The following is a 144,179-nucleotide window of genomic DNA, read 5'->3' as shown; positions in this document are numbered from 1 at the left end:
CAAGGCACACCCAAGAAGAGTTCGTCGCAGCACTGTTAGCAAGAGGAGGGGAAGAAAGGAAAATGACCCAGATACTCATTGACAGAGCAATGCAAAAAGAAATTGTAGCACAGTCACACAATTTCTTTCCACACTGGTGACAGCAAACTCCAGCTACACAGCGCAGCAGCACAGCAAAGCTTAGAGACACGGAAATGTTGAGTACAAAAAATGCAAATTTTAGAGATCTACATACAGAGAGCAAGTTTTTACAGCTTGAGAACAAAGAAGCACATCTTAATTATTGTAGGCTTATTCAGTCCCACCCTGTGAGCAAGAGAATTCAAACAAACCATAAAACCAAATTGCAGAGAGGGCTGACCTCCAAAAATAAAACATGGAAGTGACTCTGGGAATGTAATCTAGTTCTGGAGTCTAGTTCCAGAACCATGGAACTGATCTATCTCATGTTCTCCATCCTTCATAATCCCTACATAACACGATGAAATATTATAATGCGATATTTAAACTAGAATAGAGGAAAGATAAGAAGTAAATACACAGAACAGCAATCACAGAAACAAGTCATCGAGATCACATATGTGGTGGTCCATGACTCAACCAGTTTTAAGATGTTCCTTGTCATGTACACATAGTTGACTGTTCTCTCGTGGTGTCACGGAGGGTACCCAGAGAAGTGGACAGAGCGGGAAGGGACAGGACAGCTCAATTGGATCTGAGGGCAACAGCATGGGCCTCCATTTTCTCCAGTTATGCAAGCAAAATAAGGGAGTGTACCAGCAGTGGCAAATGGCTGGCGTGCATAACCCAAGTCTCCCCTTCCTCACCCGCTGTGGACACTACTCATGGATTGCAGCACTGTTTCACATGGAGCACAGACACACAGCGTTGGGCTCCACAGGTGGGCCCTGCAGGCTGCCAGGGATGCCACTCTGAGAGGGCACACTAAGTGATACCTACGTGCTGATCTGGAGAGAGTCCCTCCAGCTGTGGCCTGGAAGGTTCTGAAGCCTCACCAGCAGGCACTAGCTAGTCTGAGAGGCAGGGGCCCTAGGGAGGAGCCGACTGGCTTTGGGACTGACCCTAGCTGGACCCTGGCAGTGTGCAGCCTCAGCATCTACACTGCTCATGCCTGTGGCCTCCGGTTCCGCCCGCCGGGGGGGTCCCTGCCCCCCCCTCATCATCTGACCAGAGCCCGTGCTCCCATCCGTCGGGTGGGCAGGCTCATGTCTACGCTCTGCGGGTGAGCTCTGCTGGACCTGAAAACGGCAAGACGGGCAGAGGGCCGGGCAGGAGCTCAGCATCACCCTCTAGCCCAGAGAGCCGTGGAAGCGGCCCCGTTGTGCCAGATTCAACAGCTCTCTGAGGCAGGTAGGATGGCCAGAATCTCCTTGCACCACCGCCTAGGCCTGCCTGGGCCTGCAGGCCTTTGCCTCCTGTTGCTCCCCTCCCTACCTGCCCCCCCTGCCCCCGCCTGTCCCCTCCTCCCTCCCCTTATGGTCCCCAGCTCACAAGACTCCTCCTGTGTTGTTGTGCTATTCCATCTACCTCCCACTCCCCACCCCCACCAGTGAGCGCGCTGACGTCCCTTCCTCTATGACAACAACACCAGCACACAGAGGTCAGCTTTTCCGAGGAGAGCTGCTTGTGTGCTGGGTCTGGTCCAGTTTCTGTGGGTGTCTGTCCCCTCCAGCTCATGGGGAGCCCGGCAGCAGGGTCCACCTATCACCGGCATGCATGAACGGCATGAAAATAATACCATCAAACAGCCACAAATTCCTTGGAATCAATGGGCTTCTCCGAGAACTGTCCACCTACTGCCTAAGCCGCCACAGCCAGTGAGGTTGGCAGTCGGGGAATGGTAACCTCCCTCCCTATTCCAACAGTGAGAAACTCAAGGGCCACAGAGGGTGGGTGACTTCTCCAGCATCACTGCCCACCCTCCAACCTTCTGGGAGGCTGAGAAGCTTTTCTGTCATGTCCCATCAGGGCCCTCAAACCCCAGGAAACACCTCATTTCCCCAGAGCAGGGGCCTGCTGAGTGACCACAGCCCCTAATCATGGAGCATCTGGTTTCATCCGTGTCCCTGCGGATTCTTTTAATAACAAGATCATGTGGAGAGACATCATACCCAGGACGTGATGCTTCGGCGATTCGTCTCTCTTTCATTTTGTTCACCTGATACACGTTTTAAATGACTACTGGGCTGTGTACACAGGAAGCCTTGATTCACTAGAAAGAACCGTGGTGGGTTTTCTTAGAAGACAAAGTCAGGAATTTAAGGCATCCAGACGTGTCCAATGAGCAGAGTGGAGACAAAGATGTCTCTCCCGCTGCTGTGTCTGGGAACACAGCTGCCCACACACGCCCACCACAACCCTCGGATCAGAGCCTGCCACTGATATCCACGGTGTGAAAGGGCTTGGAACCCACTGTCATCTTTATCACCATCCCTCGATCCCAAGAAGCAAACACCATGAGCTTGCAAAGGCACTCCAACAGGAATGCTCACTTGTGTTCCCAGAGAATACACACAGACTCCAGATATTTACTTCTGGTTCCAACTTCTCCTGGGTTCATCCTGTTTCAAGTCTTGGAAACTCTGGGCACCACTTCTTGCCCTACAATCCCTCCGTCAGATCCCCCCATCGCCCACTCTCCCAGGAAGCTTCCCCCACCTGGACACCTCCAAATCCTCCTCAAAGTCATCTCTGACTCCCCCTCTTCCAGGCAGTCCCCTTGCCTTCTCGCTGGCCTCTTTACACTAATTTCCTGCTAGAATGATCATAATGGGTTCAAATGCTGCTGGCTTGCACACCTATCTCCCCCGTCACGGGACAGGTTGTGGGAGCAGGGTGCAGGGCTGATGTACTCCCGTTACTTCCAGCCCCTCAGCATGGGCCCGGGCACATTGGTGGGGGGGGTGGAGTAGGGCCTCAAAGAAGCATTGATCTAAATCCCTGGGCTCTGTTTTCCTCAAACTTAGAGTGTAGTGAAAGAGCTCTAATGACAAAGAAGGTAAATTCTAGGTATTCTGAACAGAGACCAGGCAATCCTTTCCTGAGTATTTCACAGTGAAGCCAAGACCTCATTGGTGAGTAACTGTCAACTGCCCAACAATGGGAGTGAAGAACTTTCCCAGGAGAGAGAGAGTCACAGACAAATGTTGTAAGGTGGGAGGGAGCAACTTGTGTAAGGACCGAAAGGCCAGTGGTGCCTCAGCAAAGCAATGGGGCGGAGATGGGCAAAAGTTCATGGATTATGCGTATCGGTTAGGTTAGGATGGGTTACGCTGCATAACACACAATTCTCTAAATCTCAGTGGCCTACAATAAAGTTTCTTTATGTCTCAGACTATATGCACATGTGGCTCTCCTTCGTCTCCTCTCCCCTCTGGACTCAGGTTGACAGAGCAGTCTGTCTCTATCTGGAATATTGCCATTGTCGTGGAAAAAAGGAAAAGAAAAGTGGTAAATTACTCACTGGTTCTTAACGCGTGTGCTCACATCTGTTTTCACTGTTCAGCAGCCCCTCTGCCATGCCCTGAGGACAACATGGGCCGTGCTGTATAATCCTCCAACCGAGCAGGGCACTTCGATACAGGCCACCGAATGTGGCGGGAGTGGTAATCCTAGTTCCACACCGTGCTTATGATTTTGACGTCTTTCCTAGGATCAGTGAAATCTGTTGAATAAACTGTTCATTTCTAAAAATCCCTCTGGCTGTAGTGAGAGACACAGACTGGAAATGGGCAAGGGTGGGATTCGGGAGAAAATTCAGGAGGCTGCCTCAGTTTCCCCAGGAAATAAAAAAAAAGTACTTTTACACTAGGGTCATGGCAGTGGAAATGGAGAGAAGCCAAGAGATTTAAAAGATGGAAGGGTCTAGTGATGTACAAAGAGGAGCAGAGGTGAGTGAATGTGTGACACCAGAATGGCAAAAAGATACAGCAGGCTTGGCTTCTCATGTCTTAAACAGTTGCTGGCTCCCATCTTTGGGGAGGACCAGCTACTCTATTCTCTACTTGTCCTTGGGCTCTCTATGTTCTTCTAAGAAATCTCCCTTCTTGCTTGAAAAAAAAAAGGCTGAGCTAAATAAAGATGGGAACACATGGATGTGGTGAGCAGCCGAGTGAGCTGACAAATGAGTGACACAGTGACCAGGGGAATTAATTCATGTCTCCAAGTGTCCAAAGAGTGAAGAGAAACTAGACTCAACCGGAAGAAAAAGAAAGTCCTCCCACTGGACATGCCTCAAAAGGATCCCTCGCCTCCCTACTGACACATCAGGCATCTTTCTTCTTCCACGGGGCTATGACCAATTTCGGCTATAACAGAGAAAGGGGAGTGGGTGAGAGAAGAAGAAGGGAGGGACAGGGAGGCAGAGGAAGGATGGGCTCCATGGACATATAGCAACCTCTATAGAATCCTCTCCTCTCCTCCATGTGGTCTCCCTCCCTATGCTTTCTTTTCAGAGTTCCAGACTTGACTTTCAGTGGTGGGAGGGCTTGGGATTCACAAACACCTCAAAAGAGAATTTCTGTAGCAGCACCATTAGGCCACCTTACAGGAATTTAGAGCCTTGGGGTCCACACAGGCACAGAAAGCCGTGGGGTTTCCTCTGCCCTGGGTGTTCTCATTAGCCAAGAAGTGGAAGGTTCAGACACAGAACTGTATGGTTGTGGACTCAGTTCAGCGCACCCACGGGGACAGCAACCAAGATGCTCCCTGTGGCAGCAGAGGGAGTGTTGTGGTCACTGTCCATGGTGTTTACAGGCTGACTCAGCTGGAGAGGCTTGTTCTAAGACCCAGCCACACAGGATGTCAGAGCTGAGAGGGCTCCAGGATTTCAACTTTCCCAGTGCCTCATTTTGCAGATAAGAAAGCACAAGTCCAGAGAGGGGAAAGACTTCCCTCGGGGCCACACAGTGGGTGGCACCGAGGGACTGGAAGCTAGCCTCTAGATGCTTGCTCAGACAAAACTCATTTCCTTGGAAGGCTCCTGGGATTTGCCCCCAGAAACCCAGAATAATTAGACCCTGAAAACTCACTGGAGCACATAGTAGGTACTCAGTGGACACTGGTTGACTGAATAAACGATTATACCGGGACGCAAAAAAACAAATCTTGAAGCTGGGCTTGGGCCCCGGATCCTGAATTCAAACAGGAAGTCGTGTTCCTTTTTGGTATGGGTGAAATGGTACCGAAGAAAGCAGTGGGGGAAGGGAAGAAGTGCTGCCACGAAGACAGTGGGGTGGCGGGAAGAGGATAAGAGCAGGTGCAACCCAGGATATTAAGCACAGAGGAGGGCAGCAACTGGACACTAACCTCTGTTCTCTCAGGTTCACTCCCACCTGGAAATCAGGTTGAACGGCTCAGGAGTTTCCTTAGGGAGGGTGGTCACACGACCTCAATCTGGCCATCCTCCCTGGCCACAGTGATTGGCTCAGCACTGGGTATGTGCCAGTCAGGTCCCAGTGGGTCCAGACCTTAGGGCTGGAATCATAGGGAATGAGGGGTTCTTTTTCTGTTGGGAGGCTGAAGGTGACTGTTGGGGGCCATCTTGCTTTCCTAACAGAAAAGCCCAGCTGAGAATGACACCAGCACAGAGGAAAGTAAGCAAGGCCAAGAAGTCGGGAAAGATGGTTGCTACTGATGTCATCAAGCACCCAGGTACGGCCTTGCCTAAAACTGTCTGCCCTTAGCCTTCTTAGGTACGTAAATCATTCTCTCCTGCCTCGTTTGATTGCTTGTTTAGGCCGCTTTGGTTTTTCTGTCACTCAGTGGCTATCAAACAACAACAACAACTACAACAACAACAACAACAACAACTCCAATTGCTCCTTGAAGTTGTCTAAATGGAGCATCCTGGAATTGTGACAGTATGGATTTAGACTAGGTTCAAGGGGGACTTTGAGATAACAGTGCAAAACTCCACAGTCTAACCTGGAGATCCAAATGGATTCAAACCGTATCTGTTGGCAGCCTGCTATAGGCTGGGCCAGTCTCATTACCCAAATTAATCCTCATAGGACCGACCCTGTTAAGGTAGCAACTGATGACCCCATTTTAGAGGACGTGGCGGAGGCTCAGAGAAAGGAGGTGACAGGGCTATAGCTTGGAAGTGTGGAGCCCAGATTGCACACCCAGATTCTGCTGTGTGCAGCCTGAGAAGCCTCATGGTATGGCCTGTCCGTGTGTCAGGGCACCCGGCCCCACGCCTGACATTCTGTGGGTGCCTGAGACTTGGTAACTGTCATGTGCCTGTTACAAGACTCAAAAAAGCAATGTGCACTGAAGGCAGGCAGGGAACTTCTTTCCCCAGCACTAACACACCTTCCCAGTTCCCCGAGGACTAGAATCCCTCTCTTTCCCTTGCTTTCCTTGGCAGAGTCCTGCTCATGTGACCACAGGGCAGTCCCCCATTCACAGCCTGCATTGGGAGCTGCTACAAGGGAGGCCAAGAGCCTTCACCCTTCCACCATGCCTGGGGACATCTCTTTCCTTGGAGCCTTGGGGAACCTGACACCCGACTTGCACACCCTGAGGTCTTTTCCAGAACATGCAAGAGTCTCACTCGGTTTGGAATGGGATGTATCCATCACTGCACTTTCCATGTCTCACTCGTGCACTCCTTTCTGTGCACTGTGGCCTCCAGTGCCTGCCACAGGAGAGGCCGAGCTGACAAGAAATCAACAGCTTAGCACTTGAAGGGACACACGAGGCAGGAGCTGACAGCTGGAAAGCTCTATTTAGAAAAGACCTCACGCTTTACAACTGAAGAGGCTGTTGAAGCCCTTGGGGTCCGGAAGCAGTGCTTGGGCCAAACTGAACTGGAAGGCTTCATGATGGCTGGGGGCTCTGGCCATGATGGGGGAGGAGAGGGTGTGGTGAGGTCCTTGGGGTGACCCAAAGGCCCACTGCGTGCAGGCTCAGGTTGGCCAGAGAGGAAAAGGCAGAGGCTTGTCCCAGAGGTGTTCACAGACCAAACATGAATGGGCCAACCAGACAGACAGAGCACCGTAGCTCATGGGTGTAGAGTACAGGGACAGGGGCAGAGATCCAAGTCTGCTGGGGAACTAGTTAAGAACAGAGAAATTTTAACTGACACTAGAAGGCTGTATCAGTTGGATGTGTTTGGCTGAAGTGACAGAAAACCCTACCAAGAGTGGCTTAAACTCTGAAGGCATCTAACATTGAATGTTTAATGACGATGTGAGAGATGGGAGGTCCAGAGGTGGTCTGGTGGCTCACAATGTCATCAGTGACCCAGGTGCCGCCTGCCTCTCCGTTCTACCGTTAACAGAATATTGGTGTCACTGGTTCACGGTTGCCGTGTGGCTGCCTCCACTCTGGCCGTCACATCTGCACAGTTAGCACTCAAGTCGGAAGCAAGGGGGACCTTCTTGAACCTTGCCCACCTCTACTCAGGAAGGAGAATCTCTCACAGAAGCCCCCAAAGACTTCCTCTAATACCTCATTGGCCAGAACTGGGTCCCGAGCCCCTTCCCCAGCCAGTCACCAGCTGCAGGAAAAGTGGTTGCCATGACTGGCTTGGACCAACCCTGATTCCTCCAAGTGGAGCATCCACAGGAAGAAGGCAGGGTGGGCTGGACAAAGGCTACTATGTGAGCATCTGACACCATCCAGCTCGAAGGGACAAGTGGATAAGGGAGCTGAGGGCTCAAAGCACAGGGGATGGAGAGCAGAAGGAATGGCACAGAGGTGCAGAGGTGTGGGGACAGCTTGGGTGCTCGGGATTACTGCTGGTTCATTACCGTGGGAACACAGCACAGGTGGGAAAGGTGGGCAAGCCCTCATTTTCCAGGTTTAGGCCTGGAGTGGTGCAGGCCTTAGGCTATGGGGAGCTCCTAGGAGACGATGAGCATGAGAGCGAGTGCGGGAGCAGAGGGGAAATTGCAGTTTTATACGGGCACTTTAGGAATGGAGTAGAGCCATTCTGTGACAGCCAATAATGTCGCTAATAAAACTGGTGGCCTCTATTCAAACGGATGATTATAATTGACAAGAGAGAGTAAACATGACCTTAACTCGTGAATTTGGTAGTGGCAGCTACCTGTTTCTGGATGTTAGAACACACACCCTCAGCCTGGTCCTTTAGACAGCTACTGTGTCACATCCGAGACCCTGTGGCCCCCACAGGTCCCACCTGCCCTCAGCCTGGCTTCCAGCCGGAGGCCCCAGGGGGCCTGAAATGACTCGGTGCCCGGTGTTGTCATGTACACGGGATGCCCCCAGTTCGAGGGTGGGGCTGACTGTGTCCCACTCTCCAGAAAAGACAGCAGAGGCTGGAAGTGAGTGGGGGCTTGCTGTGAGGTGTGGGGTAGGGTGTGACCCCAGAGCCTCTGCCTTTCCCCGTCCACCGTGCTATGTATGACTTCAGGACTTCAGGAAGTTTGCTTATTGGCTAAACAAACCAAGGGGGGCTCAGAACTCCTGCTCACTCCAGCGCTCCACCAGGGGGGTGCAGAGGATGGGAAGGGAGAGGACATGGGGAGGGGAGGGAGGAGGGCTCTGCTCTGTGCCATGCTCACCCATGCCGAGGGGCACACATGTGACCCCATAAACGTGTCATCCATCTGTTGTGCCCTGGGGCCCTCCGAGCCAAGTGTGAAGAATGCCCTGCTCTTGCAGGGACCACACGGTCCGGGGGTGCCCAGGTGGGCAGGTGCACCGCGGGGGAGGCCCTCACGGTCCAGCCCGTGTCTGAGAGGGCAGCAGCCCTAATGAAGGCCCTCTGTTCCAGGAAATCACATCCTGGGATGGACAGGTGCCTGGGTTGCCAGGTCAGCCAATTCTGGCCTTAAAGGGCAAGCTGGTATCATCAGGGGGCTGATTTTTTTTTAATTAAATGGCACATTGAGAACCCACTAGTCAAGCCCCAATCCTGCTCTCTTGTAGCCCTCAGCCTCAGCTTTGATTTCTTCTGGGGCCACAGCTTCTGAGCTTCAAGTTGAGTCCCATTATGCACATCAATTCTGTTCCCTTCCTGCGTTGACTTTAGTGTTAAGAAGCCACCCCAATAAACTCCCCCTCGCACACAGGCCAGCAGGCCTCTTTTCATGCAGTTCTGTAAAACGTTGAGCTGAGGGTTTAGAATCACTAGGCTGGGAGGGGCCTGTCTGACCAAGCAGGGCGGGTGGGCGGGCACTGAGGATTCACCCAGAAAACCTCAGCCAGCAAAGTGTCAGGCCGCCAGGAGAGCTGCCGCCAGGGATTGAGTGGGTTTAGAGGAAATCGATTAAGTGGATTCATCCAGCTGCCTCCGGGACGGCAGGCCCCAGAGGGGGGCTGTATGTGTGAAAGATGGAGTGTCCCAGCCGCCTGGACCCGCCCCTTCTCCAAACCAGGTGGCGAGACATGGCTTTGAAATAGGAACACCGGCATTCAAAGCTGGCTCCATCACTTAGTCATCAAAAGGAAAATGAGCCTCAGTTTTCTTATCTGTAAACTGGGACTCTTGAAAGCCCTCCCTCTTAGCATGGGGTGGGGGGGATTAAGCGAGGTAACATCGGGTTAGCTCGGAAGCTGGTTGGGGCTGAGTGTGCTCCCAGACACGCTATCATTGCTGTCGTGATCCCTGTCTTCCAGGGCAGGGTCGGAATGCTTTCTCCATAAAGCATTTTACTCTGCCTTTGTGTCTGCCACAACTCCTCGGCTCTGCTGTTCTGGTGCAAAACAAACCTTAGCCATAGGTAGTCCGCACTCTCCAGCTCTGCTTTCTGGGTGATGGGGGTTCAGGCACCTGGGACCCGCCATGTGTCACAATCGCATTTTCAGCAGTGGGCAGGGCTGTTTTCCCAACAAGTTGCACTTGGCCTTGGATCGCTAACCCTGTTCTAGGAGGCTGGCTGGGCATGAGTCCCCTGGAGTCCCCTAAAGTCCCCGGGCAGAGGCTCATGTGCCCTGGAATCCATACCTCCCGGCCCCCAAGCAGTGGGGCAATTAGTAAATCGTGCCCCTGGGGGTCTTGCAGCTAAGACCCGAGTGAGTGGCGCTTCGTCCCTTATTCAAATGACCAGGAAACCCAGTCGTGGGAGACGGGGGATTCGCCCAGGTCACACAAACTCAGTTCAGACTTCCTGGGGCACTGTGACCTGCTCTTCATCACTGTCAGTGACAAGGGAAAGGCCTCAGTTGGGAGGGGTGTGCAGACAGGAGGACCTGTTGTGTCACGCTAGCCTCGCCTGTCAAGGAGCAGCTCTGGGTGACACATGGCCCACGTGTGTCACCTTTCAGCTTGTAAGAGAAGGTCCCTTTGGAAGCACTGGCTTCTGTCCTTTGATGGAGAGCCGACTGCGTGCCAAGCACAGCAACCCTACGAGTCAGGTTGGGAAAGCCGGGCACAGAGAGGTCAGGGCAGTTTCCAGGTCACACAGCAGGTAGGGGCAGAGCTGGGGTCTGATGCAGACCTGATGCCCAGGCCCACACTCTACTTCCCCAGGAGCCATCATGACACATGCCAGTGTCCTTCGGAGAGGTACCAGCTATCAGCCCCGGGAGCCATCCCTGCCCAACAACCAAGCAGTCATAAAAGGGAGGAAGGACAGGGACGTCTCCTGGGTGCCAGGCTGGGTTTGAATCCTGGCTCTGTCTCCGGGTGAGTCGCCAAGTCCTCCTGTCCCCATGGTGCTGAAATCAGCAACTACTTTAAAAAAAAATTTTTTTTTCTAATTAACGTTTTGTATTTAGTTTTGAGAGAGAGAGACACACACAGAGCATGAGCGAGGGAAGGGCCAGAGAGAGAGGGAGACACGGAATCCGAAGCCAGCTCCAGGCAGTGAGGCGGCTCTGCCAGTGAGGCAGAGACCTAGCGGCCTGCAGGCCACCGCACCCTGCCCAGGAGGCTGATTTTGGCATGGTGGTGGTGGTGAAGGGGTGCCCCTGCATGTCCACAAGGAGGCCACCAGGTGGGGGCACAGGGGCTGTGCATATCCCGAATCTGGACCCTGTCTCGGGGTCCTGGCCCTCAGCCCATCTCTAGTCAAGCAACTTTAACCAAGGGCCAGGAACTAGGCCTCAGGGGCCAAATCCAGACTTTGAAAGAATTAATTTTCACATTCAACATTGGGAGAGTTCAGATGGAAACCCAGGTGTGGCGATTTTAGCGGTGGCTCTGTGATCTGACATGAGAAGATCTAGCTGGGGAGGAGCCAACATGGAGGGAGAGCGTGCAAGTTGTTTTTGCATCTTGCATCCATGAAATACAGCCAGATCAACTCCAAACCATCCTGCACACCTAGAAAACTGATTTGAGGATTAACACAACAACAACATGCACAACCTGAACCACAGAACTCAGCAGGTACACGACACGGAGAGGGGAACTGGGGGAGAGAGAAGCCGTGGAGGGCAGGGAGCTGTTTTTGCATGTAGAGAGAGGATGGAGACACGGGCGGGGGGGTGAGGTACGGGAAAAGCACTCCCCCCCCCAAAGCATTTGGAGAGAAAGTGAAATAGTGGAAATAGCCACAGTGACTGAACTAAAAAGGGAGAAAGGAGAAAGGAGAGGGCTTAAATTCCATTAAGATGCTATAAACAGGTGGAACGCAGAGCCTGGAAGTCCGCAGCTCAATACCTGGCAGTGCTCTGGTGGGAAGGGCAAATCCCCAGGAGCAGAGGGAAGTCCAGAGGGTCTTCGAGCCACAGGGGAGAGGTGGTTCCCCTGCTGGGAGGACATCTGGTAGAGGCGGTGCGGCCCCCACAGAGGCAAAGGTACCAGCAGACCCCAGAGAACAATCATATTCACTGGTGCTGGAACAAGGTTGTCAAGGGTGAAGCCTGGCGCCAGAATTGTGTTGTGATTTCGCATAATCCCTGAAATGCTGCCGCTATATGATTGCGTGAACTTTTTCTGGGGCGGGCTGGCACCCAGTCGCAGTCTCTGCGCATCAGCAGCAGCACAGTCCCGTGAGCGTTCCTGGGTGCGATTGGCACCTGGCCATTGCTCAATGAGACTCTCCCATGGAAAGTCTCAGTGGGTCAAAGCCACAGACCCTCAGAAGTGAGGTGTCGGGAAACACCGCTGCATCTGAGATAAAACTCAGGAGGGAGGTGCCGCCTGGCAACCTGACGGCTTGGTCATGGACAGTGTAAAAGCAGGCAGTGAATAGAAGCCGGAGACAAAGGACAGGTGTGCGACTGCTGGTTGGGGAGAGCAGAGTTCCCATACTAGAGACTGGGTAGCCGGGAGTCGCCATTATCACCCCTCCAGCGCATGAGCATGCATACCTACAAGCGCCACAACAATCCACCTCAGTAAGCTAAGCAGCGCCATCTAGTGGAGAATGGAGCCGTTACACTAAGCCCCGCCCAACTGGGCCAACCTCGCTCTTCAGAAACACCACAAGTCTCTCTGCTTGCTTAGTTTATGGACTATAAAGTGCTTCATAGTTTGACTTCTAGGGAAAAAGGATGTAATTTCAACCATATTTCAGGCTGTTTGCTGGTCTATCTATTCCATTTTCTTTTTCTTTTTTTGTTTCTTTTCTTTTTCTTGACTACAGGAAGAGAAAAAATTTATTTTTATTTTCAATTTTTATTAAAAATATTTTTCTTTAATTTTTTCTTTCTACTATACTTTTTACTTTTTTGTAAGTTTTCAAATTCTATTTTACTTCCATCATTTCATTTTATTCTATATTCTTTTTTCATTCTATATTCATTTTTTTCAAATTTTCAAATGTTTTCCTCCCCCTCCCCCCTTTTTTTCCCTCCAATCTATCAATCTCCTTTCAAGAACCAGAACAAAACACACCTAGGATCTAGCATCATTTATTTGATTTTTGTGTGTGTGTGTTTAATTTTTAATTTTTAATTTTATATTTTTTACATGATTAATTCCTCTTCTTCCTTGGAAATGACAACACGAAGTTATTCACCCCAAAAGAAAGAGCAGGAAGAAACGACAGCCAGGGACTTCAACCAACACAGACCCAATCAAGATGTCTGAATCAGAATTTAGAATCACGATAATAAGAATACTACCTGGAATCGAAAATAGATTAGAATCCCTTTCTGCACAGATAACAGAAGTTAAATCTAGTCAAGATGAAATAATAAATGCTATACTGAGCTGCAATCTTGAAAGGATGCCATGGTGGCAAGGATGGATGAGGCAGAGAAGTGATTCAGGGATACAGAGGACAAACTTATGGAGAATAATGAAGCAGAAAAATAGAGGGAGACCAAGGCAAAAGAGCACGATTTAAGAATTAGAGAAATCAGTGACTCATTAAAAAGGAACAACATCAGAATCATAGGGGTCTCAGGAGATGAAGAGAGAGAGAAAGGGGTAGAAGGTTTAAGTGAGCAAATCACAGAAGAAAAGTGTCCTAATCTGGAGAAAGACACAGACATCAAAATCCAGGAGGTACAGAGGACTCCCATTAGATTCAACAAAAACTGACCATCAACAAGGCATCTCATAGTCAAATTCACAAAATACTCAGGCGAGGAAAGAATCATGAAAGCAGCAAGGGAAACAAGTCCTTAACCTACAAGGGAAGACAGGTCAGGTTTTCAGCAGACCTATCACCAGAAACTTGGCAGGTCAGAAAGGAGTGGCAGAATATATTCAATGTGCTGAATTGGAAAAATATGCAGCCCAAAATTCTTTATCCAGCAAGGCTGTCATTCAAAATAGAAGGAGAGATTAAAAGTTTCTTAGACAAACAAAAATTAAAGGAGTTTGTGACCACTAAACCAGTCCTGCAAGGAAGTTCAAGGGGGACTCTCTGAGGGGGGAAAGGATGAAAGAGAGAGAGAGAGAGAGAGAGAGAGAGAGACCAAAAGCAACAAAGACTAGAAAGGACAAGAGAACACCACCAGAAACTCCAACTCTACAAGAAACATAATGGCAATAAATTTATATCTTTCAGTACTCACTCTAAATGTCAATGGACTAAATGCTCCAACCAAAAGACATAGGTTAACAGAATGGATAAGAAGACAAGATCCATGTATATGCTGTTTACAAGAGATCCACTTTAGAACTAAAGATATCTTCAGATTGAAAGTAAGGGGATGGAGTACCATCTATCATGCTAATGGCTGACAAAAGAAAGCCAGAGTAGCCATACTTATATCAGACCATCTAGACTTTAAAATAAAGATGGTAACAAGAGGGGCGCCTGGGTGGCTCGGTCGGTTGAGTGTCCGACTTCGGCTCAGGTCATGATCTCATGGTCCGTGAGTTCGAGCCCCGCGTCGGGCTCTGTGCTGACAGCTCAGAGCCTGGAGCCTGTTTCTGATTCTGTGTCTCCCTCTCTCTCTTCCCCTCCCCTGTTCATGCTCTGTCTCTCTCTGTCTCAAAAATAAATAAACGTTAAAAAAAATTAAAAAAAAAAGATGGTAACAAGAGATGAAGAAGAGCATTATATCATAATGAAGGGTCTATCCACCAAGAAGACCTAACAATTGTAAAGATTTATGCTCCAAATGTAGGAGGACCCAAATATATAAGTCAATTAATCACAAACAGAAAGAAACTCATTGATAATAATACCATCATAGCAGGGGCCTTCAACACCCCGCTTACAACAATGGACAGATCATCTAAACAGAAAATCAAGAAGTAAACAATGGCTTTGAATGACACACTGGACCAGATGGACTTAACAGATATATTCAGAAAATTAAATCCTAAAGCAACACGGGGTGCCTGGGTGGCTCAGTCAGTTATGCGTCCGACTTCAGCTCAGGTCATGATCTCGTGGTCCGTGAGTTCGAGCCCCACGTCGGGCTCTGTGCTGACAGTTCAGACCCTGGAGCCTGCTTCAGATTCTGTGTCTCCCTCTCTCTCTAATCCTCCCCCATTCATGCTCTGTCTCTCTCTGTCTCAAAAATAAAGAAACGTTAAAAAAATTTAAATCCTAAAGCAACGGAATATACATTCTTCTCCAGTGCGCTCAGAATTTGCTCCAGAATAGATCATGTACTGGGACACAAATAAATCCTCAACAAACACAAAAAGATCGAGATCATAACATGGATAGTTTCAGACCACAATGCTGGGAAACTCAAAATCAACCACAAGAAAAAAATGTGGAAAGATAACAAATACTTGGAGACTAAAGAACATCCTACTAAAGAATGATTGGGCTAACCAAGAAGTTGAAGAGGAAATTTAAAAGTACATGGAAGCCAATGAAAATAACACCGCAGCCCAAAACCTCTGGGACACAGCAAAGGCGGTCATAAGAGGGAAGGATATAGCAATCCAGGCCTTCTAACAGAAGGAGGAAAGGTCTCAGATACACAACCTAGCCTTACACCTTAAATAGCTGGAAAAAGGACAGCAAGGAAAACCCAACACCAGCAGAAGACAGGTATTAATAAAGATTAGAGCAGAAATCAATGCTATCGAAACCAAAAAACAAAACAAAAGAAAACAAAACAAAAACCCAGTAGAACAGATCAATGAAACCAGAAGCTGGTTCTTTGAAAGCATTAACACAATTGATAAACCACTAGCCAGTTTGACCAAAAAGAAAAAGGAAAGGACCCAAATAAATAAAATCAGGAATGAAACAGGAGAGATCACAACCAACACAGCAGAAATAAAAACAATAAGAGATAATTATGAACAATTATACACCAATAAAATGGGCACTCTCGAAGAAACGGACAAATTCCCAGAAACCTATAAATACCAAATCTGAAACATGAAGAAATAGAAAATTTGAAGAGACCCATAACCAGTAAAGAAATCTAAATAGTAATCAAAAATCTCCCCCAAAACAAGAGTCCAGGGCCAGATGGCTTTCCAGAGGAATTCTACCAAACATTTAAGGAAGAGTTAACACTTATTCTCTTGAAGCTGTTCCAAAAAAATAGAGGAGTGGAAGGAAAACTTCCAAACCCTTTCTATGAGGCCAGCATTACCTGGATTCCAAAATCAGACAGAGACCCCACTAAAAAGGAGAACTATAGACCAATTTCCCTGCTGAACATGGATGCAAAAGTCCTCAACAAGGTATTAGCCAACAGGACCCAACAATACATTAAAAAAATTATTCGCCACGATCAAGTGGGATTTATACCTGGGATGCAGGGCTGGTTCAATATCTGCAAACAATAGATAGGATTCATCACCTCAATAAAAGAAAGGACAAGAACCACATGATCCTCTCAATAGATGCAGAGAAAGCATTTGACAGCATCCTTTCTTGATAAAAACTGTCAAGAGAGTAGGGATAGAAGGATCACACCTTGAGATCATAAAAGCCATATATGAAAGACCCAATGCTAATATCATCCTCAATGGGGAAAAACTGAGAGCTTTCCCCCTAAGGTCAGGAACACGGCAGGGATGTGCACTCTCACCATTGTTATTTAACATAGTATTGAGAGTCTTAGTCTCAGCAATCAGACCACACAAAGAAATAAAAGGTATCCAAATCAGCCAGGAGGTCAAACTTTCACTCTTTGCAGGTGACATGATACTCTATATGGAAAACCCAAAAGATTCCATCAAAAAACTGCTAGAACTGACCCATGAGTTCAGCAAAGTCACAGGATATAAAATGAATGCACGGAAATCAGTTGCATTCCTATACACCAACAATGAAGCAACAGAAAGAGAAATCAAGGAATCGATCCCATTTACAACTGCACCAAAAACCATGAAACACCTAGGGATAAATCTAACCAAAGAGGTGAAAAATCTATACACTGAAAACTATAGAAAGCTTATGAAAGAATTTGAAGAAGACACAAAGAAATGGAAAAATATTCCATGGTCCTGGATAGGAAGAACAAATATTGCTAAAATGTCAATGCTATCCAAAGCAATCTACATAGTCAATGCAATCCCTATCAAAATAACACCAGCATTCTTCCTAGAGCTAGAACAAAGAATCTTAAAATTTGTATGGAACCACAAAAGACCCCGAAGAGCCAAAGCAATCTTGTAAAAAGAAAACCAAAGCAGGAGGCATCACAATCCCAGACTTCAAACTTTATTACAAAGCTGTAATCATCAAGACAGTATGGTACTGGCACAAAAACAGACCCTCAGATCAATGGAACACAATAGAGAACCCAGAAATGGAGCCACAAATGTATGGCCAACTAATCTTTGACAAAGCAGGAAAGAATACCCAATGGAATAAAGACGGTCCCTTCAGCAATTGGTGCTGTGAAAACTGGACAGCGACATGCAGAAAAATGAACCTGGCCCACATTCTTACACCATACACAAAACTAAACTCAAAATGGATGAAAGACCTAAACATAAGACAGGAAGCCATCAAAATCCTCCAGGAGCAAGCAGGCAAAAATCTCTTTGATCTTGGCCACAGCAACTTCGTACTCAGCACGTCTCTGGAGGCAAGGAAACAAAAAGCAAAAATGAACTACTGGGGCCTCATCAAAAGGAAAATTCTGCACAGCGAAGGAAACAATCAGCAAGACTTAAAGGCAACCAACAGAATGGGAGAAGATATTTGCAAATGACATATCAGATAAAGGGTTAGGATCCAAAACCTATAAAGAACTTATCCAACTCAACACCCCAAAATCAAACAATCCAGTGAAGAAATGGGCAAAAGACATGAATAGACACTTCTCCAAAGAAGACATCCAGATGGCCAACCAACACATGAAAAAATGCTCAATGTCACTCATCATCAGGGGAATACAAATCAAAACCACAATGAGAGAACACCTCATACCTGTCAGAATGGCTAACCTTAACAACTCAGGCAACAACAGATGTTGGCGAGGATGCGGAGAAAGAGGATCTCTTTTGCATTGTTGGTGGCAATGCAAGTGGGTGCAGCCACTCTGGAAAACAGTATGGAGGTTCCTCAAAAAATTAAAAATAGAACTACCTTATGACCCAGCCATTGCACTACTAGATATTTATCCAAGAGATACAGGTATGCTGCTCTGAAGGGACACATGCACACCAATGTTTACAGCAGCACTGTCGACAATAGCCAATGTACAGAAAGAGCCCAAATGTCCATCTCTGGATGAATGGATAAAGATGTGGTATATACACACAATGGAGTATTACTCAGCAATCAAAAAGAATGAAACCTTGCCATTTGCAACTATGTGGATGGAACTAGAGGGTATTATGCTAAGTGAAGTTAGTCAGAGAAAGACAAATTCCTATAACTTCACTCCTATGAGGACTTTCAGATACAAAACAGAGGGAAAGGAAGCAAAAATAATATAAATACAGGGAGAGAGACAAAACATAAGAGACTCTTACACCTGGAGAACAAACAGAGGGTTACTGGAGGGTTGTGGGAGGGGGGATGGGCTAAATGTGTAAGGGGCATTAAGGAATCTATATTGTTGCACTATATGCTAACTAACTTGCATATAAAGTCCAAAAAATAAATAGAAACAAAAAAAGAAGATCCAGACGCTTGGGGGACGTTCCCTCCGGGCTGCTCTCTTCTGGGGCTGAGCTGGAGCCATCCTGTGGACAGAGCTTGTGTCCCAGACCTCCACAGTCCCCACTGCTCCCTAAGCTCCCCCTGCCTCTCCAGGCTCGGCCCCTGGAGTCATCTGAGTTTGCTGTCCTCCCTGCTGCCTCATGGAGCTTCACTTCCTCATCTGGGCATGAGCCACAGCCATGTCAGCCTGCCCCAGTCCCTGGCCAGGGGTCTCAATGTGCTGAGAAGATAGCCCTCAAGGCTGGCCCTGCAGAGGCAGCTGAGAAGGGGAGGAGGTGGGCCAGGCGTTGGGAACAAGGGCTCTGGGAAGTGTCCCCAAGGTATGCCACGGCTTCTGACTTCCCAAGATCCACCCTAACAGTCCCTCATACGGCCCTCCATCAGGCATTTGCAGACCCCAGCCAGCGGGTGTCTGTGGTCCCAAGGTCAACACTGAGGGCACACAGCAGCAGACGCCCGGCCCAGCGCTCCAGTTCTGGCATGTATAGCTCATGTATGGCACATGTGCTCATGTATAGCACAGCATCCTGTGAGGTGGCTGTGGCCAGGCCCACTTGCAGGGTGACAAGGGGCTTGCCCGAGGTCATGCACACTAATAAGGGTTAGAACCTAAGTCTGCCAGTCTATAAAGCTGCCCCTCAAAAAGCAGACCATGTCCCCAGGAGACCGGTCATCAGGCAGTTACAATCAGGTGATTTGAGTATAGATGGGGTGAGTGTGTCAGGGTGGGGGGTGGGCAGTGAGCAGGCAGGGTCGGAAGAGCAGAGTCCTGAAGGGGGAGGGGCTTTGCTAGGTGCTGAGGACCCAGCTTGTGCAAAGGCCCAAGGGTGGGATGCAATGGGGGTGACAGGGCTCGCATGCTAAGGCAGGAGCAGCAGGGTGGGACAGAAGGTGACGCTGGGTGCACTCGCCCCCACGTGTGGAAGCCCCCAGATTCCCCCCTCCTCCCGGCTCCACCCATGTCCTGGCAGCCCTGTCTCCACGTCTCCATCTGTCTCCTGCCCCGAGGCCCGGCTCCCTAGCTGTCTCCTCAGCGTCCTGAGCTTCCACACTGTCCTGTCTTGGCTCAGACACAACAGATGGATTCCCGCCCTTGAAGTGATAATTAGTTTCTCATTACCGAGAGGTACCATCCTGACATGTCCTCAAAGTTTAAAATAAATTAAAATTGGAAAAAAAAATCCAGACTATTAATGGTGTAAATGAGCACGGGAGTAAGAGAAGGTCCCTCGGCTCCTATTAATGATGGAGCCCTTCTGGTCCTAGAGAGAGGGAGGAGGTGGGCTTGACCCACAGGTGGCTTGTGTCTATTCAGTATTCTATCTATCATCACATTTTTCTCAGCCCATTTCTGCATCTGGCCCAGAGCCCTTAGAGAGCTCATGGACTGGAGAGGAACCAGGGTGATCACAGCCCTGCGCCAGAGGGGTCTCGGTGAGGCCAGAGGGGGCTGTGGAAGGCGGTGGGAATCAAGAAGGGCTTCGAGGAGGAGGGTCTCCCAGGATGAGCCATCATCTGGCCACAGGGAAGCAATGGGAATACATGATGAATGAGTAAGTGAATGAATGAATGAACGAATGAACAAATGGGTGCCCATCCAACAGAGAGCAAGGAGGAGCAGCCAGCCCAGGCCTGGGTGGAAACGCGAGGCACCCTGAGTGGGAGGGCTGTAGTGTGATAACTGCCACACACCTGTCCTTATGGCCCTCTCGCTGCCACACCTAGCCTGAGCCGGCGGCATGGGAGCCCTGCTCTGTCCTCTGCTCTGGGACACTGCTCATCATTCCTAGCAACATCCCCCAGGATGGCCTCAGTATCCCCACATGTACTTGTACCTGCCCCCTGGGGGTTGGCTGAGTTCAACAGATTGATAACGCAGACTCGGGTTAATTAGCTAGAAACGTGAAACCAAGGAGTACCGAATGCACAAAATACAGACTAGAGGCAAAGCTAAGATTCCACACTAATAATTAAGACATGGGCATCCCGCTGCAGCCTCAGGGCCTTTGCACTTGTTCTTCTCGCAACCTGGAACTCTGCCCAGTGCATCACTTGCTCCCAAAACACCTTTAGGAACTGCGTCCAACATCCTTCCTGATTTTATTTTTCTCCACTCTATAAGCCTCCACCTGACTTCGCGTACACGTCACTTTTTTTTCTGTCTCTCCCACTAGACTGTTGGCTACATGAGAATGGAGACCCCTGCTGGCTTGAGCCACCGCTGTGCCCTGGTGTCTGGAACCAGCCCGGCATGCGAGGGCCTCAGTGAATGTGCCCCAGGTGAGTGAATGTTGTAGACCACAAACCAGAATGTCCTGGGTAGTGCTGAGGGCTGTTTATTCACCCTTTATTGACCCCCTACGTGTGCCTGGCACCGACCTAGGAGTAGACACAGCAATGAATGAGGCAAAACAAACAAACAAACAAACAAACAAACAACAACCCCCAGATACCTCTGTGCCCTGCTCCTGAGGCAAAGACACTGTGGAGGGCAGACAGTGAGCACACTGTGTTAGAAGGGGCATGCACAGCAGAGGAAAGGCAGGAGTCAGGAGGCTCAGAAGTGCCAGGGTGGGGCTGGAGGAGGCTGGGGGCCAGCCACGGCTGGGGCGTGGGGGAACAATCATGGGAGAAGAGATTGCACAGGACCTGGTGCCCTTGTGCTTGAGGACTCTTCCTCCGGATGGGGGAGCCGTGCCTGTGTGCTGGAGCAGGGGTGGAGCCCTGAATGCCCCGAAGGGATGAAGTTGGTAATGGCAAGGGAGACTGGGGGGGGGGGGACGCTGTGACTGGGGGTTGGGTAGGGGGGGATGGTTCCTCTGAGAAGGTGACACGTAAGATGAGGCCGTTGTGCGTCCGTCTGTCTGCCTGACAGGTCGCGTGCTGAGTCACTTTGACTTGACCTCTCTGGCTTGTCATCACCCCCTCCCGCCCCCAGGAAGAATCCTCCTTCTAGGGGCCCACTCGCCAAATAGAAACGACCAACACAGAGTCCACACCCCCCCACCTCCTTTCAGGCTGTCAGACTCTCTGACTCCAGGCCACTGTCTACCTGGCGTAATCACCCCCGGGCCAGGTACCAAATCATTCGGGACAGCCCCCACCCAGGCCCCAGGGTCCTGAAATTATCCACACTAGCCAATCCTAAACGTATTACCTGCCTTGCTTGTTTCCTCCTGCAGAAACCACAAGTAAGGCGCCTGTCACAATTGTCCCTCCTCCTGGGGTTTCTTCACATGGCCCTGCACGGTGTGGCGTGCCCCTTCCTCCTGGGAACCATGAGTAACAAACTCTTCTCAAAGGCATCGTCTCCTGATCTGTAGGCCTTACTGAACCTCAGATTTTCTCTAGATACACTTTATTTTAAAGCAGCACTACCAGACCCTTTGCAGACAATTAAGAGTAACAAACAAATGGACTGTATATGTTGTCATGACATCTTCAGCAAAGTTAATGTTATTAGAAGTCCTTCCCCCCATAAAATGGCAGGTTCCGTAAGAGCGGAGGGCATATAGGAAATGACCCTGAGCAGACCAGGCACCTGCGAAGTCCTCGGTATCTGTCTCTCCAGACTGAGAGTTCAGTCCCAGTCATCCCCAAGTCCTGGGCTCCACCTTCCTACCGTGCTTGCTGTTTGGTCGGTTTGTCGAATTCAGCTTTTAAGCTTGTCAGCTTTGCAGGGAACTTGTCAGCTCCAAACTCATCTTTCGAGCAATAATCAAGTTACACCGTGCGCGAGATGGCCTGTTCCCGGAGTTATTTAATTAGAATCCTCAGCTATTAGCGGGGCGAGAGTCAGCACAGCCTATTTCAAAGCCAGCTACCTCTCTGGCGGAGGGTGGGAATGCATGGTGTGGGAGGAAAGAGGATGAAGTCCCTGAAGATATGAGGTGGACTCCTTATGTTGGGAGCGTGGAGCCTCTTGCATTTCCAGGGAAGCCCCTGGAGAGGGGAGGGCTAGAGCCGAGCTTGGCTGTTCACCCCACGGAAGGAAGGGCTGAGAATTTCGGAGGGCTGTGGTTCTGGGAGCAGCCTGGCCCAAAGGAAGCACACGGAAAAGTCTGCCCCAAGACTGCTGTCCTGGTTAAGACAAGGTTCAGCTGCTGTCACGGAGGTGCCCCGCATGAGTTTGCATCTCTCTACGGCTCGGTCTACAGGCAGAGGGTCCAAGGCTGGCCTGGCAGGGCAGCCCCAGGAAGCTCCTCTCCCCAAAGCCCTGTCATCCCAGAGGAGCCGCCCTGGGGCCAGGGTGGGAGTTTGCGTTCCCAGCAGCAGGACAGGGAGAGAAGCAGAAAGGGCCTGGTTCTCTGCTAGGAGACACCCCAGAAGGACAAATCGCTTCTCGTCCCATCCAGGGGGGAGAGTCTGGTCACTCAACCGGCCCTGCCACAGAGGATGCCGGGAACCCTAGGGTCTTGGACGGCCACACATGCAGTTCAAAGTCCGGTGTCTGGTTACTCCGAGTAGTGGATAATGCCACCGGGAGCCACATGGACACGTCTGCCACATCCCCTTTAATGTCCTTTCTCGGCACTGACCACTCTACCCTGAGTTCATGTTTTACGAGAGACTGTTCATCACACAAGCTGCATGAAGTAATTTCATAATTCAGGAAGCAGGTGAGAACCCACCAGGGGTGTCAAATTGCTGAGGGATGCGATGACTGTCTCTGAAGCTCCCCAGCCAGAGCCCACTGTGCACCTGTAGCCAAAGGTGTCTTGAGTCGCGGAAGTCGTCACGTTGGTCCCCACTCTTTAGAACATGAAGACTGTCCCCAAGAACCCGCTTGGACTAAGGAGACCAGAGGCAGCCAGGGGCCCTGAGCTCACAGGAGAAAGTCTCATTGGTGGAGCATCCCATGCTCCCAGCAGACTGCTTCCCAGGCCCTGAGCTAGGGGACATTCAAGTTTGGGGATGCAGAGCAAAATGCACTAGTGGGCGTGGTCCTGGAAATAAGGGGTGCTGCTCCAAACGCCCACCCCTGCCTGCCTCCCCCACCTCTGTCCTGTATGTGCACAGCTTCCTTTGGTGTGAAAACCCTCCAGGTTCCTGTGGTGGGGGGGGAAATCCCTCCCCATGCGGGACATAGAAAAGCTAGACTCCTGCATTACAGTGGAGACTCAGCTGCAACGTTCGGGACCCCTAAGCTACTTTGGAGGCCAACCCCCACGCCATTTCCACTCCCACACAGGCTGGTTCTCGGGACTTTGTTACCCTGTTGTGAACTCTTGGTCATAAGCAACACAGGCCACAGGACCTAAATGGTCCCCTTGGCCCTTCTGAAAATGTGGGGCAATGTTAGTGTAGGAAGGTAGGATACAATCTCTACATTGCTTTCTTTTTTTTTTTTTTTAATTTTTTTAATGTTTATTTATTTTTGAGAGACAGAGAGAGACAGAGCATGAGCATGGGAGGGACAGAGAGAGGGGGAGAGTCAGAATCCAAAGCAGGCTCCAGGGTCCGAGCTGTCAGAACAGAGCCCAACGCGTGGCTCGAACCCACAAACTGCAAGGTCACGACCTGAGCTAAATTGGGACACTTAAACAACTGAGCCACCCAGGCTCCCCACAATCTCTACATTTCTGTAAAAAAAAAAAATTGTTATAACATTTATTTATTTTTGAGAGAGACAGAGACAGAGTGAGAGCTGGGGAGGGGCAGAGAGAGAGGGAGACACAGGATCTGAAGCAGGCTCCGGGCTCCGAGCTGTCAGCGCAGGGCCCAATGAGGAACTCGGACCCAGGAACTGCAAGATCGTGACCTGAGCCAAAGTCAGCCACTCACCGACTGAGCCACCCAGGCGCCTCCACAGTCTGCATTGCTGCCCTGCAATACTCCCACAAGTCCCTTAGGTGATTTTGCCATTTAGTTGTTCTGGTGAATTCCTTAGGACTACATCACTCCACACTCCTCCGACCGGGACATGCACGGCCCCAATTCTGTGCGGCGAGGATGCAAACAGAGTATCTGTGATACACCTTTCTGCGGCATCGACTTCATTACAAGATTTGGAATAACGGCCTCCCTCCTCCCCATACAAAAAACACAAGAGCAGGGGAGGAGAGAGATGCCTCAGGAAAAGCAGCCCAGTCTCTAAAGCTTCACCCAGCTGGGGACAGAAGGACAGACCCGCAGCTAGGGTGGCCTCTCCTCTTGTAGGCCGCGGACACGAGATACCCTCTTGATGGGAATCCACTGCAGAGAACTCTGAGGGGTGTGCACATTCCCGTTGTCCACGGGACCGTATCTGCTTGCCCGGGCCACCGTGTCCACACGGTGCACCCACGTTGCATCACACACACCTGCGTGGGTTTGGGTCCGATTCCTGGCCAGTGTCCTGCACCTGTCCCTGGGCTTCCTGGAGCTCAGCATCTTTCGCTGCACTTAAAATGCAGGGACGGGGAACCTGGGTGGGCCTCAGTCCCTCGGCATCCCACACGTGGTTTTGCTCAGGTCGTGATCTCACAGTTTTGTGAGTTGAAGCCCCACATCGGGCTCTGAGCTGATAGCACAGAGGCTGCTTGGGTTCTCTCTCTGCCCCTCCAGCACTCGCACTGTCCCTCTCTTTCAAAACAAGTATTTATTGAAGTTGCTTTAAACTTCGAAAATGAAACAAAACAAAACAAAATAAAATGGAGGCATGGAGCCGTGGCTCTCTCATTTGGGTTTTCTTTTATGGTTTTGAAAAATCTTTTTTTTCAATCTGTATGCAGTTTCTACACAGCGGTTTTCTGGCTCTAGGGACGTGCTCCCTGGCTCCCAGCGTTCGCCGTGCGTGTCTGAGTCTGTGGTGAATGGGTCACACCTGGCCGGGCTAATGGTTCTCATGATGTTGGTTCCTACAGAAGTCAAAAGGCTCTGCTTTGAGAATATGCTGGAGCTGCAGAAGGCTGGAATGAGGCTCCAGGAGAGGGCTGGGCTCTGGGCTGGTGGGAGACTGCCTGGACATTTTGCCTTCTGCTCTGTCATTACCTGAGGCAGCCGGGGGGTCCTCGGTGTCATGGCCTGGCTCCACATAAGGACTGAGTCCTTCCTCCTGCCCTATATTTTCCCATCGGTCCTTCATAATGGCTTTGAACTCTGCTCTCTTGCTTGGGTGGACGCTCATCAATTTCCTCCAAAGGTTTTCTCATTTGAGGGTCGCAAATACTAGAACATAGTTGCATTCCCTGCTCGGTATTTGTCCTGGCGCCTCCCAGAAGACCCCCCCCCCACCCCAGATGGCTGGAACTTGGATTAGGGAAGGGCTGTGGCTCATGGAGTCAGCAAAAAGGAAAGGCCTCACCATGATGGTGTGGCCCTCCACCTTGTGCTTCCTACAACTCCACATCCAGCAGGTCACTATCCCACTGACACTCCTCCAGCCTGTGAAGCTGTTCTGGATCTGGTCCCACCCGTCGCCCTGGCCAATCTCCTGTGCCATGTCCCCGGGCTTCCTGGAGCTCAGCATCGTTCCCTGCACTTAAAACGCAGGGACGGGGCTCCTGGGTGGGCCTCAGTGGCTCAAGCGTCCCACTCTTGGTCTTGCTCAGGTCGCCATCTCACAGTTTTGTGAGCTGGAGCCCCGCGTCGGGCTCCGAGCTGATAGCACAGAGTAGACTTGGGATTCTCCCTTTGTCCCTCCCCCACTCGCACTGTCCCTCTCTAAGTAAATATTCATTTAAGTTTTTTGAAACGGTATCCCTTCCCACGTGCTATGTGTTCAGGGGTGTATATTTCTTCTCTTGACGTGGGCACTCGCCCAATGGGACAGGATCCCGTCCTTGGTGTTATCTCTGGGGCTCTTTTTTAGGAGTTGGGGGGAGAGGGGAGACCCAGGAAATGGGAATTGACCTAAGCAGGGGCTGGCATGGCTGGCTGCCCAGCCTTCTACCCAGATCCATTCCTGGCATTAGAACTTCTGTTCCCAGGGAAAGTGGTCTCCTCTGCCCCACCCCTGGGCCCCACTGTGCGACGCTGTGTCTGTATATTATATACAAAGGTACTTGTCTTTTCACTTTGTAAACTACAATGGGCATGGATTAAACCAATATAAACAGATAAAAAGAATAATCAAATACAATAAAACCCAGGTAAAGTGAAAGAACAAAATAAAGACATGGACTGTGGCTCAGCTGCTTCCTTCGGTGCAGCTTCCTGTCTTCCTTCAGTGTAGGTTTCAAATGGTGTTATTTGATGATATTTATTAAGGTCAAAGGGGTATGATTTTATTCCCTTTTTTAGGTGTCACATAGCAAAACGCTGTTACTAAGAATCTGAATAACCTTCGTACCGGTCCCTTTTGGCTCGTGTTGCCAAATCGGGATCCTGGGGTCATTGTCCATGGCTCCCAGTATTCACTACTGGCGGTGGACCTTGTTCCCCATGACAGAGGCTGGGCCCCGTCGGTTCCCTCTGGGGCTCAGCTTAGTGCTGGGGGTGTTGCTGCCGGATGATGTGCCCGAGCTCCGGGGTGGGGGGGGAGCGGGGCTGAACTGGAGCTGGAGGAGAAGGCTCCAGGGCTCTGCTGGGGGGCTGGGCTCCTTTTGGGGATCCTGGACTCTAGGCTGGCTGGGAGACTGTCTGGCATTTTTACCTTGTGCTCTGTCTCCTGGTGCCCTTCAGGCCTCGGTTTCTCTTTGAAGAGTTCGGCAGGTATAGCGGGCTCGCCGGCAGTCTTTTGTCCTGCCACTGACCTGTTGTACCTCCTGGTTTGGGGAAGGACTGTGGCTGTGGGAATCGGCAAAACGGAGGGCCTTACCATGATGGTGTGCCCTGTGATGAAGAAGCATAAGGTAGGCTGAGGGCAAAATACAGGCCGGTACTGCACCCCTCCCGCCCCCCTGGTTGGAATATGTTTGATAACCCCAGACAGTCCTGGCTACCCAAGAAGAAAGGAAAGGGGTTTAAGTGCTTGCCATGGTGATGTATGGAAAGTAAGGCCAGTGGAAAATAAATCCCCTTACTGCCTACAGCCCATTGACAAGTCCTTGAAACAGGCAGAGTGGCCTCCCTGTGGGAGCTCAGCTGCCCCGAGGATGACATTTTGGTGGGGGACAAAAGAGAACCTTAGCTTTACATGATCCCAACCTCGAGGATACTCGAGGATCCTTCCCTTGAGGAAGTCTGCTTCCTTTATCTCAAGTCCCCTAAGATAGAAGCTGGCAATCATCCTGCAAGCTTCTACTTTTCTCTTTTCCTCCTTACTCTCATTTCAGGGGCTTTTCAGGGAGTGTGGTCTTACTGGAACACTCTCCTGTCGATTGAGCAAGCTGCTACCCTCTAGCCCCGGCCACTCTGTGGGGAGGAGAGCGCCTGAACTTTGGCTGCAAGTTGGTACCCTGGCCGGGATGGTAATGAGATCCAGAAACTTGATGTACTGTCTTCACTCCTGTCCTTAGACAACGTTGTCTGCATAGGGCACGGGACAGCCACCTAAGCCACGAAGCCTAAGGCTCCCAAGTGAGGTTTCCTCGTCAGGGGTCTAATGCGATCCCCTCCACAACTCTGGACTAGCCACCTCTGGCCGCAACAGCTCCACTGGGAGACGGCAGGAACCAGTACCTGAGTGAATTAAAACCCAACTGGGGACCGTTCCCTAGGGGAGTTGCTTGTGAAGACTCTATGGGTGGGACTGTCACTTGGACCATGATGGATTTCCACCTGTGCTGCTTTCTGTCAATGTCCTCTACTAACTACTACTGAAATTACAAAACTGGGCAATTGATTCCCCCTTGTGAAACTTTTCTAGTGTTTTCCGTGGGTTACAAACGGCAGGTTCTTCAAGAACCTGGAGCCTGGCCTCTGTGGAATGCTCTTCAAAGACCAGAGAATCAGGACATGACCATCAGGGTCCTTTTCAGGCACGGCCTTCGGGGTAAGGTATTTCGGTCCATTCGCCAGGCACCCGTCTGCAGTCTAGAATGCAACGGGGAAGTGGGGGGACGCTAGCATCCCTTCTTCAGGAGCCCTTAGTCGGCCAGTTGGCGGTCATGGAGATTTTATTCAAGGGACGCCTCGGGGCACGTTGACACCAGGAAGCTCTGACATACCGTGTGCATGGGGTGCCACCCAGGAGTCGGGGTCATGGTCAGCGGCAACGGAGCCTCTCTCTCTTTTCTTTCGACTTTTCTCTCTGGGAGGAGCATGGGGGCTTCTCCTCAGTCTCCAAAGATTCTCCCTTGGGATGCCTTTGTAACACAGTGGCAACAACTGGGCTTGCAAAATGCAGAAAGGACTGATCCTGTAACACTGTGTGGCCTTAGTAAACAGACAGAGGTACCCACCTCCAGGCCTTCATGGCTACCCGGACCCTGGAGCCCCTTGGGGAACGTGCTCAGGAACCAGGTCAGGAAACTCCCTCCTGATATATCGGATGATAATTGTCTCAACAGGCTTCCTTCCTCCTAAGAGAACCCAGGTTAAGGGAGGAAACACAGGCCATCCCTGACAAAGGGGACGCGGACTCTTTCTGTTCCTCCTCCTACTAGATGTGAGGGCTTCTCCCTCATTTATTTCCCGGCTTCACAGCTATGATTAGAGCCACGTGTGCTTAGTCTTCCTTGGGACGGGGACTTGAAGGAATATTCCCGAGCAGCTGCTAAAACTCCATTTGTTTTCCCCTCTTCTCTGGCCTGACCCAGATCGCCCATTTCCACTTTGGGGGAACAGAAAACATGGCATCTGTGCCTCTGACAGAGCTGATGAGGTTGGAACCAGGAAATTGTCCTTGTCTGCCTTCTGCTGGCACCTCACCTCTTCTGCCTTCCCCTCCCCCTCCTCCTGTTTCTGCACCACCTAGGGTGTGGCCTGAGTACCTGGTTCCTATCCCATCCTCAGTGCCTCGGGCACCGCCGGCTCCTTCTCCTACCCTCCAGGTCAAGGAGCCCAGAGCACCCCTGGGACCACCCACCCCAGATCCCCCCCCCCCCCCACTGGCATCCCAGGGGAACAAACGGATTTTCTTTTTTTAAGTGGATGCAGGTGAAACAATTCAGTGTTGAAACTCACCTAAGTTTGGCGGACCTGTCTTTAGACTTATCAGCATTAAATAGAAAACGTTTTTTCTACCAAGGTTTACCAAAGGTCAGAAAAGCTCATTTTATCTCGGTTGCAATTTGTTAGCACAAAGATGACTTAAAATAATGGTTAGTTGTGCCTGGTTCAAAGTTGTCACAGGTTAAGATAGCTTTCAAAGTCTTTGGTAACATGAAACTTTAAGGTTTCGTTGTTGCTGTTTTTTTTTTTTTTTAACATTTATGCATTTTTGAAAGAGAGCAAATGGGGGAGGGCTAGAGAGAGAGGGAGACACAGAGTCCGAAGCAGGCTCCGGGCTCCGAGCTGTCAGCACAGAGCCTGACGTGAGGCTCGAACTCACGGACCGGGAGGTCATGCCCTGAGCCGAAGTCCCACGCTCAACCCACTGAGTCACCCAGGCGCCTCAGTAACCTGAAACTTTAAAGTTTTCTTTCAAGTCTGCATGACAAAGGAGATGAAGTTCATTGGACATCTAGGTGTTTTTGTTTTTTTTTTTTTCCAAATAGGACTGAGTGCTCAAGCATTGATTCCTAAACATAAGGTTTGTCTGCTTTGGAAACAAGGTTCTTTTTCTCAGTTGTCTGCCAGGAGAACCAAAGCTTTCTAAAGCTTTCTAAAGCTTTCTGAAGATCAGGTCTTTAATGACCTCAAGTGAAAACGTGTCCTTGGTAAAGGAGCTAGGCTTTGCTGACAGCTCTATGATGCTACACGTTTGCCTGTAGGATCTCTGATTGCCACCTTCAACCTTGGTTGAATAAATAAAGTTGTAAGGTTTGTAATGACCTGCAATCCTATTTGGGACATGCTTCATAACCTTCTAAGGTTTTAGCAGACTTTCCCAAGATTTCAATTGTAAATGAAGTCTTTCTGACCAGGTAGGCCTTTTCATTTGGTATGTTAAGTTACTCAGAAAAGCTCTATCAAATGATGGTAAACCTTGGGCTGTACTGCGCTGGTAAATGTTGCAACTACCCCCACTCTACACGTGATTCCTAAAGTGTTCAGTGTTTTGGCATAAGGTCCTCACTTGATAGTCTGATTATTGAAGTGTTATGTGTCGCAGAAATAACTGAGTTTCCTCGTCAGCTGCATCCTTAAGGACCTCTCGATTCGGAAAAAGGGCTCTGTGGACAAACACGGGTATTTGATGTCTTTAAGATAAACATGAAAACGGGTAAGAATGTTCAGAATTCAGAATTAAAAAGCTGCAATCAAACTGAACAAGAGTTGGGAACGTGGGACTGAACGAACTGAGGAAGATCAGAATTTTGGGACTCTTGTCAGAGACACTGCTGGTTCTCTGATGTTTGCTCTTTCTGGTGAAGGAAAGTTCCTCTTAAGATAGCTATGATCTATGGAAATGTCATCAAGAATTCCTTTGTGAGTGGAAGCGTTTATCTTTTCTCTCTACCTAAACCCTCTGACATTCACACCCTCCCAGTGAGTATCCTTTCTCTCGTGACAATCGTACTCATTTGCGTAAGTCCTTGGAATGGGACACCATTGGAAATACCGGTTATTTTTACCAAGGCTTTGACTGGGACGTCCTATTTGAGAGCCATGCACAGACTCAGAGGTGTGAGTGTGTAGCTCCAAGGGACCAAGGTTGACTTTGGGAAACATGGAGCCATACAGCCCCTTGGAAATGTTGACCCGATACCTTGCTTCCAGAGTTCCCAGTAGCCTCCCCAGGTGAGTCAAGAATGTCACTTCTTGGCAGGTGCAGGAACCTCAGGATATCTCGGGGACCTCGTGAAGAGGAATTCGCCCAATTCCACAGATATTGCAGGCCTGTCTGACAGAAGTAACTAGCTTGGCTTCTGGCCCGGAGAAGCTACAAAAAGTTCAACTGGAGATTCCTGATAAAAGGTTCCGGCAGAGCAGACTTGAAAAGATCCTTATGATCCATCGCTATTCTTGCTGAACTTATGGAAACAATTGGGCCAAGGTTGTTAAAGCTGGACTTGTCCTACGAGCGAATTAGTCTCGATTTGGCCATCTCTGGAAATGAGGGTTTTTACAGAGACAAACTATGTTTCAAGAACGCATCGTTAGGGATGGTAAATCCTAGTTATGATTGTCTTTAAAAGTTTGTTGTTTGCCTAAGCTAGACAACTCGAGGTAAACTTTGTCACAGTAGCACAGGTATGGACAATCTTCTTGCTTGTTATTCTGCGGGAAAAATAACCCCATGGGTATATGATTTAAATGACTGGAAGATGGGATGGATTTAGCTATCAATAGACAAAGAGGCTAGTGGTTTATTAATCCTTCACTTGAGGCTGGGTTAATTCATAAATCTCTAAGCATGCAAACATGTCCCTCCTAAACCTGATCTGACAGTTACTAGAAACCTACCCCATAGAAACCCCAAAGACCTGGTTTATTCAAAGGATGGAAAGTCGAATACAACAGGGGATTTGACTCCAAAATAAAAGGGCTGCAGTCAAGTTACAGGGGCATTTTTCACGGGCTCCCGTATCTAAATGAAACCTGTACCCCCTTTCGCAGGAAATCCATGAGCACACGAATGTGCCTACTTCTTCCTGTGACCCTGTGAAACACTTGTTCACACCTCTTATGATGATGGCCACTTTCTTTTTCATTCTCTTTCCCCAAGTTCTACTAACAAGTCCTTCTTACAATGGGCCATTCAAAAGGACCACCACAGACATTTGAGGTACAAACCAGAAAGACCAACCTCATTCCTGCTGCCTCTTCCCACTCTCCTCTGAGGATGCTTCCCGCCCGACATCTAACATCTCACCGGCAGCACTGGGAAACACTAAGTTTGTAATTTGCTCTAACCAGTCCCCGCCGTTTTTCTCGGTTCCAGAAGAGTACCTCTAATTAGCTGATTGCTTACTGAACCAAACAGAGTCTACAGGATGGCTGTACATACATCACTTGTTACACAGTTAAGGCCTTAAATGACTCTCAACATACCATTATAGTGTTAAATACGAACATAACTCGAATGCAGAAAACAGTTCTACAAAATAGAATGGCATATGTGCTAACTGCTGCACAAGGTGTAACTTATACTCTCATCAAAACAAAATGCTGTGTGTACATTCCAGATGACCACAGAAACATTTCTGGATTTCTCACTGACATGAGTACGACATGGGATGACAGTTCCCAAGAGGAGACGGGTCCTGTGCGGGACCTCGACGCGACTGCGGTTAGGCTAACGTGTGCCCCTTTGTGGGTAAGAAAGAGGCACACGCCCCTCCTCCCACCTGTCCCTTTCCACCACCCCCCACTTGGCACTGATCCGTCTCGAAATCTGTTTCCTGGATTATTGTTGTTATTGGAGATACTTTACAAAATTCCTCAGTTTTCAGGCAGGAAGAGTGATGGTATTTTACAACGAAACCGTAAGATGCATGCTTACCCGTAGAGACCCAGCTTTGCAGGGAGTGCTGAGTCAACACCTAGGGTCGTGTTTACATATCTGCTGTCTTTTCAGCTCATTTTAAAGACAAACAAGAGGCTTCTTCTGCATGCAGCGCGTAATGGAAACATCGCTGTACGCTGGGTGACTGAAGACATTTTTAAGCAAGATGTGCACATCATATTAGGATGAACTTTATTTTTACATTGTTGTACAATTCATTCGTAAACTTAAAAAAAAAATACAAACACATAATTTAATTGTTGTCCCAGAACAGATTTTTGTGGTGCTACCTGCCGCTTCCTCTACTCCTGCTCGTGTCGGAAATGACCGTTTCACTGGAACAATTTGCACGACGTGAGAGAAAGGTCCCAAGTGTGTCCTGACAGTGGGGAAGGAGGACACAAACGTCCTGCTCCGAGTCCTGCTGCCTATCCCCGGGGTGGGGGGTGGACGGCAGGCCCCCACAGCGCTGACCCTGTGGCAGGCTGGGGTCTAGAAAGAACAGTCCCACGAGAGCGCCACCCAGGGGGTGGGGGTGGGGCGCGGGAAAGCAATCTGTCGGCAGTTTTTGCTTCCCAAACGAGATTCCGGGCAGCGTGGCTCCAGCCTCCTTGGAAACACTCCCTGGAGACGCTTCCCACGGTAAGTGTGTAAATCAAACAAAGAATGATGAAGCCTCGCTGACCTGAGCCCAACACACTATACAAAGTTGGTTGGACACATGGGGAGAAAGGGAATTGGTTTGAGAAGCCCCCTTTCTCTAGATCCGGCCGTGTGGCCACCAGACCACGCTTCAGGACACACGGACGGCAGTTTGGGAAGTAAGGGTTCTGAGTGGCCTGTGGTGCATGAAGGACGGCGATGGAGACAGCACCCCCAACCCGACCCCATCGGCTTTGCTGTCCACCCTTTTTCATCGGTGGTCACCCCTTCAGAAAGGGCAACCTTGTACCAAACAGCCTGCATCTTCTCTGGAACAACCTCGAGTTTACAGGTAGACTCTACTATCGGTACAGAGGGTGAAGAAAGGCCGACATATTTAATATGTTATCACTTTACTTCAACTATTTGTCAACAGTAACACTGATATAGTTTGCAAATACACAATACATAGAGTGTGGCCTCACACGACTGACGCCAGATGGCATGCAGTACAATTCGACTTCTCCTGGTCAGAACAACAACCTTTAAACCACAAGACAGAGAACGCCTCGGGGAGCCTGATTCTGCAGGAAAACCAAGGAATCTAGGAGCCGGTGGAAGCGGGGAGCCTCCCACCAGCCTGGCCTGGAACAGATGAGATGTACCCGTGCTTTGTACATGTCCCTCCTTCTGAGCAGGTGCCCGGGAGAGAAACACAACACGATGGGAAGATAAAGGTGGGCAGGTTAAAGTCACACTTCTTCCAAAAAAAAAAAAAAAAAAAAAGGCTAAACTCTAGATTGCTGTATTTGCTCTCTGTGGAGATTAAAAAAGTGCTCGGTTTGCAGATTTGCTGGTATGGCGGCCTCGGTGATATGACAAAGGGGCGGGTGGGGAGGGAAACAGGCGGGCCCCCCGGCCGGCCCGCCAGGTGGGCTCCCCTCGGTCGTCCTGCCTTCTGGCCACGGCGCACCATGCCGTCCATGGCGTGCGGAGCCTGTGGCCCATGGAGTCCAGCACTAGCTTCTCCCTTTCTGAAAGGGCTCTCCGCCAGGGCAGGGGCCGCGGGGCAGTCCTCCGGTCCCACGGCTTAGGAGCACAGCACTGGCAGCTGCAGTGGCTCGAAAGGCTGAAACTACAAAGTACGGCCCGTGGGTGACTCAGTCACAGAACCGGATGCGTGCGGCGCCCGTCCCCGGGGGAGCCGATGGTGTCACCACAACACAGGAGCGACAAGAGCACAGCTGAGAGTCATGTGATGCCCTGGCAGCTGACTGGACCATGAGAAGGCAGCGGGGGCTTCTCTGGCGAGGGCCGGCACTCGTCGGCCGGGAGGTGGGGGTCAGAGGGGCCACGGGGAGGACACAGGGGTTGTGCTAGCACATGGCCACATGGAATCACGATGATCGCGGCTACCGCTCAGAAAACAAAATGGGAAACACACACACCGCCCTGGGTTGCTACATGCTAGAATCAGCCTTCTGGTTTGGAGCGGTTCCCGGCGGAAACTCACTGGGGTGGGGTGGGGGGTGGGGGTGGGGGTGGTGCCTGTGGCAGTTAGAGACAGGATGAGTTAGTTATGGTGTTGGAGAGGCGAGTATGGGAGCTGGCCGCCCTCATGTTGGAGATGAACACTTCTGCCGTGGATGGGTGCCCCCCTGAGAGGACTCTGAATGAGTGTGCATTAAATCATATGCATATAAAAGAAATATGGATTGTGGAAATTCACAGTTATCGCAGCCATTAAAGTGTCTAAGAATCTGTGGAACCAATATCCTCAGACAACCAGTTCCTAACCAGTTGTCCTGAGTTGCTACTGTAGAGTTTCCTGCATTTGTATCTATTTGCTTACCTGAAATATCAGAGCAGTTTATAATACTGATTACTTATGATAGTTTTCTGTTAATAAAATAAGGATTTATACAAAGCAATATTGGACTTTCTAAACAGTTAGATGCTATGTTACTTGGCACAGTTAGTAATGATTGTGTAAAGATTTTAGCCAGTCCCTGGAGGGACTTCTCCTCTTTTTTTATGAAACTATGGAAATACCTGAATTTGTTCCTAGCGTTTACGTTTTTGGTTTTCTCTCTCACATTCATGTAAGATACTGTCTTCCTAGCGGGTAAGTGGAGCTCCTTGGAAAGTCTATATTGCTAATTTTGTGGACCGAGACATTTCCTTTCACACACAAATACTACCTATACGGTATATATATATATATATATATATATATATATAGAGAGAGAGAGAGAGAGAGAGAGAGAGTTTACTTACGTATTTTCATCAACCATATCAGGTCTACTTAATTTTTTGCCCATTGTCAATAAAAGAGCAATAAATGCAGCAAGTTTGGTTTGTTTTTGTTTTTGTTTTGTTTTGTTCTGTCTCTGGTTTTTGTGTCTCGTTTCTTCTTTTCCTAGGCTGGGTTTTCATATGCGTGTACAGCTGGGGAGCAGAGGTGAGGGCTGCTTTGGGGTGGGGGACAGCTCAACATCTACGTGGCCAGTGGCGCCGTTTTCAAGGCTGATGGTGGCCGAGGCCCACCCCTTGGGTCCAAGTGGATGGAACCCAGGACACCAACGCTAAGTGAGATCGTGAACTTTGTTCCCTGCAACACAAGCCCCGTGGGCTCAGAGGGCTGCATCCAGGCCGTGGGGAGCAGAGGGGAGAGGTGGAAACAGAGGTGCCCTGGGTCTGGTCTGAGGCCAGCCGCCCCCAGGCATTGCTCTGTGTGGTGTGCAGGTGTTCTGGAGCAGTCTGGGACCCCGCCCAGGCTGTCTACACAATTGTGCTGATGCCGCTGGGCGGTGGGGTGGGGGGCTGCCCATGGTGGTGCGCTGAGTGGCCGTGGCCCGTGTGGCCCGGGTGGCCGGCGTGGGCCGAGGGCAGCGGTGGGTGGCTGTGCACGTGGGCCCCATAGGGTGGGTGCCCCCCGTGGGGGCCGTGGTGGTACTGGTGTGCATGCTGGATGTGCTGGGGGGGGGGTGGTAGTGGTGGTGGTGGTGGTAGGGGGGCGGGTTCTGCTGCACGTGGCAGTACTGGGTGTGGTGCCCGTGCTCCTGGGCCTGGGGCGGGCCCTCAGCAGGCCCCTGGTGGTGGCTGTCCCCAGAGTGCTGCACGTGGGGCAGGCCCGGTGGGTGGGGGGGTGGCTGGGGAGGGGCTGAGGGCAGGTGGGCCTGGCAAGGGGGCTTCCCTCTCTTACTCCCAAATAAGGAGCCCAGGAGGGAGGATGAGTTAGGCATAGTCTGGTGTGGGCGAGATGGACACTCTCGTGTTGATGTAGCTCTCCGGTGCATGTGAGGACTGCTAATGATGGACCCCTAAAAAGGAAATTCATAGAAATCAAAATTAAAAGACCTTACAGCACTTATGTCAGAATGATTTTTTTTTTTTTGATGTAAAAAGTTCACCCACTGACTGCTAAGCCTTAGTTAACTCTCTGGCTGCAGAGGGCGGGGCTGGGTGAGGCTGGGTCAGTGCCACCTCCGCTCATGCTTCTGGGGGCCACAGGGACCCAGGGTGGCCTTCCACTGAGAGGAGTGGGGATGGGGTAGGGGATGAGGGACGCTCCTGTCTGGTCAAAGCAGCAGCAGCAGGAGCAGCAGCACAAGTGTGACTTCTGCTCTTGTCCTGATACGGAAGGCGGCCTGAGCTTTCGGATCAGAATGACCAGTCCGGGGGTGCCTGTGAGCGCCATGTGCTGCGTGGAGTAGGCTGGGCTGATGTGCATGAAGAAGAACCCCGTTCCTGCTGAAACTGTGCCATCTGCTCTGCCTGTGTGGGCCCCGAGCTTTCTGGGAAGCTGGTGGTAGGGACCAGGCGGGGCTCGGGGAAACTTGTCCTTGTTGGAGGGGTGGGGGGGCTACCTAGGCATTTCACTGCAGCTACCTACTGCAAACCAAACAAGGAAAAAGAAGGAAACAAAAAGGTCTGCAAGCTGAGGTTACCATGTGAACAGTAATATAGAAATGGTTGGCAGATGAATGAAATCTCATGAAATCCACACGGAATTTTTACTTCCTCTCATGGCTTTCCTCCCACGAGCTAGCTAAGCAATTCCATGATGTCCTGACTGCAGACACACAGCAATCGGAACTCCTGGAAGGAAGCGATGGGGATGGCGGAGCATGGAAGTCAAGAGATGGGCGAAACCCATCCTCCCGCCCCTGACAGTGTGGGTGGAGGGTGCACAGATGCCTGGCGGGCGGTGCTTCCTGCCCAGGAGCAGTGTCGGCAGGCAGGGGCCCCGGGGTGGGGGTGGGGGAGTGCCAGGAAGCCTGGATGTTAACCATGCTTGGGGGGCCACAGGGGACGGGGTTAAGCGGGAACTAAAACACGGAATCCAGAACCACCCCCACCTCCCATGGGTCCAGCCCAAACAAGCGGTGAGAGGCACGGGCGATTCTAGGAGGGGGGAAGCTGGCATGCACTGGGGCTGAGGCAGGCATGGGGGACGGGGCGTGTCTGCACCTCTGTGCAGTAGGGGGAAGGAAGAGCAAAACGGAAAAAAAAACGAAAAAAAAAAAGACAACAGATATAAACCAAGGATCAGGGAGGCAACACACGACAGCCAGCTGGACGTAGGCGCTTCCTACTTACTTCCACATTGCTCTCTAGCGATCCCGCACTGCTGCGATGCCCTCGCTTCCCTGCCCAGAACATGCAATACCAGAGGTTAGACAGGGACACGAGGCCTGGCCGCCGCCTGCCTGGCCCTGCGTCACCATTGCCGCAGGCCGGGGGGAGGGTCAGAGGACTGGCTCCGTAGGGAAGCCCGTGGGAGGGCAGTAATGAGTTTCAAAAGACAAAAAAAGGAGGGGGACTTCAAAGAAAAAAAATTCGTTTTCAACCAGCCCCAACTTGATACCCCTTCTCCTGGACTGGCAGTCTGTTGGTGGGGGGGTAGGGGGGTGGGGGGATGCCTCCAAGTGGGCTGGGGCGCGTGCACAGCGGGGGCCAGATGCCCTGTGCTCCAGCCACCTGCCAACAGGGGATGGGACAGGGGCAGCTTCTCCAATGGCTCAAAACAAACAAGATGTGGTCCTGTGCTGCCCTGACTGCGTGGATTTCATATACATATGTATATGCATATTCACACATACATATACATCTCCCCCCTTGCAGGCAGGGTGGGGTTGATGGTTAGGAGGAAACTAAACTTGGTGTCCTGTCTTTTCCTTCTGGGGAGCTCAAATGTGCTGGTGCCTCTGGAGCCAACTGTTTGGTTTGTGCAGTGCCCTGGCCAGGGGCAGGAGGCAGGGTCAGGGTCTGCTGGGAGAGCCCAGAGTCCTGCTTCCCTTCTGCGGGTACCGCCCTTCCGGATGCCACAAGTGCTCCCTCAGCTGTGAGCGCTGCCTGCCGATGGCTTTCTACTACACCCCGGCACATGGCATATAGTAGGCGCTCAATATATGTTGGCTGTGTTACAGGAAGGCTGTGTCTTCTTGGTTCTGGAGGCCTAAGGCTCAGCCTGGCCTCCAGGGTCCTTTTGGAGGCCCTCTCCATGGATTCCTGCAGGACACTGAGGCTGGCAAGAATGGTGGGTGCCCAAGCTTCGGGGTCCCATCTCTGTCCAGCCCTCAGGAAAGCAGATAGGAAGAGGGGACAGAGAAGGGGCTGCCCACTTGATGTTCTGGAGGCTTCCACCTGTGCAGCCCTGGCCACGAGCCGAAGACATTTGTTCTTGGTCAAGCCCCGCAGCAATGCAGTACAGGTGTGTCTTTGTGCCAAGGAGGAGGAGGAGGTGGAGGCTGAGGCTCATGGATCGACTGTCCAATTCCACAGTGAGCGAGCGGGACTCACACCCAGGTCTGCCTGTCCATCTCTGGGGCTGGGAAGCTTGGCCATGCTGCCTTCTGAGCAGAATGCAGGCTGAGTGAGCCCAGGAGCCTGAAAGATGGAAAGGCTGCCACGTGCCTCTCTGTGGCCAAGAAGCTGGCCCTGTGCGGGGTAGAGAGTGGGTCTGTGGGTCCTTCAGGCCTCACCGTGGCGTCTGAGTGTACTGGGACGGAGCCTTGATCTTGGGCATACAACAGTGGACTCGGGGGACATTTGGAACCTTTGCTTGGCCTGCCAACACCCAAACCTGAGTCCCAGCTGGGAACTTTGCTTGACTCTGGCATGTGTGAGAGGGCTTCAGAGCTCGCTCAGGACAGGGCCACACAGAAGATTAGGGCAAGAGTGTTTTCCACCAGTTGCTGAGGACCAGGGAGAACCACGTAGGACCTGGCCCTTATTCCCAGCTGGAAGAAAGATGAGGGTCGTCACATATCCTCATCTTTCAGCTCATATGAGAAGAGAGGCTGGCCATCTTCCTTTCCTGCTTTTTGTCCCAACACAGTGGTCCAGGGACATAGAGCAGAACGAGGCTCTTTGGCTGAAGAGGTAACCCCACCTGGCACTCCTTTGATTCTTTAGCACAGTTTCTGCATCTGTGAAATGGGTACGCGCCTTCCTCTGAGTAGGGTAGACGTGAGCATCAGATAGATACTCGGGATCTTGTGGCACCATGCAGAAATGCTGAAGTCAGATCTCTGCTGTCTCTGCGGTTTTAAAATCAGCTCTCTGGCCCCTCGAAGCCTAGAGGGCTCCCCTAACTGAAAACCAGGGACACAGTAAGGCCAGCCCACCCCACCAGTGCCCAGCAATGTCTTCCGACTGATGTGCTTCTCTCAAGGGGACTTAGGCCAGGCCTGGAGCTAGGTTTGGGGGCTCTGTGTGGTATCTGACCTGAAGTACAACAAAACCCTCCTCCTCCTGCCCCCAAGTGGGCCAAGACTTAGGACAGTTTTAACTTGGATGTCTTTGAGTGATGCTAAGTTTCTCAGAGTCCATCTTTTCAACTTCCCAAATAAGCATGAGATGTGAGGTATCCCTACCTCACTGCTGTCTGCAGTCCAGTCCCAGAGCCCCTAGTCATGGGCACACCCCACAGACACCTGCTCGCTATAGACCTGTGTCCGGGTGTGTGCACACAGGTGCACATCATGTGCTAATGGCGGTGAAGCATGCTGGGAAAGTGGCTCTCGCCCATGCACCCACACTATCCCTCACCTGCACTCTATCTCCTGCTACGCTCCCTCTCTCTTGGCGGGGGGGGGGGGGGTCCTGCAACAGCCACAGGTGAGCCCTGCCCCGCCCAGTGCCTTTCCCAGAACCTGATCAGGCCCTGCCAGGCCAACCGTGGCCAGGATCAGTAACCACGTCTGGAAGGAGTTCCCAGCATGGCTCTTCACAGCCTTCTCCTGCTTCTTGGTATCAGCACAGAATGCAGCAAGGGCTCTCAACCCAGGGTCCTACCCTGTGGTCCTTAATAATGCTGGAGGCTGAGCAGGTGCTGCTTTGGACACTGGCCACCAGGAGCCACCAAATCTCCCCTGAGAGGGCTTCCCGGGTTCCCTGGGGCAGAACGTGGCAGGTCTCTGGCTAGGCCCCGGAGCAATGACAGGTGCAGGCAGGTCCCATGGCCTCTAGGAGACATCCTCTCTCTGGAGACTGATGTTGGGCAGCTTGGCTGGGAGGGGCAGGAGGACTCTGGGGGCTTGGGTATAGTGTCCATCATGACTTGACTGATCAGGGCCAGGGGTTAAGGCTGCAGTCACACCTGTGTCCCCGGTCCACGCAGGCCCTTGATCGCAGGCCGACAGGGCTCTGGTGCCACTGAAATGAGCATGGATCCCAGACGAAGGAAGACCGTGTGGAGAGAATTGGTGGTGGGGGTTGGGGGATCCACGTCTGAGGTGTGTCGTCACCCGGAATGACGTGTGATTGCAGGTCCAGGGCAGACGCCCCCAGAGCAGTGACGTGCCAACAACTGAGCGCTAGCTTTCCCAAAGGGAGATAGTATCCCCGAGGCCTTGCCTCTTCTCCAGCAGCCCTCTTAGTGAGGGCCATGGTGGGGAGAGTGACGTTGCCTCCGGAGAGCTTCACTCCGACCCAGTCCGGGGCACGTCTTCGAGTGCTGAGCCCAGCATCTTCCTGGATGGCTGCCGGCATTGGCTGGTCTACCTCTGGAGACTGCACGTGGAGGGTTCCCAGTCTGGGGCCTTGGCAGCTGCCAGGACTCAAACACACCCTCCAGGCTTCCTGGGGACAGGGGGCTGCCTTCCCGGGGGATTCTTCACATGGTCTCCTGGGAAGACTCAATCCCTAGAGTTTTTCTTAGTTCAGAATGTCCAAACGACAACGGCAATGGCGACGATAGAAGGAAAGCAGCTGAACCTCAGCGCTCTGTCCCTCACACAGGCCTGGGTGTGCAGCTCTATCTGACCCCCAGGAGCTGGAGTCCTAGGTGTGGCTGGCCACGCTGGGAGCCTCGGTTTCAACAGAGCCACTGTTACCTGAGGGACTGGACGGGACCCATCCGCCCTCCAGGTGCTGCATCAGGGAACAGAGAGGCCAGGCCTAACGCCACTGCACAAACCCAAACAGAGGTCCCGGCTACCAGCCTGCAGAGGCCCAGAGCTGTCTAATTACATTTAGCTGGGTTTAACAAGCCATAGGGAAAACCAGTGGTTCTCAACCCGTGGCACTTTGCCAACTAGGGGTGATTTTTGCCCCCCAGAGGACCCCTGGACGTTTCTGGAGACATTATTGTCTGTTATGACTAGGGGGGGATACTCTTGGCATCTCGTAAGTAGAGGCCCGGGATGCTGGTAAACATCCTGCAGTGCACAGGACAGCACCCTCCAACAGCACGGAATTATCTGGCACAAAACGTCAATGGTGCTGGGGTTGAGAAACCCTGGGTAAACCCTCATGCTGGCAATGGATTTCTGATTTTTACTATGAAAAAAAAAAATGACAGGACAAAATAAGGACAAAAAAATTCCAACTCAAAAAAAGAAAAAAAAGAAAAAAAAATTCTGGGAAATGAGTAAGCTGGAGGAAGGCAGTGCGGCCGGTGGGGCAGGTGTGGGATGGAGTCATGAGCAGGCTCTTTTAGTAGCGGGGCCCAGGGCTGGCCACGAGGTAATGTCCGAGGCAGGGTGGGGCGGGTGAGGCCCCGAGAAGAGGAGGGGGCTGTCGGGCCCCTGGAGAGGAGGCGGCTCATGTTGGCCCGAGAGGGTCTTTTCCGACAACCCAGGGCCTGCAATCAGGCTCCTAGAGCCAGGACACCCAGAGCCATGTGCCCTCTGTGGGACAACGTCCTGTAACCTCTGCTCCATTGTAGCAGGAGCCTCCTCCCAGGAGAAACTGCCTGTTGAGACGTGACTGGGGGGCTTCAGGGGCTGTCCCTCCACAGCTTCTCTGACAGCACTGCAGGCAAAGCAGGCTAAACAACACTCACGGGCGGCTGGCCCAGGGGACCCGGCCGGGAGAGCTGCCCCCAAAAGCTCCCTGACGCTCTAGACACACCTCCTCCCCTGGGAAATCTGGGAGGCTCTAGGGGTGCTGCTTGCTTAGGGGTTAAGAGGCTGGCAGCAAATAAACACACACAGAAACAAAGAAACAGTAACAAAAACCACGGTTGTGCCAGGGCTCCCCCCCCTCCCCCCACCGCCCCGGCATCCAGGGGGCAGCTGTGGCCACTGCCTCTGGGCCGGATGGGGGCCCGGGTTTCCCAGGAAGGGAGACCTCCGTGAGGGAAATGAGACCAGGGACAGTGGGAGAGGGGGTTCTCCAAACACAGTTTCGAGGGCTTCACTCCATTTCATTCATCAGCATAAAACACAGGGACGCGGCAGCACAGAGGACAAGGGACACATCCATCAGTGGGGCCTGGCTCACTCTGTGTGAGAGCAGTTTCCGGAAAATAAATAAAAGAATAAATAAAACCCCTAGAAGAAGAAAGGGAGAATAGGGGTAACCTCCTGGCTGTTCTGCCTTGACAGCCGGATCCTGTTTCCTCTGGCCTTTTTGGGACACCATCTCTGTGTGGTCAGATGCTACTAAGGTCTGGGGACAGTCACGGGAAACCCAACGGCACTCCGTCCGAGCCCTGCCGCCACCAGCCGCCACTGCGGTCCTTTCCCGGCATGCAACGCGTGCCCCAGTTGCCCGGTCTGAGTCGTGTGTGTGCTGGGCTAGGAAAGGGGTCCTGGCCCGCTCTTACCCGCTTCGGAGAGGTCCCGCAAGGAGCTGCTGAGGGCGCCGCGCTTGAGGCCCTCTCCACTGGCGTAGCTGTCATCCAGGCAGGCTCAGCTCAGCGTCCTGTTGCCGGACTCCTTTTTGAGGGTGGAGCACTGGGACATGCTGGGCCGCACGACGCCTTTCTGCTTCTAGAGCTCCACTGAAACAGGGGGCGAGGGACCAATGAGAAAACAAAGCCTTGAGGGGGAGGCCCTGGGCCCTCTGTGTAGGCTTGGCATCGCGCCCAGCTGCCATCTGTTTGGCCTGAGGAAAAGTCAGGGCCCACGGCTGTCTTGGGAAAGAAAGAGAAGGTGTGAACGCTGCCTTTGACAAAAGGGAGCCAGGAGGAAACTCTGAAAGGGAGGCTGGAGAGGCACGGGCCTTGGGGTCTGCAGGAAAGACCGACACTTTGCAGGCTTGAGGGCTGGCAAGGAGACTGGCTGGCCTGGGTCTGCGGATGAGCAAGGGGTAACCCGACCTTGCCGTGGGTGGGGCCCAAAGGTGGGGGTAGTTGTGTGTCTCCAGGGAGCGAGGCTTGGAACCAGGAGAGAAAAGATGATAATCAGGTCCGATGAAACCCACAGGATGGGCTTGGTGGTGACTTCCCTGACATGGAAGACGAAAGAAGAATAAGCACACCAAGGTGCAACGAGATCAGCTCCGGATCTCCGGGAAATCTTGTCTCGTGGGGCGACGGGGGAACCAGGCTCTCTCAGGGCATGCCATGTGGTCCCACAGGCAGGATGGGCCTGGGCCGCGGAAGCCCTCACTCTCACGCGGAGGCCTCTGCTGCCCTCCCCACGCCACCTCCTCTGGCCCGGGTATGGGGGCTTCCCTGTCACAGGGCTGTGGGAAGGCCAGGTGAGACCAGGGCACCTCACTTTTGTGGGCCCCCAGAGTCCCTGGCACCAGATGGGAGCCAACGGCCGCGTCCAGCAAGTCCCATGAGATGCCGGGGCTGCTGGCTCTTCCTCTCCATGGGGCCTGGGACTTACACTCTATCCTGTGCTTCTCCATCTCCTGCACTTCCACGATGGACTCCCGCAGGTCGTCGGTGAACTTCTTCTGGTCTTGAGGATTGGGAGCGTTAAAGTTTATTAACACTTTGATGTCTGCTCCGGGGACAGCAGATGTGAGCCGGATGCCATTGGGGTAGTCTACAAAGGAGAAGGGGAGGAGAAGAACCCATGGATCCCTGGGTGCTCTCTGCACTCTTTCTGCTGGTCAAGAAAATGCTAAGTCTAAGGGTCCAGGCTCTCAGCAGACACATCTAACCAGGGAGGAAAGGCATCCACAGGGCAGACCAGAGAGACTGCCAGGAAATCCCCATCTCCTGACTTGGGTCTGTGTTATTCTATGCAGAAGTCTGGGGCAGATTTGGCCAATCTGAACAGAGGTCAGGGCCCCCATCCTTCCTCAACCTGAAGGTCGTGGAGCCTAGACCCTTCAAGTCAAGGTCCTTGGTCATTGCCTGAAGCTCGAGAATGGCCAGGGGTGGAGTCCGGGAGTCACAGTCAGTGTCCTGTGCTGGGGGGGAGTCTTATCTGGTCTCCCTGGGCAATTCTGAGTGCACACTGAGCTCTGTTCTCTCACAAATGGCCTCCAGACCCTCAGTTCCCTTGGGTGCTTCATGGGTGCCCCATACCCAATGCACTCTATGCTGAGTGCTTGGTCTTTCTGGCCTGTGACCTGCCTGGTGCCACCTCCAAGCTCACAGAGTCTCTGTGGCTTTGGTCCCCTGGTAGTGCCTCTCTCCTCAGCGGGAATCAAGCATCAGCTACTGGATGTTTGGAGGTTCTTGGTCCAAACACCAATCCCACTTTTGCTCAGACCTAAGTCAAGGCTGGGAACTCAAATGCCTAGTGTGTTCCCATAAATGTAGGAAGTAAACCACATGAGACTGAGCAACAGAGTGGGGGGGGGGGGGGAGGGGCATGCAGCCCATGACAGCCACATGACGTGGGAATGTGGGCCTAGCAAAAACCTTCTCGGTTTTCAAGAAAACTCAAAAATATCTAAAATTTTTGTTATTTTATTTTTTAATTAAAATTTTTTAATGTTTATTTTTGAGAGAGAGAGAGAGAGAGAGAGAGGCAGAGTGTGAGGGGGGAGGGGGCAAAGAGAGAGAGAGGGAGACAGAATCCAAAGCAGGTTCCAGGCTCTGAGCCATCACCACAGAGCCCGATGCAGGGCTCAAACTCACGAACTGTGAGATTATGACCAGAGATGAAGTTGGACGCTTAACAGACTGAGCCCCCCAGGTGCCCCCGATTTTAGTAACTTTAGACATTAAGTATCAGGTCAACAAATTTTTTAAAATGTGTAAACCAAACACATAACTGGGCTGCGACTGACCCACAGCTACCACTTTGAGATCCCTGCTACGAAGGCATGTCCCATAGAAATGTCAGTGTTGACTCTTGGGCTTATGCCAGGACCTTGGGTTCAGGGCTGAGGGCTGAGCCCTGGGAATGTAAAAACGAGGAGGGCACAGCCTCTGCCTGCAGATTCAGTCTGGTCGGGCCCAATGCTGGGAGCATCGCAACCACCGCCACCCCTTCGGAGAGAGGGCCTTCTGGTCAGGATGATGTGGGGTGGCACCATGCTCCCTGAGGCCACCTTCCACCCTGGTAGAAACCAAGGCAAGGCAGGGATGGCCCAGGCACAGGTCCCTGGTTCTTTTTCAACCTGCAGATTGAAAGCGGATCAGACGGTAGCTTGGCAACCTGTCTGAGAGGATGAGGGCTTCCCTGCTGCTGGAGATATCATGACGCTCGACTGGAACGGTCCTCCCCTGGGGCCAGCACAAAATGGGCAGGGCAACAGGACCTCCCCCTCACTGCCCATCTCAGGAGGCCTGGCTCAGCCTACAGCTCAGGGACCTCCAACAGGGACGGGACAAAGAGGGAGAAAGGTAAAGGGAAGGGCTTGGGTATCAGAGAAAGACCAGGTCAACAGAAAAAAGTCAGTGGGGGTGTCAGCTCCTCCCCCAAGTCCTCAGGCCCCATGGCCCACTCATACCCAGAGAAGACTCCAATAACACCTAAGAATAAATCCTGCTCTAAGCACTTCATGTATGGACTCACCTAAGTCCCTGAGGTAGGTGCTATCACCCCACTTTACAGACAAAGGGAATGCGGCCCGGGGACCGCTAGGTCCTGACGCATTTGCACCCGGGCTCTCCGCTCAGGACCGGGCTCCTGTCCTACAGCCCCCCAGGCCTTGCCTGCACCTGTTTGTTTGCCTGTGTTTGCACATCACCTGTGCCATTTACTTGGTGTCTTCTGGGCAACATTTTATTGGCATAAATCCACTCCGCCCTGAATTAAAAAAACCTTAACCACACGGTAAGAAGACGTAGGAGCAAAAGCAAAGGCGATCACCACCATGTACAATGTTATCAAATTCTCCCCAGGTACTGTGGCTCGTCAGACCCCTGGCCTGCAACCTTCTCTCTGCTGGCGAAGCAGGAATACGGAACACACGTGGGAGAGCTGGGGGAGATCCCCAGGGGGAGATCCTTGGGGAGCACAGCACTTCATGACTACAAGGTGGGAGTTGTGACACCGTTTCCACCACGTGGCACAAGGCCACGTGTGGACGAGTGCTCCAGCAAGCACACTCGCGGCCGGGCCGTGGCAGGCCCCCAGCACGGACTTACACTGGTTCTCGAAGAGCAGAACCTGCATGCCTTACAGGGAGAAGGACTGTCGGAAGCTGTACATCACCGAGTTCTTCTTTTTCTGGAAGATCTTGGTCGCCTGGGGGCAGCCAGAGACAGAGGCTGAGTCGTATCGCCTGCACCGCTCAGGGGCAACTCTGGGCGCTCGGGATTCTGACCGAGACTAACGTCAAAACCCTCTTGGCAGTGCAGAGGTCGGGAGGCCTCTGGGGCAGGGCAGGCCTGTGTGTCCAGGCACATCCTGACATGGATGCTGGCTTCCGCTCCCGTGAATCCCAGATGTCGTCCTGGCTGGCGACGAAGCCCCTCAGCAGAGAGGTGGCAGGCGCCACACTGCACATGACCCCGAAGGCGCCAGGCTGGGCTTGGACACCCAGGACCCCACCTGAGCTCTGTGACTGCCTGAGAGATTTTGGAGGAGGAAACGGAGGCTCAGGAATTTGAAGTCACTTGCTTGAGGTCAGGGACTCTTGACAAAGACTTGAAACCCACAGGTCCAGATTCCAACCTCAGCAGTCAGAGAGAAGTGGCTGGTCCTCAGGCAGGTAGGGCCTCTAGCAAGGACAGGGACAAGGGCCTCTAGCAAGAAAGCCCAGGGCATGCAGGAGAGACAAAGACCCAAGGGACAGTTTCCCCCCGTTGTCTCCAGGGGCATCTTTATCCCCGGTGGCCAGCATCCAAGCCACCTTTTTTTTGGCAAGAGCTCCACAGTTTCCCTTTGGGGAACCCCCTCTCTGCCACCCGGCACTCCTGGGGGTGAGCAGTGACCCGGGTTTAGCCAATGAGACAGCACTGCACCTGCCTGGCCCCTGTGAGCGGCTCAGGCATGGGCACGGGAGCCAGTGAGACCTCTGCCCGGACTCTTCCCAAGAAAATCCCCCTGGTGGCCGGGGATGCAGGGAGGGGGCAGGATTAAGCCTGCAACTGCCAAGACTGACTTTCCCTTTGTGGACAGAGCTCCTGAGAAGGGAGCCCACGCAGCTGAGAGACAGAGAGCCTAATAAAGGAGTCCCGCTGACGCTGTGTAAGCTTCTAGAAATAGTTGGGGCTGAAGCCCCACACCCCCCTCCGGGCTTTAAATAAGCTGACGAAGTCCCGTTTTCGTCGGCTGCCCTGTGAGTTAGATTCTGCCTCTTGTAACCCAAGACCGTGGGGCTGACTCCATCCCCTTCACCTCCACCCCACGCACGTGGGTGCCTTTCCCCAAGCGCAGGCACACAAGGCCAGATGGGAGACCGGAGCTGCAGTTCAAGGCTGCCCCAAGCCACGGGTCCCAGCCATGACACGCTCTGGGGAACCACATACCACCAGGAGGTCATTAAACAGGAAGATTTCTCGCTGGTGCAGCCCGAGCTTCTGGGGCTTGTTTGGGTCTGGAACCTCGAAGAGCCGGCAGTAGCAGACCAGCTGCCGGTGGGGCAGAGAGAGCACCTGTATGGGGAGGAAGCGCTGCGTCAGCCCCCAGCCCCTCCGGTGCAGTCCCTGTGCGCTGGGAACCCAGCCTGTGGGCCTGGCCTTCGAAAACGCCTTCTCCCACCAACCGCACACAGCAGACGTGCCTGGACTCCTTGCAACTTTCCCTGCTCTTCCTCAGGAGCTCTCCTGAAGGGCCATGGAAAGTGTCCCTGCCTCTCGCGACACCTCCTTTCCTTTCCTTCAGGCAGGTCCCAGATGTCTTAGAGCATCACGTGTACACGGGAGCCCCCACAGTGAGGAATTCGTGATTTCTCAGTTCCCACAAAGTGCCCATCACACACATAAGCCTGTTAGTCCCGCAAAGATTTCTCCAGAGTGTCTACTTGAGATGAGGACACTGAGGCACAGAGAGGTTGAGCAACTTGCCTCAGCCACACAACTGGGAAGGTGCAGAGCCCAGAGAGGATTCCAGGCCCCTCCTAAAGAATCCCAACGCTTCTGATGGTTCCCTGCCCCAACTCCTGGGCCGGCAGCCACACCACCACGTGGGGCCTGGCCTGGGCCTCCACGCGGAGCACACCTGCCATGGGTTCACGTGAGCCCCCACTCTGCCGAAGCCCGAGCCACTCTCAAGGCCAGGTACAACCTGTATGGTGTCTAAGGGCTGCGGTGACAAGTCACTGGGGAGGCCCAGTGGTGGCTCTGAGAGCACCCAGGCTCACGCAGGAGACAGCAGGTTAGTAAAGGGATGTGTTGGCAGGGAGGGTTCACTCTGCAATGGGTGCCCTGGTGGTGGGAGGCCCGAGCTCAGTGCATCAGGAAGATGGGAGGAAGGGCTTGGCCCAGGCTGGTGTGCTCAGGGAGGGGCATCGTTTGGAATAAAAGCATGAAGGGGAGAGGGTGGTGGGAGGCGGGGCCGGAGAGGTGGGTGAGGGCTGGCCACGGCAGCATCTAGTGGTTTGTCTCTAGGCCAAGGTGGGAAGAGGGGGGAGCAGACCGGTTTGTGACACTGACTCTTGCAATGCAGGCTGCCCGGTGAAGGGTAAAGACGGACACATAAGGAAAGTGCCACGTGACTGCAAGGCTAGCCTTGCTGCTCCTGGGGTGAGTAGGCAGGCAGACCTGCTCAAGGTGGTGACAGTGGAGTGTGGGCAGCAGAGGGCGGGTTGGGTGGGCAGGCCTGCAATGGCCCATCAGCCTCATCTGTTTTGGGCACAGTGCCTCGGGTGGGAGGCAAGCCTTGGCCTCTGCACTTAAACGGGCCTGGTGAGAGGGAGGGACACCATCTGCCCTGGCCTGACGGTACACAACCCTCCCCAGGTGGCTGCAGCCTGGGCCTGCAGAGGTTCGAGGCTGGGAGAATTATGAAAATCAAATTTCTTATCACTATGGAAAGGAACTCAAGTAGCCAGAATTGTGGATCTGGGAACCAGGGGATGCAGGGAGGTGAACACAGAACATGGTGGACCTCCCTGCCCCCACCCCAACCCCAACCCAGGGCGGGATATCAGCCAGGATGTAAAAGCAGAGGGATACTCACACAGCCAAGCCCGTGATGCAGGGATCCAATCTATGTGGGAAACATTAAACAAACAAGAAAAGATATTAATGATCCAAAGCATGCACCTGGGACCTGAGAGAGCTAATGGGATGACATCCGAGTAGGTAAGCACCCCTCCAGAGGCACGTTCCCATAGCCTTTGTCCAGACATGCCACACACAGCTCAGGAGACCTCCTCGCTGCCAGAACTTGGAAAGGCCGATAAGGGCATTCCCAGGCCACCAAGGGACCACTGCGCAACTTGGGCTGGTTTCTTAAGAGCCTCAGGCTCTCTTTAAATATAACCCAGGGCCAATGGTTATTATTCCCCAATATCAGGCAGGAGCCACCCTAAAGCTAAAGGAACCGCCCCCCCCCCCAACTATGCCCCGAAGAAGCCAGGTTCCAAATGGCATCAGGGCCCCTGTCCAAAGCTAATGCCAGTGGGGCAGGCCTGAGGTCGCATCAGGGAGGGGTGGGTGGGAGTGAGGGAGCCAGGGATGCAGGGCCACCACATACCGGCTTTTTCCCCACGATGAGCTTTTCCACCTTCTGCACCTGGGACACGTGGTCCTCGTTGGTTTTCAGTTCCCGCTTGCGAATGCGCTCCTAGATCCCAATTAGCATCTCCCGGGGAATGTCCTCACCATCGTCCACACCTGGGCAGGAGACAGTAGCCAGGCCTCAGGGCGGGCCAGGGTCTGGGTGGCTTTGGCACCGCTCAGCTTCAGGGCCCCAGGCTCACCCCTGATTTACCAAGTTTCTAAACCCAATCAGAATATCAATCCCTTTCATCAATCCTCAGCAGAACCAAAGACCTTCCAGACCCACAGCCACTGAACACCTTCAGTCAATTATGAAATGCCCTAGGATCCTTCCACCAGGACAAGGACAGCATAGCCACCCAGATCAGCACGCAGAGGGCTGTGCCAGCTTCCAGCCATGCTCCAAGGGCTTTATAAACATCAGCTTGCTAATCCTGACCACGGCCCCGCTGGGTGGGTGTGACCGCAGCTGGGAAAGCAAGGCTCAGGGAAGGGCCCGGGGTTGGGGGTGGCTGTGAAGCTGGTGTTTGTGGCTTCAGGCTCCCACAGGCATGGGCCTAAGTTCTTGCTTTGCCCCTCACGAGCCGTGGGACCGAGTTTCTGCGCTGGGGGTCCTCTGTGAAGTGGGCCATCAAGCGCACGGGTGACTTCACGGAGGTCTCGTGAAGAAGACAGAGCAGCGGCGGTGCGTTCCCAGAAAGTGAGAACTCCGTGCACCTGAGCAGCGCCACCAGCTGTTGTCCCACGTCACGTGCGCAGAAGCTGGGGTCTGGCCTTGAAGCCAGGTTGTTCTGATGACAGGCATGCACCCTTTTCACTATACCCTGAAAAGCTGCTGTGAGGAAAACTCGGCCCCACTCAAGAGAGAAACGCAACCCCACGCCAGTCCTCAGACCACAGACTGGCAGAGGTCCAGAGGTTTGGTAAACTGCGCAGTTGGCGAGGCTGTGGGAAGGGGCCTCCCAGCCACTGCTGGTGGGAGGGTCACAAATATACACTCAAAGCCCCTCTGGGCCACTGGTTGCATCCGGGGGAAATTTATCCCATGGGCCATGATGCACAGACCAGGGCACTCATGGCAGCATGGTTTCCAAAGAGCAGAAGACTGGGATTCACCCATTTACCCATTAATAGGGGACTGGTTAAGCCATCCCTGCACAGGTGCAATGGAATACCACACAGCTGCCAGGAAAATGAGGATGACCACAGGGAACCTACACGGAACTGTAAGGGGGAGGGTGTGGCCTTGGGCACACAGGTAGGGGTGGGAGGGGCTCTGCTACTGACCGTTCATACTTTTTTTTTTTTAATTTTACAGACAGAGTGTGAGAGTGGGGAGAGTGGCAGAGGGAAGAGGGGGGGACAGAGAGAGAGGGAGAGAATCCTAAGCAGAGCCCAACACAGGGCTCAATCCCATGACCCTGGGATGATGACCTGAGCTGAAATCAAGAGTTGGACGCTCAACTGACTGAGCCACCCAGGCACCCCACACATTTTTTAAAACCAGACTATTTTTTAGAACTGTGTTTTAGAGCAATTAAGTTCGCAGCAAAATTCAGGGGAAAGCCCAGAGATTTCCCCGTAACACCGGCCCCCACCCACTACCAACTTCCCACACCAGAGTCATATATTTATTAGAACCAGTGAACCCACACTGACACACTATTATCACCCAAAATCCATAATTTACATTGGGATTCACTCTTGGTGTTGTGTGTTCGATAATAAACGTTTACCGACACGTCTCCACCACCATGGAGTCAGGTGGAATAGTGTCACTGCCCAAAAACTCCCCCGTGCTCTACCTCCTCCGCCCCTCCTCCCTCCAACCCCTGGTGACAACTGATCTCTTATGTCTCCATAGTTTTGCCTTTTCCAGAAGGTCATATGGCTGGCCTCCTATGGTATGCAACCATTTAAGACTGGCTTTCTTCACTTGGTGGTATGCATTTTTAAGGTTCCTCCCTGTTTTCTCATGGCTTCTTTTCTTTTTAGTGCTGAATAATATTCCATTGTCTGCATGGACTACCGTTTATGTATCCGTTCCCCCACCGAACGACATCTCTCGACTGCTGCCAAGTTTTGGCAACTATGAATAAAACTGCTATAAACATCCTGTGCAGGATTTTGTGTGGATGTACGGGGTTTTCAATTCCTTTGGGTAAATACCAAAGAATGTGATTGCTAGCTTGTCTTACTCTGTGTTTTTTTTTTTTTGAAACTATGTGAGGATACTAGCCATTAAAAAGAAATCAATCTAGAAAACTTAAAAACAAACATCAATAAAAGAAAATCATTGCTCATCTGGCTGCCATGCTGGTGAGTGATTCCTCCCCCGCTTACCCTCCAACCCCCCAAAGGCACTCCTGCTGAGGGTCTCCCCGGGGGAACCAGAGTGAGGAATTCCAGAGAAAATGCGCCCAGTGTGTGCAGGGGGGAAGGTCTCCTCTACAAACACCAAGCTGGACGTCTGCCTGGTGCGGAGCACCAGCCAGGCTGTGGGAGACCAGAGTCCTGCCCCCGTGGACGTGACCTTGGGAAGATCCCTTCCCTCTGCCTTGGCTACCCTTCTGAACACAAGGAAGACTGAACAGAACACTCCTGAGTTCCTGGCTTGAAAAGATGGGATTTGGAGGGAACGGTTCAAGCTTGGGAGACAGCCGACAGCTCGATCTCCTGAGAAGTGGGATGATAACTCCCCCAGACTGCTGGGATGGTCGGGTGCAAGGCCGGATACAAACGACAAAGCCACTGATGTGAGGGTGGCCGACTGGCAATCTGACTGAGCAACCCTTCCCTCCCCGAGCCTTCTCTCCTCTGGGCTAATCATTTCAGGCTGCTCCTGTTGTTCCCCATACAGGGGAGTCCCAATTATGTGGGTGAGGTCTAAAGGCAGAAAAAAAAAAAAACAGAGTCAAATCGCAAAGACCTTTAAACTGCAGCGCATGGGGTCACCAACAGCATGCAGCACACAGCCTGCTCTCTGGGCAGCGAGGGAGCACAGGCCTACATGCTAAGGGCACGGGGGACCCTGTGAAGACCAGAATCAGGCTCAGCCCTGTGAGGAGAGACAGCCCCTGTCCCATCAAAGCATCTGCTGGTTTCTCTCACACGCTCTGGTGCTGAATTGCCATTAAGAAAATTCCCAGATTCCTTAGCTTCCTGGGAACTGTAGCTAAGACCTGAATTCCCTGGGGTCCACAGCACCCCTGAGATCTAGCAGAGGGCCACACACCATGAGTGCTCTGGGCAGGGGATGGCCGTCTGGTTGGTCTGAACCAAGCCCTGCCCCTTGGCTTCCCTGACTGATCAGGTCCTGGAGCCCAGCTGGGAAAAGCGGGCAGCTTGGCACTCTTCTGGATGGGCACCCCATTAGCTGGCCTGTTGCAGGGTACCCACCACCAGGGGGCGCACCAGGACAGTTCAAACCCCAGTGCGGGGGGGGGGGGGGGGGTGGGGGGTGGGGGGGGAGGGCCTTCCTGCCCCAGGAAAGGGGACGACAGAGCGGTGGTTTTATAGGAAATTTAAATGGCGCAACAAAGATCAAAAACTTAAAGTTTTGTCATCAGTTCAGAAGACTTAAAGAACTGGATAGGAAAAAAAAATAGCTCAACAAGCTGACAAAGTTGGACCTGATTCAGACCAACTTTTTTCCTTTTTTAAAAAAAATATGACACCCTAAGGGGATCTCAGCCTGCTGCAGCTTGGTGTTTCCCAAGGAAAGGGACATAGTCCCTCCTCCTCCTTGCAGGGACTCCAGGTAAACGAGGACATGCTGTCAGCTAACATGGTGCCACTTGGGAGACAGCCGTCTCCTTTTCAATTCCTTTCCTCTGCAACAACACCAGGAAGGCCTTCCTTCCTGCTGCCCACTGTTAGCACCTGTCTAACATGGGCCACTCGCCCCGGCCTGGTGTTTTCGTCCACCAAATTCATTTTTACAATGGCTGCCCACGTGTGGCAAATGATACAGTCTTCCTGTTTACAGTGTGCTTATATAAGTTTCCTCTTAAAAATACACACAAGGGGTGCCTGGGTGGCTCAGTGGGTTAAGTGTCCGACTTCCGCTCAGGTCACGATCTCACGGTCCGTGAGTTGGAGCCCGGCGTCGGGCTCTGTGCTGACAGCTCAGAGCCTGGAGCCTGTTTCAGATTCTGTGTCTCCCTCTCTCTCTGACCCTCCCCCGTTCATGCTCTGTCTCTCCCTGTCTCAAAAATAAATAAAAAACGTTAAAAAATTAAAAAAAAATACACACAAAAGGCAAGTCAGGGGATGCCTGGGTGGCTCAGTCAGTCATGTCCAACTTCGGCTCAGGTCATGATCTCACGTTTCGTGGGTTCGAGCCCCATGTCCGGCTCTGTGCTGACAGCTCGGGAGCCTGGAGCCTGCTTTAGATTCTCTGTGTGTGTGTGTGTGTGTGTCTCTCTCTCTCTCTCTGTCCCTCCCCCGCTCCCACTCTGTCTCTCTCTCTCTCAAAAATAAAATAAACATTAAAAAAAAGTCAAGTCAGTTTCATAAGGAACACGGAGTGTAGGAGAGGGCACAGCAGGGATGGTGGCACAGACACTCTGCCCGGCCCCTCCACTGCCTGGCTTCCCCCCTCCTGCCCTTTTCCCGACTGTGCTCCCTCACATCACCCCATCGGCCTCTGTGGACCATGTCTGGCCTGGCCCTCCCAAGCTGGGCTGAGCTTGCCCACCTGTCAAATCCCTGTGCATCTTTGCGAAACAAGCTAAAACCATCACAGCACAAGACCCGGGTATGGGTCACTCCGTCCATGCTCCCAGTGTGTGTCACGGAGCGTGACAGGAGTCTGCCCTCTTCAGGATGACTTGTGCCGTGTCTGTGGAGCCGGTACTCGCCCAAGGCCCCTGTGTGCGATGGCTGGGTGCGCTGGAGCCCAGCTCCCTTGCGCTGCCCTGAGCCCAGCGCACTCACGTCCTGGCCCCACGCCCAGCCGGGTGTGTGTGCAGAGTGTGGGACGGTTGTATGCCACAGTCCGGGTCCCGGGGCCGCTCACCTCGCAGATTCTTGACGAAGTCCTCCAGCTTCATCTTCCACTCAGGTTTGACGTTGGGGCTGTACATGTCTGTGTTGAGCAGGATGATGGCAAAGGCCAGGATGAAAATGGTGTCTGGGTTCCGGATCTGCCGAACCACCCCAGGGTTGCAGATGCAGTACCGCTGGCTGGGGGCTGGGAGAGGGAGCAGGGTCAGGACCACTTCAGTCAGGGCAGGGAGTGGGTCTAGCCCTCACGCATGGCAGCCACCCTCACTTGGGCCCTGGCGCCTAATGGCTGAGGCCGGGTGCTGCCTTACAAGCCTCAGTTTCTGCATCTGGTAAACGGGGGTAAATAACACCTGCCAGGCAGAGTGCCGCTCTCTCCACTCTCTCCTTCTCACACTGGTTACATCTCCTACCTGTATTTAGGCTGGCAATGCCTTCTTAGGACGAGGACTGCATGCCCCAGTCTCCCTCGGGATTGGATGCAGCCCAGAAGGTGATTAAGTTCTGGCCAATGGGATAAGAGCAGATGGGATGTGGGCATCTTCGAGGCTGTACCTTAAAAGGCAGAGCCCACTCCTCTCCCCTGTGGTGGTGGGTGTTGGCCCTGCTCCCTGGGACCCTGAGATGAAGGGAGCCCGGCTTGGGCCTCCTTCATGCCAGCTCAGAGGGAGATGCACTTCCATCTTGTTTCAGCCACGGCTGCTGGAGCATCTTTGTTACAGCAGCTGAAGCAACAGCCTCACTAATGTATTCTGCTTATTGTTCTCATTGCCTCAAATGTGCGTCCCTGCCCCAAACTCCAAGAGGCCTCCATCCACTGGGGACTTCAGGGGGAGCTGGGTGAGGGGGGCAGATCAGAGAAGAGGAACCATGGGGTGCCAGGACTAAGGCAGTGGCTATCACAGCTCAGATGACGTGGGCTTCAATCCTGCCTTTTCCATTAGTGCCGCCACCTCCAAGAAGCCCTCCTGGAAGGAAGTGCCTGAACAACCCCCCGCTCAGGGCCCCAGATTTGTCCTCCTATTGTGTCCTCATTCCCCACCTTGGCCCCACCAGTGGTACTGAGCCTGGAAGGCTGGGTCAGTGGCTGACTCGTGTGTCCCATACCCAGCAAGGGCATAGAGAATCCCACCCAATCACTGTGCACACAGTCCCGGGATGAATGACTGTAGGGTCGTAGCTGCTCTTGACTGTGGGCTCTGTCATGCTAGGCATGGGCTAAGCGTGCCCACATGTCCAAAGGGGTTCAGTCCTTCCACTCTGGCCGTGACCAGTAACCTTCCTCTTGCCCACACCCACCCACGCCTTGCCTCGCCCCCGACCTGAACGCCTCGATGAGCCACTCCACCTTCTGAGCCTCCCCTTGGGCCCGGATGTGTGCCTGGAACTTCGGAGAGCTTCGTCCAGCTCCATGGGGGAGAAATCCATCTCGTCTACCACGCAGCTGGAAAGAGACACCAAGGCCACGTCAGCACCTGCTGCCCGCAGGGCCTCTGCCGGCCTTCCTGCTGGGGGCGGAGCGCAGAGGGAGTCAGTGCAGGGGCAGGTGCTGAGCTGCCTGGAGCCGGGACGGCCGGCCACCTCTTGCACAGGAGGGTCCTCCGCCCGGCTTCCTCCAATCAGCAAACACTTCAGATTATGTAGCCCAAAGACCCCCATGCTTCTGGGATGTCTACAGACCCCACTGAAACTATGGGAAGACATTAGTGCTTATATCTAGGTGTGTAATTTTTTCTTTTTTCTAAAAATTGTTTGAGAGAGACAGAGACAGTGTGAGTGGGGGAGGGGCAGAGAGCAACGGAGAGAGAGAATTGCAAGCAGGCTCCCTGCTGCCAGTGCAGAGCCCGACGTGGGGCTTGAACTCCCACAACTGCAAGATCATGACCCGAGATGAAATCAAGGGTCAGACACTTAACCAACTGCGCCACCCGGGCACCTCGTACGTGTGTGATTTTCTACAGAGGAGCCAGACAGAGCCTATGGCTGCTCCTGATAAAGGCCGCCGGGGCACAAACAATCGGCTCTCGGGGCGCGTGGTCCACAGGGCACAAAGCGAGACGTTACTGCTCCGGTCTGCTCGGGCTGTCCGCGAGGGATGCCAGGAGCACGCATCCATCTTCTCCAGGAGGAAGCAGAGGCCCAGGGTGCTAACTCGCCGGGCAGTGACTCTGCCCTGAGCCGGTCCTCCCACGTGGAAGGTTTGGGGCGAGGTGCCTGGGTTTTGCCGGGGATTTTCGAGAGGCATCTTGGAGAACCTCTGCCATCCTCATCTGCCAATCCGCCGAGTGGAGGCGGAGCTGATAGAAGGCGCTGGTAACCGGGTTTTGGTTCATTCCACTCATCCCAGCACTGCCCCCCAGCACAGCATGCTCCGTTTCCTGAACAGAGAAGGTGGGGTCTGTACCAGGGACCCACTCAGCAGGCTCTGGTGTCCAGTGTATCCATTTGCAACAAAGCCATGGCCACCTCGGGTGTGGCTGCAGAGGCCTCGGCCATGGGGGGCCTAGTCCTCGCTTCCAGGGCTGCCCTCCCTCTGTTGGGTGCCATGGGCTTGGGCATAAACTGTGCTGCCCCCAACTTCTCTGAGTGCTCACAGCTCTGGGGGCAGCATCCTTGGAGGCTGGGGCAGAGCAGGTGGGGGAGGGGGATGGGGCCACACGGAGTAATTTTGCTGACTAGCATCTGAGCTGGACGCCTGGTGTGGGGGGTGGGGGGTGGGGGGTGGGGGGTGGGGTTAGGATTGCTACTTCCTCAGGCTGCTGCTATTTTCTGATGGGGAAGAACAATGCCTGGATTTCCTACCACCAGCAGCCAGCTTGGGGTGTGTGGGGGGGAACACAGGAACGGGGGCAGGGGATGGGGGGCTGGCCCAAGACAGCCTTAGGCCCAATTCTCTAAGGACCTCATCTGCTTTCCCCTGGATTGCTTCCTGTGGCTGGGTTAAAGGGAGAGAGGGGCACTAGCCACACTAACAATGCAGTAGGCTTTTCCTGATGGGGGAACACAAATGCCAAGCAGGGAGAAAGCAGCCCAGGTGGGCATGCCCGGTGCCAGGCACAGCCAGCTGCCACCAAAGGCCTGGCTCACTGCATCCTGTGTGCCTGCGCATCTACCTGTGTGTACAAGCGGGTGTCCGTGTGCCCAAATGAGGACAAACGTGTGTACGTGAGTCCGTGTGTGTGTGGGGGGGGGATGGGGGGAGCACCGAGGCCAGCCCCTCCCTGAGCCAAAAAAGAGGCCCCAGGCAGATGCCCGCCTCCTCCCAGGGAAGTGTAGAGATGGCGGGAACACGCATGGCCAGGCTCTTCCTTATTGCAGAGGCGCCTTGCCCCAGCAGGCCTGAGCCCGCCCCCCCTTGCTTTGTTCTTTCATCCCGTGGGGCAGAGCTGGACGGATGCAGGGCACTGCCCTTGTTACTAACAGTCCGCTCTTTACCCTGCTCTGATTTCTGCTCCTGGCCTACATCTCTGTGCAGCTGCCTGGTCAGGAAAATCCTCAATGGGCTGCAGGTGCTCCCCCAGGCCCTGAGCCACCCTGTGCCATGCTATTCTGCAGCTTTGGCTCCTCCTCTGAGAGAGGGAGTTAGCGAGACCCGGCATCCCCCGACCCCTGCGTGTGAGGGGAAGACACAGGGCTTGTGCACAGTAACTGCACTACAACAGACCCAAGGGTCCAAGCGCAGGGTGCCTGTCTACTCAGGGCAGTCTCAAGGAGGAATGGAGAGATTTGAGGTCCGAGCTTTTCAAACTGTCGGCAGTTTCCAGGGAGCTGGAAACCCAGCTTTCTGCAGAGTTCCAAGTAGCTGGGAGGGCTCTGGCCGTCAGCCATGGTTGGACTCTCACCCTGAGATCTCCCAGCCAGGAGAGGCAGGAAAGAGGCAGGGGAGGGAGGCACCGGGGGTCTCTCTGGGCTCCCCACCCCTCGCCTTGAGGGTGTGTTGGGACAGCTGGCAGCCAGGCTGGGGAAGGGAGCCCAGACCTCCAACCCCCCAGCCCTGCAGTGGCTCGGCTCTGCTGGTGAGGGATGGAGGTGCTGAGGGTGTGTGCCAGGGGGCCGGTGGGGTCCATGTGTGACATATGGTGCCCGAGGGTGCAAGCACGCACGTATGCGGCAGGGTGTGATGTATGAACCTGCGGGGGGCATCCGTTTGTGTCTCAGAGCAATAAAGAGATAAGGGGAGGATTGGGTGTATGCTCCAGCAAGCAGGCGAATCTGACGCTGCGTGCGCCGCAGGTCCCTGCCCCCGCCCCCCCAGCCGTGGAACTCACTCCAGCACGTCTCGGTTGAACTGTTTCTGTCGGTTGCCCAGGAACTCGCCGATCATCTGCCTGCTGAGGCCCTTCTGCTGCAGCAGGAAGTGGGCCACCCCCACTGGCGTGTCAGGCACAAAGCCACGTTCGATGAGGTACTGGACGCCTTTCTCAGGCTTCCTGGGGATGGGACGAGAGAAAGGCTTAGCCCTGGCTGTCCCGGCCCCTCCTGGCTTGCCTCTCTCCTCCCTGGGTACCCTAAGTGCCCTATCCTGTTCCGCCCGGAGCCTGCAATATGGGGGAACCCGGGAGTGCCCAGACTGTGCACCGGGCGCGGGCTGGGACTGGGCCACTGGCAGGAGTGTGGGCACGGGTGCTGGAGCAGGGACCCTCCCCACCCCCCTACCACTCTGCACTGCCCTGTACTTCACAGCCAGGCAGACTGGAACCCCCTGCCCAGCATATGCTGGCCTGCCCTCCACCCACCGAGAGTAAACAGTCTCTAATAGGCACTGAGCACTTACTCTGAGCACCAATGTCCAAGCACCTACACATATTAACTTACTTCTCACACTCCCCCTGCCGGTTGGTACTCTTGTAACCTGGGCTGTTTAGGAGCCTGACAGCCCCGTCACCTCACCAGGGGCCTCAATCACCCTTGTAAGGACTTCCTGAGTTTGAACAGAGTCAGGTGCCTGGAATGATCTGTGCGGTAAGCACCGTGGAAGGTTCTCGTGACTAGCTCCAACTTATGGGAGAGGAAGCAAAGGTGCAGCATTGACCCCTCCTGGGCAAAGGGAGTTTCCGGGAAGGGCTGGGCTGGCCCTGCAGGGCTGAGTGTGTCCACCTGCACTGGGAGCCATGGGGCCCTGGTGGGCTGTGGTGGAGGGAGCCCCCTCAGGGGCTGGGCAGGAGGCCCAGGACAGGCTTGGCTGACCTCACAGGGTAGTGTGACGGGGCCACATGTGTGACCCTAGGAAAGCAGGTGTCCTCTGACAACCCCCGAGCCTCAGACGGGCCCGAGGAGCTGTGGAACCGCTGTGGTGTACCTGCCACCGTGCAGGGGTGAGGTCAGCAGGGCTACCCTCTGACTGGGAGCCGCCCCCTCCCTTGCTCCAGCAGGTAGAGATCCGTGTACTGCTGTCCCCCAGGAGCCTGGAAGGTGAGAGCCAGTGTCCACCTGTCCCCGTAAACCATGCAGCTCCTGGCTGACAGCAGCGTCCAGCAGGTACTGTATTTCCACCTGCCAGCGAAAGCAAACTTCCTGCTGCAAGGTGACCTTGCTATTTTTACCCCAGGATGACCACACACCCTAACATCACCCTCAGGAGTTTTGGCAGGGAGCAGCTGCTGGCCAGCTGGGCCCAGCACAGAAGTGGTGACAGAGTAGCATTGCTCCCCCACCCCTGGTGGGACCCCACCTCCACCCCCTGCCACATACCCCATTCCTCCCCATGACTCTGGTGTATCCAGCCTAGAACTGCTCTCGTCCCAGGCCTCCCCAGCCACTCAGCTGCTCATGCTGTGGTCAGGGCAGGCCATGCTCCCTCACAGCCCTGCTCCACGCCAGCCCCTACAGGACCCCAGCCCTGTGGCAAGGGGTCACCGCGGCAAGCCCACAGATGGGCTTTCTTTAGCTCATGCGATATTAGCGGAAAGAATTCTAGTTAGTCGCCAGCATTTAGAAATTGGGAGAGGTCAACACAGAATCCAGATTTCTGGCTTCTCTTGAAAAATCAGGCCGTCTGGCACTCTTGGGCCTGTGCTCCCGTGTGGCAATGACTGGAGATCTGGGCTGGACCTCCTCGCTCAGGCACCCTGCATCAGCCACCCATCCCGGAGCCTGCCTGGTCCCTCCCCTGAGTCCCCAATATGGGGCCCAGATCCAGGCCCAGCCTGCCAACATCACACAGCATATCAGACTTCCAAGATTTGAGGTCCTCTACCCGGGGAGGAGCAGAATGCAGAGGGAAAGTGGAATGCACTTTGGAAGGAGAGTCTTACAAGGGGCCAGGGGAATGCGGATTCTTCAAAGATTAAGGACAGAGAGTCTACTTTTCACTAGGCCCAGCTCAGTATGATAGCAGTGAACAGGGCTGGTCATGAACGAATGCCTAGCACAAAGGCAGGCTCTAACCCTTGGTCTCAAGGACAAAGGGACAGAATGATGGCAGGAGGGTGTAGGGAAGGTCTCCTGTGGGTGAATCAGAGGACTTCTCTGAGCGGGTGACATTGGGCACCTAAGTTATTAAGGAGCTTCCTAGGTGGAGGCAATAGTGCATGCAAAGGCCCTGAGGCAGCCATGGGTTTTGCAGGATTGAGGACCAGGAAGCTGCTTGAGGGTGGCTGAGAGTGGGGGCGTGAGGGGAGGGGCAGAAGAGCAGCAGGGAGGGTGGGCCAGACCCCACAGCACTGTGGAGGCCACAGGGGGAATCTGGTTTTCTTCTGAGGGGGCCCTGAACCCAGAGTGGGCTTGATTTGTTGTTGGGTAAACCATGCATTAAATCCAAATGGATACGAGACTCAGGGCAGATGGAGCCTCAGGACAGAACTATGGTAGGGGGTGGGGAGTAAAGCCAAAGCTCTGAAAGGCCCAGGACCACATATATGGGGCAAATTTCAGACTCCGGGTTCCTCACACAGACATCAGGTAGGCACTGCCCATGGGCACCTACCAGCCCATGCTCCTTAGGGCAACAGGTGAGGTGTGGTGGTCACTGGTATCCTCGTGTCCCACTTTGGGCTCTGTGCCCAACCTTCAGCTTCTGCATCCTGATCGATTTCAGCCTTCTGTATGGACTGCTCTGCATAATGGCTCACTTAGGCCACTGGTTCAGGGGCAGAAGTGCTTGCCACGTAGGTCACCCCCAGGGCACCCTGAACCTCTGTGTGGCTGGCCTTGGGGGATGCAGGAATTACTTCTGCCCAAAATTCTGCAGGAGCAGATGGTGACCATACAGGACACAACCTCTTTGCTTTGCAGGTGGATTTGGAGGCTGTAAGGGAAGTTCTTCCAGCCAGGATGGCTGTGAGAATACTGAAGACACAGCATGAGGTTGGAGAAGTCTCTGTCTCCAGACAAGACAGCCCAGGAGCAGGCATGTCCCCATGCCGCAGGCATTCAGCTTCCCTGAACACAAGCCACTGAGCATAAAAAGAGCTTGGGATAAAAGTGGGTGGAATGGTAGGTTAACTGGCTTCTCACCTTTTGAAATCAACAGGTACCTATTTTAACTACTCCAGTGCCTTTTTTTATACAAGTTGAATTTCCCCTCCCTGTCCCCATATCTGCTCCTACATCTCTTCAACCAAGTGATCATTTAAGAAATGTCTTGGATGCCCTGTGGGTCTGCAGCCTCAGTGGGGCTGAGACCAGGCAACTATGCAGCTGTAAGTGAGGGGTTTCTGTGGCGGGGCAGCCTGCTCACATACTAAGATCTGCACTGTAGCCTCTGGCTCCTGCTGTCCTCTTCTAGAAGAAAGGGATTGTGGCAGCACTGAGCCAAAATAAGAGACTCACATGCCTAGAACCAGGTTTGTCCTTTGCCCCTCATCACTACTCCACCTACAGCACCCCTTAATACACCCAGAACAGTCCTTGGGGAATTTACAGCACAGTCAGCATCAGCACCAGGACCTGGACTCCTTGCCCTCAGTGCAGTCAGTGAAGGGGCCAAAGGAAATCTCAGGAAATAGGATTTGGAGATGGGGTATGGTGACAGCTCTCGACCTGTCCACCAGCATGGAGACTCCATTCTCAGGATGAAAGATATTTGGCTATGACCAGGGCTCCAGGGAACCCATGGCTTCCTCAGGGCTCTAACAGTTCTGAGATTTCAGAATCGTAATCCCACCACGGCCAAGCACACATGAGGAGAAGGATCATGGGGGAGCATTATGAATTTAGGACTTTAGCTTTAAGCCTTGTCTCTTCCTCACACTCAACCGTGCACTGCTGGCACAAGGCACAAGGTGTCCTTGGACTGAGGTCCCCAGAATTAACTGCTAAATGAAAACCCAGTCCCTTTCTCCTGACACCTTGAAGAGCAAACACGTCACCCGGGGTTATGGTGCAGGCACAGTGGGCAGAGGGAGCAGGTGGCTTGTTGCTGAGTCAGAATTAGCTTGATTTTTTCTTCCTGCTTTCCTTCCCCACTGTTGCCTCTGCAAATTACTGATTTTGTGTCTGTGGCTTCCATTGAGTTTTCCAGAAAAAAGGAGTTATTAATGTAAACAATCTTGGCCATAGCAACAGAATGTCCTGAAGTGTTGAATTGTCATTTTATCACCAGGGCCCAACCTTTGCTTTCAGTAAAAGAAAAGAAGATGCACTTTTTCTTGAGGAAAAAAGAAGTAATTGTATCCTAAAGTAACGTTGATTATTTAGTGAGAGAAAACTTAGGGTTGCCTGGGGCGCTCAGTCCATTGGGCATTGGACTTCACCTCAGATCATGATCTCATGGTTTATAGGTTTGAGCCTCGCATTGGGCTCTCTGCTGTCAGCACAGAGCCCACGTAGGGTCCTCTATCTTCCTCTCTCTCTGCCCCATCCCCACTGGTTCTCTCTCTCTCTCTCTCTCTCTCTCTCTCTCTCTCTCTTCATAATAAATAAAGAAAGTAAAAAAAGAAAGAAAGAAAGAAAAATGAGGAGGGAAAATTTAGGACAAGAGAGAACTCCAGACTCAAATTCTGTGACAGATCGTGACCCTGACATGACTAGAAGTCAACGTGATTAGAAGTGAACATGGCCAGAAGCTGACACAACTCAAGGACAGCAGAACTCTGCAGAATGACAAAAGATCTCTACAAAAAATGCATCAGACCTCAATCTTTCCCTGACGAGGGCAGAGAAAAGTGAAACTATATTAGGCTTTGCTGCCATGGGACTTTTGAGACAATTTTTATGGGAGACTTCCTATCCCCAGAGTAGAAATAATAACATTCATATTTTACAATCTTTGGGATAGGTTCACCAATGTACTCAATCAGAAAGCACTCCTTAATTTATAAATGATTAACAAGCAACAATGCACTTGGTTCCCCAAACAAGGAACTTATGATCTGGATATCTGGGAACGAGTACAGAAAACATTAAAAGCTCAACATTCTGAGGGGGCTAATGCCCCCAACCCCGAGGTAATCCTCACTCAGTCCCTTGTCCATTCTGCCCTTGTCCCCTTGAGTTTAGACGATGTATATGAAGATGTAGAATTACCCAATGGAGAGGGGAAATAAACTAAGCTTTTATAGTCAGCCTGTGCCTTTGGTGCCTTTACAGCCAAAAGATACTCCTCCCCCGACCCAAAAGGGTTAGAAGACAGTGAGCGTCCAGAAACCTCACCGACTAGTTCTGATAAAGTCCTCACCCCAATGTAAAAGTACATTAAGGATGCCCATAAGGCAGGTGACTTCCAGCCATTTCACACTGTCAGGCAAAATGGGCAATATGTCCATGAAGTCCTGCTCTGCCAAATAGTAAAAGAATTGCAGAAGTCAGTTCAGTTGAATGGTCTCCACGGCCCTTTTGAAATCATCAGTTTAGAACCTATTTGTGGCACTTATTCCATGTCTGCCTGTGATGGGGGCTCTCTTATGAAAATGATTTTGACCCCAGCCGTCCATGCTGTGTATGCCCAAGAGTTTTAAAATGGTTGTGTGACTCATGCCATGCATAACTTTGATGCTGCTATCCTGGTGTCTTTTGAACAATTTTCTGGCCCAGGACACTATTGCCAACTAAGGCAGCTAGCCAGGCTTCGAATAATTGTCAAACAACAATGCACTAAAATAGTGTGTCATATTCTACACAGGCCATCCCTATTGAAGGGGACTCTAACTGTCTCTCCCCGTTTCTCCCAATATCTAACTTTATGTGGGAGCTTCTCTCTCGTTCATTTCCTGGGCCAATGACTATAATGAATAGAGCCAATTGTCTCTGATTAGTGTACCTCGGGATGGAGACTTTAAGGAATATTCCCTAGCAGCCGCTGAAACTCCTTTTGCTTTGGGGAATGTCCCTGTCTTCTCTGGCCTGACATGGACTGCCTAATCCACTAGTGCAAAACAAATAAAACAAAACAAAACAAAAATCTGTACCTGCGCATCTATCTGAGCTGACAGGCTTTGGGACCATGAAAACTCTTTCTCTACCCTCTGTGCCTCCAGGCTACTTGGTGGCACCTCACTTTTTCTGCCTTCCCTTCCCCCTCTTACAATTTCTGCACCACCTGGGGTGAGGTCTGCATATCTGGCTCTTCATTGTCTCAAGCAGCATTACCTACTACCTCCACATTGTCAAAGAGCAAAAAAATTCCCCCTTAGACTTTCACCACCCACTTCAGATTTCCTCACTGGTTCCACAGGAAAAAAAATGACAATGGTAAACTTGTAAGAGGACACAAATGAAATAAAATTAGGATAGACATGCATTTTATTTATTTTAGTATAATTGATTGACAAATTGATTTGCAGACAACACCCAGGGCTCATTTCTTTTAAATGATCAGAATTGACTAATAAATATTCATTCATTCTACTAAGGTTTACTGAAGGTCAAATTAGCTCATGTTATCTGTGTTCCAATTTGTTAGCAAAAGGATAACTTAAAGCAATCGTTAACTTTGTCTATCTCTACTTTTCATGGGTAATTGTTTAAATGCCCTTCAGGGACTTTGGTATCCTTACACTTTAGTTTTTATTTAAATGATAAATTAAGTTAAATCCATTGGACATTGAGGTCTCTTCCACAACAAATAGAATGCTGAAGCATTGCTTAGTAAATATAGATTTGTGCTATGGGTTTCTATGGCAAAAAACAAACAAACAAACAAACAAACAAACAAAAACCAAAAACCTAAGGTTACTAAAATCTATTAAAAATATAACTTGTGCTTCATAAGTCTGCCACCTACAAAATTTCTGATATAGCAGAGTTCACAAATGTTACTACTAAGTTTTCACTAGAGACTAAGGTCTCTAAGCTTTAAAATTCTGCTAAATGTAATTAGGCTAATGTAAATAAAGAAAGTCATTCTGTGTATAAAAGAGTAAGAGATATGTAAAAGTAGATATGAAAATAAAAACACATTTTTGTTAAAGATATAAATAAATAAGTAAAAACACAATCTTAACAAATAGGGTTAAAAAAACAGAATAGCATGCCCTTTTGAGTTGTTTACTTAAGGCTTGGTCAGAATTATGCATTCCTTTTAATCTATAAGGCGAAGCAATTGTAAAATGAGCACATAATAAGCTCAAATATATGTCAAAAAGGGGGGGGGGATACCTTGGCTGTCCGCATAACAACCTCAGCTCCTTTTTGTGCTGTGATTATTCTTCACTTCTAAAATCTTAATCCTCAAGGACTAACCACAGCTATGCCACATTCTTCAAAATCAGAGAAACCTTCTCATCCTATGGTGCTATACAAAACCCCTGGAGGGGGGCCCACACAGACTGGGCCCACTAAACTTCCACCTGGGTTGAGGATATGCTTGTGTTCTTTTAGGACTGTGTTCTTTCTTGGACTTCTGTGGGTTCCCTCTCAGTTGGTAAAGCTGTACCTTGGCATGGTGGAGACCACCATGATATCTTCCAAATGACCAGGACTTCCAGAGAATGAGTCTCGGAAGAATGGGAAACCACGCCCTCCTTTTTGGAAGAACCCTCTTCATTGACTCTTCACCCTGAAGCCACTTCGCAAATGCAAGTCTTTGTCCCTGATATAACATTGGGAAGCCTCAAATATCTGTCTAACCAGGCAAGCATCCTCTTACAACACAATGGTATTGCATATACTTCTGAAACGCATCTGATAGCCATGATCTCAATCACTGACAGGAATTCGATACAGGTAACCCTGATTCTTCTCCTTGCCTTCATTTGTCCAGGCCAAGCTCAATATTTAGATTATGCTCATCTACATAACACACCTATATGTGACAAGCTTAACACTCCCAGATGGGGATATACCTATTAGCAATAATGACATGGAGATCATGAGAGGAGCCAATCTTAACCCACCCTTCCAAGCTGAACAAGAGCATTGGCTTTATATGACCAGACCACAATGGTGCCTTACTTCAGAACCTCCTTAGGTGTGTTACTAAACTTAGTAACTTATGTGCTGGTCTCAAATGAGGAATCAACTGGTATTTACATGTACAGCCCAAAACCTCTACAAGGCCAGACAATTTAAAATTTTTCTCGGTGAGAAGGAAGATGGCGGCGTAGGAGGACACGGGGCTCACAGCGCGTCCTGCCGATCACTTAGATTCCACCTACACCTGCCTAAAGAACCCAGAAAACCGCCAGAGGATTAGCAGAAGGGAGTCTCCGGAGTCAAGCGCAGACCAGAGGCCCACGGAAGAGGGTAGGAAGGCCGGCGAGGTGGTGCGCGCTCCACGGACTGGCGGGAGGGAGCCGGGGCAGAGGGGCGGCTCGCCGGCCAAGCAGAGCCCCCGAGTCTGGCTGGCAAAAGCGGAGGGGCCGGACACACTGTGTTCCGACAGCAAGTGCGACTTAGCGTCTGGGAGGTCATAAGTTAACAGCTCTGCGCGGAAAGCGGGAAGGCTGGAGGACAAAGGGAGGGAGAGCTGCTGAGCCCCCGGACGGCAGAGCTCAGCTTGGCGGGGAACAAAGGCGCTCGCCAGCGCCATCTCCCCCGCCCATCCCCCAGCCAAAATCCCAAAGGGAACCAGTTCCTGCCAGGGAACTTGCTCGCTCCGCGCAAACACCCAACTCTGTGCTTCTGCGGAGCCAAACCTCCGGCAGCGGATCTGACTCCCTCCCGCTGCCACAGGGCCCCTCCTGAAGTGGATCACCTAAGGAGAAGCGAGCTAAGCCTGCCCCTCCAGCCCCCGTGCACCTTGCCTACCCACCCCAGCTAATACGCCAGATCCCCAGCAACACAAGCCTGGCAGTGTGCAAGTAGCCCAGACGGGACACGCCACCCCACAGTGAATCCCACCCCTAGGAGAGGGGAAGAGAAGGCACACACCAGTCTGACTGTGGCCCCAGCAGTGGGCTGGGGGCAGACATCGGGTCGGACTGCGGCCCCGCCCACTAACTCCAGTTATACACCACAGCACAGGGGAAGTGCCCTGCAGGTCCTCACCACGCCAGGGACTCTCCAAAATGACCAAACGGAAGAATTCCCCTCAGAAGAATCTCCAGGAAATAACAACAGCTAATGAACTGATCAAAAAGGATTTAAATAATATAACAGAAAGTGAATTTAGAATAATAGTCATAAAATTAATCGCTGGGCTTGAAAACAGTATACAGGACAGCAGAGAATCTCTTGCCACAAAGATCGAGGGACTAAGGAACAGTCACGAGGAGTTGAAAAACGCTTTAAACGAATTGCAAAACAAAATGGAATCCACGATGGCTCGGCTTGAAGAGGCAGAGGAGAGAATAGGTGAACTAGAAGATAAAGTTATGGAGAAAGAGGAAGCTGAAAGAAAGAGAGATAAAAAAATCCAGGAGTATGAGGGGAAAATTAGAGAACTAAGTGATACACTAAAAAAAAAATAATATACGCATAATTGGTATCCCAGAGGAGGAAGAGAGAGGGAAGGGTGCTGAAGGGGTACTTGAAGAAATTATAGCTGAGAACTTCCCTGAACTGGGGAAGGAAAAAGGCATTGAAATCCAAGAGGCACAGAGAACTCCCTTCAGACGTAACTTGAATCGATCTTCTGCACGACATATCATAGTGAAACTGGCAAAATACAAGGATAAAGAGAAAATTCTGAAAGCAGCAAGGGATAAACGTGCCCTCACATATAAAGGGAGACCTATAAGACTCGTGACTGATCTCTCCTTTGAAACTTGGCAGGCCAGAAAGGCTTGGCACGATATCTACAGTGTGCTAAACAGAAAAAATATGCAGCCGAGAATCCTTTATCCAGCAAGTCTGTCATTTAGAATAGAAGGAGAGATAAAGGTCTTCCCAAACAAACAAAAACTGAAGGAATTTGTCACCATGAAACCAGCCCTACAAGAGATCCTAAGGGGGATCCTGTGAGACAAAGTACCAGAGACATCACTACAAGCATAAAACATACAGACATCACAATGACTCTAAACCCATATCTTTCTATAATAACACTGAATGTAAATGGATTAAATGCGCCAAGTAAAAGACATAGGGTATCAGAATGGATAAAAAAAACAAGACCCATCTATTTGCTGTCTACAAGAGACTCATTTTAGATCTGAGGACACCTTTAGATTGAGAGTGAGGGGATGGAGAACTATTTATCATGCTCCTGGAAGCCAAAAGAAAGCTGGAGTAGCCATACTTATATCAGACAAACTAGACTTTAAATTAAAGGCTGTAACAAGAGATGAAGAAGGGCATTATATAATAATCACAGGGTCTATCCACCAGGAAGAGCTAACTATTATAAATGTCTATGCGCCAAATACCCGAGCCCCCAGATATATAAAACAATTACTCATAAACATAAGCAACCTTATTGATAAGAATGTGGTCATTGCAGGGGACTTTAACACCCCACTTACAGAAATGGATAGATCATCTAGACACACAGTCAATAAAGAAACAAGGACCCTGAATGATACATTGGATCAGATGGACTTGACAGATATATTTAGAACTCTGCATCCCAAAGCAACAGAATATACTTTCTTCTCGAGTGCACATGGAACATTCTCCAAGATAGATCATATACTGGGTCACAAAACAGCCCTTCATAAGTTTACAAGAGTTGAAATTATACCATGCATACTTTCAGACCACAATGCTATGAAGCTTGAAATCAACCACAGGAAAAAGTCTGGAAAACCTCCAAAAGCATGGAGGTTAAAGAACACCCTACTAACGAATGAGTGGGTCAACCAGGCAATTAGAGAAGAAATTAAAACATATATGGAAACAAACGAAAATGAAAATACAACAATCCAAACGCTTTGGGATGCAGCGAAGGCAGTCCTGAGAGGAAAATACATTGCAATCCAGGCCTATCTCAAGAAACAAGAAAAATCCCAAATACAAAATCTAACAGCACACTTAAAGGAAATAGAAGCAGAACAGCAAAGGCAGCCTAAACCCAGCAGAAGAAGAGAAATAATAAAGATCAGAGCAGAAATAAACAATATAGAATCTAAAAAAACTGTAGAGCAGATCAACGAAACCAAGAGTTGGTTTTTTGAAAAAATAAACAAAATTGACAAACCTCTAGCCAGGCTTCTCAAAAAGAAAAGGGAGATGACCCAAATAGATAAAATCATGAATGAAAATGGAATGATTACAACCAATCCCTCAGAGATACAAACAATTATCAGGGAATACTATGAAAAATTATATGCCAGCAAATTGGACAACCTGGAAGAAATGGACAAATTTCTAAACACCCACACTCTTCCAAAACTCAATCAGGAGGAAATAGAAAGCTTGAACAGACCCATAACCAGCGAAGAAATTGAATCGGTTATCAAAAATCTCCCAACAAATAAGAGTCCAGGACCAGATGGCTTCCCAGGGGAGTTCTACCAGACATTTAAAGCAGAGATAATACCTATCCTTCTCAAGCTATTCCAAGAAATAGAAAGGGAAGGAAAACTTCCAGACTCATTCTATGAAGCCAGTATTACTTTGATTCCTAAACCAGACAGAGACCCAGTAAAAAAAGAGAACTACAGGCCAATATCCCTGATGAATATGGATGCAAAAATTCTTAATAAGATACTAGCAAATCGAATTCAACAGCATATAAAAAGAATTATTCACCATGATCAAGTGGGATTCATTCCTGGGATGCAGGGCTGGTTCAACATTCGCAAATCGATCAACGTGATACATCACATTAACAAAAAAAAAGAGAAGAACCATATGATCCTGCCAATCGATGCAGAAAAGGCCTTTGACAAAATCCAGCACCCTTTCTTAATAAAAACCCTTGAGAAAGTCGGGATAGAAGGAACATACTTAAAGATCATAAAGGCCATTTATGAAAAGCCCACAGCTAACATCATCCTCAACGGGGAAAAACTGAGAGCTTTTTCCCTGAGATCAGGAACACGACAGGGATGCCCACTGTCACCGCTGCTGTTTAATATAGTGCTGGAAGTTCTAGCATCAGCAATCAGACAACAAAAGGAAATCAAAGGCATCAAAATTGGCAAAGATGAAGTCAAGCTTTCACTTTTTGCAGATGACATGATATTATACATGGAAAATCCGATAGACTCCACCAAAAGTCTGCTAGAACTGATACATGAATTCAGCAAAGTTGCAGGATACAAAATCAACGTGCAGAAATCAGTTGCATTCTTATACACTAACAATGAAGCAACAGAAAGACAAATGAAGAAACTGATCCCATTCACAATTGCACCAAGAAGCATAAAATACCTAGGAATAAATCTAACCAAAGATGTAAAAGATCTGTATGCTGAAAACTATAGAAAGCTTATGCAGGTAATTGAAGAAGATATAAAGAAATGGAAAGACATTCCCTGCTCATGGATTGGAAGAATAAATATTGTCAAAATGTCAATACTACCCAAAGCTATCTACACATTCAATGCAATCCCAATCAAAATTGCACCAGCATTCTTCTCGAAACTAGAACAAGCAATCCTAAAATTCATATGGAACCACAAAAGGCCCCGAATAGCCAAAGTAATTTTGAAGAAGAAGACCAAAGCAGGAGGCATCACAATCCCAGACTTTAGCCTCTACTACAAAGCTGTCATCATCAAGACAGCATGGTATTGGCATAAAAACAGACACATAGACCAATGGAATAGAATAGAAACCCCAGAACTAGACCCACAAACGTATGGCCAACTCATCTTTGACAAAGCAGGAAAGAACATCCAATGGAAAAAAGACAGTCTCTTTAACAAATGGTGCTGGGAGAACTGGACAGCAACATGCAGAAGGCTGAAACTAGACCACTTTCTCACACCATTCACAAAAATAAACTCAAAATGGATAAAGGACCTGAATGTGAGACAGGAAACCATCAAAACCTTAGAGGAGAAAGCAGGAAAAGACCTCTCTGACCTCAGCCGTAGCAATCTCTTACTCGGCACATCCCCAAAGGCAAGGGAATTAAAAGCAAAAGTGAATTACTGGGACCTTATGAAGATAAAAAGCTTCTGCACAGCAAAGGAAACAACCAACAAAACTAAAAGGCAACCAACGGAATGGGAAAAGATATTTGCAAATGACACATCGGACAAAGGGCTAGTATCCAAAATCTATAAAGAGCTCATCAAACTCCACACCAGAAAAACAAATAACCCAGTGAAGAAATGGGCAGAAAACATGAATAGACACTTCTTTAAAGAAGACATCCGGATGGCCAACAGGCACATGAAAAGATGTTCAACGTCGCTCCTTATCAGGGAAATACAAATCAAAACCACACTCAGATACCACCTCACGCCAGTCAGAGTGGCCAAAATGAAGAAATCAGGAGACTATAGATGCTGGAGAGGATGTGGAGAAACAGGAACCCTCTTGCACTGTTGGTGGGAATGCAAATTGGTGCAGCCGCTCTGGAAAACAGTATGGAGGTTCCTCAGAAAATTAAAAATAGACCTACCCTATGACCCAGCAATAGCACTGCTAGGAATTTATCCAAGGGATACAGGAGTACTGATGCATAGGGGCACCTGTACCCCAATGTTTATAGCGGCACTCTCAACAATAGCCAAATTATGGAAAGAGCCTAAATGTCCATCAACTGATGAATGGATAAAGAAATTGTGGTTTATATACACAATGGAATACTACGTGGCAATGAGAAAAAATGAAATATGGCCTTTTGTAGCAACATGGATGGAACTGGAGAGTGTGATGCTAAGTGAAATAAGCCATACAGAGAAAGACAGATACCATATGGTTTCACTCTTATGTGGATCCTGAGAAACATAACAGAAACCCATGGGGGAGGGGAAGGAAAAAAAAAAAAAAGAGGTTAGAGTGGGAGAGAGCCAAAGCATTAGAGACTGTTAAAAACTGAGAACAAACTGAGGGTTGATGGGGGGTGGGAGGGAGGGCAGGGTGGGTGATGGGTATTGAGGAGGGCACCTTTTGGGATGAGCACTGGGTGTTGTATGGAAACCAATTTGACAGTAAATTTCATATATTAAAAAATAAAAAAATAAAAAAATAAAAAAATAAAAAAATAAATAAATAAAAATAAAATTTTTCTCAGCCACAAATTTTGATATACCTCAAAAACAAACTTATCTCACACTCCTAATCTTCCAGCTTGTTCTAGTCTCAAGTATTCATACCACCGCTGGAATAATATTCCTTGGACAACCTGGTATGGAGAGACTGAGCATAATATTCACTAGGTCACTTGGACTTTAATTGACTGGGTCCCAGAGGCCACCTTGAAACAAAATATTTGAATAAGACCATATCCTTTGACCAATCTAGTAAGAATAATATATATATTTTTTTTTTTGGAAAGACAGAGGTTGGTATGGCCCTATATTTCTACTCATAAAGGAAAATGTAAAATGGTTGTTAATTTTTGAGACCTAGACCTTCCCTTCTTGACTCATAGTGTTAGCCATGATGGAATTTATATAAATAAACATATTAACAAAACATGGGACTCCCTGACCAATTTGCATGGCCTACTATTTCCATTCCTTCTCCTTACATTCTCTTTATTACCTCCACTTTACAAACCCAACCAATAGAAAATAAGTATAACATTTCTACCACCATGGGTGGGTTTATGTCCTGAGTAAATAAATATAACATCTACCAATTAAATTTCTCCTCTTTATTAGTTCTTAGTGTGTCTCAGCCTGGGTTCCTATTAATAGCTCTGAGCCCTATATGCATCCATCAGGATGAGGCTCACTTTCCAAGCTTGTTAAACACTGGTATTCAGCTGTAAGGCAAAAATGATTTGTGGGCCGTTTAATCATGGGCACCTTAGCAGCAGTAAGCATTATACCCTCTGCCAGTGTCACTGGAATCGGCCTGCATCAAACAGCCCATGTCCTCGTTAATTTGTGGTCAATACTACCAAAAAATTAATAAACCAAATTTCTATTGATAGACAAGCTTTGGCCTGCCTTGAAGCTTTTGAAGCTGCAGTGGAATTTATTGGAAAAAGACCTTGTTCCTCCACTCTAAACTGCCCCGTGACCTTAACGACCAGCATATTTGCATAACTGCCATTCCTTATAGTCACTGCCAAGCCTGGGATGCTTTCCAGACACACCTTTACAGTGTTTTTTTTTTTTTTTTCCTTTCTATGCCTCTAACATTATAGGAAATTTGGTTGTGACATTGAGCCAACAGCTACAATATACAGAAGACCAAATTAGAAATGAATGGCCTGATTCGTGGGCAATGTGGCATGACTTAAATCTTTTCACTTACAGGCAGCACACATGTCAAATTCTGGATAACTCTGGGAAGCAGAATACTTATACCGTGTCTCTTTCTATATCTTTGCAGAGTCACCCGCCAAGCCACCCAAAAACAAAACAAGGACCAGGAACTTGTCATGACGGTCTGTGAACAAAAAACTAGAGAAAACCAAGAAAAAAAAAAGGTTGGGATCATGGGAATTCAGTATAGGAATCCCTGAGCTTGTACCAATGGGTTAATAAGGCTAAGGATGAAAGCATCCAAGTTTAGGTAAGCAGGGCAAAAGTGCCCTGGGCATGGAAAAAGAGGAATAGGAAGTCGCAGGATGAAAGCATCCAGAAGAGGTAAGCAGGGCGAAAGCACCCCCAGCATAGAACAAAGACACAGGAATAGGAAGACACAGAGTGAAAGCATCCAAGATTACGTAAACAGGGCGAAAGCACCCCCAGCATAGTACAAAAGCAGAAAGCTGCTTTCAGAAGATGGAAGCTCCAGAATAGGTATACAGGTAGAGGGATAAAGACAGCCTCAACAGGGTGAAATCACCTGGAGCAGAGCTAACCAGCAACAGAAACCTGCCTTCTTAACTCTGAGGTAGCATTCTCTGTCTTATCTGTAGGCAAATTAAGATAAACAGACAATGTGTCTCATGCCTGTCATGAACAGCCATCTGCTGGATGCCAGGATTTTTTTTTTATATTGACCCAAACCCTAACACCACATAACATAAAAAGCTCCTTTCTCTCACACACATAGGTTAATAATCACCCTTTTATTCTTTCTATACATCCATCATGTTGGTAAGCCTTCTGATGCTAAAAATACAGAGCAAGGACCCTTACTCAGGGCTCTTTTCTCCTTCCTGACAGTAGCCACTCTTTTATTCAGTTCTGCATCCACTCTATTTCTAGACAAGAGAAACATTGAGAATCCAAGTCTGCACAAGGGCAGGATCTTCCATGTTCCTTGTTTATAATCTTATCACACAGAAGAAGGACCCCACCTTCCCAAGTCGGGACAGAACATGATCAAATGCAAAGAGAGCAGGCTGCAAGCAGGGAAACAGGATGGGGACTGTCACTTTGACAGCACAAGGGTGTATGGCAGGTGCTGTTAGGGTATTGGTCCTGGATTTGGGAAACTGAAGCTGGCAATGCACTAGGACAGCACTGCAGTCCTGCTGATGACACCTCATGCCCCCAGAGTCCACCTGCCCCTGCAGAAGAGTCGCATCTGTGACCCTGAACTCTGCCAGAGGATTCGGTCCTTCACCACAGTCACAGGCACAGCCTCTCCTGGCAGCCTGGGAGCACAGATATCCTGAGGACCTCAAGCCCTGGGGACAGAGCTGGTCAGGGGGACACGGTCACACAGCAGACTTGAGCCTCGTCAAAGGAGGCAGAGCGTAGGAAGGCGCAGACTCTGCAAAGGAAGATGCCTCATGTGGTGACCCCTGGGTCCTAGAACAGCCTGGGTCCTAGAAGGTGGCACAGGGTGTGTCCCGCTCTCCTCCCATGGCTGGCCTTCCTTCGTGTAGCACCTGCTGACATCCGGGATCATCTCCATCTCCTCAGACAATGCTGAATGTTCCCAGGAGGTGGGAACCAGGCAGAGACCTGATCAGGGTCTTCCAGGAGTGCCCTGCCCTAGAGGATCATGTGGCAACCTGCCAGCTGGCTCTTTATGTCTTGTAGGCACCAGGCAATGATTCCACCTCATCTCTCAGAGAATCCAACAGACAACCCATCAAGAAGGCCAAGTTATGTCCTCCAGTCACAGATGTGGAAACTAAAGCTAACATCACAGCCTGGGTTCACTAGTAAAACAAGCTAGGTGAGCATCCCAGTACCCTTGAATTTCGATTGTCATAACGTCGGACCTGTATCTCAGCATTCTGGAACTCAGATCCCACCTCCTGGAGCACCCCACTCTCCTGCCATGAGGCCCCTCTGAACTCAGGGGAGCAGAGCTGAGCCATCAGCCTGGGACCAGACATGGTGGCTGGGAAAGGGAGGACCCTGGACTCTATAGGCTCTCCCAGTACAGGACCACCAGGGCTCTGTGGTCTCTCTTGATACCAGATGAGTTGGGGTCCATGAACTCTCCTGGTACTGGACAGCTGCTCCCCTTCAGGTCAGGACTTTTCACTGTGAATCTCCTGGGGCTTGGTTTCCTTATGTTGTCAACGGACCTGCTGCTCCCCAGACCATAAACCACCATCTGAGGGCGATCAGCACTGCCCCATAGGGTTTAATTTGCCTGAATTCCTTCCAGGAACGTCCCACATCTCTGACAACTGCTCCCCATGGAGGTCGCCTCCCCTTGGACCTGCATGTGTTTGCTCTTCATCCAAGGAACACATGGACTTTGGAGTATTTTGGGAACAGAGGCTTGGGAAACGTTTCTCTGGAGTTGGGTTGTGAGTAACACTTTTCCCCTATGTGGTCCCACTGTCCAGCTTTTTGCATTTCCTTCTTTAAGTTTTCACCAAAGGGGCAACAACCATGTCTCCTCCGGCATCAGGCTATGGTGTCACAGAAGGAACAGGAGCCTCTGCCCCAAGGTTATGACAATTTTACCAAAGGGGTCTAATTTTTTTCACATCCAACTTTTAATCCTTTGGGGATTTCAATATCAAATGAGAAAAATTCTGTTTCAAATAAACACAAAATACAAAAATTAATCTGTCCCATCTTAGAATGTGTGGGCAGACACAAAGGCATCTATTGTGAGGTTCCAGTTATAGGAAAAGATACAAAGTAGCTGAGGACTTCCCTCATCTGGGGAAGGAAACAGGCATCCAAGTACTGGCAGCACAGAGAATTCCCTTCCAAATCAACAAAACCAGGTCAACACCACGACATGTCAAAACGAAACTGGAAAAATACAAAGATAAAGAGAGAATTCTGAAAGCAGCTAGGGACAAACAGGTCTTAATCGACAAGGGAAGACACAGAAGGGTAGCAGCAGCCCTATCCAATGAAACTTGGCAGGGCAGAAGGGAGGGGTAGGAAACACTCAATGTGATAAATGGGAACACATGCGGCAAAGAATCCTTTCCCCAGCAAGGCTCTCATTTAGAATAGAAAATGACAGAAAGGCTTTCCAAGACAAACAAAACCTAATGGAGTTCATGACCACTAAACCAGCCCTGCAGGAGACCCTAAGGGGAGACTCTGTGAGTGGAAAGCAGCAGAGACTACAAAGGACCAGAGGCCTCACCAAAAGCATGAAACCTTCAGATAATACAATGACACTAAATCCATATCTTTAACTCATCACTCTGAGTGTGAATAGACTCAATGCCCCAATCAAAAGACACAGGGAATCAGAATGGATAAAACACAAAACAAAACCAAAGAACAAGATCCATCTATATGCTGTCAACAAGACACTGATGTTAGACCCCAGGACACTTCCAGATTCAAAGTGAAGGTATGGGGAACCACCTATCATGCTACTAGAAGTCAAAAGAAAGCTGAAGTCGCCATACTTCCATCAGACAGACTAGATTTTAAACCAAAGACTGTAGTAACAGATTCAGAAGGGCATTGGATCATAATTAAGGGGTCTATCCATCAAGAGGAGCTAACAATTGCAAATGGTTATGTCCCCAAAGTGAAAGGCCCACATATATGAATCGATTAATCACAGACATGAATAAATGTATACATACAAATACCATGATTGTAGACGACTTTAAGACGCCACTCATGGCAATAGGCGCATCATCAAGGCAGAAAATCAGTAAGGAAACACAGATCCAATGTGTCATTGGACCAGATGTATTCAGATATACATAGATATATATTGGCCTTAATATATACATTTATATACATGGATATCAACACCGATATATTGAGATCTTTTCATCCAACAGCAGTAGAATGCACATTCTTCTTAAGTACACATAGAACATTCTCCAATATAGATCACATCCTGGGTCACAAAACAGCCCTCCACAAATATAAAAGGACTGAGATCATACCATGCATATTTTCAGATCACAACGCTCAGACACTTGGAATCAACCACAAGAACAAAAATTGGAAAGCCTCCAAATGCATGGAGGTTACAGAACTTCCTACTCAAGAAAGAATGGGTCCACCAGGCGATTAAGGAAGAAATTAAAAACCATATGGAAGCAAATGAAAATGAAAATACGCAAACCAAACCCTTTGGGATGCAGCAAAGGCAGTCCTTAGAGGAAAATACATTGTAATCCAGGCCTATCTCCAGAAGCAAGGATGGTCCCAAATACAGAAACTAACTTCACTCCTAAACGAACTAGAAACACAGCAGCAAAGAAAGCCCTACGTCAGCAGAAGAAGGGAAACAAAAAAGAGTAGAGCAGAAATAAATCCTATAGAATCCAAAAACAAGGTTTCACACATCAGTGAATCTAAGAGATGTTTTTTTTTAAATAAACAAAATTGATAACACCCTTGCCACACTTCTCAAAAAGAAGAAAGAGAGGCCCAAACAGATAAAATCACAAATGAAAGACGAGAGATCACAACCAACCCAACAGAAATACAATAAGAATCCGAGGATACTATGAAAAAGTATATGCCAACAACCTGGACAACCTGGAAGACATGGACAAATTCCTAGACACCCACACACTACCAAAAGCCAAACGGGAAGAAATAGAAAACGTGAAGAGACCCATAACCCATGAAGACATTCAATCAGTTATTAAAAATCTCCCAACAAATAAGAGTCCTGGGCAGGATGGCTTCCCAGGGGAATCCTACCAGACATTTAAAGCAGAGTTAATCCTTCTTCTTCTTCTCAACAAGATACTAGCAAACACAATGCAACGGTATATTAAGAGAATGATTCGCCAGGATCAAGTGTGATTCATTCCTGGGCGGCAGGGCTGGTTCAATATTCACAAATCAATCAACATGACACATCCCATGAAGAGAAGAAAGGATAAGAACCATATGATCCTGTCAATAGATGCAGAAAAAGCATTTGACAAAATACAGCACCCTTTCTTAATACAACCCTCAAGAAAGTCGGATAGAAGGAATAGACCTTCAAACCCTAAAAGCCACATATGAACGGCCCACAGCTAAGAGCCTCCTCCATGGAGAAACACTGAGAGCTTTTCCCCTGAGATCAGGAACACGAAGGGATTTCTACTCTCACCACTGTTGTTTAATATGATGTTGGAGGTCCTAGCATTAGACATCACACAACAAAATGAAATAAAAGGCATCCAAGTTGGCAAAGAGGTCAAACTTTCACAGTTTACAGACGACACGATACTCTATGTGGACATCCTGAAAGCCTCCGCCAAAAACACTGCTAGAATGGATACATGCATTCAGCAAAGCTGCAGGATAAAAAATCAATGCACCCAAATCGTTTGCATGTCTATACACCAATCATGAAGCATTAGAAAGAGATATCAAGGAATCGATCCCATTTACCACTGCACCAAATCATAAAATACCTAGCATTAAACCTAACCAAAGAGGTAAAAGATCTGTATGCTGAAAACTATAGACAACTTATGAAAGAAACTGAAGAACACACAAAGAACCTGGAAAATATTCCACGCTCATGGGTTGCAAGAACAATCATTGTTAAAATGTCAATACTACCCAAAGCAATCTGTACATTCAATGCAATCCCAATCAAAATAACAGCAGCATTCTTCACAGAACTAGAACAAACAATCCTAAACTTTGAGAGAACCACAAAAGATCGAGAACAACCAAAGTAAGGTTGAAAAAGAAAACCAGAGTTGGGGAGGCACCACAATCCCGGACTTTAGCCTGAACTACAAAGCTGGACTCCTCAAACGCACGGTATTAGCTCCAAACAAGCACAGAGGCCAATCGAATAGAACAGAGAACCCAGAAATGGGCCCACAGATGTGTGGCCAACTAAGCTCCAACAAAGCAGGAAAGAGTAGCCAATGCAAAAAAGACAGTCTCTTTAGCTAATGGTGCTGGGAGAACTGGACAGCAACATGCACAAGAGTGAACCTGGACCATTTTCTTACACCTTACACAAACATAAACTCCAATGCATGAAAAAGCTAACCGTGAGACAGGAAACCATCAAAATCCTAGAGGAGAAAACAGGCAACCACCTCTCTGACCTCTGCTGCAGCAATTACTTACTTGAGCCAAAGGCTCCAATTACTTACTTACTTTCAGAGGCAAGGGAAATAAAAGCAAAAGTGAACTTTTGGGACCTCATCAAGATACTAAGCTGCCACACAGCAAAGGCAACAATCAACAAACCTTAAAGGCAACCGACGGAATGGGAGAAGATATGTATTTGCAAATGGCATATCACATAAAGGGTTAGGATAAAAAAGTCTATAAAGAACTTGCCAAACTCAACACCTGAAAACCAAGTAAGCGAAGAAAGGGGCAGAGGACGTGAATAGACACTTTTCCAAAGGAGACATCCAGATGACCAACGGACACATGCAAAGATGCTCAACATCACGCATCATCCAGAAAATACAAATCAAACCCCACTGGGATACCACCTCAATCGGTCAGAGTCTGGTGGTGACATTCACAACTCCGGAAATAACAGATGTTGGCGAGGATGTGGTGAAACGGGAACCCTCTTGCACTGTTGGTGGCAATGCAAACTGGTGCAGCCGCTCTGGAAAACAGTGTGGAGGTTCCTCAAAAAATTAAAAATAGAATTACCCTACAACCCAGCAACAGCACTATTAGGCATTTATCCAAAGGATACAGGAGTGCTGATTTGTAAGGGCACATGTACCCCAGAGTTGATAGCAGTTCTATCAACAATTGCCACATTATGGAAAGAGCCTAAATGTCCATCAACTCATGAATGGCTAAAGAAAAGGTGGTGGTCTATATACAATGGAATAATACGACTCAGCGATGAAAAAGAATGGAATCTTGCCATTTGCAACACTGTGGAAGCAACTGGAAGGTATGATGCTAAGTGAAATAAGTCGGTCAAGAGAAAGATATCGTATGTTTTCACTCATATGTGGAATTTGAAAACTTCACACAAGACCATAGGGGAAGGGAAAGAAAAAATAGTTACAAATACCTAGAGGGAGGCAAACCATATGACGCTGTTAAAAGAGAGAACAAGCTGAGGGTTGATGGGGATGGGGAGTTAAATGGGTGGAAAAAAGGGATGGTGGGCATTGAGAAGGGCACATGATGGAATGAGCCTTGGGGTTATCCAGAAGTGATGAATCACAGGAATCTACTCCCGAAGCCAAAACTACACTGTACACACTATATATTACATAACTGGACACTAAATTGTCAAATAATAAAAATAAAGAATAAATAAAGAATAATAATGAAAACAGGGGAGGGGTGCCTGGGTGGCTCAGTCAGTGAAGTCTCTGAATTTGGCTCACGTCATGAGCTCTTGGTTCATGAGTTCAAGCCCCCATTAGGCTCTCTGCTGTCAGCACAGAGCCTGCTTTGGATCCTCTGTCCCCCTCTCCCTACCCCTCCCCTTCTCCCTCACTTTCTCTCTCTCAAAAATAAACAAACACTAAAAACATTTTTAAAGAGTAAAAATAATACAATAACAAATGCAGGGGGAAAAAAACATGAGATTCAAGATTTCAACTCTATATTTCAACATTAGTTTTAAGGATGTAAAATATGCTTTTACTAATATAGACAAATATTCATTTCTGTAATGAATGGCATTAAGAGTCATAAAATGTTTTAACTGTGAAACACTAATTCAGGATTTTATATGAATACTGCTTTTAAAAATTAATCTTGGGACACCTGGGTGTCTCAGTCAGTTGGGCGTCCAACTCTTAGTTTCAGCTCGAGTCATGATCCCAAGGCCGTGGGATCAACCCCTGCGTCAGGTCCACACGAAGCATGGAGTCGGCTTGCGATTCATATGCTCCCTCACTCTCTCTCAAGAATCAACATTAAAAAAAATAGTAAAACAAACAAAAATATTAATCTTAAGGCACAAGATTTAAAGTATAGAAGAGAAATACAGGATTACAGAATTTTGAGCCATTTTCCAGAACTACCATGAAGTCTAATAAAAATATAAAAACCGATTTAAAATTTCATATAGTTTTATTATTCCACTGGGAAGAGCATATGAAGAGCTCTAATTTCCTATCTACACCATATTGGAAGGTAGTTAAGGACCCGAGAAGGAATCTAGCATTAAGCAACTAATATGTTTATGATCATCCAATTTGAAGATTTTAAAGTCTTCAAATACATGTGTGATTATCAAGCAGGACTGAACATTCCCAGGAAGAAAGAAGAAAGGGACTAAAAAAAAAATCTACTCAGCAGTCTTTCTCAGTTTTAGACATGAAAGAATTTACATGCTAAATTGAAAAACTATGAATACTAAAGTTTCCCCTGAATAATATAAAATGTATCTTGGGGTGCCTGGGGGACTCAGTCAGCTAAGCATCTGACTTCAGCTCAGGTCTTGATCGCATGGTTCCTGAGCTCGAGCCCCGCGTGTCAGGCTCTGTGCTGACAGCTCAGAGCCTGAAGCCTGCTTCAGATTCTGTGTCTCCCTCTCTATCTGCCCTTCCCCCGCTCATGCTCCATCTCTCTCAAAAATAAATAAATATTGTTTTAAAAATGTATCTATTGTCGGAAATCTTCAAAAAAGTAAAAATCATCTCCTACAAAGAATTTTGCATACTTTCTTGGAAACCTTTCCTGCCTTATGATTCTGTCATGACAAAGAGTTCATATTAGACAAAAATTTATACATGTTGAGTTCATTCATTTGGTATGTGTGCGTGTGTCTATTCTATGCAGATACTATTAAAAAAAGAGTGGCACCTGGGTGGCTCAGCTGGTTAAGCGTCCAACTTGATTTTGGCTCAGGTTATTCAAGCTCTGTGTCAGGTTTGACACTAGCAGCACAGAGCCTGCTTAGGATTCTCTCTCTCTCTCTCTCTCTCTCTCTCTCTCTCTGCCTCTGCTCACTCTCTCTCTCTGCCTCTCTCTCAATCTCTCTCTCTCTCTCTCAAAATAGATAAACAGTTGAAAACTTAAAATTAAAAAAAGATAATTCAGAATGCAGAAAACCTATTTTATATATATATTTTTTCAGAGTGTGTCAGCTTAAGTGGCACCTGGGTGGCTCAGGCAGTTAAGCATCTTGATTTGGGCTCAGGTCATCATCTCGTAAACCGGTTTGTGAGTCTGAGCTATGCGTCGAGCTCTGTGCTGACAATGAAGAGCCTGTTTGGGATTCTCTATGTCTCTACCCTCTCTTCCTGTCCCTACCCTGCTTGCTCTCTCTCTCAAAATAAATAAATAAGCTAAAAACAAAAAAAAAAACAAACAAACTCAGTGTTGCAGCTTCAAATTTAGTTTTTCATTTCACGGATAAAGAACCTTATTTACATCACCAGAAATTTTACTTAATGAAAAGAATAAATGTTTATTTCCTCTCTTTCTACTCAAAAAGACCTAAAATATACCAAGATTATACCACACACTAAGTTACCTTAGAACCCCCAAAAAGACAATAGCCAAAAATTGAAAATTCACAATCAACCTGGTATGGCCTAAAACAGATTTCACTTTGCATTCCTTAGAAACACAGGTTTTGCTAAACTGAATCTAGGATATCACCTTTATTAAACTGAAACATAAGGGCAAAAATTTCTTCCAGTTCTTCACAGAAATCAGCTGTAAGTTATTCAGAACAGTCTAAGCATTTTTTTTTTGTTACCTGGCTTTTTTTTTTCTTAATTTGCACTTAAAATATTTCCTCCCACATTTTATAATTTAAAGAGCATCTGCTCTGCCTTAATACCACTATTGCTGCTGTGATTTTATGATACTTTCTCTCAACTCTTCATACTTTAAGTTCCTCTCGCCCCTCTAAAATGAATTCTTCCCTTTCACCCCCCTCCCCATCTTCATATGCATTGAGCTATTCTTTCCAGCTGCCTTCTCCTTCTTTGCTTCCATAAAGGCATACCCGAGAATTGTCTACTCCCACCAAACTTTCTAAATGTCAATCCTGTACCTTCCTCTCTGTTGTCATTACACTGATTTCTATTATGATCTTGAGGACTTCCATTTATTCTTAAGATTCTTTTCATCATTATAAGGAGCAAGAGGATGGTATGGGGTGGGGGCAGTATAAAACAAAACAACTTACCTTTGCAAGACCAAGGACAGCTAACGTCTTGAAAGAAGGCTTCAGAAGAGATTTAGATGATGGTAAAACAGGAAGACGATCACCATAAACTCTGGCTGGTGTTTTGGAAAGAGTTTCAGCCATATATTAATTTTCAGAATCAGGATTGTTGTCCACAGATAAAGTTCCACCTTCTGGTTTCACAGTGCCGCGTTTTGCTCTCACTTAGTAGAAAACAAAGTAAAGAGGACATGAAAATATCTGTAACTTCAAATTAGTGAATAACACAAGAATGGACAAGAATTAGTGAATCATATAAGTCTTCCAATAGCTTACCGTTTTTAATGAATTGCCAAGAAGAATGCAGTAGCTTTGCTACACGTGGTTTCGGGACATTCTAGAATAGAATTAATAGCTTTAAGGATTATAAGAATCCAATTCAATAAAATCATTGTAATATTCACCATTACCAAATGAGCACCATTACACAGGGAACACAGGCTTTGGAATCATTCAAATGTAGATTCACATCTCAGTTATGCCATTTACTATTTATTACCAGTCTCCATTTTTTCATATGGTGAGGATTACAAGACATCTCATAGGTAGTCTCAAAATGTTACTCGCCGTACCTGTAACTGATTAATATCGGGTAAATGCTTTACCAAAGTAATCTCAGATAAACATTGAACCCTAGGTAATTGAAAGCATGTTGAAAAACTAACACTAAGAAATTTAAATATGTTATCTTGTGAAGTGTTTGCATGATTTAGACTGGCATGAAGTATCTCTTGTGAGAGTAAATATACAAACTTACTCTTCAGTGGTATCTTATGTCGGTAAGTTGGAATTGCAAACAGTTTAAGTGGCTTCTGTTTCTCAAAACACTAAAGAAAATATGACTGTTCAAATGTAGCTCCTTCTGGGACGCCTGGGTGGCTCAGTCAGTTAGGTGACCCACTTTTGATTTCAGCTGAGGTCATGAACTCACTGTTAGTTGGGTTCAAGCCACACAACAGACTCTGTGCTGACAGTGCAGTACCTGCTTGAGATTCCCTCCTTCCCTCTCTGCCCCTCCCTACTAGCACTTGCTCATTCTCTCTCTCTCTCCCTTCCTTTCCAGGAGAAAAACAAACATTACAAAAACATTTAGCTCAGCTCCTTCCAAGAAAGAGGAAAAAAGAGTAATAAACCTTGTGGGGCAATAAGTCATGGATGAAACCACACACAGACAGTAGAATTCCATAACCTATATGTCGACAACAGAGTTGACAGAAAGTGATGTACTAAAAGAACAGACACTAAAGAAATGTTTTCTGCAAGGAAATATTAGGGTAGGGGTAAACCATGAAAAAAAAAAAAGCATGGTGGGGGGAACACGTAGGTGGCTCAGTCAGTTCAGCGTCCAACTTCAGCTCATGAGTCATGATCTCACGGTTTGTGGGTTTGAGACCCATATTGAGCTCTGTGTTGACAGCTGGGAGCCTGGAGCCTGCTTTGGATTCTGTGTCTCCCTCTGTCTCTGCCCCTAACCTGCTTGCACTCTGTCTCTCTCTCTCCCTCCAAAATAAATAAACTTTAAAAAACATCAAAAATAACTTAAAAACCATGGGGGGAGAAGAGGAAAAAGGAAAAAAAATAAAACATGAGCAATCAATCAAGCATGAGATTAACACAAGGGAGAAAAGGAGAAATGTGAGCAAAATAAGTTAAGTGGAAACAACATACACTTTTTAACGGGTACACAAGTAGCATTGGGAATATACTATGAACAATAGTCTTTTTTAAACCTTTTAAAGATATATATATATATATATATATATATATATATATATATATATATATATATATATATAAAAACTATACATAAAACAGAGGCTTTGATTCACAGTATGTCTCTAATAATACTGACTTTTATCACTCTACAGTTATCTGCTTACAAATACTGTAATAAAGAATGTAAGTTTTTTCACTATAAAAAAATGTTCAATTCCTGGCATCTATCCCTTCCAAAAAGCTATGAATTATTACTAGACTAACAAAAGAACGGAAAAAGAAAGGTTCTTAACACATCAACTTTCACTATGGAAAAAGAATTGGGAATGAGAATTCTAGGAAGAAATGGGAACCTTCAAAGGATGTATGTAATGGGACACAGATGGGGTTACACAAACAAAGGCTGAGGATTTTTCTCTGCAATTCTAAGCTCACATTGGGAGGACACTAAGAATATACTGTAAACTTCTTCCGTATGTAACTCCTGATTATCTCAATAGAATTCATTTGAGTTTTTACGTATTAAACACTAAAACGGAATATAAACTGAAGCCTGGCTTTTTAAATTCACATATTTAATTGTGATATGTCATGCGTATTTCATTGCTTTTCAAACTCCATTCTACGGAATTCCATTTCCCTACTCATTTATTCGCATTAAAAAACTGACATTGCTTCTTCCAAGCAAGACTTTATTCTAGGAGCTCCAGAAGTCAAACAAGTATGTTTCCTAACCTCCAGTAGCTTATAATGATTTAGGGGTTTTGAAATGAATATTTAAATAAATATTAGATGTCTGAAACTTTAAATTTTAGAATCTGACACAAGAACTAGGAGGAGATATTTTTAAAAGCTAGAATAGGAAAGACTTCTGAAATTAGAAATTTGACAACTTGGCTATGAAGAGCCTCTGCTCATAGAGCTACTCTTTTCAGCAAAATACGTATCCTGCAGGGAGATGCACAATTTTAACTTACTCTTCGTGGAGTTATTTCAAAACTACAGGGAAACACCTTTGTGAGGTAAATGTTGAGAAATAATGTAAACATTTAACTTTCTACATTTTCTAATATTATTTTAGTCTAAATGTAGAACAAAGGATAGAGCCAAAGGAAAATCCTGTATCTCACCAAAATAAAACTTGCCCGGGGTGGGGGCAACCTACAATAGATACTTGGACCCAATAAGATTTCATTTAGGCATGAGTATTATCAGTCATGTTACTATCACAGTAAGAATCCTTATCCTTAACCAAATGTCATATTTCCTCCATTATGGGAAAGCATTTCCCAATATAATTTGACGGTCATTATATATTTTCCAGCCCATTCTTTTATCAGCCTCCACCTGTAGGATTTACCAAAGTACAACAAAACAAAACAAAACATTCAACGCGTCATGTATCTGTAAAGTGGTTTGTTCTTGCTAACTTTCCATGACACACATAAAATGATGATACACAGTCTCCTCTTAAATTTTCAGAGTAAATAAGGGAGAAAACTCAATTCAGAGCAGGAAAGTGAGTTTCACAGGAGGGTACTTTACCTTGGTACCAAAATCTAAGTCTTGGCTAGCTGATGTAGACCATGAATCATCAGGACCAGGTTTGTCTGAAAGCCTTTAGAGCAAAAATATACAACAAAAACATGTTCATTTATTTAAAAACAAAATTTCAAAAATTAAGTGAAAGTTCAGCTATCTGTTTATTAAACAAAATTTCTTGGTATAATTAAAGGTGGCCTCTGGCTTTTTCATTAAGTTTTATTTTAATTCCAGTAATAGTAACATCCAGGGTTATTTTAGTTTATTAATATAGTGATTCACCAACTACATACTCACCCCGTGCTCATCATGACAAGTGAACTCCTTCATCCCCATCACCTCTTTCACCACTCCCACCACTCACCTCCTCTCTGGGAACCATCTGTTTGTTCTCTGCAGTTAAGAGCCTATTTCTTGGTTTGTCTCTCCCTTTTTTTTCTCCCTCTGATCAATTGTTGTTTCTTAAGTGCTACATGAGTAAAATCATATGGTATTTCTCTTTCCCTGAATTTGCTTACCATACTACTCTCGGGTTCCATCCAGGTGATTGCAAATGGCAAGATTTCATTGATTCATGGCTCAGGAATATTCCAGTGTGTGTGTGTGTGTGTGTGTGTGTGTGTGTGTGTGTGTATGGATTACGCATACACACACACATACATACATACAGGACAACTTCGTTCACTCATTTGTCAATGGACACTTGTGCTGGCTATTGGAAATAATGCTGCAGTAAACACAGGGGTGCGTGTGTCCCATGCAATTCGTGTTTTTGTATTCTTTTGGGTAGTATCCAGTAGTGCAATTACTGGATCATAGGAGAGTTCTGTTTTTAATTTTTTGAGGAACCTCCATACTGTTTTCCACAGGGGCTGCACGTATTTGCATTTCCACCAACAGTGCAAGAGGTTTCCTTTGTCTCCACATCCTCGCAAACACTTGCTTCTTGTGTCTTGGAGTGTAACCATTCTGACAGGTGTGACGTGGTATCTCGTTGTAGTTTTGGGGAGCATCTTTTCATGTGTCTGTTGACCATCTGTATGTTGTCTTTGGAAAAATGTCTGGTTATGTCTTCTGCTCATTTTGAACTGGGCTTTTTTGGAGGGGGGGATGTTGACTTGTATCAATTTTTTATATATTGTGGATACTAACACTTTACTGGATTTGCAAATGTTTTGCAATCCAATGTTCTCCTATCCCAGAGCTTGCCTTTTAATTTTGACGGTTTCCTTCACTGTGCAAAAGCTTTGTGGGTTCATGTAGTCCCCATAGTTTATTCTTGCTTTATTTTCCTTGGCTCAGGAGACATAACTAGTAAAATGTTGCTACAGCCAAAGTCAGAGAAATGACGGCCTGTGCTCTCTTCAAGGATTTTTTATGGTTTCAGGTCTCACACTTAGGTATTTAATTCATTTTGAGTTTATTTGTGTGTATGGTACAGAAATTGGTCCAGGTTCATGCTTTGGCATGTGGCTTGTCCGGTTTTCCCAACACCATTTGGTGAAGAGACTGCCTTTTCCTCACTGGATAGTCTTTCCTGTTTGTGGTAGATGAGCTGACCATACAGTGGTGGATTTAATTCTGGCTTATTGGTTCTATTCCATTGAGCTATGTGGCTATTTTTTACACCAGTACCCACCATACTGTTTGGATTACTACAGCTTTGAAATAAAACTTGAAAGCTGAGATTGCGATACCTCCAGGTTTCCTCTTTTTCAAAATTCTTTGGCCATTCAAGGTCTTTTGTGGTTCTATACAACGTTTAGGATTGTTTGTCTACCTCTGTGGCAAATGCTGTTGTTATGTTGACAGGGCTTGCATGACACCTGTAGATAGCTTTGGGTAGTGTAGACACTTTAAAAATATGTATTTTTCCCATCTATGAGCATTGTATGTCTTTCTCTTTCCGTCACCTTCAATTTCTTTCATAAGTGTTTTACGGTTTTCAGAGTATAGGTCTTTAAACATTTGGACCCTGTTAAAGAAATTGTGCTTTATATACACAATGGAGTACTATGTGGAAATGAGAAAGAATGAAATATGGCCCTTTGTAGCAACATGGATGGAACTGGAGAGTGTTATGCTAAGTGAAATAACCATACAGAGAAAGACAGATAACATACGGTTTCACTCTTATGTGGATCCTGAGAAACTTAACAGAAACCCATGGGGAAGGGGAAGGAAAAAAAAAAGAGGTTAGAGTGGAAGATAGCCAACTCATAAGAGACTCTTAAAAACTGAGAACAAACTGAGCGTCGATGGGGGTGGAAGGGAAGGGAGGGTGGGTGGTGAGTATTGAGAAGTGTACCTTTTGGGATGAGCACTGCGTGTTGGATGGAAACCAATATGACAACAAACTTCATATATTGAAAAAAAAACTTTAACTTCTCTATTTTGCCTCCACCTCTCCTAACCTGTGAAATCTCCAGGAAAGACCCAGTCTGAGTTTCCATAACCAAGTGTGACAGGCAGGGAATTCTCTGAAATGGTTGAAAATTATATCTATAAACGTTACCAGAATGACTTCTCACCTCACATCTGTCACAATGGCTCTGTTTCAACACAGAGGAAACAACAAGGGTTGCTCAGGATGTGGAAAAAAAAAACCCATGTGCACCGGTCATGGGATGTAAATTGGTATCGCCACAATGAAAGCCAGTAAGGAAGGGCCTCAACAAATTAAAAATACAAATACCATAGGATCCAGTAATTCCAATACTGGGTATTTATTTACCCAAGGGAAATGGAAATACTAATTTGAAAAGATATATGCACCCTTATCTTTATTATAGCATTATTTACAATAGGCAAGATATGGAAGCAACCCAAGTGTCCACCAACACATGAACAGACCACACACACACACACACACACACACACACACACACACACACAATGGAATATTACGCCGCTATAAAACAGAATGAGATCGTGCCATCTGAAACATCATGGATATACCTAGACGGTAGGAGGCTAAGTGAAATAAGTCAGACAGAGAAAGACAAATCCTATATGGCTTCATTTCATGTATAATCTAAAAAGGGGAACAAACGAACTGAGCAAAAGCAGAAACAGACCCATAAATGCAGAGATTTGACTCTTGCCAGAAGGGAGGGGAGGTGGGGGGATGGACAAAATGGGTGAAGGGGAGAGGGAAGTTCATGGTTCGAGTTATAGAATGAATAAATCACAAGGCTCAAAGGTACAGCATAGGGAAGCTAGTCAGTGGTATCGTAATAGCATCATACATTAACAGATGGGAGCTACCCTTATGGCGAGCATGATGGAACATCCAGAGTTGTTGCATCACATATTACATTGTGTGTCAGGTAGACCTCCATTTAAGTAAATATATCCAAGTTAAGGTTTTTATGTTATGAGTGGTAGTACTAACTAGAGATTAAAAGATTAAAAGTTCCCAAGGACAACTTTGTTCCTACACTGGTCTTGCCTTATTTAGGTCCATAATAACTGGCAAGACCTTCCAAGCCTTCAGGGGCATTCAGCTACCCAAGGAGAGAGACTGCGATCAAAATGGTCCTGGTAGTTGTGCCTCTATTTCTTTATACGCTGCCTGAATATTTTCTTCCCTATGAGCTCCCACTCCTACATCACTCTTTGGCACGGTTCTGTGGCATTCCCCAACCTTTCAATCTTTAGCCTATGAAGGCACAGACTCCTACAACAAGGATGGGCTCAAATGACCGAGGGTAGGAGCCATGTCCTGCTCCTGGAGAACAAGATAATTGGGAGTGTCAGTCATCCACACAGTCACCTCAACATAGGCATGTTATCACCGATCCAGATGAAGCTCCCTTACTGATATGACAAGTCAGTCCTACCCCTGCCCAGCCCTACAGGTACATGGGAAGGGCATCATGGATTTAGGAAAAGAGGTGGAGTGAGGAGAAAGCTTGCCTTGGGCCATAAGTCTCTGTAGTTCAGAATCTCCACCCCCCACCCGCAATTCCTTGAGAGGATCTAAGCCATCCTCCCTCAGTTGGGGTGGAAGTAGGGGATATCATATTTCTATTTGCTGTAAACAGACTCTTCCCAGCAGCTTAAGTGATTTTTAATCTCTCTCATCAGAAAATCTGAGGTATACTCGCACCTTCAATGAAACCAACACACACAAAAGCAGAAACCTGGTGAGGACACTCTTGAACTCTCTATTTGAATATGCTATTCTAAACAACTCCTCTAATCCTAGGTCCTTCATTCCTGTCATTCACCTTTATCTCACTTGGCATAAACCCCCATATTCTGACATCTTTTCTAAAACTCTTAGTCCTATCCAACTCAATGTTGTTCTTATTGAAACCCGGTCTCCTCTGCTAATTCGATTCTTACCCTCCGTCATTGTATTCATTAGACCCACTTCCCAGCTTTCTATTATTAAAACATTTGCCTGCAAGATGAAGACAAAAAACAAAGAAAGAAAGGAAGTAAAGAAAAAAAGAAAAGAACCCAAATTTAAATCTCATTTCTGTTCACTTATCATATCAAACTAGGTCACTTCAATCTCTTTTGAGTTTCAAATTCTCCATGGAAACAACCATTGGGCAAGGAGGTTAAACATATGTTGAAGTACCAGAGGGTATTGTGATAAATTAATCTCTGAGGTTCAGTAAATCTTGAGATTCTAAGTGCTTTTGATTTGGCCTCTGGAAAAATAGAGAGTCCTTAGCTGGCACAATCGGAAAAATTAATGGAAAAAAATACCAAGAAAACCAGAGAAGAAACTAAAAAGGCAAAAACACAGTATAGAAAAATCATGGGGGAAAAAATCTCCAAAAAAAGAAAAAGCTTCCTAGAACTGGTTAAGCGTACTAGCCCAAAGGGAAACCAGCCTGGGAACTTAGGCAACAGAGAATCATATAGCAATATCCTCGAAATAGAGGCTGAATTTAATTAACGTAACATGGTCTACAAGTAGATATCCTTCCCTTACAGAAAACTCATTTGTCTCAAGAAGAGGAGATATTACGACATCTAAGGATATGCCTGACTTGATCTTGCTTATTATGTAAAAGCCGTGACACCATGGCCATAGCTGACATCCACCCTAAAATCTCGGATGGTAAAAACAAGGGATTTGTTACCACTGCACTAATTACTTTTGTTAGCACTACTGGTCAAATATATAAGGCCAAATGCTTGGACTAACCTGGGTTCTTGAGGAAACCCTAAATTAGAGTTCCGACACCATTACCTTTGACATTCTGAGTTGATCTGCCCTAGGATCTGTATCTTCATCTTAGTGCTGCTGAGGAACCAGAGAATGGATGTGGAAGCTACACCAGCTGACGGGCAAACCCCTCAGTTACTCAGTAACTATGGAATCATGGGTTGAGTAATCAACCTCCCTGAACCACAGTTGCCAATGTAATAAAAAGTAGGCTACAATAACACAGATACTTTGCAAATCTATGCAATGACTGTATAACATAACAGATGTTATGCATAGGATATAGTGTGTAGTCCAGGGTAGAACACTCAACAACTGCTTTTTTTCTCTGCGTTCCCGTAGGAAACACGTAATTTTCAGTCCTTTCCTTTCCTTTCCTTTCCTTTCCTTTCCTTTCCTTTCCTTTCCTTAATTTTCTGTTTCATTTCATTTCATTCCTTTATACTCTGAGAGTGAGTGCACACGGAAGGAGGGAATGATATCCCAAGTAGGCTGTCAGTGCAAAACCCGACGTGGGACTTGAACTCACAAACCTGAGTTGAAATCAAGAGTCACACCCTTAACCGACTGAGCCCCCAGGTGCCCCAACAAATGTAATTTTTACAAATCCATAAAAATCCTACCTGGATATAGAGTCTTCCTCAGCATTCTTATCTGCTCCTAAAGAAGAAAGCAAAATACATGTTAAATCAACAATCGAAAAATAGAGGAAATTACAAGTGTACGGCTTATGATTTGTCAAAAAGTATTGCTTGGGGACCACACCTGGAAACCACACTACAGTGAATGGTTATTTTACTATTGGTAGGCTTAAAGCACTAAGAAATCTTACTTTCTCCTGTATATTGACCAAAAGCAAGAATAAGTTTTATCGGAATTTGACACCTACAGGTGAACTGATGTTTACAATGACCATCACTGACCGACTCTATGACACTGGAGGAAAATGGTATCGTTAGGAGAATGATGATCATAAGCTGACAATGTCAAACTGACACTAGCATGATTTTTCTTGACCTCCACTATGAGAGGAGTTAAAAGAGAGTATGTTTACTTTGCAGTCACACGGCAAAACTTCCCCAGCGCTTCAGTAGAGACTGTTCAGATTTAGGATGAAACACCCCCTCACAAAGTGGGCTCTATAGAGCTAGAGCTCTATAGCTATTGTACCTTGCTGCATGGCCAAACCATAGCAAACAGACTCTCCCTGGCCTTATTTCCAATGGCAAGGTAAGTAAGAAGGATTTGGCATTCCAGTTTGATAAAGTTCTAACCTCTTGAGACTATCTCCTTCCATTGCTAGAGAGTCTAACTAGACCCACCGTACATCACAGAGGAGGATGATCCCAATGTAAGTGCTGTGTAGTGGTTCATGATGTCATTTTTCTCAACCCTCCCCATTAGGTGACACACATCTAGAGAAATCATGCTTTTTTCATGGAAAGCAGAGGTCATCAGATCCTCTACTGATCAACAACTAAACAAAACAAAGGGCAAAGAATATCTTGAATGCCTACATTCAATTACCGGGGAATTTTAATTTTCTAAACATTCAAAGATATCCGCTGTATGATTCTTACTATATGACACTCTGGAAAGAGCAAGACTATGGAGGTAAGGGTTGGGGTGAATGTAGGGATAAAGGGGCACAGCACAGAGGACTTTTAAGGCAGTGAAACTCTTTCACACGATACCACAAAGGTGGATTCACATCATTACACATTTGTGAAAACTCATAGAATGTATAACACCAAGGCTGAACACTAATGAAAATTAGAGACTTGGCCTGAAAATGATGAGTTAGTGTCATATAAAATGTATCACAGTTCGCAGGGTGCCTGGGTGGCTCAGTGGTTCAGCGTCCAAGTCTGGATGTGAGCTCAGGTGATGATGTCACAGTTCATTGGATCAAGTCCTGCATCAGGCTCTGTGCTGACAGCACAGGATTCTTTCTCCCCTCTCTCTCTGCCCCTTTGATGCTCACACACATGCATGCTCTCTCGCTCAAAATTAAACAAAGGAATGAAAAAATATACTACTAAAATGGACCACTGTCGTGCAAGATGTTGACAACAACAGGGGAGGATAGGCATGTACGGGAGCACGGTACGGTATATGGAGACTCTCTGTACTTTCTATTATATTTTGCTGTGAACTTAAAACTGCTGTGAAAAATAAGGCTTATTAAATGTATAAAACAACAACAATAACAAAACACGGTATCCATTGAAGCTACTCTTTGCATATATTAACACATGATACAGTCACCTTAAAAAGTAAGGTAGAGATCAAAGTAACACAATATGGAGACTCTCTCCCATATGGAAGTATATGAAAATACATAAAGCAATACACAAAAATACAAAAGTTATTCATATACTTAGGCAAGAAAACAATTGGTGAATATGATCAAATATCTTATAACTATAAACAGGGATTGAGCACTATATGAATCAAACCTGGGTTTTCCATATAATTAAGAGATTTTATTCTAATTTTAAATCCAAAATCATTATGTTGATCGTATCTTAGAATCATAATGAAAACTTAATCACATGAAAAAAGATTATAACGACCTAATATTGCCTTAGTAATTTTTGTACAAATACCTACTTCATATGGATGATGAAACTGAAAGCACTACCATGGTAACCATCATATTACTTGCTAGTAAAATAAAATTTGAAGACACCACCAAAAATGACGTCAGGGCTATAATTCCTATGCAGAACAGATTTCATCCAGCAGGCCAAAGATGGCTACCCTCAGAACATCCTACTTGAATGACTGGCCCTTGGTGGTTCCCTGGGATATTGGATTTCAGGAGGGTTCCCACCATTCCCTAGCTGCTTAAGAGTGGCTCACTCTGCCTAAGTGCTGGTACAATCAATGTGCTTAAGGCCGTACACTTGATTTCCTTGGTGGAAACCTGGAATTTTGGGACATGCTAAGGAGAAGATGCCTATGTGATTAGCATTTGATGAAAACCTCAGGCACTGAGTATCCATAAGTCTCGTACTGGCAGACAATATTTTACTTGTGCTGTCCTAATTTGATGTTGGAGGAATTAAGCACATCCTGCTAACTCCATAGAGAAAGGATTCCTGGAAGCCTGTGCTTGGTCTCCTCTGGACTTCACCCCATGCACCTTTTCTCTGTGCTGAGTGGCCTTTCTAGCCTGTCCCCATACCAAACCACAGGCATGAGTACAACTATATGCTGAGGTCTGGGAGTTCTTCTGGTCAATAATCAAATCTGGGTGTCGTTGGGATGCCTCTAACACAACGGCGTTATATGAATTTTTTATTATTTGGGTTGATGTGTTACACATGGTTACAGTCAGAAGGCTATGTCACAGAATATCTTTCTTGGAAAATCTTTTTCTTGGTATTTGCCTTGAAAATTCCTACATTCCTTTATATCCATTTGAAGAAAGGTTTAAAAAGAATAGATGAAATCATGATGTCAGAATGTGTGAAACAAGCAACAATCCTATTTTACTCAGAAGGAAAAAAAAAAAAAAGAGAATCCTGGTGGTTGCCACTATGTTCTACCATATACAAGTTCCTCTCAAATATGAAAAATTAGTTAATTTTCTCCAACTAACTAGGACTTAGTTCACTTTTCTGGCAGACTGGAATCAAAAGAAGTAACAGGGATTGTTCTAGAAAAAACAGAACTATCAGACCCAGTATAAAAACATACTACTGATTATAGTTTTTTGTTTGTTTGTTTCGTTTCCTTAATTTCTTAGAAAACAGAGACAGGCGCAAGGTGGTATCTCAGTGTGGTTTTGATTTGTATGGCCATCTGGATGTCTTCTTTGGAGCAGTGTCTATTCATGTCTTTTGCCCATTACTTCACTGGATTACTTGTGTTCCGGGTGTTGAGTTTGAGAAGTTCTTTGTAGATTTTGGATACTAACCCTTTATCTGATATGTCATTTGCAAATACCTTCTCCCATTCTGTCGGTTGCCTTTTAGTTTTCCTGATTGTTTCCTTCGCTGTGTAGAAGCTTTTTATTTTGATGAGGTCCCCCTAGTTCATTTTTGCCTTTGTTTCCCTTGCCTCCGGAGACGTTTTGATTAAGAAGTTGCTGTAGGCAATATCAAAGAGGGTTTTGCCTGCTTTCTCCTCGAGGATTTTGATGGCTTCCTGTCTTCCATTGAGGTCTTTCATCCATTTTGAGGTTATTTTTTGTGTGATGAACACCTTTTTATGTGAACATGTTTTGATTTCTCTTGGGTATATACCTATAAATACAGTTGCTAGTTCATATGGTAACTCTGTTAAATAAACCTTGTTTGTTTGTTTTTGTTTTGTTTTTTCAACCTTTTGAGGAGGGGCAGGCACCTGGGTGGCTCAGCCGGTTAAGTGGCCGGCTCTTGATTTCAGCTCAGGTCATTATCTCAGGGTTGTGGAATCGAGCCCTACATTGGGCTCTGCTCTGAGCATGGAGCCTGCTTAGGATTCTCTTCCTCCCTCTCCTCTGTTCCTCTACCCCACTTGTGCACTCTCTCTCAAATAAGTTTAGAACAATTGTTTTTCTAGTTTAACCTTTTGAGGAACTGCCAGACTGTTTCCAAAGTGGCAGCAAAATTACATTTTCATCAGCAGTTTTTGAGAGTTCCCATTTTCCTGACTCTTGCCAATGTTTGTCATTATCTGTTGCTTTTATGATAGCAATTCTAGTGGCTATGAAATGGCATCTTGTGGTTTTTGGTTTGCATTTTCTTACAACTAATGATGTTGAACGTGTCTCTTTTACTTTTGAGAGAGACAGTGTGAGCAGGGGAGGGGCAGAGAGAGAGGGAGACACAGAATCTGAAACAGGCTAAAGGCTCCCAGCTGTCAGCACAGAGCTCGATGCGGGGCTCGAACCCACGAACTGTGAGATCGTAACCTGAGCCCAAGTCAGAAGCTTAACTGACTGAGGCACCCAGGCACCCCAAACATCTCCCTTTTAACGTGATTATTATCCATTTCTGTATCGTCTTTAAAGAACTAATCCATTCGTTTGCCCGTTTTTATATTGGATTGTCTTTTCATTATTGGAAGAATTATTTAAATATCCTACATACAAATCCCTTAGCAGATACGGGATTTTCAGGTATTTTTCTCCTATTTAGTCACTTGTCTATTCAATTTCTTGATGGTGATATTTGAAGCATAGTAGTTTTTAATTTTGATGAAGTAAACTTAATCTGCTTTTGTCTTTTGGTGTCATGTCTAAGAAATCATTGTCAAATCCAGTCACAAACATATACACGTAAGCTTTTTTCTAAGAGTTTTATCATTTTAGCTCTTAGATTTTAAGTTAATTTTGTATATATGCTATGGGGTAGAGGTCTGATTTTATTACTTTGCATGTGGATATCCATTTGTCCCAGTACCGTTTGTTACAAAGACTAGTCTTATTCCATTTAATTGTCTGGCACCCTTGTAGAAAATCAGTTCACTATAATGTGAGAGTTTATGTTTAGATGCTCAATGTTAATACATGGATCTATATGTCTGTCCTTATGCCAGTACCATATCAAATTTTATGAAAACTTTTTCCTAGTTATCTTGCAAATTACCAGTCACTTATGTAATAATAAAAAGTCAATGTCGTAGAACTTAACTTTGCTCCTATAGAGATTTTTGTTTCTTGAAGGACCCTTTCGCCAGCCTTTGCCTTGCTGACCCCATGACTCGATGTGAAGTCAGGCTCAAAAAGATAAAATGCTCTTTCTTTAGTGTGTTCAGACTTTTATTTATTTATTTATTTATTTATTTATTTATATTTATATATTTTTTAGTGCGTGCACAAGCAGGACGAGGGGGTGTGTAGGGAGAGATAGAGATAGAGAGAGAGAGAGAGAGAGAGAGAGAGAAAGAGGAGAGAGGAGAGAGAATTTTTAGCAGGCTTCACAATTAGTGTGGAGGCTGACAGGGGTCTTGATCCCGTGACCCTGGGATCATGACCTGAGAGGTTGAGGCTCAACTGGCTGAGCCACCCAGGTTCCCTGCCTGTGCAAACTTTTAGTGTCTCAGTCAGTGCTGCCCACTTTCATTTCCATCAAATCTTGGCCATAGGATCTCTTGACTCAGTCTACCGTTTACTTCATTATGTTTTATTATCTCATTATAATGCATAGACTCATCCATAGTTTTCACCACCTAAAAAGGAAAAGATTAACTCTGGGCTATTCCTCTTTCCTCTTAAACAAACTTGCTAACCCATCATCTTGCAATTCACAATGAGATCCTCTTCTGACCTGGTTCTTGTGTGTAACACTAGTGTTAATCCTGTTCTTGGCACAGATCCTATATTCTTGGAAACCACAGTAGCCTGTTTCCCATTCTTTCACTTAAATAGAAAGATATGCATAGCTATATTTTATAGCTCAGCGTATAATTAATAGAATAAACATTACATCATTCAAAAGATACTGCTGTACAAAGTGAGGTAGTATCAAGTTGATTTATCAGAGACAAATAGTAGATTGGTAATTTGAATGACAACAAACTTTTGAAGCCAACTTGTATGCTATGGAGAAGCATTGTGGGACAACACAAAGATGAAGTGATCTTACCTCCCCACACAAAGAAGGTTGGAGTAAGGTAAAGGAGAATGTGCAGTTAATTTAAGTAGTGCTAAAGGACAGTACATTTGTTTTGCTACTGAAAAGATGAGAAATGATTCCATGACATTCTCTTTATTTCCTCACCGAGGAAAGGAGAATGAAGATTGAGTATTCAATGGATTAAAAAATACTCAAAGCTGCCTATTTCCTTTAATTGAAATCAGACCAAAGGCCCAATTTTGGTTATCAAATTGACTCTTTCTAGTTTTTCAACTATTGTGCTTCAAATCGTATGTCTCTGTGCTTCTACCTTAACTTGAGGGGACATTCTAAAGAGGCATTCCTGCCTACTTGTAAGAATTGTTGGAATTGAAGGGAATCTTAGAAAAAGGTCTTAGAGACAGGAAGAAGGCAGAGGAGTAGGAGGACTCTAGGCTTGCCTCATCCCACGAATACAACTAGATAACAATCAGCTAACCCTAAATACCCCAGAAATCGACCTGAAGACTGACAGAACAAACTCCACAACAAAAGGGAGAGAAGAGGCCACATCAAAGAAGGTCCTTGATGCAGAAATGTCTTCTAGAAGAGAAACAGATCCTGGCTTCTGCAGAGGGGAGGGAGTTGAGGATGTGGGTAAGGGTGAGAGAGAGGAACGCACAAGGGATGCACAAACAGAACATTTCCCCATACCCACTGGCTTGGAAAACGAGGGGCTGCATTTCGTGAGTTCTTGCAACCAGTAGTGCATAAAGTCTGGAGTTTTAAAGGGCATCCGGTTTAGCTGGTTTAGAGCCGTGAGGTACTCCACTGCTCATGGACAGAGGGCAGGCAAACAACATGGGACCATATAGCATGGGTACAGTGGTCTAAAGAGTGCCTGGGCACACAGTGGGGAGATTATTTGCTCTTCTCAGAGCACGTCCCTCAGAGGCAAAGTTCAGAAAGACCTGTCTGTAGGAACAAAGCTGCTGGCTGGCACCATCTCCTTCTCCTGCCGCTCACCACAAACATAAAGCCACCTGCAGGAAGCACTGCATTGCTAACACTGGTTACCTAATTTGCTTACACCAAACACCACCCCCTTGCACTCTGGTGGAACTACCTTTCTCAATCACTCTTGCTTGAGTTCCAGCACAGCAGACCCCTCCCCCAGAAGACCAGGACAAATGTCTGCCCACACCACATCTCCCAACCAGAGAGTTTCCCTTGGCTTCAGTTCCAGTAGAGGTGGTGACAGGTCTCATTTCACAAGCAGACCAGAGCACACCTAGTTAAAACTTGCTACGTTCAGGCCAGGGACCAAACACTCACCAGACCAGGCAAGGAGAGCCTCTGCAGATGACTGGCCTGAAGGATAGCATAGCCAGAACACAACAGCAGAACACATGCAGCACACACTGGTGACACTCCCTGAAGTGCTAGACCCTGGGCATTACATGACGTCTTTTTCCTAAGTCCATTACTTTCGGGAGCAGGTGACATAACTGGCTTCTCTAACACACAGAAGCTGGCAGATACTTAGACAAAATGAAAAGACAGAGTCATTTATCCCAAATGAAAGGACAGGATAAGGCCATGGCGAGAGACCTAAATGGGACAGATATAAATAACACGCCTAATGGAGAATTTAAAACCATGATCATAAGGATATTCACTATACTTGAGAAAAGAATGGAACATATCCGAGAGACCCTTACCACAGACATAAAAGAGTTCAAGAATCAGAGATGAAGAGTGAAGTAAAAATGAACAGCAAGCTGGAAGAAGCAGAGGAACAAATTAATGACCTAGAAGACAAAGTAATGGAAAGCAGTGAAGCTGAAGAAGACAAAGAAGAATTATCCAATGCAAGAATAGACTTAAGGCACTCGGTGACTCCGTCAAATGTAAAAACATTCATATGATAGGAGTCCCACAAGAAGAAGACAGAGAGAAGGGGACAGATAATTGATTTGAAGACACTATAACTGAAAAAATCTGTAATGTGGAGAAGGAAACAGACATCCAGATCCAGGAGGCACAAAGAACTTCCATCAAAATCAACACCCAAGACATGTTGTAATTAAATTTGCAAAATATACTGCTAACATCTTTTTTTTTTTTAGTGTTTTGTCTTTTGCTTTTTTTTTTATTTCCGTGACAAAACGCAGACACAAGCAGGGGAGGGGCAGAGAGAGAGAGAGACAGAGAGAGAGAGAGAATCCCAAGCACTCTCTGTGCTGTCAGTGCAGAGCCCACTGGAGGGCTTAAACCCACGAACTGCGAGGTCACGACTTGAGCTAAGATCAAGTCATGCTTCACCGACGGAGCCACGCAGGCGCCCCACTGCTACAAATCTTAAAAGCAGCAAAACAAGTCATTCACTTCCAAGGGAAAACCCACAAGGCTAGCAGGAGATTTTTCAACAGAAACTTTGCAAGGCAGAAGGAAATGGCATGATATATTCAAAGTGCTGAATGAGAAGAATCTGCAGCCAAATATACTCTATCCAGTAAGGCTATCATTCATAATAGAAGGAGAGATAAAGAATTTCTCAGACAAACAAAAATGGAAGGAGTTTGTGACCACTAAATCAGCCTGTAAGAAATATTATTGGGGACTCTGAGTGGAAAGGAGAGATCAAAAGTGACAGTATAAAGGCAGGAAATGTAAAAGCAGTAAAAATGTGTATTTCTGTAAAAAAAATCATCAAGGAATGCCCCAAAAAAGGATATACAATATAATAGCTTATCAAAACATGGGGAGGAGAAAAAAAAATGAGCTCTAACTTTAGTGACCATCAACTTAATATAGACTACTACACGCAGAAGAGGTGATACACAAATTAATGCTTATCATATACCAAAACCCACTAATAACCATGCAAAGAATAAAGAGAAAGAATTCCAAATATATCATTAAAGCAAATTAGAAAGACATCAAAGGGAGAAAAACAATAAAGGATTTGAGAAAATCTCCAGAAACAACCACAAAACAAGTAGTAAAATGACAATAAATACATACCTGTCAATAATTACTTTGGATATTAATGGAATAAACACTCCAAGCAAAAGACCTAGGGTGACAGGATGGATTAACAAACAAGACCCATCTGTATGCTGCCTATAAAAACCTCATTTTAGACATAAAGACACCTGAACATTGAAAGTGAGGGGATGCTTGCACTGTTGGTGGTAATGCAAACTGGTGCAGCCCCTCTGGAAAACAGTGCGTAGGTTCCTCAAAACAATTGAAAATCGAACTACCCTATGACCCCTCAATAACACTACTAGGAATATATGCAAAGGATACAGGAGTGCTGATTCATAGGGGCACATGCACTCCAATGTCTATAGCAGTGCTTTCAACAATAGCCAAATTGTGGAAAGAGCCTAAATGCTCATCAATGGATGAATGGATAAAGAGATGTGGTTTATATATACACTGGAATACTACCTGGCAAGGAGAAAGAGTGAAATCGTGCTATCTCTTGCAATGTGGATGGAACTGGAAGGTATTATGCTACATGAAATAAGTCACAGAAAGACAGATATCATATGTTTTTGCTCCTATGTGGAACGTGAGAAACTTAACAGAAGACCGTGGGGGAAGGGAAAGGGAAAAATAGTTACAAACAGAGAAGGCAAGGGGCAAACCATAGGAGATTCTTGAATGCAGAGAACAAATAGAGGGTTGATGGGGGGCGGTGGGTGAGAAGGGAAAGTGGGTGGTGGGCATTGAGGAGGGCACTTGTTGGGATGAGCCCTGGGTGTTGTCTACAAGTGATGAACCACGGGAATCTACTCCCAAAACCAAGAGCACACTATACACACTGTATGTTAGCCAAGTTGACAATAAATTCTATTAAAAAAATGAAAGCGAGGGGATGGAGAAAAATTTATCACGTTAAAAGAAAAAATAGCGATACTTTTGTTAGACAAAAGAGTCCTTAAAACAAAGACTGTGGGGCACCTGGGTGCCTCAGTCATTTGAGCGACCGACTAGGTCTTGGCTCAGGTCATGATCTTATGGCTGGTGGCTTTGAGCCCCATGTTGGGTTCCAGGCTGACAGCATGGAGGCTGCTTGAAATTTTCTCTCCCCCTTTCTATGTCCCTCCCCAACTCTGTCTCTCTCAAAATAAATAAACAACCAAAAACAAAGACTGTGGCAAGAGCCAAAGAATGCTACTATATCATAATAAAGGGTACAATCCAATAGGAAGATCTAACAACTGTAAATATTTATACACGCACCACGAGAGCACTCAAGTACATAAAACATTAACCAAATAAAGGAACTAATTGATAATAAGACAGTAATAGGGTACTTTAACACCCCATTTACATCAATAGATTTAACAAAAAAATCACCAAAAAATACATCTTAACAGAAAATCACTAAAGAAACAGTGGCTTTGAGCCATACAGAGAAAGATATCATATGTGTTCACTCTTATGTGGATCCTGAGAAACTTAACAGGAATCCATGGGGGAGGGGAAGGAAAAAAAAAAGAGGTTAGAGTGGGAGAGAGCCAAAGCATAAGACACTCTTAAAAACTGAGGACAAACTGAGGGCTGATGGGGGGTGGGAGGGAGTGGAGGATGGGTGATGGGTATTGAGGAGGGCACCTGTTGGGATGAGCACTGGGTGTTGTATGGAAACCAATTTGACAATAAATTTCATATATTTAATTAAAAAAAAGAAAAGGAAACAATGGCTTTGAATGACAGAGCGGACCAGATTGGACTTCAGAGATTTTTTTCTGAACGTCCCATCTTAAAACAGAATACACGTTGTTTTCAAGTGTACATGGAATATTGTCAAGAATGGATCACAAACAAAAAACAGGCCTTAATTATTAAAAACAATACATGCACGTTATTTAACGTGCTACTGCACTGGAATGGGTTAAGCAAGAGATACAAGAAGAAACTTAAAAACGTGTATACAAATGGAAATGAAAAAAAAAAAAAGAAAAACAATGGTCTGAAACCTTTGAGATGCTGCAAAAGTGGTCCTAAGAGGGAAGTACACAGCAATATAAGCCTACTTAAAGAAGCAGGAAAAATTTCAAACAACCTAACCTTACACCTAAAGGAGCTAGAAAAAGAACAACAAATGAAGCCTGAAGCCAGCAGAAGAAAGCAAGTAACAATGATCAGAACAGGGGGCCCTTGGGTGGGTTAACTGGTTAAGTGTCTGACTCTCGATTTTGGCTCAGGTCATGATCTCACAGTTGTGAGATTGAGCCCCGTGTTAGGCTCTCTGATGGCAGCATGGAATCTGTCTGGGATTCTCTCTCTCTCTCTCTCTCTCTCTCTCTCTCTCTCTCTCTCTCTTTCTGCCCATCCCCCACTCATGTGTGGTCTCTTTCAAAATAAAATTAAAAAAAAAGAGATTAAAGCAGAAATTAATGATAGACAAACAAAAAACCGATAATACTAGAACAGATCAATGAAACCTAGAGCTGGTTCTTTGTAAAAATTAATAAAACTGATAAGGTGTTAGCCAGAGTAATCAACAAGAAAATAGAAAAGACCAAAATAAATAAAACCACAAATGTGAGAGTAGAAATAAGAACCAACACCACAGAAATACAATCATTTATGAGTGAATATTGTGAAAAAATGTATGCCAACAAGTTGTAGAACTTAGAAGAAATGAATAAATTCCTAGAAATATATAACTTTCCAAACTAAAACAAGAAGAAATAGAAAATTTGAAAAAAAAATCAATAACCAGCAAGGAAACTGAATCAGGAATCAAAAAACTCTCAACAAACACAAGTCTAGGACCAGATGACTTCAGACGTAAATTTTAACATGTAAAGAACAGGTAATACAAAAAAAAAAAAAAAAAAAAAAAAGAAAGTTTAACCTGTCCTTTTCAAATTGTTCCAGAAAAACATAAAAGGAAGGGAAACTTCCAAATTCATTCTATGCCAGCTTTACCCTGATACCAAAACCAGATAAAGACGCCACAAAGAGAATTACAGGCCAGCATCTCTGATGAACATGCAAAAATCTTCAACAAAATAAGCAAACTGAATCCAACAATACATTAAAAAATAATTCACGGGGGGCAAGGGCAGCTGGGTGGCTTAGCCGGGTAAGCATCCAACTTCAGCTCAGGTTATGATCTCATGGTCCGTCGGTTTGAGCCCAGTGTCAGGCTCTGTTGACAGCTTGGACCCTGGAGCCTATTTCAGATTCTGTGTTTCCGTCTCTCTCTGTCCCTCCCCTGCTTGTGTTCTTTTTCACATATAAATACACATTAAAAAAAATCATTCACTATAACCAAATGGGATTTATCCCTGGTTTGCAGGGGTGGTTCAATATTTGCAAATCAATGAATGTGATACCTCATATTAATTTTCAAAAAAAGAATAAAATCATATCATTGCAATAGACGCAGAAAAAGAATTTGACAAACTATAACATCCATTCATGATACAAACCTCAACAAAGTAGGCTTAGAGGAACCATACCTCAACATAATAAAGGCCATATATGGAAAATGAGCAGCTAATATGATCCTAACTGGGGAAAAACTGAGCGAAAAACTTCTTAGATCTTGCTTCTCGTTATCTGCTTCTTCTCATTAGCACCATTGGTTGTTAATAAATTAATCTTAACATTCATTACATCCTACTTTAATGGAGACCAATTTCTCCTATACAAGTTTATGTGTCTTATCTCTTTTTTTTTCTTCCACTTTTCAATTTATCATTTTTGTTTTTTTTCTTAACAAACTGCCCAAAGGTTAGATTTCTTTTGTTCACAAATCTGTTAGGAAAAGTGTGGCCAGGACAGCTAGTCTCTGCCCCGCTCAGCTTCAGGTGGGGCAAATGAAAGGTTTGGGGCTGGATTCACTTGAAGATTTGTTCACTAACGTCTGGTGGTTGATGCTGGCTGTTGCCTGGGACTTCAGTTCAGGAGGCAGCAGCAACACTTAAACTGACACACCTAGACCCTCTTTGTGGCCTAGGCTTCCTCACTAGATGGGGAGCTAGATTCCAAGTAAGCAGCCTGAGATACAGAGCAAGGAAGAAGCTGTATCGCCTTTTGTCACCTAGGCTTGGAATACACACAGGATCATAGTCACATATTCTGTTCATTAGGAGCACGTCACTAAGGTTGTTCCATGGCCTTTTTTTAAATGGAATTAATATTTAAAACCTATGTACACCTTTAAAAAGCAGTATACTTTACCCACTGGCCACAAATGTTTGTATTCCTCCCACCTGAAAAATACATTCACTCCCCTCCCCCTCCAATACCTCCTGCAAGTCTCAGTTATCATGCCATCAGGTTCAGGGCTTGAGTCCAAGATCTTACCATCTTAATCAGGTGCAGTGGGGATAAGCTGCCTGGGTTATGGTATCTCAAGTATAGCCCTTTGAGTGCAAAGGTTCTCAATATGAGGACTTGAGAACGAAAGAGACAGTTATTTACCACTCACAAATGCAACATTCTAGTCAACTGCTGAAGACTCTCCCATTCAGAAAAAGAAGATGGGAAGCACCCTAGTCCATAAGAGTTTTGAAATATAGCCTGATGCATGCTGTCAGTTCTTAAGTTGGGACTTAGTCCTAACCACGGGAATACTTTCTCCATGTCTCTTCCCTTTCTTTACTCTTTGAGCTCTTGGTTCCTTCCTTTTCATAAGGAATGACCTGTATTTGCAGCTGTTTTTTTCATCCTGCTTCCTCCCTGTGGGACTTCTAAGACCCAAAGACCTCTTTTCATTTTGCACTATTTGGTCTCTTTTAGTCCAAGGTAGCAAATAGTATGCTTGCTACTATAAATCTCTTACCTTTTTTAGTTTTCTGTAAATATTACTGGATTTCATGCCGTGTTTTAGCAAAGCGACCCTCCCAAGTCCTTTTGAGATAAATTTTTCGCTTCAGGTTTCCTGTGAAGCTCTTATAGGAAAATGCCTTTAAAATTCGTCTACTCTTGGGGCTCCTGGCTGGCTCAGTTGGTAGAGCATGTGACACTTGATCTCTGGGTGCTGAGTTTAAGCCCCATGTCGGGTGTGGAACCCACTTTTAAAAAAATCTTATACTCTTAAGATCCTTAAAGAAATTGGAGGCATACCTTAAATCTTTCTGTTTTCCTGGTAGCACCCTGGAGTTTCTCTTAACCCAAAAGCCATTTCTTTATTTTAGCATTATTTGACAGTTCAACATGTAGAGAGGCTGTAAATGAGAAACAGATACTTGAACCCAGTAAGTCCTGGTTCCTTTCAGTTGCATAGTCTTTCTTTAGTTTCTCTTTCCTATCCATTTTACTTTCAGGTGTTTTCTAGCATGACTTCCCTTTCCTCCAGTGTCATTTTCTTCACTTGCTTAGAAACCCTTGCTGTCAGCCTCTTCACAGGCCATCAGGTTTCCACTAAGAGTCTTGTGGAGGCCCTTTTTGGGTCTCATTCTTACGCTTTTCTACATCTTTCCAGGTTCGACCTACCTCCTGGTTCAAAGGAAGTTTAGTTTTAGGTTTTTTTGAATAGCAGCACACCATTTTTAGTATCAGTATCTGTGGTAGTAATTTACTGCTGCATAATAAGCCACCTCAAAACCTAGTAGTTCAAAACAGCATTTCTCTTGTTCACCAATCTTTAGTTTAGGCAAAGCAGAGTAGGGCAACTCATTTCTTCTTCATTTGGCATCAGCTGGCATAACTGGAAGCTGGAGACTAGAATCATCTAAAGGCTTGTTCACGCACGTGTTTGGCTGTTGAGGCTGGCCTTTGGCTAGGACGTTGGCTAGTCTCAGCTGGAATATCTACATGAAGACTCACTAGGTAGCCTGGGATTCCTCACAACGTGGTGGCTGCGTTCTAAGGGTGAGCTTCCCTAGAGAAAGAAAGTCAGATGGAAGCTGTATCACATTTTCTAAGCGGGCCTTAAAAATCACAGCAGTTCTGCGTATTCTGTTCACTAGAAACCAGTTACTGAAGCCAGCATATATTTAAGGGGAGGGATTTTCACAGAAGTATCAACGAATTTATAAAACCAGCACATCCACTCACCTTGTCTTACCAATCATATAGAATGGATGGAAGTCCTTCCCAACTCAGCATCACTGAAACTCCAGCCAGTTTTGTTGTTGTTGTTGTTTTTGTTTAATATGATCTCTTATTTTCTAGAAAGTAACAACGGATTACAAGATAACAGTATTGAATTAATTTTTTTTTTTAGCCTCAAAAAAGTATGTGGATCATCCAATTAAAGTTTTATACTGGGAGATGTGATTTCTTAACACATCCTGGAGAATCATTTCTCCTGGGAATGCACTTCAAATTAGCATAAAACATTTGCAGTTCAGACACAGGCCGTGGCATTAGAAGCATTACTTATAGATTCATGAATTAGAGTCTTATTTCCAGAGTCTTACCTTGGGACGTATTTTTTGACTTGGGCATACATAAGTCAATATGATATTGCTAAAACTTCTTTAAAAATTATGGAGTGTTAAGATGGGGGAAGGGCTAAGAGACTTTCTCCTAAGAGGGGACTTATTTTATGAAAGAAAGATATGAAAAAATCATAGAAAAATAAAAGTATAGAATCAAGTGCAAATGTTGTGTAGTAAAGAGAATGATAGCAAAGATCTATTTCAGTAACACCTGATGGCTTTAACTTGGCCCTTGATTTTCTGAGTTGTTTAAGGTTCCACATTCTAAGACAGGTAACATTTTATTGCAAATGAGTTTATTTAAAAATTTGAGTGCCTGGCTGGCTCAGTTACTCTTATCTTGAGATTGTGAGTTCAAGCCTCACACTGGGTGTAGAGATTACTTAAAATCTGAAAAAAAATTTTTTTCATAGTAGTTTTGAGTTAGACTCTTTTCACTCCCTTCCAAACTATAGTGTTTTATTCATGCAGGCTGATGTCCTTACAACAGAACTGGAAACTACATCTTCAAAATGTCTACACCTGGATGCAAAAAATCAAGTTCTTCAACAAGAGTTATTATCAATGAAAGATTTCGAAGAAGAACGTGAAAAACTAGAGAGCAACAACAAGAAGTTACAGCAAGAAGTAGTAAAATTGAAACAATTTATGGAAATGAATATGGTAGAACACAGTCAAGTGGAACAGTATAAACGGGAGATTGAAGAAAGAGCACGACTGGACATAGTAGAAAAATTACACGAAGTCAACCTGTTTTTACAGGTTAATTGATTGATCTGTAATGTGCTGCAATTCATTTCACTGCAAATTACATTTTGGATAGATGTATTGTAGGGGTTTCCTCTACTTGCTTTATGGTAATTTGTAGATTTCTGGAGGCATTTGTTCCTCCCTTTAAAGATTTCAGTTTTCATCACTATTCCTACTAAATCGAGAGGATAAGAAAAAATGATGATTTAAACAACTAGTCTCACTATTAAGAGGAAAAGAAAAATTGTAATTTAAAAATTGCACTGTACTTGGATTATTCTTAAGTTTATTGTTGACTTTTAAAATTTTCTCATTGATTCTATTATTTGAATTATCAGATTACGTGAATACTAATACAAGAATGATTGAACTTTAATTTTATAAATCATATTTAATTCAGTTGACATTGGTGATAAATATTTTACACTTGAGCTTTTTTTCATTTAAAATTGCTCTCTGAAACATTGACTCAGAACTAAAGGAAACAGGTATAATTAATTATTCAGATTATACCTATTTTGAAACTATCCTGTTAATTTTCATTAGGCACAAGCAGCAGCTTGAGAAAACTTGGACCAGTTAAGAGAAAATGCTCATGCTTCAACGAGAAGTCAAATGGAACTTAGAATTAAAGATCTGGAATCTCAGGTCTCTACAATGAAGACTTCTCAAGAAGATTCTACTAAAACAGAGTTGGAAACCTACAGGCAACTCTACCTAGAAGAATTAAAAGTTAGAAAGTCCTTGAGAAATAAGCTGAACAGGTAAGTCAAAACAGAATCATAGACAAGAAATTTAGCTTATTAATTTGCCTCTAAAGCATAATTTCTGTGGAGCCAAGATCATGAGATGAGTAGGAAGTGAAAGCCAACTAGATCGTGTCATTTTGGAAAATGAGGTTTCTAAGTGAACTTACCTTTGAAATGTTAGTCCAGGACAGTTTGCATCCCTCCTCTTTTTTTCGGTTTTACAGGACCTCTTCCCCCACCCCCTCCCCGCACCCCTCACCCTGTATATTTTCCATTGATCGGATCTGCTAGTCTTTAAGTGCATTGTTCAAAGCTTTCTCATTTAGAAGCATATTATTATAAAATTGCTTGTCAGAATTACCCGAGATAGAAATGTCGATGAGTTTCTTTTTGGAAGATTACATCTTTAACCTAAAAGGTCAAGTACTACTACTACTCATCCTGGCAGCTTGGTACATTTATTCTCTTCATTGTGATCTTTGGTATGATTACTAGAGTGGGCCTTGAGGCAAACCATCCTTTATGCTTTTTCTACTTTACATAAAGGCATCCAGGTGAAATACAGAAAGACTCACACAGGGCTGAAGGGTAGTATAATTCCCAAAGTGGCTAAAAAGAGCACCATGGTGGGAGGGAGGCATGTGGAAGACTGAAGACAGAAAGGGCAGATTCTGTCTCCAGTGCCTTGGTAACTGTTATAAGCTAATTGCCTCTGTAGCTGTTTTAGTTCTTTCTGATCACACCTCTGCCATCTACCATCTCCCCTAGAGATTGTTGGTCTCAATGATTCCTCAGTGTCAAATGCTCAGTTTCTTTGAGATAATAAGTGAAATGTACAAGAGTGGTGAAAGCAAACGCTTGAAAATGTCTTTGAGGGATGGTTTAGTTTTATATCTATAAACAGGTTTACTAAATATAAGTATGTATATATAATGGCATCCTGAAGCATCCTGTCAGTACAGCCATTCCAGAAGACAGCAAATATTATTTGTTAAGCCATGTACATCACTGATAGCCACTTCTCTCCCTTCCCTAATTTGAATTGTTAGTAAGGAATCCCCCTGGAAACATAAGTATTTCTTTAGAACAATTTTAAAAGTATAATTTTAGATAGTAGGTGTGCTCTGTCACATGTTCAGTGTTAAAACACTGTTCAATGGCAAATGCTATTTACTATTATGGAAACTTAAAAAAAAATGTATGTCATTTAGGAATGATTTAGGGAAAAAGAAAATGTATTTGTGTTTTTTAATCTTCCCAGGACTAATGAGAGACTGTCAGAGAGCAATACAAAACTTCTTGTGGAGAGACAGCAGCACCAAACTTTACTCAGGACCCTTACTATGAGCCCAGGCCTGGAACCACCTTATTGTGGACATTTTGAAAATAATTTAGTGCTCAATGGAAACCTTACTCCAAGAGGAAACTTAGTGATTCCTACCTTAAACCCACGGCCGTCATATGACGACAGGGAGACTTCCTTGTGGAAGGTTAGTTATATTATCTGTTTTAGTTTGGGTTTCAGATATCTGATATAGTTGTTGCTTTTAATTTGGTGAAATTCTGAGTTGTTTAAGTAACTAACACATACGAAGTAAAAGTCAGCATTATATGTGCTAAGAAAGAACTGAGGTAAATTATATATATATATATATATATATATATAAATATATATATAATATATATTATGTATATAATATATATTATATATTATATATAATATTAATATAATTTTAATATAATACAATATAATATATAATATATATTATACTATAACATAATATTTAATATAATATTAATATTAATATATATTAATATTAATTATATGACATTAAAATATTAATATTTATAATACACATATATATATATAGTAGTCCCTTGATCTTTCATTTCTAAGAGATACTTATTTTTATTTTATTTTAGCGAGAGTATGAGTGAGTGCATGCAGGGGAGGGGCAAAAGGAGAGGGAGAAAGAGAATCCCAAGCAGGTTGCATGCTCAGCACAGAGCCGAATGTGGGGCTCAGTCTCAAAACCATGAGATCATGACCTGAGTCAAAATCAAGATTTGGACACTAAAAACAACTGAGCCACCCAGGTGTGCCACAAGAGACACCTAGCATTAACTGTATTCAGTAAATATAACTAAACTTACCCATGTTAAATTTCTTGAAAAGCTTTCATTTAAATTTGATTTTAGAAAGTAAATGTTATTGCCTGCTAACCACAGGTACACTTAGATGCTTGGACTTATTTTCAGTTGGCAGTGGTTCATAAACATCTGAAAGTTTTGCTATAATCCAGTTTTTGCACCCCTGTATGTCAGTGAATGATCGTCCTCCAAACACTTAACGACATATGAATGTTTACTATTTAAAAGAATCCATGGGGGTGCCTGGGTGGCTCAGTCAGTTCAGCGTCTAACTCTTGATCTCAGCTCAGGTTTTGATCTCAGGGTCATGAATTCAAGTCCTGCATTGGGCTCTACGCTAAGCATGGAGGCTACTCTAAAAAAAAAAAAAAAAAAAAAAAAGAATCCATGGTAAGTCCTTTTTATGAATTAAATCAACTTGTAAAATTAAAAGGTTAATTTCTCTTTTAAGTTAAAAGTTTTGCTATTTTCTTACATGAGAATACATCTTTAATTGCTTTCTTATTTATGGCACTTTTTTCTTTTTCCTTTTTTTTTTGACTTATACCACCTTTGTTTCTATTTTTATAAAATATCTTGATGAGTGATTGTAGAGCATTTTATAAATAGCTAAATCAAGCAAATATTTGAATTTTTAAAATGAAACTTTTATTTCTTCAAATGAGTTCTTTGCCCCTTTCTCTTTTCTTTTTCTGGAACCCCTTGAATGCAAGTATTATTACCCTGGATGTTGTCCCACAGGTCCCTTAACCTAGCCTCATTTTCAAAATTCTTTTTTCTTTTTGTTTTTCGGCTTGGATGATTTCTACTACCCTGTCTTGCAAATTGTTGATCTGTTCTTCTGCATCTTCTTATCTGCTGTTGATTCCCTCTAGTGTATTTGTCATTTCTGTTATTGTATCCTTCAGCTCTGATTGGTTCTTTTTTATATTTTCTATCTCTTTCTGATGTTATCACTGGATCCATTCATTCTTCTCCCAAGTTCACTGAGCATCTTTATGACCGTTACCTTGAACTCTTTATGAGGTACATTACTTATCTCTGTTTCACTTAGTTTTTTTTCTTAGGTTTTGTCATGTTCTTTCATTTGGAATGTACTCCTCTGTGTCCTCAGTTTGTCTGACTTTCTATGTTTGTTCCTAAAATGGTTCCTTTCAACTTTTTCTCTCTTTCGAGTGGGCATTGCTTTTGAACAATGTACGTTAGTTATGAAGTCAAGGAAGAAGAGAATGTTTCTGTCAGTGTTGTCTAGTCATTTTTCTTGGTGGAGCTGTGACAGGTGACACTGGGTAGGCGGCAAGTAACCCTGCTCTTCTCTTTCTAAATTCAGAACACAGGAGACAGGGAGATGGAGAGAAACTTAGTAGCTTTATTACTAATACACACTAACAAATTGGAGGATATGATTTAGGTTATGTTAGCCACTTTGGGCTTCCTCCCAAATTGGGCACTTCTCCACACAGTTGTAAATTGAGGAAACAAATGCTTGACCCCCACCCCGGGGGCCGGGTGCTTACCACAGAGCTGAGAGCAGACCCAAATTCATGTTACTGTGGGCAGGCACATCTTTTCAAAGAGGAGATTCAGAAACACATAAGCACTGCTTAGCTCCTTCTCCCAAATTCACCCGTTAGGTAAGTCTCCCTTCCCGTCGGGAGGGAGACAGAGATAAGTCCACATGTGAGAAGTGAAGGTTCACCTATAATTTCCGACTGGATTTAAATTATTAATAAAGTGAATTGTGTCTTTTGTACATACCAACGAATGATGAGAGGTTAGGCAGAAGCATGCTAGAAGGGAAAGAGAAATCTGTGTTGGGTTTTAAATTTTGCTATAAATAACCACACCATGGGTTCACTCATTTGTTGATTGATTTTGATAAAACAAATTTTCTTTGGAAGGAATAAATAATGCTTTCAGGAAGAATTTCCTCAGTTTCAGCTTGCTTGCTTCACCTAAAGATTTTCTCTTTCAAGTTCTCTGTCCTGTGGTTTACAAAAGTTGTGCTTGGGGTGCCTGGGTGGCTCAGTCGGTTAAGCGGCCGACTTCGGCTCAGGTCATGATCTCACGGTCCGTGAGCTCGAGCCCCGCATCGGGTTCTGTGCTGACAGCTGAGATCCTGGAGCGTGTTTCAGATTCTGTGTCTCCCTCTCTCTGACCCTCCCCCGTTCATGCTCTGTCTCTCTCTGTCTCAAAAATAAATAAACGTTAAAAAAATGTTTTTTAAAAAATTAAAAAAGTTGTGCTTAAAAATTGACTGCTACTCAAAGGAGTTAACATAATTTCTGTTCCTTTATTTTCATTCATGACTTTAAAATTTGTAATTTAGTTAGAGAGTTACTATTGTGTGCCTCATACCTAAGCATTACTGAGCCACATGACAAAGTTTTATGTATTCATTTTCTCTGAGTTATACTTAAAATACCCGTATTTTTCCTGACCATGAGGAAGTAACTGGCATAGAACTCTAGGCTTGGTAAGACCACAAGTGTAGTCCTGGTCTGCATCTAGTTGGATTCATGACCTCAGGCAAAGTACACTCTCTCTGAGCCCTTTTTGTCTATTATGCAAAATTCGGGATTTTGACTAAATTAGTGACTTTTATACCTTCAAAATAATTTTTTTTCAAAGAATAGAACGTAGTTTTTTTTTTTTTTTGCATTAAACTGTATTGTGTAAAACAGAGAGAATTAGAGCTGTCTAACTAAAGGAGAGATGGAGACTACGGCTGTGACTTCCTTGTCCCTCAATCCTGCAGTGTCCCCAACCGAACCTTAGATTTCTATGGGCCATATTTGAATGCTAACAGTTAATGAGAAAATCCTTCTAATTAAAAATCCTTTAAAAATGTTCTTTGAATTAAAATTTGCTGATATATAGTTTTTCTGTGTATAATTTTCTCACCCTCTTATATTTCTGATCAATGGAAAGGTATACACAAAAATACACATGTGTTCTTATTCATGGACTTGAAAGCTATTTTCACCATCGAAACACAGTTTTTACCTAGAAATAAACATAAAGGTCACAGAGGTAAATATTTAGGAAAAGAGCTTTTGGGGAAAAGATGCAACATTACCTTGGTAGCTCCTTAAGTCATGTCATATAAAAAACGTGGTTTATATTTTATATCGTATTTATTAATGGTAATATGAAATTGTTTGAATACAGCCTTCCCCCATCATCTGGTATTGAGTTATTAATTTTACAAGTCTGGTATAGTCATGTTGTCCCATTCATTTTATAAGGCCTGAATATAATGCTATTGTCAAAAAAGTGTTATGGTTCCTCAAAAACTTAAAAATAGATATTCATTAATTCCACTGCTGCGTATTTACCCAAAGAAAATGAAAACACTAATTTGAAAAGTTGTATGCATCCCTATGTTTATGGAAACATTGTTTGCGATAACCAAAATAGGGAAGCAACCTAAGTGTCCATGGAGAGATGAATGGATAAAGACAATGTGTAATATGTATACAATGAAATATAGCTCAGCTATCAAAAAGAATGAGATCTTGCCATTTGTGACAACATTGATAGACCTAGAGGGCATTATGCTAGGTGAAATAAATCAGAGAAAGACAAATAAATACCATCTGATTTCACTTACATGTGGAATATAAAAAAACAAAACAAGTGAACAAACAGAATCATAACTACAGAAGACAAATTGGTGGTTGCTAGAGGGGAGGTGGGTAGAGAGGTATGGGCAAAATAGGTGAAGGGGAGTAAGAGGTACAAATTCCAGTTATAAAGTAAATAAGTCACAGGAATGAAGAATACAGCATATGGAATATCGTCAATAATATTGTATTAATGTTGTATGGTGACAGACGGTAACTACACGTACGGTAGCAAGCATAGCATAGTGTACACAATTGTCCAATCTGAATTTGTATACTGAAAAACTAGTGTAACATTGTATGTCAACTATACTTCAATTAAAAAAAGGTATTAGGGAAAACAGTCTCTGAAAATATTGGGAAACATGTCAGCCAAAACATTTGTCCTCACACCCAAATTTGTAAAGACATTGGAATCCTTATCACCACAGTGTTGATTATGTCCTGTACACTATTTTGGAGCCCGTTTGGGGCATTCAGGGAGAGGCTACCTTGTCTAAGAAAGATCTAAATAAGAACATTCTAGACAGGAACAGTTGTAATATACAGTTGACCCTTGACCAACATGGTTTTGACCTGTGCGGGTCTACTTTACTTACACATGGATTATTTTTGGATACTGTACAGTACTGTAAGTGTATTTCCTCTTCCTTCCGTTTTTCTCAATGTCATTTTTTGCCCTAGCTTATTCTACTGTACAAAACAAGTATGAATCGAATGTTTATGTTACCGGTAAGGCTTCCGGTCAACAGTAGGCTATTAGTAATAAGTTTTGGGGGGATGAAAAATTATATACAGGTTTTTGACTGTACCCCACCCCTGTGTTATTCAAGGGTCACCTGTAGTTGGAAATATTTGTACACATTTCATAAGTGGATAACCATAACTTTAATAAGTCAAGTGTTTCAAAACTTGGTCCTAATTTAGAGAAAGGAAACAAAGTTACAATTGAATATTGTATATTGTTTTCCTTATCTCTAATGGAGAAAGTTATAAATCAGAAGCTAAGTTTGAAAACTGTTGTAACCCTCTATTTTTCCTTTCTTCAAAGAGATTTTCTGAAATCTTTGTGTGCATATGAAAAGAAATAAGTGTTTTAGTCATAACACAGATAGCAAAATATTTTTACTCAATCAATTTTTTGCCAGTAGAATTTCCACATGACAGTAAGACAGTCCCACTTTCTTCATTTTATATGTATTTAAGAGTCGGTCCTGAAAAATTAATAGCAAAAAGCATTCCTTCAAATTTTGTTTTTCTACAAGTGAAAAAATGGAAAGCCCATTTTAAGGAACAATTCATTAAGGTAAAAAACTGATTAAACTTTCACAAATGGCAGTTTTTCCTAATCATTTCCAAGTAATAATTCAGTATACAATATGATTCTTGTTTAAACTTTTTTGTACCAGTAAGATCAAACATCACGTTTCAGAGATTATACACATTCAATAAATCAATATTAATTGTGCTTTTTATCAGATTCACTTAAATAGCATTATATATTTAATATACACATATTATATATATTAATATAATACACATAATATATTATATATATAATATACACATATTATATATACGTATACACACACACACGTATATATGTATACATATACATGTGTTTGTGTGTGTGTGTGTGTGCGTGTATATATGTATCTGTTCTCCGTTATCTAAAACTAAAATAAAATAGGTAGGAATTTATTTTATTCATGTGATAGTTTTTCTGTTTAAGCTAACCCTATCTTTGGTTTAATCTCTACAAGTATTATTTCAAGACCACATGTCGTAAGCTATATATAATTCCTACCATGTCTTTTGTTTACCTTACACATTCTAAATAATATTTGCCTTATTTCAGATGCAGCGGGAGTTAGAGAAAAGAATAACCAGAGCACTAGAAGAAGGTATGTTGCCAAAATGTATGAAGTTAGATATCATTGATATCTGAAATAAACTATAAATAGTAAATGGCATCCCTTTCCATTGTTTGGATAATAGATACTACATTCACATTTTTTTGTACATATCTAATAAAAAATGTAAAAGCATGAGCATAATGAAGAACACACTTCTTCCTCATTTAGTCCTCATGTTTCATAGCTCTTTTAAAATCTCCCACAAGTCTAGGGGCACCCAGGTGGCTCAGTCGGTTGGGCGACTGATTTCAGCTCAGGTGGGTTCAGGCCCCACAGAGGGCTCTGTGCTGAAAGCTCGGAGCCTGGAGCCTGCTTCAGATTCTGTGTCTCCCTCTCTCTGTGCCCCTGCCCGCTTGTGGTTTGTCTCTCTCTCAAAAATAAATAAACGTTAAAGAAGTTTTTTCAATCTCCCTAAGTCTATATATCTGTTATTATTTCTGGCGACAATCTTCCTTCACTGGTGCCATCCCTATGGAACTGTCAACCTGCACAAGTCTCAGAAAAGGTGTGCTTTATCAAATTGTTGTTTCTGCTAGTGATAGAAGACCCAAAAAGCCAAAGTCATCTTAGTAATGCTTGGTTAAGTAATTAGAGGTCATATAACTGCCATTGACAGGTAAAGGGTTTCAATCTTCACTCATTGATTTTGTCATTGCTTTTGCCCTTGGGTAAAACTTCAAATTCCTTAGCATGGAATGAAAACACCCAAATCAGTTTGCTTCTTGCCAGATGATTCAGCCTTGTCTCTCACTATTTGCCCTACTCTGCTGCTTTGCTCTAGCACCTTGTCAAACTAAACTACCCATAATTGCACAAGTGTTCTTCCTCACTTCTAGCTCTTTGTATGTGCTTCTTCCCTCTACCTAGCATACTTTTTCCTTGTCCTTCAGGTATCAGCTGACATATCACCTTCACCAAAGAGCAGACAATATTGACACAAAGCTGGGATGTCCCTTCCGTATGTTCCAGTAGTGCTGTGTTTTATACCTGTCACTTACATCTGTATACTTGGCTCTGTTTGGAAATGCCTGTTTGATTTTTCCGTTTATAGTTTATGATTGTTCAGGGTGGACTGTGTCCTCATCTTGTAATTTCACCTTGTAATGAAAAAACCAGAAACTCTGATATTTATCCACAATAGCAATTAATTCAGTGTGCAACCCTGAGCAAAATATATTTAATACTAATCTTGGGTTTCATATTGCAGTTGTACGTAGGTATTTTTCATTTTTCTTAACACTCATAAAGGCCCCAACTTTCTTTTTTCTTTTCTTTTCTTTTCATCTTCTTTTTTTTTTAATCACTTGTAGTGAAAAGTATTTTGGAGAAAGAAGATAATTCTTTCTTTTCCTTTTCAGCTGCTACCGAATTTGAATGAGGATCCTGTAGAACGCCTTTAGTATCTACTGATGATTCAATTCTAAATCAGGATCCAGTATGGAAAGCGTCACGAGAATATGTACAGATTTTGAACAAAAATTATATGATTTGAAAAATAAATAGAAAAAATTTACTGGATGCTTACAAAACATTTTCATTGTTTCCCAATTGAACACACTATATGGAAAAGTCTTGATTAAAGGAAAATGTTTTTGTATCATATGTGTGTAATGAAAATCTTTATAATATTTTAAACTATGTTTCTTGGCATCTCATTAACTTTTAAGCACATTTTGTACGTGGAAACCAGCACTAGAGGGTTTTACATACATCAGACTGCTCCACTACCAGCGGTTTGAACAGCACCCAAACAACCAAGTTGTCATTAACACTTCAGTAGTGTTCATGGATGGCTTTTTGTATTTTCCAATTTTTATGACTATATGTGGGCCTAAAGATTTAGACATTATTTTGATGTATTCCTGCTATGGCTATTGCCAATGTTTGTACATATTACATTTTTTTTATAGTGCCATAAAACCTATCTACAATTTTAATTGTAAACACTGATTCGTAGCTCTTTCCACATGGAGAAATAAGATTTGCCTAAGGCTTTTCACCTTTTCTATTTATTTATTTATTTATTTATTTATTTATTTATTTTTTTGATTTGCTTTTTAGAAACAAAGTTAGAAAAAAGAAAAATTAGAGAAAAAAAAAAAGAACCCCCCCCCCCGCCCCAGAGCCATTTGCAAGTAAATTGCTAATGGGATGCCTGATTCCTGTAGCATTTAAATCCTACAAGTCAGTACATTCCACATAACTACCATACAACATTCACAATCAGAACATTAACTCTAATACACTGGATGCTTGAACAATGGGGTTAAGGGCTCTGACCACGCCCTCCACAGTCAAAAAGCCATGAACAACTTTTGACCCCCAAAGACTTAACCACTACTACTACCAATAATCTTTTGTGTATGTATCATACTCTATTCTTAAAATAAAGTAAGCTACAGAGAAAAATACCATGAAGAAAATTATGAAAGAAAATACATTTCCAGTACTGAAAAAAAAAAATCTGTGTGTAGTCAGTGCACCCATTAAAACTGTTTTGTTCAAGGTTTCAGTATAATTCTATCATTTATTCCTCATAATTCTTTTTAAGTTTGGTCACTTATCTGTAGTATACGTTATACCAAGGAAGGTCCTGCTCAGAGCCATGTATTGAATTCAGTTGTATGTCTTAGTCTCTTTCACTCTAGAACAGTTCCTTTGTCTTTCCTTGACTTTCATGACTTTTAACCTTTTGACGACTAAATTCCAGTAATGTGGAATGTCTTTCAACGTGGATTTTTCTTAGGTTTCCTTATGGTAAAATTCAGATCATACATTTTTCGCAAGAGTATCACTACAACCTACTCTTTGCATCCTATCATGTGACCTACAATTTTGATTTGTCCCCATACTGGTGATGTTAATGTTGGCCACTGGAGGTACTATCTGCCAGGTTTCCACTTTCCAATTATTTAGTATTTTATGGGGAAGTACTTTGAGACATGTAAATATCTCCTTTCTCAGACACCCTGTGCCAGGCCACCTCTTCTGCAGATGATTTGCCCCCCTGCAGGTTCTGAAAACCCCCGCTGGGCTATTCTTCCCCTGTGCAGATGCCTCCCTACCCTGTTCAGTCTGTGATACTTCATTATTCTATACCATTCACCTTTCAGGGATGCTCTCACTTGAGCTCCAACACTGTGCAGGGTGACTGTCCTACACGTAATGCCTTCCCCATTCTAAGCTCCAACACCTCACTCTGGACCCCAACTCCATGCCTCTGTCTCTAGGACTGGGAACTAAAATGTTGGGGATGAGAAAGAAGAAAGGAAGGAAGGGCTCCACAGGTCTTTTATAATCAACTTGGCAAGCTCTCCAAAGCCGTTTCTCATTGGAATTGCATCGAATCGGCCAACAGTTTGTAAGGAAAGACATTTCTTATACTGATTTTTCCAAACAACTAGTCTTTTAATTGTCTAAGCTTATTCCCCACAATATATTGTTTCTTACTCGAGTGTTTTATCTGCAGATTCCTTTGCATTTGGTACATGCAGCGACATATAATCTATAAATAGTGGCATTTTTGTTTCCAATTCCTAGAGCTTTCATTTTTTTTTCTTTCCTACTACAAGAATGACGTTGAGTAAATGTGAGGATAGTGAGTGTTCATGTCTTCTTGAAATTGCAACATGTAACAGTAGTTTTCTATAATTATGTAGATAGTGGGGTTTTTAAAAGTGTATGTCTTTTATCAGTCTCTTAGTTTGCTCTTGCCGTTTACATCAGATCACCATCAACACAGTGCCTTAAAGCCACACGCATTTATCTCACATTTTTATGGGCCAGAAGCTAAGCAATGGCTTAGCTGGGTCCTTTGTTCAGGTTCTCACAAGGCTGTAGCCAAGGTGTCCGCTAGAATGCGCTTCCCCATTTGGGTGCTTCAACGGGGAAGAATCTCCTTCCAAGCCCATTGAGTTTGTTTTTAAGAGAATTTCCTTGTGACTGTATGACTGGACTCATTTCCACAGCTCTTTGCTAGTTGTCGGCTAGTTGGAGGCTTAGGTCCTAAGCGTTCCCAGACACTTGTCTTAGTCCTTTTGGGCTGCTCTAACAAAATACCATAGGCTTATGAAAAAAAAAAGTTTTATTTTTCACAGTTCTGGAGGCTGGGAAGTCCAAAATGAAGGCACTGGCAGATTCAGTGTACAGCGACGGCCTGCTTCCTGGTTCATGGATGCTGGTCTTCCTGCTTGGTGCAGGGCCAAGGGAGCTCTCACAGCCCTCCTTTATAAGGGCACTAATCCCATTCATGAGGGCTCCACCTTCGTGACTTCATCATTTCCCAAATCCCCCACTTCTAAATACTATCACGTTGAACATTAAGAATTAACACATGAATTTGGGTGAGTGGGGACACAAATATTCAGCCTAGAGCAAGGCTGTTCCTTGTTCTTGGCCACGTAGACTTCCTCAATACAGCCGCTTAGTTTAGGAGGCCAGCAAGGAGAATGTCACTTCAGAGAAGGCTCAGTCCTCCTTGAAGGGTGTTCACGTGATTAGATCAGGTTTGCCTAGCATAATCCTCTTTTGATTGACTCTGAATTAACTGAATTATGTCTGCAACATTCCTTTACATTTGCCATATTCTAATAGCTAGAGTCAAGTCACAGATCTTAAGAGAAAAGAATTATAAAGAAAAGGTGACAACACTAAAGGGCAGATATTATGGGGTCACTTAGGGTCTTTCTGCTACAAGTATATTAAGGAAGTTCCCTTATAATACTAGTTTTCTAAGTTCTGTCATGAATGAATATTGAATGTTAAAAGATGTTTATTTCACATCTATTGAGATAATTTTTTTTAACTGTTTATTTTTGAGAGAGACCAAGCAAGCCAGCAGGGGAGGGACAGAGAGAGAGGGAGACAGGATCTGAAGCAAGCTCTGCGCTGACAGTGGCGAGCCCAATGCGAACCCCACGTGGGGCTTAAACTCACATACTGTGAGATCATGACCTGAGCCTAAGTTGGATGCTTAACCGACTGAGCTACCCAGGTACCCTGAGATAAGTTTTAAAAATATTTGTGAATGGGGGGAGGGGCCAAGATGGCGGAACAGCATGGAAGTTTTGTGTGTGTCTCCCATCCATGAAATACAGCCAGGCCAACACGAAACCATCCTACACACCTAGAACACTGATTGGAGGACTAACACAACAATCTGCACAACCTGAACCACAGAATTCAGCAGGAATTTACCCCAAAAGAAACAGCATGAAGAAACGACAGCCAGGGATTTAACCAACACAGATACAAGCAAGATGTCTGAACCAGAATTTAAAATCACGATAATAAGAATATTAGCTGGGGTCGAAAATAGATTAGAATCCCTTTCTGCAGAGATAAAAGAAGTAAAAAATAGCCAGAATGAAATTAAAAATACTGTAACTGAGCTGCAATCACGGATGGATGCAGGGGCGGCAAGGATGGACAAGGCAGAACAGAGAATCCGTGATATACAGGACAAACTTATAGAGAATAACGAAGCAGAAAAAAAGGAGGGAGATTAAGGCAAAAGAGCACGATTTAAGCATTAGAGAAACCAGTGACTCATTAAAAAGGAACAACATCAGAATCATAGGGGTCCCAGAAGTGGAAGAGAGAGAAATAGGGGTATTAGGGTTATGTGAGCAAATCATAGCGGAAAACATTTACGAAACCTGGGGAAAGACACAGACATCAAAATCCAGGAAGCACAGAGGACCCCCATTAGATTCAACAAAAACCGACCATCAACAAGGCATATCATAGTCAAATTCACAAAATATTCAGGCAAGGAGAGAATCATGAAAGCAGCAAGGGAAAAAAAAAAAAGTTCCCTGACCTAAAAGGGAAGACAGATCAGGTTTGCAGCAGACCTATCCACAGAAACTTGGCAGGCCATAAAGCAGTGGCGGGATATATGCAGGGTGCTGAATCAGAAAAATATGCAGGGGCGCCTGGGTGGCTCAGTCGGTTAGGCGTCCAATTTCAGCTCTGGTCATGATCTCGCGGTCTGTGAGTTCGAGCCCTGCTTCGGGCTCTGTGCTGACAGCTCAGAGCCTGGAGCCTGCTTCAGATTCTGTGTCTCCCTATCTCTCTGCCCCTCTTCTGCTCATGCTCTGTCTCTCTCTCTCTCTCTCTCTCTCTCTCTCTCTGTCAAAAATAAATAAACATTAAACAAATAAAATAAAAAAAAATAAATGCAGCCAAGAATTCTTTATCCAGCAAGGCTGTCACTCAAAATAGGAGAGAGAAAAAGTTTCCCAGACAAACAAAAATTAAAGGAATTTGTGACCACTAAACCAGCCCTGCAAGAAATTTTAAGGGGGACTTTCTGAGGGAAGAAAAGTTGAAAAAATATATATATACATATATATATATATATATATATATATATATATATATATATATATCAAAAGCAACAAAGATTAGAAAGGAGCAGAGAACACCACCAGAAACTCCAAGTGTACAAGCGTCATAATGGCAATAAATTCATATCTTTCAGTACTCACTCTAAATGTCAGTGGCCTCAATGCTCCAATCAAAAGGCATAGGGTAACAGAATGGATAAGAAAACAAGGTCCATCTATATGCTGTTTACAGGAGACCTAGTTTAGACCTAAAGACACCTTCAGATTGAAAATAAGGGGATGGAGAACCATCTATCATGCTAATGGTCAATCAAAGAAAGGTAGAGTAGCCATACTTATATCAGACAATCTAGACTTTAAAATAAAGACTGTATCAAGGGATGCAGAAGGGCATTATGTCATAATCAAGGTGTCTATCCACCAAGAAGACCTAACAATTGTAAACATTTATGCGCCAAATGTGACAGCACCCAAATATGTAAATCCATTAATCACAAACATAAAGAAACTCATCGATAGTAATACCATAATAGTAGGAGACTTCAACACCCCACTCACAGCAGTGGACAGATCATCTAATCAAAAAAAAAATCAACAAGGGAACAATGGCTTTGAATGACACACTGGACCAGATGGACTTAACAGATATATTCAGAACATTTCATCCTAAACCAGCAGAATATACTTTCTTCTCCAGTGCACATGGAACGTTCTCCAGAATAGACCATATACTGGGACATAAATCAGCCCTAAGTAAGTACAAAAAGATTGAGATCATACCGTGCATATTTTCAGACCACAACACTATGAAACTCGAAATCAACCACAAGAAAATATTGGGAAAGGTAACACATACTTGGAGACTGAAGAACATCCTACTAAAGAATGAATGGGCCAACCAAGCAGTTAAAGAGGAAATGGAAAATATATGGAAGTCAATGAAAGGGATAACACCACAACCCAAAACCACTGGGACACAACAAAGGTGGTTATAAGAGGAAAATATATAGCAATCCAGGCCTTCCTAAAGAAGGAAGAAAGATCTCAGATACACAACCTAACCTTACGCCTTAAGGAGCTGGAAAAAGAACAGCAAATAAAACCCCAAACCAGCAGAAGACAGGAAATAATAAAGATTACAGCAGAAATTAATGCTATCGAAACACAAACAAACAAAAACAAACAAACAAAAAAAAAACAAACCAGAAAAATACCAGTAGAACAGATCAATCAAGCCAGAATCTGGTGCCTTGAAAGAATTAACAAAATTGATAAACCACTAGCCAGTCTGGTCAAAAAAGAAAAAAGGAAAGGACCGAAATAAATAAAATCAAGAATGAAAGAGGAGAGATCACAACCAACACAGCAGAAATAAAAACAATAATAAGAGAATAGTATGAGCAATTATATGCCAATGAAATGGGTAATCTGGAAGAAATGGACAAATTCCTAGAAACATATACACTACCAACACTGAAACAGGAAGAAATAGAAAATTTGAACAGACCCATAACCAGTAAGGACATCGAATTAGTAATCAAAAATCTGCCAAAAAACAAGAGTCCAGGGCCAGATGGCTTTCCAGGGGGAATTCTACCAAACATATAAGGAAGAGTTAGCACCTATTCTCTTGAAACTGTTCCAAAACATAAAAATGGAAGGAAAACTTGCAAACTCTTTCTATGAAGCCAGCATTACCTTGATTCCAAAACCAGTCAGAGACCCCACTACAAAGGAGAACTATAGACAACTTTCCCTGAGGAACATGGATGCAAAAATTCTCAACAAGATATTAGCCAACCGGATCCAACAATACATGAAAAGTATTACTCACCACGACCAAGCGGGATTTATACCTGGGATGCGGGGCTGGTTCAATATCTGCAAAACAATTAACATGATTCATCACATCAATAAAAGAAAGGGCAAGAACCATATAACCCTCTCAATAGATGCAGAGAAAGCATTTGACAAAATACAGCATCCTTTCTTGATAAAAAACCTCAAGAAAGTAGGGAGAGAAGGAGCATACCTCGAGATCATAATGCTAATATCATCCTCAGTGGGGAAAAATGGGAGTTTCCCCTCTAAGGTCAGGAACAAGACAGGGATGTCCACTCTCACCACTGTTACTCAACATAGTATTGGGAGTCTTAGCCTCTGCAATCAGACAACACAAAGAAATAAAAGGCATCCAAATCAGCCAGGAGGAGGTCAAACTTTCCCTCTTCGCAGATGACACGATGCTCTATATGGAAAACCCCAAAGATGCCACACAAAACTGCTAGAATGGATTCATGAATTCAGCAAAGTTGCAGGATATGAAATCAATGCGCAGAAATCAGTTTCATTCCTATACACCAACAATGAAGCAACAGAAAGAGAAATCAAGGAATCGATCCCATTTACAGTTGCACAAAAAGCCACAAAATACCTAGGAATAAATCTAACCAAAGAGGTGAAAAATGTATATACTGAAAACCACAGAAAGCTTATGAAAGAAATTGAAGAAGACACAAAAAAATGGCAAAAAGATTCCATGCTCCTGGATAGGAAGAACAAATATTGTTAAAATGTCGATACTACCCAAAGCAATCTACATATTCAATGCAATCCCTATCAAAGTAACACCAGCATTCTTCACAGAGCTAGAACATATAATCCTAAAATGTGTATGGACCCAGAAAAGGCCCCAAAGAGCCAAAGCAATCTTGAAAAAGAAAACCAAAGCAGGAGGCATCATAATCCGAGACTTCAACCTATACTACAAAGCTGTAATCATCAAGACAATATGGTACTGGCACTAGAACAGACACTCAGATCAATGGAACAGAATAGAGAACCCAGACATGGACCCACAAACGTATGGCCGACTAATCTTTCACAGAGCAGGAAAGAATATCCAATGGCATAAAGACAGTCTCTTGAGCAAGCGGTGCTGGGAAACTGGACAGCGACATGCAGAAGAATGAACCTGGACCACTTTCTTACACCATACACAAAAATAAACTCAAAATGGATGGAAGACCTCAATGCAAGACAGGAAGCCATCAAAATCCTCAAGGAGAAAGCAGGCAAAAACCTCTTTGATCTTGGCCGCAGCAACTTCTTATTCAACACGTCTCCGGAGGCAAGGGAAACAAAAGCAAAAATGAACTAGTGGGACCTCATCAGACAAAAAAGGCTTCTGCACAGAGAAGGAAACAATCAGCAAAACGAAAAGGCAACTGACAGAATGGGAGAAGGTATTTGCAAATGATATATCAGATAAAGGGTTAGTATCCAAAATCTACAAAGAACTTCTCAAACTCAACCACCCAAACAACAAATAATCCAGTGAAGAAATGGGCAAAAGACATGAATAGACACTTCTCCAAAGAAGACATCCAGATGGCCAACTGACACATGAAAAAATGCTCCACATCACTCATCATCAGGGAAATAAAAATCAAAACCAAACTGAGCTACCCCCTTCTGCCTGTCAGAATGGCTCACATGAACAACTCAGGCCACAACAGATGTTGGCGAGGATGTGGAGAAGGAGGATCTCTTTTGCATTGTTGGTGGCAATGCAAGCTGGTGCAGCCACTCTGGAAAACAGTATGGAGTTTGCTCAAAAAAACGAAAAATAGAACTACCCTACGACCCAGCAATTGCACTACTATGCATTTATCCACGAGATACAGGTGTGCTGTTTCGAAGGGACACATGCACCCCATGTCTATAGCAGCACTATCAACAATAGCCAAAGTATGCAAAGGAGCCCAAATGTCCATCGATGGATGAATGTATAAAGAAGATGTGGTATCTAGATACAATGGAATATTACTCGGCAATCAAAAAGAATGAAATCTTGCCATTTGCAACTACATGGATGGAACTGGAGGGTATTATGCTAAGTGAAATTAGTCAGTCAGAGAAAGACAAAAATCATATGACTTCACTCGTATGAGGACTGTAAGAGACAAAACAGATGAACATAAGGGAAGGGAAAATAACATAATATAAAAACAGGGAGGGGGACAAACCAGAAGAGACTCACAAATATGGAGAACAAACTGAGGGTTGCTGGAGGGATAGTGGGAGGGGGGATGGGCTAAATGGGCAAGGGCACTAAGGAATCTACTCCTGAAATCTTGTTTCACTCTATGCTAACTAATTGGGATGTAAATTCTGAAAAATAAAAAATTAAATTAAAAAAGTAAAAATAAAAAAAAATAAAGTATTTGTTAATGTGGGGAATTACATTATTTGCTCATGTTAAAACAACTTTGCATTTCTCAGATTAACTGAATATAGTTGTGATTTCATTCATTTTTTTTTCTTTTCATGATTTTATTTTTTTGATGTTTATTTTTGAGAGAGAGAGAGAGACCGAGCGTGAGCAGGGGAGGGGCAGAGAGAGAGGGAAACACGGAATCTGAAGCAGGCTCCAGGCTCTGAGCTGTCAGCACAATATCATGACCTGAGCTGAAGTGGTCAACCAAGTGAGCCACCCAGGTGCCTCTATTTTAGTTTATTTGGGAGAGAAAGACAGAGAGAGAGAGAGAGAGGAGAGAGAGAGAGAGCACACAAGAGTGGGGGGGGGGCAGAGGGAGAGAGAGAGAGAATCTTAAGCAAGCTCCAGGCTCGATGCGGAGTCAGACGCAGGGCTCAATCCCATAACCCTGGACTCCTGACCTGAGCAGAAATCAAGAGTCGTATGCTTAAACCACTGAGACACCCAGGCGTCCCTCGGGGCCTACATTTTCATTTGGCACTGGGCCCCACAAATTCTGTCGCTGCAAAGTCCCCACGAGGGCAAGTCCCCCCTCCCCCCACCCCACCCAACCTCCTCCCACAAGACCCTCCCCTCGAACCCACCGCACACTAGTCTCCCTCAGAATGAAATCCAAACTCCTCTCTGGGCCCACAGACCCCGCCAATCTAGTCCTGGAATCTTTGCTGCCCTCGCCGCCCTCATCCACACGGCTCCAGTCACAGTCCCCACCTGTCTGTCTCAGGGTCCTCCCAATGGCTGCTCCTTGGCCTGGAATGTGTCTGCCTGCTCAGAGGGGCCCTCCTGGCCCTCCAGCTACAGCGGCTGTCCCCTGCCCAGGTCTTCTTCTCCCCAGCACTCACAGCGGAAGCTAGCCATCTCCTTGTTTACCTGTTCATGGTTTGTCTCCCCCACCCACACCCTGGCGCTCAGAATGTCAACAGGAGAGCAGGGTCATCTTAAGCCTGCAAGCCTCAGTCACCAGTCACCAGTCACAGTGGAGCCCCACCCCTTAGAACAAAGCCTGGCCTGGAGCAGACGCTCCCTAAACAACTGGTGCCTGAGGACACACCTTGCCTGAGAAGTGATGACAAGTACCATCTAGTGTGGGGAGGCAGGCCCGGCCAGTGCGAGCCCATACGTGGCAGGGTGTTCTCCCCTGATCCCAGGCCCAGAGAACCCACCCCCCCACTCCCCGCACTCCCCATCTGGATCCTCACTGCCGCTGAGATCAGCACAGGGTGTAGGGCAGTGCCAGACCCTCCCACCAGGCTCCCCCATCCTCCAGGGGGACAATGTACAAAGGGCCACTTCAGCACGGAGCTTCAGCTCCATCTCCATCTCACAGGCCTGAGGTGGGGGAGGGGAGGGGAGGGTGTGCCCCAGCCCTCTTCTGTCCTCTTGGAGCCTGCTCTAGCACAGGGCAAGGAGGGTGACAGATTCAAGCTATAGTGCAGAGAGGCTTTGTTACAAGAGCTGCGCCTTGAGGCCTGGGGGAGATGCCCTTGCACAGCGAGTGGATGAGACACATCAATGCACAGGGTCAGCGTGCCGGGGCAGAGAGTGGTCCCCGTTTACCCAGGTAGCAGGAGTGGAGTGGTGCTCCCCCATGTGTACAGGGCACAGTTGCGAGGTGCAGCCGTGCACTCAAGAGGCTAAAGTGCCTGTAGGGTGAAGGGAGAGAGACGAGCAGACCCGGCGGGGTCTGGGCCAAGCTGGAGGGCAGAGGCCTGGGCTCAGAGTTGGCTCCCATCCTGCCTGGGACCCTCCGCTGCAAAACCAGGCACAAAGAACTTGCTCCAATAGTGGTTCCCAAAACCTGAGCTGATAACCCAAGATGTGACCATCCACCCAGCCTCCTAGGCCAGGAGCCCGGCAGTCATCCTGAATCTGGCTTCTCGCTGACCTCGAGCTCCCCATCGCCAGGCACATCTCTTCGATGCCCAGGTACTTGTCGTCCCACGCTGCCTGCGCCACCATCCACGCTCACCTGGACAACAGCAGCAGCCTTGCCAGGGAAGGGGCTCCTGGCTTGTGCCCCACGAGCCAAGCAAAAGCCACATCTGATGTTGTCCCTCTCAGCTTGGAACACCTGCTCCCAGGATAAAGTCCAAATCCTCTAGGAGGCTCAGAGTTTCTGTGTAATCTTTCACTCCCTGCCCAGGTAGGCTCAGCTGAACTGCACTTCCCCCAGACTGAGGAAGGACTGAGCTGCCTCACCCCTGGCCTGCCCCGCAGGGCTTCTCACCCTACACTGGATGGTGCTGACCAACTCTCCTGGGGCCCCAGCACAGAGCCTGATGCAAAGGAGGTGCTGACGACAGCCCCCCCCTCTGCCCCCAAATCCACACACCTGCACCTGCAGTCAGTGCTGCTGGGCTCTGGGCTCTCACAACTGGTCTCGGGTTGGAAAAAGTCTAGTCCTGCCTGGGCAAAGCACACCCCAATGAGGTGGCTCATGTACAGGAATTCGACGGGTCCCCCACAATGGGAGGGAAGTGGTGGAGAGCAGAGACACAGGGAAGGGCTCCAGCCTTCAAAGCCCTCTGAGCAGGATGGCTGATGGTCCGGAGGAGACCCGGCAAGGAAGGAGGGGAAACAGGAAGGGATCTCAGTTCACCCCTGGGTGCTCAGTTCACCCCTGGTTCACCCCATCAGTGCCTGGCACCATGCCCGGCTGCTGCTGGCTCAAAGGATGGGCTGGGACCCTGGCTCTGCCCCCCGCCCCCAACTCTGGAATCCTACTCTCTTGGAGGCAGAAAAGCGGGGGCTGGTAATGCTGCCTCACGGGGATCTGGGGAAGTGACCAGGCTGCTCCTGGCCCAGATCCTACAGCTCCGGCTCTCTGGGAGCCCGATCAAGGTATTCCACCTCCTTCAGGAGAGGTGGCCTGGAGCAGGTGCGCCTGGGGAGCCTCTGTGGAGCTGGAACAATGAGCCCTTTCTCTTTTCCCTTCCCAATCCACCTCTGCCCACCCCTGCTTTCGAGGGGCCGTGGTGCCCTCGGCTCAGGACCCAACTGTCTCCACCGGGGGACACTCAATAATCCCTCACCAAATGGCACAGGGCACCATGCAGGGCTGTAGGCACCAGGGCCTCCTCCTTCGTATGGAGCCGCCAGTCTGTTCTTGCTCCTCTGATTAGTCTTTTCCCTCTGCTAGATCCCAAGAGCATTCCAGAAAAGGGCCACAAGTGCCCAAATGTCCCACTGAGTGTGAGAAAGAAGAGAAAGGAACAGCAGTGACCAGACCATCACCACAAGGGGACAGAGTCATTCAGGAGTCAAGTGGCCAGGGTCCAGGCCTTAGCAATGCCACTAAGCTTGCCGGGAGAGCCTGAGCACCAGGTGAAGTGCTCCATCTTGTCTCGCCATCACGTGACCATTTCACAGAGGGGGAACCTGAGGTTTGGAGAGGGGACAGGACTCGCCCCAGGTCAGGCAGCAGCGAGCTGTGGAGAGGTCCTGGCTCAGCAGAGACCACGTGCGTGCCACTGCAGCTCACCAATGCTCAAGAGCTCCCCGTTCCTGCCGGACCTCAGTTTCCCCCACTGACCACCGGGGGCACAGACTGGATCTTCCAGCTTCTGGCTGACTTGAGTGTTCCAGGTTCTAGAAGGCCCACATTCTAGGTCTGCTGCTCCATCTTCCTCCTCTGAGTTCCGTGATCCCGCTTCTCTGGTCTGGATCACGGGGTTCTACTTTCCAGGTGCTGTGTTCTGGTGTCTGGTCCCCAAGTTCACCTCTCAGAAAGGTCTGCAGCCCAGGCAGGTTCTCCAGCCCACATGCTTCATTTTCATTCCCTGTATTCTCTCCCAGCCCCCAGCAGTCGGGGCTCACAGGTCACCACCTGGAGCTCCGGTTCCGTCGGCCCTCGGGGCTGCTTTAGGGCATGAAAATAATTGGGGAGGCCTGTCTCAGGCCCCAGATCACTGGGCTGAATGGGATACTGGAGATCATACTCACAGCTGGGCAGGAACCCCCTTCCCCACTCTTCCCTGTGTCTCCAGGACCACGTTTCTGACCACCCCCAGCCCTGCTGGCTTCTGCCCCCACCAGTCCGCACGGCGACAGCCCCCAAGATGGCACTTCCCGAGGACAGAGACCTTGGGTCATTTTTCTTTGGGGTCAGAGCCTGACTTCCTTAGTGGGTGTCTGTTAAACACTTGCAGAATGAATTAACCAGGTGTGCCCGGAGTCCCGGTAGGATTACACACTGTCACAGCCTCAAAGACCAGAGTTCACATATGACAGAGATGCTCACGCTGTTTGTGCGTGCAGGTGATGTGCACAAAACACGTGCTCAAAAACACAGACACGTCACACCCTCAAGTCAGCAGAGCTGTGCCCCTGGCACCTAGCCTGGGCCCTGGCACTTGGCTGAATGACAGCTGACCAAATGAATGGGTGCTCTGTACTAGGTATATGGGGGAGACGGAGATCGAATCCTCACCCAGGATCAAGGCTCAGCTGTGATTCCAAAGACCATTTCCACGAGGTCGAACTTGACTACATTGTAGGTAGACCCCCTGGAAAGGCACTTCGGGGCCGGAGTCAGTAGGAAGGCAGTCAACAGTGCTATGCACCCACCTGGGCACCCGGATGGAGGTGAAGCAAATAGCCCTAGGGCCACCTCTGGCTGGGAGGGGCAGAGGGCAGCCTGGGGTGGGATGGGGTGGGGTGGCTTTCCAGGTGGAGGTGGGAAGGTGAGGGCCCTGAGGCCCAAGCCACACGACAGGAAGGACAGCAGAGGTTTGAATGAAATTCTGGGTGTGCTACTTCCCAGTAGCCCCAGGTCTCTCGCTGACCCAAATTCTGAGAAAGAGACACATAGGCTAAGCTGTCTGCCCCAGGCACGCCTGTTCTGGGGGATGGGCCCGGGGCCAGGGTCCCTCTGGAAGCCACTGACACTTGGTGACCCCAGAGTCTCATGAATGGGGAGCTGGCTGTTCTCAGGGCACCTTTTCTTAGACCTCTCTCCTTTACATGGTAACTTCATTTTTCTGGCTATAAAGGTTTCACCTACAACCTAGGAAATGTGAAAATCACAGCGAAAGAAGGGTAATATCACCCACCATCCCTGGCCTAACATTTGGGCCTAAGTTCTCACAGGCTTTTTTTCCCGTGCACCTTCTTGCTAGAATGAGCTATCGATGTGGATTTCCTGCCAGCTTTTGGACAGCAAGCATTTTCTCTAAGGAGCTTTGTCCTCCACATGGGAAGACCGAGTGCAGACCTGAGCCCTGGGGACTTTGCTCTCCTGGGCTTCTTCCCATCCCCCTCAGACCTGACCTGGATCCTGCAGACAAATGTTCCAGCTGGGGACCGGAGTGGGGGAGGGGTACGGCCACATAGCCCTGGGCTCTCCTCTTACAAGACACAAAGGGACTACCAAACACTCCCCAGGGTGCTCTGGGTCAGTCCCAAGCACCTCGGGCCTTCAATGGTTCCTCTGTGAAATGGACGTGTTTGGCTAGCTCCCCAGCATGGTGTCCTCTCTGGGCTGCAGGGACAGTTGCCTGAACTGGGCTGCACCTTACAGCTGCTTTCCCTGTCCACTCCACTGGCATCTCAGATCAGGCCCTCAAGGTTCTCAGCATCTTGTGGAGCAGCCAGATGGAAATCCTGTCAGGGTGGGTCAGCCTGGCCCTTGGGGTGGGAGTCAGGCAGGGCTTCCTGGTGGGGTCTTAAAGGATGAGCCAGCACCTGCCAGGAGAGGAGGGGAAGGCCACTGCAGACAGAGGGATAGCATCTGCAAAGGCCCAGCGGTGGGGCGGGGCGGGGCGGGGGTGGGGGAGGTGTGTGTGGGGGAAGCCAGCACCTGGATTCTAGTCTGGGTGGGGTGCTCGTGCATTTTGCCCTCCCCACATGCCAGTGCCTGGAGGCAGACCACAGAGTCTGTTACATCCCCCACTGGTGGCTGTAGGACCACTGTCCCTACTCAGGTATGGCCCCGAACTTCCGTGACAGCAATAACACGCCAGGCCCCACAGCAGTCCTGGACACCCCTGAGAGGGGGTTTGCCTGGGGGCCCTTTGAGGCCAGGCTCTGTGGTTTAATGGCTCTGACAGAGGTCATCCCGCACACACAGAATGCCCCTGCCCCATTCCCTGGACCTCTCTGCCGTGGTGGAGGAGCCTCACACCCTCTGCTCTAGTCCTTATGGCAGGTATGACCTTGGACCCGTCACCCACACCCTGTGGGCCTTGGCTCAAAGACTGGAGACTGATCTGGGCTGTTCCAAGGTCCAGATGGGACCAGAGCTGGCTCTGCCTGAACTGACCACAGGGGTTCCCAAACACCTACTATGTGCCAGAGCCCTCAACACTGCCTCTTTGTTTCTCTCTCCCGCCAGGCCGGAGGCAGGATCTCTTCCCACCACCGCCCCTTACAGACACAGGAGGCCCCTGGATGCAGGTTTTTTGACCCTGGGATGTGGGCATAGGTGAAAATGTAGAGCCACACCTCCAAGCCACAGCTAGAACCAACTGAGATAATGTGTTACTGCTTCAGAAACTGTAGAGTGCAGACTCATTTATTTTTTTTTTCACACAATGGGCAAGGCCCCGTTCTGCAGGACCCCTCCCAGCTGTGTGACCCTACTAAGTCACCTGTCTAGGGCTCAGTTTCCATTGAACAAAATAAGGATTACATCAGCACCCCCTCCCAGGGCTCCTGAGATACTGAAATGAAATCAAGCAAGAAAGCACCAGCCCCTCACTCCCATCCGAGCCATAAATGAGTTCGGACCATTAATATTCACGGTCCTCAGAGATGGCCCGGAAGGCACCTTCTCCATCTTTTGCTTAAAACGGCCAATCTGCACTGCTTCTGGAAGTGGCCCTCACCTGTCACACGACCCATCACCATTCATTAAGCAGTTAAGAAACAGTCATCAAATGCCTTTTGCATGTTAGGCAAGGTGCCGGCCCCCAGAGAGTGCCTGTGTGCCCAGCCTAGAAGCCCCACCTGTCATGGGCAGCCCTCCCTTGTTCCGCCTTCCCCGGCCACCATTGCTCACCCACCATGATTCCCCCAGGCTGTGTGCCAGGCCCGGGTTAGCAAGAGTGGGGCCACGATCGACCGGTCCAGAGTATTACACAAGCTCTGTGGGGTCTGTGGCCAGCTGCGACCTGTTTCCAGAAGGGAACAGCAGCAGCAGGTGCCTGGATAAAGGCAAATTGGGGCGTGGGGGGTCAGTGTGGTGTGGTGTGTGCAGAGCTGGGTTAGGGTAGCAGGGGGCAGAGGCTGAGAACACAAGCGGGGGCAGGGTCATAGAGATCTGGGTTAAGGGCAAGGGAGTCTCTTAAAGCAGCCTGAACTCCACTGGGCCGGGCAGCGGTTCTGGGAGTCTGCAAGCTCTGTATCCCCAGGACAACATTTTAAAATTTGGGTTTCCAGCCCCCTCTCCCGTAGTGGGACTCTGACTCAGCGGGGTGTGGCAGGGCCTAGGAAGTCTGTATTTTCCCCAAGCCGCCCAGGTGAGGCTACACGGGGCTTCCAGAGACAGAGCCCCAGGACTATGGGGAAGAAGGGAGTGGCAATCAGGGCCACAAGGAGGGTGGCCTGGAGGCCAGGATACCAGTGACGTGGTTGTCTTGGGCGTCCAGGCTTCAGAGACCGTTCCCTTTTGAGTGACTGAGGGGTCTATCCAAGGGGCCCCATCGGGCTATGGGGGTCCTTCAGGCTGGATACAATCCCAGCCCCACCACTTCCCGGCCCTGTGCCCCGGGCCCCAGGCACCCTCAAAGTGCCAAAAGGGGAGAATAATAGTACCTGCTTCAAGGGAAGTTAGCAGGCATAGCTGAGATGATGCCGACAAAGTGCTTGGCCCAGCGCCCAGCACATAGTAAGTGCTCGATAAATAGCAGCAAATTATTACGACTCAGAGGTCGAGGTGGGGTAGAACAGCCTGGGAAGTCATCCATTCTGGGCCCCAGTCAACCAGAATCCTGGAGACTGCCTCTGGCCACCCTCCCTTGCTCAGACCCCAATCTGAGCTGCTGCTTCTGGGAAGTTCCCAGCCTGCTAGGAGAGGGCAACTGGAGGGCAGACCCCGAGGAGGCCCCAGTGTCAGAGCAGACTCTGGCCTCCTGCCTTGGCCCTCACCCTGCCCCTCCCAGGGGATTCCTCCTTCAGCAGGAGCCAAAGTCTAGAGCCAAACAGGCTCTAAATTCATAAAGCAATGGAGTAATTAGGGTGTGTGAATGATTGTTTCCAACTTTATTTTTCTAGATAAAACGAAAATAAGTGGGCCAACAGGGGAATTTCCACTTGGGGCGGTGCAAGAAAAAGTATTTTGAGACCCCGTTAACTTCCTGGGTTACAGGCAGTGCTGTGGGCCCATGTCAGCCCCACTCTAGACCACAGGTGGGTGGTCCACTACCCTTCCACCATGCCTGCTTTCAGCCCCGCCCAAAGCCTCACTTCCCTTTCCCTTCTGGCAGGTGTGGCTAAGCAGGGTCCCTGTGACCATCCCTCCATGGTGTGAGGATGCCCTCTGGAGGGTCAGTCTCCTCCCACAGGGATGGAAAGGGAGGAGGAATGGGTAAAAGAACAGGGATGCTCCCTGGGGCTGAAAGTCATTCACTCATTCATTCATTCTTTCATTCATTCAAGCTCCTATAGGATAGGGAACTCACGGCCTAGTGGAACACGCCACAGCAAACACACTGAAGAAAGAGAAGTGGTGCTCTGCCCAGCCCACAGCAAGGAGCCTCTCTGCACAACGAACGGATGCTCAAGCTGAGAGGCAAAGGATGGGTGGTCGTTAACAAGACAGAGCCTCCATTCCCCCATCTGCAAAAGGGATTATCACAGTACCTCTATCACAGGTCGTTGTCCAGATGCAATGTTAGCTACTAATATTTTTATGGACAGGCAGGGTGCACACGAGAGGGGCTGCAAGGCCAGAGAAACAGCAGAAGGGGAGGAGGGTCTGTGGGATTTGGGGTGGAGGCTTTTGAAGGGTGACAGAGTTTCAGGGCACATAGGAAGAAGTGGGTGGAACAGACATTCAGGCAGAGGGAACAGCATAAGCAAGGGAATAGAATCTGACATTTGAGACCCGTCTGGACCCTTTCTCAGAGCTCTGTCAGGTTAATGCTTGGGATCCAGTTAGGTCATGCTGTGCAGACAGCCCAAACCAGGCCAAGGTCAAGAGGATCCAGAACAGAAGTGACGCAGGGTCAGAGGTGCAGAGGTTCCCAGGAAGGGAGGACACCAGTCCTCCTTCCCCTCTGCCCTCCATCTCACCATGGGTTACTTATTCAGAGTGGTCTCTTGTCCTGGCCTCAGCCTGTCGGATGCCTCCCTCTCTCAGCTACAGTATGGCCTGGCAGCTCTCCAAGTCTCTGGAGCCTTCTCTCCTTATTCAACCATCATTTATTAAGCACCTACTGAATGCCTGGGTGCTAAAGCTGGCATGGACCAGCTCCCACTGCGAGATGGTTAAGCTGTTGGTAGCCTCAAATGGGCCTTGCTGGAAGATTTACACCATGGAAACCTGCCAACGCTGTTTATCAGGTACCTTTTTCTCCCAGAGGGCCTGTTGCCAGCACACCATTGCCCCCTGCCCAAGCAACGGACACAGAAAGGCAGGCCCCCGCCTATAGGGACTCACACACGAGAGGAAGACGATAGCCTACTGGAGCAGGCTGTGTAGTCTTCCAGGACGCAGGGGTGAACTGGGAGACCCATTCTGGAAGAGGGGGCATAAATGCCCACTAGAAACTGAACCAAGCTGTTCAAATAGCACTAGTGTGTGTCGTTCCCATTTTACAGGCAAGGAAACAGGCACAGAGAGGCAGAGTCACCAGTAAGAAGTCACACAAGTAAGAAGTGGCAGAGTTGAGATTTGAACCTGGGCCACTGGATCTGGAGTCCTTGCTTTTAACTTCTGCCCTTGACTGTCCCATGGTGCAATTAATGCAACGCCCAGCCCCCCATCCCCCCAACCCCGGCCCCCCCCACACACCCCTAAGCAGCCAGCACAGTGCTACACAAGACCATGGAGGCCCGACTGGTTTTGCTGCCCAACGAGATTCCATTCTCCTGGGGCTAAGGTCTGTGTCCTCTCCACCCGGCTGCCCATGACAGTGCCCCTCGCAGGAAGGTATTGTGTTTGTTGGTCTGAGTGTCTGAAGAACCTTCTGGAAGGGAGCTCTGGTCCTCCATGTGCAGGGCTAGGGCTGACTAGGAGGAAGGGGTGCATCATGCAGCATGGAGAAAAAAGAGGCTTTGGCCTTGGGGAACACAGCAGGGTCCGTTGAATGCCGTGGCTAAGGTGCCCATAGGGGCACAAGGAGGACCACCCCGCCCCGGCCGCCGCCCACTGCTTCTCTCTTCTTCCAGAATAGCATGAGCACACGGACTTGCAGTGCCCCCAGCCCTGGCTTCCCTGGGTCACATCCAGCCCTCACAGGATCCTCATCGCCACAGGGTAAATTGAGACTGGCCCACCAACTGACATCAATGCCCCCATTTTCCAGGTAAACATACTGGCACAGCGGCCAAGGATTTCCCGAGGCCTTCTCAGGTGCTGGGCTCCCTACACTCATCACCTCATGCAGACCTCCCCACAACCCTGTGGAGGAGTCTCCCCGTTTGACAGATGTGGACACTGAGACTCAGAAAGCGGGCTTGCTTGGGGTGGTCCAGCCACCGGCAGATGTGAGCCAAGCAGCCCTGACCACAGCAGGGACCCTGGGCAGACTCCAGAGGGGCTGCTGAGCCAGATGGCAGCACTGCCGCCCCATCAGCTCCTCGCTGTCCTTGGGAGCTTGCTTGGGCCAGCTTGCTGGGATGGCCTGACACCTCACCTCCACCTGGCCCTCCTTCCCTTCGTTCACGTGGGTCACTCCCATACCTGACCAGCCCCCCCTTCCACAACTCTCCACCCCGACCAGGCGCTCACATCTCACAGCCTCTGCTCCAGCCATTCCCTCTACCTAGAGTGCCCTTCCCTTTAGTGCTGAGCAAGCCAACTCTTCCAGCAACTTCTCTCTCCTCCCTGGGCTGGCAGAACCTCTTCCAAACTTTCCCAAGACCCTGTGCCTATCTCCTCAGCACCCGGAGGCCTGGATCTTCAGTACCTGCCCTGCCCGGGGAGGTGACCCGCCAGTATCCACAGCTCCCCATCAAGGCAGGTCAGGACTGGTGTCCCAGGAGTGGCAAAGAGTGCTATGGGGATGGGGCAGTGCCAGTTCTGGGGAGCCATGGAGGGGTCTCTCTGGGGTAGTATTCCTGCCCACAGGCCTTCGAGGGAGTCTTCCAGAGCCAGGAGAGTCACATGACCTCCAGCTACTAGAGCTGGCTGAGACCCACCTCTGCTTCTCATGGCACTCCAGCTCAGGTGCCACCATTCTGACTTACATCCAAGCTCCCCTCCCCAACCCAGCTTCCAGAACTCACTATTTGCAGATATTGATAGAGCCCTCCTCCAGCCAGGTTCCCTTCCCCACCCTTCCCAGTGCAGTGAAAAGCAACTGAGCCTCGCCACGCCCCCCCCCCAACCCCAACTAAAGGACTAAGGGTGCTCTCCCCACGCCCCTCTGCCTGGTCCAGTCAAGCAGCCACAGTCCCAGCCTCCGCTCCCGCCCTGTTCCAGGACCCCCAAGCTGGAGGCTTGGGGAGTGGGGGGCAGAGCTCACAAAGAGCCTTTTGAGCCCCTCGCGTAGGGGATGCCCCTGCCCAGGCCTAGGGAGGGGATCTAAGGCATGAGGCTTTGCCCTCCAGGGCCTGGGAAAGGTCCTGGGGCCAGCCTGGATGGGGGAGGGGGCATCAGAGCCCAGTAGTCTCCCTGGAATCCCGCCCCCACATCCTTGTCTCTACGCCCCCAAACCCTGTTCCTGGGGCTCCCACTCCCGCACCTAGGGTGACGCTCAGGGAGGGAGGGGGCTGTGGGAGCCCTGACGGCTTGGCGGGGTGGGGGTTGGGCCGGGAGCCCAGAGATGGAGGCGGAGGGTCAGGAGTGCGGCGATGGAGGGGCTGCGGCTAGGGTCACCCTGGACGCCAGGGTCAACTCACCCATCTCCAGCCTGGTCTCAGCAGCGCAGGCAACAGCGGCAGCGTCGGCGATGGCTGCGCGGCCCTCGAGGCCCCAGCGGGGAGATACTGGCGTCTGCTGCAGCCTCTCACCCCAACTCGAGCTCCTGCAGAGTCTGGGGCGAGCGCAGGGCATCATGGACCTTGAGGCCCCACGCCCGGCCCACATCCCCGCCTCACGCCCCCACCTCCACCCCTCCCGCCTTCCAGGCACCGCCGCCAGGCTGCACCCTGGGACGCGGCGCGGGGGAGGGGCCCCCCAGGGAAGGGTGTGTGGGGCGAGAGGGGTGCCAAGGGGAGGCCGGAGCTAGGCGAGAAGAGGTGCCGGCTCCCGCCAGGCTCCCCGGCTCCGGACCCCACCCCATTCCCCCACCGGAGCCCCCTGCCCTTTGTTCGCAGTTCCCCTGTAGGCGCGGGGCCCTACAGTCTCCCTGGCATCCAATAGTCTCCCTGGCATCCGGCCCTCACCTCTCTGTCTCCACGCCCCCAACACCCGGGCCCGGGGCTCCCACTCCTGCCCCAAGGGTCACGCTCAGGGAGGGAGTGGGCTGTGGGAGCCCTGACGCCGTGGGAGGGTGGTTGTGCCGGGAGCGCGGAGATGGAGGCGGAGGGCCAGGAGGAGGGCGTGGATGGAGGGGCTGCGGAGCGGGGTCCCTAGGATGCCAGGGTCAACTCACCCATCTCCAGCCTGGTCTCAGCAGCGCAGGCAACAGCGGCGGTGGCGGCGGCGGCGGCGATGGCTGCGCGGTCCTCGAGGCCCCGGCGGGGAGATGCTGGCGTCTGCTGCAGCCTCTGACCCCATCTCGGGCTCGGGCGGAGGCTGAGGCATGCGCCCGGCATCGCGGGCATCGCGGCCCCGCGCCCGGCCCATAGCCCCGCGTCCCGGCCCCACCTCCACCCCTTCCCGCGGTCCAGGCACGGCGGCCAGTCTGCACCCTGGGACGCGGCGCGGGGAAGGGGCCCCCCGGGAGTGGCGTGTGGGGCGAGAGGGGTGCCAAAGGCAGGCCTGAACGCGGCGAGCAGAGGTGCGGGCTCCCGCCTGTCTTGGCAGCTCCGGACCCCGCCCCACCCCCCACCGGAGCCCCCTCCCCTCCGTTCACAGTGCCCCGCTGGGCCTGGGCGTGGGAGTGGGAGCCCAACAGTCTCCCAGGCATCCGGCCCCCACCTCCCTGTCTCCAAGCCCCCAACCCACGGCCCCTGGGTTCCGCTCCCGCCCCTAGGGTCATGCTCAGGGAGGGAGGGGGCTGTGGGAGCCCTGAAGGCGTGGGGGGGGGGGGGTTGGGCCGGCAGCGCGGAGTTCAAGGCCGAGGGCTAGGAGTGCCTGGATGGAGGGGCTGTGGCGCGGGTCCCCCGGGACGCCAGTGTCAACTCACCCATCTCCAGCCTGGTCTCAGCAGCAGAGGCAACAGCGGCGGCGGTGGCGGCGGCGGCGGCGTTGGCTCCGCGGCCCCCGGGGCCCCAGGCTGGAAGATGCTGGCTTCCGCCGCAGTCTCTCGTCCCATCCCGGGATCTGGTGGCGGCTGCAGCGGGCTCCAGGCTTCGCGGGCGTCGCGGCCCCGGCCCGGCCCCTATCCCCGCCTCACGCCCCACCTCCAGCCCTTCCCACGGTCCTGGCACGGCCTCCTGGCTGCACCCTGGGCCCCGGCGCGGGGGCGGGGCCCCTCGGGAGGCGCGCGTGGGGCGAGAAGGGTGCCGAGGCGAGACCCGAGCGTGGCGAGCAGAGGTGCTGGCTCCCGCTGGGTTCCGTGGCTTGGGACCCCGCCCTACCCCCCACCGGAGCCTCCTCCCCTCTGTTCGCTGCGCCGCGCTGGGCCGGCGGACGGGGGCTTTGGAGCTGCGGGTACCGTTGACAGTTAGGCTTCTGTGCGCATGCGCATTGGTTGCCTCTTCTGAAGTGCGCAAGCGCGCTTGTGTCCGGCGGTATTGCTTGTTGCCGGTTACTGAGAAGTGGCAGCTACCCAAACCCGGATCCTCACTGCTGGGGTGTTGTGGCCAGGCGGGTTTGGCCTGTCTCCGGCGCTAGTGTTGGGCTCCGGAGGTAGTGGAAAGGGAGGGCGGGGTGAAGTCTCTGTGGAGCCCGCAGGCTTCGCCATGAAGAGGATTTGGGGGTTCGGGAGGGAGAAGGGCATGTCGCCCTTGGGCTCCGCTTCTGGCTTGCAGAGGCAGGGCAGGGGCGTTGGGCAGAAGAACAATAGAATTGACAACTTGCTGCTGGGTTACCATGTCCAAGACAGAGATCTCAGAAAGATCCACAAGGCTGCCTGTGTGGGCAATGCAGCGCAAGTGCAACAGATTCTGTTCTTGGGGGAAAATGGCGTGGATGATAGAGACAAGATGAACAGGTA

General features: G+C 47.4%; 2 protein-coding genes, 1 long non-coding RNA gene and 1 pseudogene across 4 annotated transcripts in view; 2 read left to right on the top strand and 2 right to left on the bottom strand.

Annotated features, from left to right (window-relative positions):
* Positions 1-35,574: 35,574 nt before the first annotated feature.
* On the bottom strand, positions 35,575-85,915 carry LOC102960698 (annotated as a pseudogene).
* LOC122236177 lies at positions 60,069-78,071 on the top strand. The gene is made up of 5 exons (XR_006214300.1): positions 60,069-60,161; positions 62,990-63,190; positions 75,476-75,572; positions 77,083-77,221; positions 77,663-78,071. It is a non-coding gene; the product is annotated as an uncharacterized LOC122236177 (long non-coding RNA).
* Positions 85,916-114,574: 28,659 nt separating the features above from the next.
* LOC122236176 (translation initiation factor IF-2-like) lies at positions 114,575-143,927 on the bottom strand. Its single transcript, XM_042977068.1, has 7 exons — positions 143,776-143,927; positions 143,208-143,668; positions 142,512-142,574; positions 141,817-141,950; positions 127,369-127,415; positions 115,401-115,432; positions 114,575-114,962 (listed from the first exon to the last, which is right to left on the bottom strand). The coding sequence occupies exons 1-7, from the start codon at positions 143,925-143,927 to the stop codon at positions 114,895-114,897; spliced, it is 957 nt and encodes a 318-aa protein (XP_042833002.1). The 3' UTR covers positions 114,575-114,894.
* Positions 143,732-144,179, top strand: part of LOC102962413 (ankyrin repeat domain-containing protein 26-like) — a 138,698-nt gene continuing 138,250 nt past the window's right edge. For both annotated transcript variants that reach the window (XM_042977070.1, XM_042977069.1), the window contains exon 1: positions 143,732-144,176. In XM_042977070.1, coding sequence (XP_042833004.1) covers positions 143,926-144,176 — 251 coding nt within the window. In that variant the 5' untranslated portion in view covers positions 143,732-143,925. The remainder of the gene's footprint in view (positions 144,177-144,179) is intronic.

This window comes from Panthera tigris (assembly GCF_018350195.1).
Source record: "Panthera tigris isolate Pti1 chromosome A1 unlocalized genomic scaffold, P.tigris_Pti1_mat1.1 chrA1_random_Un_scaffold_58, whole genome shotgun sequence".
Taxonomy (NCBI): Eukaryota; Metazoa; Chordata; class Mammalia; order Carnivora; family Felidae; genus Panthera; species Panthera tigris.
This window is presented reverse-complemented; position numbering and strand designations above follow the sequence as displayed.

Coding starts and splice junctions, on each gene's coding strand:
- LOC122236176 (XM_042977068.1), bottom strand. CDS start 143,927: ATGGCGAAGCCTGCGGGCTCCACAGAGACTTCACCCCGCCCTCCCTTT. Junction 142,575..143,207: donor TGAGACCAGGCTGGAGATGG/GTGAGTTGACAC, acceptor AGGACCGCGCAG/CCATCGCCGCCGCCGCCGCC. Junction 127,416..141,816: donor TGAGACCAGGCTGGAGATGG/GTGAGTTGACCC, acceptor ATTGTTTTGCAG/ATATTGAACCAGCCCCGCAT.